This window comes from Abramis brama (assembly GCF_963993115.1).
Source record: "Abramis brama genome assembly, chromosome: 2".
NCBI classification, from domain to species: domain Eukaryota; kingdom Metazoa; phylum Chordata; class Actinopteri; order Cypriniformes; family Leuciscidae; genus Abramis; species Abramis brama.
This window is the reverse complement of record NC_139964.1, coordinates 12,197,898-12,317,370: the sequence shown is the minus strand read 5'-3', so window position 1 is coordinate 12,317,370 and position 119,473 is coordinate 12,197,898. Positions and strand designations below refer to the sequence as shown.

At 38.7% G+C, this 119,473-nt stretch overlaps 4 protein-coding genes and 2 long non-coding RNA genes across 9 annotated transcripts; 4 read left to right on the top strand and 2 right to left on the bottom strand.

Moving 5' to 3' along the window:
• The first annotated feature begins 29,732 nt into the window (after positions 1 to 29,732).
• LOC311077662 (polymeric immunoglobulin receptor-like) lies at positions 29,733 to 76,649 on the top strand. Its single transcript, XM_084106244.1, has 7 exons — positions 29,733 to 29,804; positions 29,967 to 30,290; positions 72,760 to 73,074; positions 73,171 to 73,497; positions 74,865 to 74,969; positions 75,191 to 75,234; positions 75,333 to 76,649. Exons 1-7 carry the CDS (start codon positions 29,765 to 29,767, stop codon positions 75,642 to 75,644), a joined length of 1,467 nt encoding a protein of 488 aa, XP_083962370.1. The 5' UTR covers positions 29,733 to 29,764; the 3' UTR covers positions 75,645 to 76,649.
• LOC311078098 lies at positions 39,074 to 39,936 on the top strand. Its single transcript, XR_014605045.1, has 3 exons — positions 39,074 to 39,331; positions 39,435 to 39,755; positions 39,874 to 39,936. It is a non-coding gene; the product is annotated as an uncharacterized lncRNA (long non-coding RNA).
• On the top strand, positions 41,193 to 55,116 carry LOC311077659 (polymeric immunoglobulin receptor-like). Its single transcript, XM_084106241.1, has 10 exons — positions 41,193 to 41,329; positions 46,340 to 46,440; positions 49,385 to 49,573; positions 49,721 to 50,041; positions 50,224 to 50,538; positions 50,635 to 50,961; positions 51,448 to 51,615; positions 52,272 to 52,361; positions 53,413 to 53,456; positions 53,577 to 55,116. Exons 3-10 carry the CDS (start codon positions 49,534 to 49,536, stop codon positions 53,874 to 53,876), a joined length of 1,605 nt encoding a protein of 534 aa, XP_083962367.1. The 5' UTR covers positions 41,193 to 41,329; positions 46,340 to 46,440; positions 49,385 to 49,533; the 3' UTR covers positions 53,877 to 55,116.
• LOC311077680 lies at positions 75,723 to 77,143 on the bottom strand. The gene is made up of 2 exons (XR_014604962.1): positions 76,231 to 77,143; positions 75,723 to 76,068 (listed from the first exon to the last, which is right to left on the bottom strand). It is a non-coding gene; the product is annotated as an uncharacterized lncRNA (long non-coding RNA).
• Positions 77,144 to 80,988: 3,845 nt separating this feature from the next.
• Positions 80,989 to 88,956, top strand: LOC311077675 (uncharacterized protein). Its single transcript, XM_084106261.1, has 6 exons — positions 80,989 to 81,177; positions 81,307 to 81,645; positions 85,640 to 85,714; positions 85,784 to 85,882; positions 86,081 to 86,127; positions 86,632 to 88,956. The coding sequence occupies exons 1-6, from the start codon at positions 81,138 to 81,140 to the stop codon at positions 86,899 to 86,901; spliced, it is 870 nt and encodes a 289-aa protein (XP_083962387.1). The 5' UTR covers positions 80,989 to 81,137; the 3' UTR covers positions 86,902 to 88,956.
• Positions 88,957 to 94,944: 5,988 nt separating this feature from the next.
• On the bottom strand, positions 94,945 to 105,668 carry LOC311077667 (B-cell receptor CD22-like). Of its 4 annotated transcripts, none has more exons than XM_084106251.1 (9): positions 105,644 to 105,668; positions 105,217 to 105,289; positions 103,743 to 103,880; positions 99,372 to 99,701; positions 99,025 to 99,273; positions 97,271 to 97,513; positions 97,088 to 97,187; positions 96,871 to 96,916; positions 94,945 to 96,395 (listed from the first exon to the last, which is right to left on the bottom strand). In XM_084106251.1, exons 3-9 carry the CDS (start codon positions 103,747 to 103,749, stop codon positions 96,147 to 96,149), a joined length of 1,224 nt encoding a protein of 407 aa, XP_083962377.1. In that variant the 5' UTR covers positions 103,750 to 103,880; positions 105,217 to 105,289; positions 105,644 to 105,668; the 3' UTR covers positions 94,945 to 96,146. The 4 variants fall into 4 exon arrangements, with proteins under 4 accessions (XP_083962377.1, XP_083962375.1, XP_083962376.1 ...); XM_084106249.1 differs by lacking the exon at positions 103,743 to 103,880 and having other exon boundaries at positions 94,945 to 95,586; positions 96,146 to 96,395; positions 105,644 to 105,661; XM_084106250.1 differs by lacking the exon at positions 103,743 to 103,880 and having other exon boundaries at positions 94,945 to 95,197; positions 96,146 to 96,395; positions 105,644 to 105,661.
• Between the last annotated feature and the right edge of the window lie 13,805 nt (positions 105,669 to 119,473).

Below are 119,473 nucleotides of genomic sequence, written 5' to 3'. Positions count from 1 at the left end.
CTAATAGCTGGTTTGATTTGCATTGAGAGATGATCTTATGGAAAGTACTCCATGCCAATCTCTAGGCTATGTGATGATGTGGGGCTATTTTAATTCCAAAGGCCAAGGGAACTTTATCAGGATGCATAGTATCCTGGATCCATGAAATAACTGGCCTATAAAAATAAAAATCTGCCTGCCTCTATGGGAATTTAACATAGGGGTGTCCAGACTTATGCACTCTGTATTTTAAGGAAGAACATTTATTTATTTACGATACATTATTCATTCACAAAGAAAATTGGTGTCCTTAAAGGTTGGATTTTTCCTAATTTTTTTAATTAAGGCATTAAGTTCAATTTCCAAAAGATGATTTTTTATTCCTCTTTTTAGTCAACTTTAGCATGGGTGTCTAAACTTATGCATAGCACTGTACTTACACGTACGTACTTTATAGGTACACTGTAATTACCGAAAGTTACACTGTAATTTCGTTTTAATTACGCTGTATTTTCCTGGTTGTTACACCTTTATTCCCAAGACTTTACAGGGGGGACGGGGGATCCATATACCGGTAGTTATCTAAGTCAGTCACACCTCGACTTTCTTCCAAATAACGCACATTTCATATAAATACAGGCCTCTATATTTCCTGCACATTTTTGTTTTTCTGAATTGTCTGAATGGCTAATAAAAATATGTAATACAAAACGATTACTTGGTCACCACCACCAAGCTGAATTGGTTTAGTCTTGACTTCTGGTCGTGACTCGTCGTGAGTGATAGTTGGTATGGGGGGGATCAGGGGAAATCTGTTGATTGTCGATGTCGAGTGCCAAATAAGAGATGGACAAGAAAGGTCAAAGCCATCAGGTGCCCAATTTAGAAACGAGCGAAAGATAAAGGTATGCAACTATGTTTTCTCTGTATGATTACGGTATCCATGTCATGAATGGAACATGTCATGAATGAAGGGGCAATATTAATTGGTGGGTATAACTCTTATTTGTTAGCCTTTTTGCTATGATTCTTGCTATGCTTAACAATAATTCGGTTTTAACTCAAACACGAAATCTAATTTCACCATAATATTGTGCATTGCGACAAAACTGTTACAAGTTCAGTTATTACACTGCAAAAAATGCTTTTCTTACTTAGTATTTTTGTCTTGTTTCCAGTCCAAATATCAAACATTTCTTATATAAAGATGCATAACGTTATTTTACTAAAGTAGTAAAATGACATAATATATTAAGTCTTGTTTTCTGGGGAAATAAAGGGGGTCGAAGGGGGTCTCGCCCAGGGTGTAATTCAATGTAGAACCGCCACTGGTCACCCAATCTCATTCTCATACTATGTACAATGCACAAAAATGATCTTAGTTAACATAAACCATTGACTCTTAGAATCTCTGTGTAAGTCTCCAAATTGTCTTTGGGATCCTTTACCAGGATCACCCCCATACAGTGCTGTTTCAGTGTTTTCCTGTTGGAAAACACTCACACACACCACCACTGTGTGTCTCTGTCAGGAATGCATTGCTTACTTTTAGAGTCATCTTTGAGTAAATGATGTCATGTATTTATTATTCTGAATTGGCTTTTAATCATCTACTTGTGTAATTGGCATGATACATTTTTACGTGACAAATAAATGTTACATCTTGATTCATTCTGCATTTTTCAGAAATCATTATTACAAGTAGATTAAAGTGTAGTCTGGTGTTTTTCCGCTTAGGGTAAAATAGTTGCACTGCACCCTCTGACTATTTCAGGACTGGCTAGTTTGTGATCGTGAGCGCACATTCACAACGTGACGTCTCAAAGCGACACCGGGTCCTTAATGAACGAATATTTGAAATTATGAGATGCTCAGAATAATCAAAGATCTAAATTAATTCATAATCAATATTTATGACTATTTTCTAATAAGAAATATGATCTAAATCTGAATCTAAATTTGATTATCATTTGAAATTGAAGTCAGATTAAGTGTACAGCTAAAGTAATATTGAAACTAAATTCCAATAAATTAAGTGAACTTCACTGGAGCGATGAAAAGACATACACGCATTATTCCTTCGCCCACCATTGGATTCCGTTGTTGTGCCAATGGGTGGTCCTTACATCTGCAATGGATCAGTTTTTTCACACTGTCTCCCACAAGGGATAACGGGATACAAATTCTAGACAACTTCAGATAGAAAGTATAATATTTAAACACGTGCAGCTAATATCTTATTATTTATTCATCACTTACTATTTATTCATCACTTTAAGAGCACCTATTGCTCGGTTTTATATATCTCATATACATTAATAAATCAAAGTCTAACTCATAAAAGTTTCTTCATGACTCAAAATTTCCTAATTATCACAGAGTGCTTATTCCTATTATTATGATTTATAATTTTAACAATTTCTGCATTTTTTTAACTGATTTCAAAATGTAAGAATTCATAAATCTCATGATAACAATATTGATCTATTGATCTTGTTTCAACATTTCTCTCTTTATCTTTCTTTATATTCAATCATAATTAAAGCCTTATTCAAACAAAAAGAAAGTTTCATTACTATAGCATCTCAGGGTATTTTCCCTCTCGAATCTGGTTTCCAGCATGACTAGTTGCTATTTTGCTATTTGCAGAACAAAGTTTTATTGACAGCTTTCTGGGCGTACTCTCAAACACAACAAATAAAATACTCAACATATACCAATTTGGTTGAATTTAACCATAATCACTGCCCTTATTAGCAAAGGTAAAAACATAATTTAAATCCTTAAATCTTTTAAATCTGATCACCAGGTTTCTTTTTTTTTTTTTTTTACAATAACACAACACAGTGGTACTGGTATCTCATAACAGCACGTACAGCCATATAAGCTATATCATCTTACAATCTTTGGATATATATGTTCATACATAAGCATATAAAATGCAAAAACTAAATAATTATAATAAAAATAAAAATACAACAGGGCATATCAAAGTAAATAAATAACAGGGACATTTTATAGACCAGTAATTAAAAGGATTTATCAGTCTCTAAGCATCTTCCAGAAAGTTCCACAGAGAAGACCAGGTGCGCCAGAAAACATCAGATCTTTGATGCAGATCGTGAGTTAGTTTTTCCAGAGGTAAAAGAGTAGCGACCTGACTCATCCACATATTAACTGAGGGTATTTGAGGAGTTGACCATAGTAATAATATAATTTTTTTTGCTAAATATATACCGAAGTTCAGTTCAGAAGGTAAACATTTAGAGACAATGCAAAGGTCTTTCCAATAATCTTTTGAATAATCATGTGGATCTCTTTCCAGTAACCTTTGATTTTATCACAATCCCAAAACACATGCATCACTGTGCCAATGTTCGACCTACATTTGAAACATAATTGAGAAGAATTGGGGAATATTTTATGAAGACGAACTGGAGTTAGATAGGTCCTGTGAATGAATTTATAATTTTGTTCCTGGGCCGAAATTGAGATCTTTTTCTTAAGAGTAATTGAAGAGAGAAGCTGTTTTTCCACTTCAGTAAGATCAAATCGTATATTACCTTCTTTTGAGTGTGACTCCAAAAAGTGCCGTAATTGAAGAAATTGATAAAAATCTTTACTGGGCAGGTTAAATTCCTGCTTAAATGACTGGAATGACCTCATTTGACCATTATCAAATAGATGACCAAACTCTGACAGTTGTCAGTGTTGGGTTTCTGTTGTGTTTCTGTTTAGTTTGCTTTTTTCATTGGACTTGTCTTTCCATCATTATTAGTTCAGTTAATTCACCTGTCTAGTTAATTATCTGTTCCACCTGTGTTTCTGTAATCAGTGTTCATCAGTGTCTGTATTTAGTTCCCTCAGTTCAGTTAGTCCTTGTCCGTTCTCGTCTATGGTTAGTCATAGTTACAGTTATGTCGTGTTTGGTGTATGTAAACCTTCTGCCTGTATCTGCCAGTCTGAGTGAGTTAGTAAAACGTATGTATTGGAGCCATTGGCCTCTTTGTCTTCTTCAAACTACACCACACCCTGACAACAGTCCTCTCATCCTCCAGGTCAGAAGACCAATATTCTGTACGCTTCGGGAAAAATCAGGATTGAGTGCGATAGGAGACTTAAAAGATAACTTATTTGGAATAGCTAAATATTTCTTGACATCCATACCTCCAAAGAGTATTTGACACAGTGAAAATTTTATTCTTTTATTAAACAGTCTAGGAAAGCTTCTAGAATATTCAATCCCAGTCCAACGTGAATCGGATCTGTTAAGAAACCAACTTAACTTGTGTTTAATTTGTGCAAACCAAAAATATAACTGAAAATTAGGGAGTGAAGCCCCACCCAGTTCCCTTGGTTTAATCAAAACAGAAAGTTTGAGTCTAGGTTTTGTATGATTCCAAATGTACTTTGAAATTGAAGAATTAATCCTTTAAAAAAAATCTGTACTTAAGTGACATGGAAAGTTTTGAAACAAAAAGTTCAATCTCAGAAGAATATTCATTCTTATAACATTAATCCTGCCAAAAAAAGTATTTGGAAGAATCGACCAATCTGATAAATTCTGATTAATTTTCGTAATTAACTCCGGGTAGTTAGCTTTATACAAATCAACCAAGTTAGGCGTGACATTGATTCCCAAATACTGAAATCCTGAAAGTGCTACATTAAAAGGGGATGTTGTAATGGCTTCAGAGGGAACGTGCAAATACAAAGCTTGAGATTTGTCCAAATTAATCCTGAGAAATTACTATATTTTTTGATTACGGCAAGAATTGCGTCAGTAGAGGTCTCAGGGTATTTAAAGGGGTCATATAATGGTACATGCACTTTTACAAGTTGATTGTACTGAAATGTGTGTTGGCAGTGCCTGTACACAACCATCATAAAATGATAAAAATCCATCCAGTGTTTTTTTTTAAATCCTCTTATATGTTTCCTCCCATCTCAAATCAAGCTGTTCGATTTTGTGACGTCACAAAATCGACGCCCCTCCCATGATGGTTGATTGACAGCAGAGTTTCAACACAGACCCGCCCTCGTGAGCGAGCTGTCAATCATAGCCCAATCATTGTTCATTGTTGATACTGAAGCACTGAGCAGAATGGCGTCTAAGCGATTGTGGTGTTCTGTTCTTGGGTGTAATAACGAACACAGTCATTGATGTTCCTAAATCCGAACCGCTGAAGACGCAGTGGCTGAGTTTGTTTTCGAAGGGAATATTCCCCACGATCAACATCAATGCTTTCATGTTTGGGCGAATCATTTCACACACCAGACTGCTTTACCAACGAGGGTCAGTATAAAGCTGGTTTTGCTAAGAAGCTGCTCCTGAAAAAAGGATCGGTACCAACTATTCGTGTTCCTGCTGCACCTCCAGAAGAAGAAGTGAGTGTAACGTTTTATTAACCTTTATAATAATCTTTATATTAATCTTTGCAAATCGCTTGCACGCTTCACGATGAATGCGGCTGTTTACACTCAGGGTACATTACAGCATGTTTTCTATGTATGACGTTCTTAATATAATTCATAATCCCACGTTTATAATGAACAACGCGTTATGGTTATTGTGTTATTGTGTTACGGTGTACGCACAGAACAGAGGGGCGGGGTGAGCAAAGCTCATTATCATTTAAAGACACATGCACTGAAACGGCGTGCTGAAAACAGAGATGTTTTTGACCAGGTAAAATTAGTGTTTTCTTACAATACTAATGAAATGATTTTTAATGAAAGTATATTACAAACTTTTAATTTAGACCCTAAAGAATCATATTAGCTTGTACAAAAATGACATTATATGACCCCTTTAAGATAGAGCAGAACATTGTCTGCATAAAGGGATATACGATGTTCCTCTAGACCTATTTTAATACCATGCATATTAGTGTTAGTTCTCACAGCAACAGCCAGTGGTTCGATAACCAAAGAGAATAACAATGGCGAGAGTAGGCAGCCTTGATGACAGCCTCTGCTTATTGAAAATCTGTCAATAAGCTCTGTTCGAGTTAACTTGAGCCATAGGGTTAGAGTATAAAAGTTTAACCAAACCAATAAAGTTAGACCCTAGTCCTATTTTCTCTAATACCGCAAAAAGAAAAGGCCATTCCACCCTATCAAATGCCTTTTCAGCGTCGAGAGATACAATGAAGGCAGGTTCCTTGGTATCACCAGTTTTCTTCATAATTAACAGAATAGCCAAAATTCTGTTAAACCTTTTAATTAATTTAGAAGCATTTTAAAGGAAAAGTGCTGAGGTCAGTCATCCTACCTACCTTAATACTTTAAGTCCTTTTAGCCCGTCTGGAATGGTCCCTCTGTCAAACAGTGTTCTGCAGTCTGGCAGAATGAAGACAACGTGGTTCCTCGTTCGTCCGAGGACTCCTGGATGGCCCACCAAATTGTTGTAGATTTTTCCCTAAACCTAAGTAAGTCCTATCTCATCTGACCTAAGCCTACCTGGGCCTATAATATTTGTACTCTAGCGCGTCTACACATCGATGTTGGCTGAGTACAACCCTATACCCTAGCGCGTCTACACATCGACGTCGGCTGGGTGCTAATCTATGGTGGTATTATTGTTGCAATATTCCAAATAAATAGATTAATATTCACAAATAAATGTAAAGAGATTCACAAAAATGTATCGAATTCACAAATAAATAGATTAAGATCCACAAATAAATGTAAAGAGTTTCACAAAAAAATATAAAATACACAAATAAATAAAATGAGATTTGCAAATAAATAAAATATTTACAAATGTTTTATTATTTTACAAACACAACTCTGCCTGGCATTTATTTGTGAACCGCTTTCTGTGCATTTGTAAATCGCTGCACACATTTGTGAACTGGTTCCTGTGCATTTGTAAATCTCCTCACGCATTTGTGGATTTTGAAACACTTCTAGCGTCGACGTGCAGACAGATCAAAATCACAAATAAGTGGACTCCACCCACCGCCTACTCAAGCCAATCAGATAACGGCCACATCGAGCTGGCCAATCGTAGCACGTTCTCGCTTCAACCAATCACGTTTGGCTTACACTCGGGCGGGAAAAAAAAAAAAATATATATATATATATAAAAAAAAAAAAAAAAAAAAAAAAAAAAATATATATATATATATATATATTTAGAAAAAAAAAATTAATCCCTCCATTTTCCTATTGTTTTGGATACAGATGTTCTAAAAACGACATCATCACCATCGGCTTCTGTTTTCAAAACCTCTACATCTAACATCACATCAGTGTCTCCTAACATGTCAACAGGTGCCCTTGTGCTGAAATATAAACATACAATATGATATTTAGCTTTCTTTGGGTTCTCTTATTATCATCTCTAGTTTTTTCAGGCTCTTCTCTGATCATTCCTCTGGTTCTGGTTCTTCTTTTTCTGATCATCGTTGGACTCTTATTACTGTTTCTCTGTAAGAAGTATCAGTCTCAAGGTAAAACTCCTTCCTAACTACTTTAGATATAGAAACTCTCCATTTATACTGAGATTAAAACAAAGATTTGTTTTTCCAATTTGAATATGTCATTTACAAAATACATAATTGTTGAAATGTGATATAATGTGTAAGGAATAATTGACGACAGGCCGTTGAATTATTAGAAAAATAATGCACACCCGAGGTGGTAATGCGGTCACGACGCGAAGCGGAGTGGCCGTTACACCTCGGGTGTGCATTATTTTTCTAATAATTCAACGACCTGAAGTCAATTATTCCGCTTATACTACAGTTACCACACCTCGAAACATTGTTCAGATTATGTATTTCAAGACGTTTGTAAAGTTTTTGTCATTAAAACGCTCTTGTATGTAGGACTAATTTATTACGCATCTAATCCAATGCCTCCGTTGCTAATTCCAAAACGTCATTTTAGAGTTAGTAACGGAGGTTTGAGCCACTGATAGCAGACTAATGCTGGGGACACACGACTAGCTGACACATTCTCAGACTGTTTTCATCGCAGTATATTTTAAACACCGACTTTGATTCACAGACTGAACGCGCTGAACAAGCGTTTGGGCATGATCAGTCATCAAATTACATTCATAACCGGCCTTAAAGTGTGTCCTCGGCTCGGCTTTATGCAGTTATTAGAGAGAGATGTTGCAATAATGAGACAGAAAAGCATGTGCGTCAATAGCCTATTATTATTTATTTATTAATTCAATTCGTTTTAATTAATTCGTTCATTCTTTTTTTTTTTCTATTATTGACAGATGATAGTAGACTAGCCAAATAAATGGGGGAAAAAAGCCTTTTAACAAGTAAGGCCTATCAATAATTATTTATTTGTTATATTATCTGCAATAAAAATCCGTGCTGCAGGACTATCCATTTATTTACCCTATATTCAGTTTAATTTTCTATTGATTATAGATAGAAATATAGGCTTTATTTATTAAAATTAAACTGCATGTTTCCATTGATTGTGAAGCTAGACATTGAAAATTGCAGATCAAGCGCATGGGGCTAAATGTTTTTTCTTGTTATGAATTGTATCCTATTTTCCGTTATTACAGTTGACTACGCGAAGTGATATGGAACTGTAATGTGGTCAAGACCTGCCTGGAACTACTTTAGCTGTGCATTTCCCTGAAAATAATGCACACCTTAGAACGTTCGTCAACCAATCAGATTCAAGCATTCAACGGCCCTGTAGTATAATGTTAATTAAAGGACGCTTGCTTTTGGCAGGTGGTGATTCGTCGTCTCAAACTGGACCAGGAAAACGTGAAGTTGTGAGTAAAATGTTTAATTAAATGTCTAATGCTTTCCATCCTTATGCTCTTCAGAGCTGTAAATAATTTATATGTCTCTCCTCAGGTTTCTCACACTGGTTGTGATTATGAGGAGATTAAAGACACTCACAAACAATTACCCACAAGCCCTCCTGTTTCTTCAAACTGTGTTTACGCTACAGTTGAGAAAGGCACTGGTGACTCTCAGCGCTGCATCACACCTGCTGAGGATCTGAATTATGCAGTCGTGAATTTCCACAAGAAATCTGACTGTCCTGACAGTGTCAGTTTCAGGAATAATCAGGATTACAGTGAATACGTTGCTGTCAGTCATCTCACTGCTTGACAAGCCACAGTAGAATATAAATGAGCTGAATGTTTTTTTTATCACCTAGTCTTTGGCATTAAATTTCTATGCTTGATATTTTTATTACTAATACTAATAGGTCATGTACGCACTAGAGCCTGCTGCCATGTCAATCCCGGAGCAAGCACTTATTGATCTGGATACCCTAGAATGGACTCCCACCCCAGGGCTCTCTCCTTCCTCACCGGTCACACCCGGTTTGTTGTAAACTCTGGTTTCTTGGCCCTTCCTCTTCCGCTGATGCAGTCCAGTCTTGTAGCACCGCCTCCTCTGCTGGTCACGTCCAGTTCCCAGGCTCTGCCTCCTTCTCTTGTTCCCTGGTTCTGTCTGGCTTCCTGGCTGTACCCCATCCATCCCTCCATCTTCACTGTGGTCCCCTGTCCTTAAGACTCCGCCTTGGTCTGTCATTTCCCTGGCTCCACCACAGGCTTCTGGGCCTGTGGCTTGCCTGAGCTCTCCATTCCTTCTGTTCCACCAGGATACTCCATCCCTCTGGCTCTGCCTGCGTCCTCACTCCCACCGGCTCCACCTTGGTCTTTCAAGCCACCAGCTCCATTTCAGTCCTCAAATTCACCGGCTCAACCTTGGCCCTCTATTCCATTGGCATTACTCTATTTCTCCAGTCCTCTGGCTCCGCCTTCAACCTCACTCCCACCGGCTGCACCTCGGTCTTCCAAGCCCCCAGCTCCACCTCGGTCCTCATATCCACCGGCTCAACCTTGGCCCTCCATTCCAGTGGCACCACCCTGATTCTCCAGCCCTCTGGCTCCACCTGCGACCTCACTCCCACCGGCTCCACCTCGGTCTTCCAAGCCCCCAGCTCCACCTCGGTCCTCATATCCACCGGCTCAACCTTGGCCCTCCATTCCAGTGGCACCACCCTGATTCTACAGCCCTCTGGCTCCGCCTTCATCCTCACTCCCTACGGCTCCACCTCAGTCCTCAAATCCACCGGCTTGACCCTGGCCCTTGGACTGCACTGACTAATGCCCTGCCGTGGGTCTTCATCCCTCCGGCTCCATCAAGGTATCCCACTCCGCCCATTACGTCTGGGCCTTATCCACCCCAATCTAGTACTGTCACATCTATTTAGATTTATTTTCAAGGACTCTTATTTTGATTTGTGTTTCATTCTGTGGTTCCTGTGTTCTTAGTTCCTTTTTCCTTGGTGATCATGAGGAGCTTTCGCACCAGGTAGTTATAGAAACACAGTTATAGGAATTAGCCACCAGGCTGGTCCCCTGAGAACTAAATTCTCCCCAGGGCCATTTTACTGGTTGCATTCGCAACACCAGTAGGAACTCTGAAGTGACATAAGCCGGCCAACAGCAAAGTAATTTAAGCACCACATTCAACAATGTCAAAAAGCTGGAGGATTGGAGCTGTGTTTTAGTTGTTTGTCGTGGGTTTCATGATAATGGAGATGGAATGTAGACGCACGAGTTATGCGATTGAAAGAAAAGAAAAGGAGGGCTAAGATTCAAAATCTCCTACGACAACTTGAAGTGCTACATATGCCGTTGTTTTGAATGACATGCGTTCGGTCAATCAATGTACACTTACGCCAATGGTAGTTCCTATTGTGCTGTGTTAGACCCTACTCTGAAATTGGATCTAATTTAGTCCCCCTAAAAGGTGTTACTATAGCTAAAATCATTAAAGTCGAGCTCCTGCGGTGCAAAAATACCAAAAAGTGGATACCTATGCCAATAGTTGTAGGAACTTTCCTCCGCTGCGAAAGTCCCTTTGGTTTCTAAGTATGTTCTCATTTGTTTCCATGGTTACTGGTTATGTTCCTCACCTGTTTCAAGTTTAGTTTATCATTATTCTGTACATTTATACTCCTGAGTTTGTTCTGTTAACTGTCAGGCTTTACCTTGCTGCATTTGTGTTTGCTGGTGTTACACCAGATTCTGTGCCCATTGATTTCTGTGACCGCAGTAGGCACTGTTGTGATGGTAGAGCTTAGGGTGACAACAGCACCTACTATGGTCACAGAATTTGGTCTGACACCGGAACCGTTGGAATTGTCTTGTTTATTTAATTAAACTGCTGCAGTATACATCCTCATCTCTACTTGTCTCTGCTTAAACTTAACACCTTTAGTGTAACATAAAATGTGAGAGATATTCTGACAAATACAGGAAAAGAGGAAGTCAAAAACAGGAAGTCTGTCAAATTCTTCTACAGAACATTTTGTTGGGAAATGTTTTACCAGAGATAAAGAGCAAAGGCTTAGAAGAATGAACATCTTTACATTCATTCTGCTGATGCTCCTTAGTGATCTTCATTTCTGAGGTTTTGCTCCTAATTGGTGTTCCAATGTTTCTAGTGGCTGTAAGAAAGAATAAACAGACTCAAAACAATTGCATGTCTTGGATATTTTGTATTAGTTCATGCTAATGCTGAATGACCGTCTACAAGAGATTCAGATTCATCACATACAGTTTTAGTGTTTTGAAATTGAAAGTAAAGGTCATCATCCTTTACTATTAGTCTCCACTAGACAGACATGAGAGTATTTAAGTAATTCCAGTCAAATCGGAGAGAACTAACAAGCTTCCAGTCTTCCTTCCCAAAGGTTCAACTCTCTGCTGGGTTTTCACACTTTTTTCTTTTGCTTCAGCTATTAAAGGTAGGGTAGGCAATTTTGGGAGTGGCTAGCAATAGCAAGTTAGCTTTGAAAGCATGAAATCCCACCCTCCCTTCAGAGCGTCTCCAAAGCCATGCCTTCTTCAAAACACATGAATGCACAAACCAAAGTTTGCAAAGCATCTCGAGATGAGAGACAGCATAAAGCTACCTCATGTCTCAAAGCACGTAATATTACATTACAATAACAATATAAGCAAAATAAACAACTTAAAGAGCACTGGTCTGTACCACCTGACTGCTGCAGATTCATTTCGCCGTTGGTAGTGTTGCCATTGAAATTCAGGATAAGCTGGTTGTTTCGGTTCAGGAGGAACTATAAAGCAGCTGATGTTTCGATTTGCGCAGCTCTGTGACTGACGTCTGTCTAACTCTGCATAGCATGAAACACACTGATAACGTGTGATGTCTGCACGAGCAGGTGCACGGAGGTATGGAAATACACATGTTGACAGGCAGATAGGACATTGTGCATTTTATGCAGGTTGGACGAACATTTTATGGTCCTACACCTTCCACAGCTGATATATATGCATATAAATACATTTAGACCACTTACCTTAGTGATTGCTATCAGGATGTGAAGAGACTTTCAACCAGCATAGCAAAAAAACAAAAAAAAAGTCTGGAACAAATCGCCTACCCTGCCTTGCCTTTAATTAGTCTGTGTTTTGTCACCCACCAAAATAGCAGGCATAATATCCAAAATCAGTTAACTCAAAGTTTTTGCTGACACTCACAATAAAAACACAAACACAATTTTTCTTACATTCACTATGATATTCATTAGAATCTGCATGAAAACAAGACATAAAAACTTCAGCCAGATGGCGCTCTTTCTCAGTGTTTAATTTAGTACTGAGTCAAAGGAGGTCAATATGATGTCATACTTTAAAAACCCTTACTAACAGCCCTCTTGCACATAGAGAACATTCAGCATAAAAAAGACAAACATCCTGTGACTGAACAGAAACTCATAATTGTGAAAAGTACAGTTACTTGTACAGTTACTCCATTATTAATACCGTTTATAATGCACATAATGGACAGCTAAAGTGGGCGTGTCTAGAGTCACTCAAGAATCATGATCAAGTGTGAACATCCTCAACACAAAACCAAGCCAAAATACAACTGTAAAGAATCAGTTTCATGGAACTTATTGCTTTTATAAATATCTGCTCACTACAGAAGTCTCATCTGTTAAAATAAACTGATTTATGATTTGTTGATGTATGTAATGTTTCATTGAAGGTCACTTATCCAGCATCATAAGACATTTGTGAAGTGTAATTTGATGTTGATGATGACAGAAGATCATCAGGACAGACTGTGAATGTGTGTGTGTATCGTGATGAATCTCTGAAGAATCTCTGTCCGTGGAGCTGAACACCTGAACGACTCTCTTCCACCAGCAGGAGATCAGACTCACAATTTACTCTTGAAAATATGCTCAGCTGTTTTTCTCTGGCTGTTGACAGTGTTTTATGATTTATGGAGTAAAAAAAAAACGTTAATGTGTCAACAAAATAAACGAGTTCTAATGTTCAGATTTCTGTTTTAGAAATGCTCCTATGAAATACCCCATTTGCATATTTAAACATACCATTTCAGAAAACGTCTCGGTTACTAATAGGCTTGTTTGAGATGCGCCTTGCCTCGCCTGAAATGTAGTCGAGAGTAGGCGGCTGCAGTGAGAGGAGGAGTGAAAAAAGCGCAGGCAAGCAGGCATTCTAACCGGCATGCATCTCGCGGTGATCACCGGTGATCGGTTCTGCGCAGATTTTGCTCATCTCAAACAAGCCTAACGTAACCCTCGTTCCCTGAAGGAGGGAACGGGAGAAGTGACGTCGACGTGACAACGTAATTGAGATCACTTCAGGGAGCCCTATCAACTTCGAGTGTCTACAGAACAAGCCAATGAACGTTGGAGTGCGTGAATCACGTCACGTGCCCCCGCCCCGCAGCACAGGTATAAACAGGAAGCGGGCGCACGTACACATTAGGCTTGTTTGAGATGAGCAAAATCTGCGCAGAACCGATCAGCGGTGATCAGCGCGAGATGCATGCCGGTTAGAAATGTGTCCGAGTGCGGTCCGCCTTGCTCTGATGTCATGCTGACATATGTCAAAAAACTCTCGCGACTGCAAGGTGCACCTGTCGGATTATGCAGTCGAGCGCAGTTGCTCTCCACTGACTGCGCTGATCAAAAGCATGATGGGAAACGACTTGCTGACGACACAGCTTAATGCTCATTGGTTTAAACAACTGTGATGTATTGTTCTCTTTTAAAATGTTTGATTTTAAAACTCTAATATCATGTTTTATGTGTATATGTTATGTGTGAATATTCCCAAACTATCTGACAGTGCGATCTCTTTGGGTTATGCAATTTAATTTTTTATAAAAAAAAGAATAATAATAAAAACACATATGTCTGTATTAAAGAAAAAAATATTGATAAACATGTATTTGGAATGGGATTAAATAACAAGTACTTTGGGTGTCTTGTTCATTTTATTTATTTTCATATAGAAGCAACAGAACTTAAATTCCATCCAGTTTATACATTGTGCACGAGCGTGAATCCCGTGAATCCCGCGATATCCATCTTTGATCTCGCAGGTGTCAGATCCACTACGAGAATAGAGAACTGTCCGGCTTGCCTGCACTTTTTTCACTCCTCCTCTCACTGCAGCCGCCTACTCTCGCATACATTTCAGGCGAGGCCAGGCGCATCTCAAACAAGCCTATTGTTTTTCGTTGAGGAGCCGAGATTTGTGACGGCCATGCAGCGATGGTCAGCAACAGTGGCGACGGGACGTTACGTCTCCCGTTCCCTCCTTCAGGCAGGGTTCGTACACATTTTTACCATTAAATTTCCATGACTTTTCCATGACTTAAAGGTAAATATTCATGACTTAATGTTCCATAAAACGTCTGTGTATACATGTGAAATAAGAATAAAAATCCATGTTCAAATTTACCACAGCATATCTTGAATAAAATAAATGAACAAGCAATGCGGTTTAATACAAAATAAATATTTATTTAAATAATGCTGACACAGTAACACAATAAAAATAAATAATGTAAAATCCTGACAACTCCTTAGACATTTATTAACATAAATCCATAGGAGGCTATTAACATAAATCAATTGGGAGACAACAATGTAAAACCGAAAAATAAATAAATAAAAGTGTCCAGCAACATTGTCATTAACTTTAACTGAAGGAAATTTAACTTCACTGGATAACCATTTTTAACAAGTTAACATCTGTATTTGAATTCTCCATATCCCAAAAACAATCAACAGAGTTTATTTGTTCATTTCTGCAAGCTTCTCGACAATCTGTTTTCCAATTTTCTGCAGAGATGCTTTCTTTTCTTTTGCAGTTTGGCGGAAACTGTTGGATTTGGTGATAAAGGTGAGATTGCTTGAAGATTCTGCCTTTTCAGCATATTCATCTGCTGATTTCTCAAGAGCACAAATGTCTGCCTCCATTCTACCCCTCTTCTTTTTCAAATCATCTAGATCATCTCTGAGTGCCTTCCTCTTCAAGTCAACAGCTTGCTGTTCTTTCTTTTTCTTCTCCTCTTCCAATTAGCCATGGTACTTCTGCCAGGCTCCTGCAGCCGAAAGAAGCAGCTCTTTTGTGATCTCTACCTTGGTTATGCCCCCTACAGATCTGACATGGTCAACAATGAGCCTCTGAGCCACCAGCCAATATCAATCTGAGAACTATCCTTGTGCAGACTGCTGTCCTGAAAAGGAACCTGGAGGAGCTTTAGTGTAGATGTGGCCTCTTGCAAGTGCTTTTCCTTCAGAAATCATCCAATGAGGCCTGCAATTTTTTTTTTTTTAAATTAGGGGTTTTATTATTCAGTTTGATCACTTCATTTGCAAATTTACAATCAAATAATTTTCTAAATTATCTTTTGAGCTAAACACTTAAACACTTACATTTAAATATAAATTGATTTATTGGACCCGAACATTACAATAACTGTGTACAATAACACTAGACAAATGAAATATAGTCTAAACAATTACCATTCACATTACTTTAAATAATCATATATTTTAATATATATTTTTTTATCTCTATGACAGAGTATTTAAAGTCATTTCTGCTGTTATAAGGGAAAAAGCGACAAAAAAAATTAAAACACTTTGCCAGTAGGTGTCGCTCAAGTAAAAAAAAAAAAACGTCTCTAGACTTTGCGTTTAATTCATTCCAATGCCCCGTGTCTCGCATTTCGAAACACAAAATTTTAAAATGTAAAAAAACAAAAAATTTTAACCTACTTAAACTTATGCAATATCTTGCTCTAGATAAGTTGTGAAATGAAAAACGACAGGAAAAAATGCCATTTTATATATTTGCGTGCGTTTCTAATTACTGCAATGTGTATAATAAAACATTAGCAATCACACAACCCATGTTTATCCTTACCTTTAATCAGTTTGTACATGTCATCAGAAAGGAAAGGCAGCATGGGCTGGTCTGACTGATACATGGTGAGCAAGGGGTCGATTTCTCTCGCAATGCTGTTAAATATCTCCACTTTCACTGGAAAGAGAGGATCAGCACATCACATCTTCACCTCATCAAACGACTTCACTTTTGGATTGAGAAGTTCACCTCTCTCTACCATGTCGATGTATTTTTTGACATGTGGCCAGAGCAGAAATCCTCTTTCTGACACATTGACATTTTCAATCCACTGATGCTTGCAAAACTTGAGCATGGGAATGTCACATCCGGTTGCGGTCACAAAAACTTTGTGACGAGCAGGGCAATCATGAAACAGCCAATACAGGCTAGAGAGTCCGTGTTCGACTTCCCATCCAGCGTATTTACATCCATGTCTAAACGCATTGTGTAGTATGTGCAACCCGCATGAACCTATATTGATTAATGACTTCCCCACATCATTCTGCACTTGCTTCTGGAGAGTTTCAAATACTTTCCAATTCACGTTTGGCCCGTCCATTGAGATTTGGACAAGATTCTTGATTCCGATCTCAGAAAGCAAGTTGTTTATTTTTTCAGCGATGTCTTGAGCTGATGAATGGCCCATAAACTCTGAGCTGATGTATTTAGTCTTTACCTCGGACCCGTCCCATAGCCTGACATGCAGGTCTAACTGTTTAGCCTGTAAATAGTGATTCAGGCTTTCATCAAATAACATGACATATACTCTTTGCTTTGATACACTAGCCAAAGTCAGTTTCTTAAAATAAGGAGCCAGTCCAAAAGTACACATATATGAGCACTTGCGTTCACCGCATGTAAATCTTGCAGCTATCTGACTGTCGAGTAACATGACCAGAAAAAGCTGGCTTATGTCTTCACAAGACTTGTAAGAATAGTGTGAATTAGCCACTTTTAGCGCCCACAGTACCTCTGCAGTTAGGGTTTCGTTTCTGGACACAGCACTCAAAATGGTCCCTTGCTTTGTGGTGGAGGAGAAGGAAGCACTGCAGCTTGCAGATGGTGTCACGTCAGTCACCTGGGTGAAAAAGCTAGCAATCGGGTTGGAAGCTGACTGGCCCGCAGCTGCAGCAGAAGACTGGTGCTTTGCACCTTTAGCATGGCTAGATAGCGCTGCTTCTCCCATGTTCGAAATGTCAAACGTTTTATGACAAAGTCTACATTTTGCACGTCCCGGGTCCTGGTCTTTCTCAAGCCACGCATTATACTTTTCAGACTGAAGCCAAATATTATTAAATCGACATTTTCCCGGCATTGCTAATTTTTGCTCAGCTGCAACTGAGTTGCCATAACCCCACGCAGAGAGCATAACGTCACGTGATGTGACTGATCGCCCGAACGAAAAAAGTATTGCAATTTGTTTAACCAATATTATCAATTAAACAAATTCAAGTACACAGACATTTTGAAAAACTAATTTCCATGACTTTTCCAAAACTTTCTGAGTTTATTCATCAAGTTCGACGTAACGTCAACGTGACGATGTAATTGGGATTCCTTGGAAAACGCCACGGTTGCTGCCACATCCAGCGCCCTACGCAAGACTCTCAGACCCCCAATTGGCTGGGGCGGAAGATCTGTGTAGAGGGAGTTCAACTGCTGTTCCATTATACCCCACACAGAGGAACTCTTTGGATAACACTGGGAAAGCGTGCCTTTCCAGGGAAAGGACGCTGCGGAGCCACATCCTGCCCGAAGGGAAGTAACATGTGGAGAATACTAGGGGTGACCACGAATAGTCGAAGATTCGATGCTTCGATAGGAGGAGCCTGATTCGACTACCGATCTCATGGTCGAATCTTCGCAGAGGTGTTATGAAACGAGGATCATGCCACTTTGGCTATATGAGGGCGCTCAATGTCTGATTTCACATAGAACTACCGGTTTTCTGTCAATACGTTAATATTCAGCCTATTATGATAATGCTGTATATAAAAATGTGCAAAGAAATAAGCTTTTAATAAATATTTTTTAACGTGCGTGAATAAATCAAAACACCCCGTGACAGATTTAAGTTTCACTTTCAATACGTGACCGACAGAGGAGCGTCTTGGCAGCAAGGATTTAAATCTTTAACAATGTCTGGGATAAGAAAATCTAAAGTGTGGATGTACACCATCAGAAAGGATATTCTCCAAGGCTGGATTTAGCATCAGGAAAACCATGATCGCACTTCTGCCAGCCAACGTTAACAAGTTGGTTTTCCACAGGACATTCTAAAATGCTTAACGTGAAAAAAGCTTTTAAAACGCTTAAAATGCACTTTTAGGGGCCGATCACACCTGACGCGTTTTTTGGCAGTGAGAGGCGCCTATATTTTCAATTGGTTTCCAATGGCAGCGAGCGTTCTGCGCGCTGTTTATGCGCCTGCTGCGCCTCTCGTTTTCGAACCTGAAAAAAGCGTTTTAGAATGTATTTTATCCGCGCGCACAAAAGACTCCAACGGACACAGAGAGAGTGAAAGACTGGATTTGTTCTCTCGATCAGGTAGGGTACAAGTGATTTCAAAACTTTTCAGCCAGTTCTAATTTGATTTTTGGATGCTGTGAACATTTTTAGCTAAAAAGACTGCCACTCCAGTTTAGCATTTATTGTTGTTTCTGCAGTTAAAAATACAAAGTTGAAAATTCTGACTAACTCTCGTTATTTTAATAATTTCTTTATTTTTATTTTATTTATTGATCTGTCAGGGTTATCTAATCTAACTATTTGTGGCTTGTGTTTTGAATATGTTCCCCTGCACTTTAGGCATTTTGCACACATTTGCTCATCTTGTGACTTGATTCTGATTTATTTCGTTTTGTATTTTTATTTATTAGAAAGGTATATTCTGTTCTAACTTAGTAAATTAATTGTTTATTTTTTCGGTGCATCGATGTTGTGCTGTACTTAGAGCCTGCTCGTACAGCCGGTAATTTAGCAGATTTAATTTGATTTGCATGTGAAATGTAAATCCTGTCTGCAGTGTGGCCTTTCTGGAGTTATTTATGTTATTTCTTAGTTTTATTGATGCCAAATGTATTTTCTTGTATACATTTTCTTCTATATCTTTGTGTGATTTTCTGTACATCGCAGCTTTGAAATGTTAAAGCCCCGCCCCCATACACACGATTCGACTATTAGTCGACTATAGGCAAACTTGACGATTCTGATTCGACTATGAAAATCCATAGTCGGGGACATCCCTAGAGAATACACATATGGACTGGCCGAAGGGGCAGTGCAACATATAGAATGTCACTGGGGTGGCTCCAGGCCGAATGGGGAGGCTACACCGACAGTGACGGCAGAGCAGACTCTGCCAAGGGAAAGACATGGGCTCACCGCAGGGAGCTGGTCGTGGAAGGATCGCCGCAGTGATCACACACCGAAGTTATTCTAGGCACAATTCGTTGACCGAAAATGCATGCAGGTCCCCTACCCTCTTGATAGAGGCCAATGCAACCAGGAGTACTGTCTTACAGGACAGGATTTTTAACTCAGCTGATAGCTGAAATCCCAAGAGGGTATAGAGAGTGGGCGAGGAGGATTCAGTCTCCTCGCTCCCCTCAGGAACCTGACGATCATGTCGTGCTTCCCCAAAGACCTACCATAAACAGCATTGTGATGTGCGGCAATAGCGGCAACATACACTTTAAGGGTGGAGGGAGACAGTCTTTGCTCCAGCCCTTCTTGCAGGAAGGAAAGCACAGCTCTGATCGAGCAAGATCAGGGGTTCTCCTCCTGGAGGAGCACCAGTCAACGAACAGGTTCCACTTCAACACATAGAGGCGCCTCGTAGAGGGGGCTCTAGCGGAAGTGATGGTGTCAACTACCGCAGGGGGTAGGTCACCTAGAACCTCCGCGTCCCGTCCAGGGACCAGACATGGAGTTTCCAGAGGTCTGGATGCAGGTGCCATAGGGTACCCCGTCTCTGAGATGTCGATCAGCACTGAGGTCGAGTTGTACCAGCACTGATAATTTGCCTGTATCAGTATTTAAGCGAATATCGTTTATTATCTTTATGAGCGCTGTCTCTGTGCTGTGGTGCGGTCGGAAACCAGATTGAAAATTGTCAAAGTATCCATTCGAGCATAAGAATTTGTTCAGCTGATTGAAAACAACTTTTTCAATGATCTTGCCTATGAAAGGAAGATTTGAGATCGGCCTATAGTTGCTTAATATGGTCTTATCCAGATTGTTCTTTTTCAGGAGTTTGGAAAACTCCCAGAGAGAAGTGAGGCATTTACCACTTCTAGAAGATCTGCTTCTAAACTGTTTAACACACTTTTGAAAAAAGATGTTTATTTTTTATTCATAATCACTATGAATTCTAATGCCTTCAATTTCTCTGTCTCTCCTCAGGTTTCTCAAACTGGTTGTGATTATGAGGACATTAAAGACACTCCCAATTACCCACAAGCCCCTCTGATTCTTACAATACTGTTTATGCCACTGCTCAATTACCCACAAGCCCCTCTGATTCCTCTGCTACAGTTGAGAAAGGCACTGGTGACTCTCAGTGCTTCATCACATCTGCTGAGGATCTGAATTACGCAGTGGTGAATTTCCACAAGGAATCTGACTGTCCTGACAGTGTCAATATCAGGAATAATCAGGATTACAGTGAATACGCTGCTGTCAATCATCTCACTGCTTGACGAGACACAGCAGAGGATATAAATCAGCTCATTTTGAATGTTTGAACCTTGGCTTTGGCTTTAAGTTTCCATGTAGCTGTTCCTGCTTTGCTGGACCCAACCAGTTTCCAGGCTCTCTTCCTTCACTCTTCCTTCTCTTCAGCTCAGTATGATAAATGTAAACCGCCCAATACGCAACGGGATTGCAATAAGTGTTTGTTACTGTTTCACTGTTTGTTACACCAACGACAAAAGTCGAATGTGCCCCCATTTATCGGAAATGAGGATATTGAGCGTGCATTAGCTCAGTATGATAAATGTGCTTGTGCAATTTAAAATAATCCAATTAGGATGTAAAAATTAAGCACTGAAACATGTGATGTCTTTTAGGAGACAAGTGTTTATGTTTCTGAATGTGCCGAAGTTAGATGTGTCTTTCAGAGTTGTGAAGGAAAATCAAACATGCTTTATGCCAGTACAGGTAGCTTGAAGTGTTTTGAGTGTGGAGATCTTGGGCACAAAAAGTTGACATGCCCACAGAGTCCAGGCTAATCAGGAGCCGCTGGGCCTAGTGGCGTAACTGGTTAATAATACTACCATACAGCCTCAGCCTGAAGAAGAGACCATCACTCCGAAAGATGAATCACGTGAAAGTGTAGACAAAAATCTAAATAATGGAGGTAAAATGGTGAATGTGGCACAAGAGCATGAGGTCTTGCAACACAGTACAGACACAGTGGTAGAGAAAGTAAGTGAAAGTGCTGCTTGTGAAGTGATTAGTATTGAAAATACTGGAAGCTTAAATGATGTTGGAAAAGGCGAGGATTATGGAATGAGGGAGGATGATACATTGGGTTGTTGTTTCGGTGAAAGAGAGAAATGATTTTTTGGACTTAAAAACTGTTGAGGTGAAAGATTTGTTCAGAGACAAATTCATATGGTCAGTGGTGGCAATGCAGAAAGTTGTTAGCTATGAAGCCTTATATAAGAAGAAGTGGTTTAGGCTGAAGAAGATTCTAGCTAAATTACGGAAAGAAACAAGAGCTTTGCAAAACTAGAATGCTCAAATGCACAAGGTGAATTTCATACTTTATTTCCTGTATCTGTATTTGTTTACATTTTTTTCTCTATTTCCATCTTTCTATAGAACTTTTAAAACTGGGTTCCTTAAACACAAAAAAAGGGAAATATTCTCTGAGCCATGGCACAAATACAAGTGCTGGGGTAGCTATTCTTTTTTTCCAAAGATTTGAATGTAAATATTCTATCAGTAGATGAAACTGCAAAAGGAAGAGCACTGATAACTAAAGTAGAGTCTGAAGGAATAACATTTGTTTTAAATAATGTATATGGTCCTAATAATGGACATGAGCGTGTGGGTTTTTTATGGAATTGAGATCAGTCATTCAGAAAATTGATGACACTGTGTATGTTTGGCATTTTAATGTCAAATTATTACAAGTTATTAGTTTCTATGAAAAGTTTAAGTTTTTTTTTAGATTAGTGGAAACTTAAGAAAGACACTTTTGAAAATCTTGGTCAATGGTGGGATGTAGGTAAAGCTAATAATATAATTTTTGTCAAAACTATACTTCACATAATACTGCATTGATGAAAACAACAGTTAACAGTTTACAAAGAGACATTGCATTTCTGGAAAAATACATGTTAAACAATAAGGGAACTGTGAATAATGAAAGGTTAAATTAGAAATAAGAAGAACTTGGGTGTTTTTTTGTTTTTTTTCAAGAAAACGTAAAAGGAGCGCTTATAAGAATCAAGATTATCAAGAATTTGCTCGATCAAAGATAAGGGGCATAAAGATATAGTGCAGTTCTATCTTTAATTCCTAAAAAAGGAGACTTGGGAGTCGGGGGACTATTAAAAAACTGGAGACCAGTGTCGTTGCTGTGTTAAGACTAAAATATTCTCAAAGGTACAAGCAAACAGACTTAAAAAATATTTACATGTATTATAACCATCTCGTATTTTTAATGCAAAACAAAGTTATACAACGCAATAATGGGGGATTCAGTTTGCCTAATAGCTTTTCAAGAAGGAAAAATACTCCCCAAATGAATAAACACTATATTCTTTTTTATATCTTTATGCAAACAAAAATAATTGTCAACACCCAAAAAGCAAATAAAAGAAAAAGAAAAAGCAACTACAATAAACAAAACAATCTAACGAATAGGTGCTTTACAGGAATTGGTCATTAGGTTGCACAATTCAATAAAGTGAAAATTAATCTGTGTAAGTCTTAGTTCATCAAACAATGTCCAAAGTTGAAGCAGTCCTTTAGTAGATGAATAATCCAACCATTTGCGATGAATTCACTCCAAACGATAACAGTTCTCATGCATCAGACTCTTCCAAATCAGGAACAGTCATAAGTAAGCCAAAAGTCCCAAGCTTACATCCCTCTGGACTTTAAATCCATATTTAGTTTGCATATGCAGTGTTAAAGTCACCGATAAAGAGTCCCTCTAAAATACATATACTAAATAAACTGTATCAAACTTCTTAGCAACAAACATCATCATCATCATTATCAAGGCATACTTATAAATAACAGGAAAGAAAACAAATCCTTACTTTAAGTTGAGCTTGAAATGGAACATTTCCCAACCAGGACATAGCACAAAATGCAGTTAAGCCATGCTTTCTACTGCTGCTGTTCTACTCACATACTATGGCAAGCCGTTTTAACATTTAATCCTTTGAACCGACTAGTCTCTATTTTCATGCTACTAGTACTTATTTTTTAGATACTAGTATCTATTACATTAAGTACTAGTACTTATTCCAATAGTGACTAGTGTTTATTTATTAGATACTAGTACTTATTCATTAGTTACTAGTACTTATTATTAGATACTAGTACTTATTCATTAGATACTAGTACCTATTAAATAGATACTAGTACTTATTCATTAGATACTAGTACTTATTCCAATAGTGACTAGTAATTATTCTTTTGTTACTAGTAACAAATTATTTGTTTTGCCATTGACTTCTATGGGGATCTGTCATTCAGATATCAACTATTCAGTTCTGACTAGTATGTATTCCAATTGTGACTAGTACATATATATTAGATACTAGTAGTTATTAATTAGGTACTAGTACTTATTTTTTTTAGATACTAGTACCTATTACTAGATACTAGTATGTATTCAATAGATACTAGTACTTATTCATTAGATACTAGTACTTATTCATTAGATACTAGTGCCTATTAATTAGATACTAGTACTTATTAACCCTCTGAGGTCTGAGCTGTTTTCTGGGCCCTGGAGGTGTTCTGACATGCTCTGACATTTCTGGTTATTTCTGTTACTTGTGACATTTCCATGGCTAAAGTCTAATTACACTGTATTCAGCACAAACTCTGCTACAATAATATATCAACAGCATGTATGTAAAAGTTTGTAGTTTTGAGATAATGACATTTATGCGTGGTTTGTGAAAATACAAAAAAAAATTCTCACTGAAATAAGGCCATGAAACCCATACTGATTATTTCTTCACAAGACTTTTGAAAATTGTATCACGTAGCCTAGAATATTTGCTCTAAAACTATGTGAAAATCACCCTGATTGCTCATTCAGATAAGACAATATATTGATTTAAAAATTTTACGACGTGTTTTGTGTGAAAAAGCCTTATGCGAGAGCGCATTAATATGTAAGCTTTTCTCACCTGAGAAAGACAAAGACCCTCCACTAACGGCCCTATTAGGAGGTATCAGGCCCTGTCATTCTGAGCAACCTTGCACAATACTGTAAATGAGGAGATTTAAAAAAAGAATGGCTTTTAAATTGTTTGGATTTATTTACAACACAACATAGTCCAAAGATACACACAGCAAATGCCAAAAAAGCACTTATTGAAAACAATGATCCAAAGACAGAGACCTTTGTGCCATTCCTAAAAACATTGTACATACCTTTCATTTCCAAGGTGTTTGATTTTCACTTTACCATGTTCATGTTCACTGAAGTCCTCAGTGGCATCTGGGCCCTGAAAAAAAAAGTGAACATACTGACATCAAGAGAAAGGCCTGCACGATTTTGGGAATAAATTTTAGATTTTTCTGGTTAAAATTGCTTTTTAAAATTCACAGAATACACACACACACACACACAAATGTTTCCAACAATATATAATATAATGAACAGTGAACACCAGGTTTGTTGTGCCTTGTAGGCATAAGCTATGCGCAGTGCTAGATAAAATATGATACATTCAAACGTGATCACGATCCAAAATATGATACATTCAAACGCGATCGCGCTCAAATATAAAACATTATGGTTACCATATACATATCTACGTTTGAGCAGATATCCACAAACACAGTAACAGTAAACACGGGTCTAAATATTATAATATTCACCATATATCTAGCAACAGTTCAACTGCAATGTGAAATTTATGCAACAATAGCAAACTAATATGTAAGTATATAATTTCTTACCTTATCTTTCTTGTCTTCAAATCGGGTTCTTCTTCTTCTGATGTAAATCCAATGTAAGCTCAGGCACGTCTTTCAAACTCGACGAAAAGTGAAGTGAAGTGTTTTGTTGTTGAGGTAATGAGCGCGATCGCGTTCCATGTGCACTGTAAAAAAGAATACATTGATTTTATTGATATCTAATTAATAAAAATGAGGCAACAGATTACAAGCAATATTATTAATTAAATTTAACAAATTAGAATTGAGTAATAATTAATCAAATGAATTCCTTAAAAGTTAACCATTTAAAATGAGTAAAATTTACAAAATATATTTTATTGCCAACATTGAAGACACCTGGTGTTAACAAGCAGAATCACTGAAGGAGAAAACCATAATTTAAGTCACCATTGTGGAGATCAGTGTGTGTTTTAGTTGGGCTCTTGACCTTAAACTTATTAACTTTAAGTTTTGTTTGGCTGCTGTACATGAGTTATAACAGCCAGATGAACAAAGAGAAAAGGTGATGTAATGGCGTTGGTTGTGTTTAACATAATCATTATTTCACAATCATTAGACCTGAATCACTGAACTCATATAGAGTCCAATTTATGAGTTAGGTTTACTTTATTAATTACTTTATTAATTATAGCAGCACTGTCCTTGTACAGCATAATATTTTTAACTTTTACAATGTAAGGCAAATAATTTCTAAAAAGTTACTCTTACATAAAAAGGAGACACACAGACATCAATAATCAGCCTGTGAATCTCAACAATGGTGACATTTATAAAGCATGTTGCAGTGCATTCTGGGTTCCACCAATCAAAACTCATTCATGGCTCCCATCATGCATTGCTGCATGAATAAATAATGAGCTTATGTTCAGAGGTGATCTGTTCGTCACCATTGCTGAGATTCATACGCAAAATCATGATGTGTGTTTGTGCCAAAAAAAAAAAAAAAAAAAAAAAAAAACATACATATTTATTTATTTTTTATTATTGATTTTGATCATTTGGATTTCATTGAAAAGGCAAAAAATATTATACTGCTGTAATTAATAAAGTTAACTTAACTCATAAACTGGACTCTATATGAGGTTCAGTGATTCAGGTCTAATGATTGTGAAATAATGATTATGTTAAATCACAACCAACACCATCAGATCACCTTTTCTCTTTGTTCATCTGGCTGTTATAACTCATGTACAGCAGCCAAACAAAACTTAAAGTTAATAATTTAAGGTCAAGAGCCCAACTAAAACACACACTGATCTCCACAATGGTGACTTTAATTATGGTTTTCTCCTTCAGTGATTCTGCTTGTTAATATCAGGTGTCTTCAATGTTGGCAATAAAAGATATTTTGTACATTTTACTCATTTTAAATGGTTAACTTTTAAGGAATTAATTTGATTAATTATTACTCAATTCTAATTTGTTAAATTTAATTAATAATATTGCTTGTAATCTGTTGCCTCATTTTTATTAATTAGATATTAATAAAATCAATGTATTCTTTTTTACAGTGTGGAGATTTGCATGTGAATCTCTTTTGCGCGAGTAGGCGTGGTAAATTAAAAAATAATTAGGAAGTGTTTGAGAAGCTGGACATCTTGTTGGTTTTATACAAATTACTTAAACAGAGAATATTTGTTTTCGTTTTGAATCCGATCATTTAAAAGTACACACTTAAATGTTTATAAAGGTGTATGGCTCATAAATGTGTGTGACAAGTATTCGCTGAGTTTTGTTTCAGTTTATAGACGTGCTCAAGAAAAAAAAGTTCACAGCGACGGAGAGGCAGAACGCACACCCTGTCTATTTTCTTTATTTTACAAAAGCACAATGTTTTGATTTGATTGTAAGTGGACACATACAAAAGTAGAAATATCACAGATTCTTTTTTTATATTTCTTTTTTCTGTATGACCATAAATGACGAAGAAATTTAAGTTTATAGTGCTACAATGTGGAGAAAATCCAGCAAAACGCGCCCGCGCGTTTGTCGACCTCAGAGGGTTAATTAGCTACTAGTACTTATTCAATAGATACTAGTACCTATTTATTAGATACTAGTATTTATTCCAAATGTTACTAGTAAGATTTTTAATTGAACTCTACAGTGGCTGTTCTGACTAGTCAAAACATAAGACTAGTAAAATAGCAGTTGTGACTAGTAAAATAAGAATAGTTACTAGTAACAATTACAAAAGATACTAGTGTCTAATAAATAGGTACTAGTATCTATTAAAAAAGTACTAGTAGCTAATTAATAGGTACTATTATCTAATAAATAAGAACTAGTATCTAATGAATAAGTACACTAGTATCTAATGAATAAGTACTAGTACCTAAAGAATAAGCACTAGTATCTAATAAATAATAACTAGTACCTAAAGAATAGGTACTAGTATCTAAAGAATAGGCACTAGTAGCTAATGAATAAGTACTAGTACTTAATGGAATAGATACTAGTATCTAAAAGATAAGTACTAGTAGCATGAAAATAGATACTAGTCAGTTGAAATGATTAAATGTTAAAACGGCTTGCCATACACTTCCTCTACAAACCAGCCTTTACTTAAGAGAACATTTAGGCACCATAGCACCCCTAGTGGTGTGGAAGACAGACTGCAGATAAAAGACTTTGTAACAGACTATACCAGACAGATCAATTATGGATAATTTATTTGTATTGTGTAATGTGATTGATTTTAATCAAAGTAATAGTCTTAATGTAGGGGTTCTTTCTCTTGACCAAGAAAAAGCTTTTGCTCAAGTTGTTCATAAATATCTTTTTAATGTATTAAAATAATTTGGGTTTGTTGTAATTTTATACAGTATCTTATATACAAGTGTTGTATTCTAATGTATTTGTTATGGTTAAAGCTGGAGGGGAACTGAGTGCACCTATGATGATCAGACAAGGCTGTCCACTTTCTGGACAGTTATCTAGTAATAGAACCATTTTTGTGCAGATTAAGGAAATAATTAACTGGTATTTCAATTCCAGATTTACAAAGTACATTTAAAGCATCCTTGTAAGCGTATGCTGATGATGTCACCGTGTTGATAAAAGGTCAAGATGATGTGAAAGTTTCAATGGAAATTATTGGAAAATATGAAAAATCACCCTCCTCAGCCAAAGTAAACTGGAAAAGTAGGGATATATTATTGGTAAGTGGGAAGAAGTAGGACCTCCAAAACTACCATGTGGTTTACTTTGGGGTAGAGAGGGGAAATTCTTTTTTTTTTTTAGGAAATGAACATTTTCAGATGAGAAACAGGGAAGGATTGCTGGAGAAAGTGATAGCCCGAATGTCTAAATGGACCTGGCTATTACCACAATTTGGCGGCCTCAACATTGTGGCATAAGAAGACTGTTATGGAGCCTTTATTGGAGTTGGTTTGTAAAATACAAAGGACAATCGTGAACAGTTTCTGGAGTGGGGCGCACTGGATCCATGCTGCAGCTCTTATTTACCTGTCCATGAAGGAGGTCAAGGGCTGGTGGATGTGAGAAGTCGGTTGATTTCTTACTGGATACAAGCAGCACAAAGACTTTTATATCACAAAGACTTGACTTGGGCCCATACTGCAAGATTCATTTTGAAGAACGCAGGTGGGCTCGGGTTGGATAAACATTTGTTCATAATGGACTTGGGAAAGGTGAGTCCATCAGAGATTACTCCCTTCTATAAGTCAATGTTTCAGTCCTAGAAAACAGTTTTTAAAGTGGATCAGAGTAGTGATGACAGGAAGCGTAATGGGGCTGGAAAAATCAGACACCTCTTGGACGATGATGGGTGGAATTCTTAAAGAAGTGACAGGATTGAAATCTGAACGTCCTGTCTCAAAACTGACACACACTCTTCTTCAGTCACACATCAAGTTTTTTTTTTTTTTTTTTTTTTTATATTTGATGTTTTATTATCATTTTGTCATATCTTTATATCTTGTGTGTAGTTTTTGAGGGTCAGTTGTTTTAGAATATTAATTACTTTCTATGTTTTTTTAATTATTTATATTATTATTGTGAAAATATGAGATATAAATGGTGATCAAATAAAAGTTGTTTAACCCTCCCCCCCCCCCCCTCTCTCTCTCTCTCTCTCTCTCTCTCTCTCTCTCTCTCTCTCTCTCTCTCTCTCTGTCTCTCTCTTCTCTCTCTCTGTCTCTCTCTCTCTCTCTCTCTGTCTCTCTCTCTCTCTCTCTGTCTCTCTCTTCTATCTCTCTGTCTATCTCTCTCTCTCTCTCTCTCTCTCTCTCAGAGGAAGTGGGCGTCTCTGTCACATTCAGCTCTTCATGATAAACATGTAACCAGGAAAGAAACACTCAAAACTCTTCTGAACACACATCGAGAGCTTCAGAAGAACTGAATCTACTAACAACAGAGAAGATCATTTAATAAGAGAGAAGAATGAAGATCATCTGGACTTTCACTCTGCTGATGATTCCTGGTAAGAATCTGAACTCAAATTCACATCACAGAAGAATACAGATTAAATAATGAATAAAATTCTTTATTTTCAACTATGGTGACATTTCCTTTAAAACACTTTAAAATGAATCTCACTTCAGTGTGTATTAAAGTGTTGAATGAAGATGCTGGTTTGTTGTAGGTGTCGTGAGCTCCATCAGTGTGACAGGATATTCAGGAGGAGGAGTCACGATCAAATGCAGATATGAGGAAAACTATAAGAAACATGCAAAGCATTTCTGTAAAGGTGATCAGTGGCCGGGATGTTCTGACCTTATCAGGACTAATAAAACAGATAAATGGGTTAATTCTGGAAGATTATCTCTGTATGACAACACAAGTGCATCAGTCTTGAAAGTGACCATCAGAGATCTGAGAGAAGAGGATTCTGGGACGTACTATTGTGCAGTTGATATAATTAGAGGAATAGATCCCTACACTGAAGTGAATCTGGAGGTTTTAACAGGTGAGTAACTGAGAACCTCAAACTTATGAAGATCTCCACAACATCACGATACTCAACACTGACTGTAATTACTGACGTTTACATGTGAAACTCATTACAGACGCCATCAACCTTTTTTATCTCCTGATGTAAGATTTACACATAATCTTGAATTACATTCATAAATGTTGCAGCAAAGTGAGCAGAAATGTGTTTATATTGAGAACAAAATGACAAATTATCTGGGTTTATGTTTAACAGGTCAACAAATCAAATCTTTGAGAGGATATTCAGGAGGAAACGTCAATATAAGCTTTAAATATGAGAAGAAAGACAAGAACAATGTGAAAGTCTGTAAATATAGTAAAACAGATCAGTGTTTGACTGTAATAGACACTAACAGAAGAGCAGAATTGAAACATGACAGACGATTCTCCGTTCATGATGACAGATCTGCAGGACTCTTACTTCTGTTTATCAGAGATCTGAATAAGAACGACTCTGGAAAATACAGAATTACAGTCAAAGTTTCTGAAGATTACAGTTTCTTCTCTGAGTTTAATCTGGACATCAGCGATGGTGAGCTGCTTTCAGTCATTTATGCATTTGTTTTTTTGTGTGTTAGAATTCATGAATATGTTGTTTAATTTTAACATTAATGCACTCATAAAGAGCATCAGTCTATCTGACCGTTTTATTCGTCATTTAATTTTTAAATGTCCAGTAACTGGACATCTGGACCCAGTTTTAAAGCAGCATTTTTAGTTTTCTGTGTGGTAATTTCCTATTACTGCAGGGTTCGGTACTGCAGCATTAGTGTGGTAATTTGGACACAGTATTACAGCTTTTAACATTAGTACAGGTGTGGTCATCTGAATGCTGTAGAAGTGCAGCTTTTAGCACTGCTGTGAGTCCTTTTACCACACTTGTACTACAGTTTAACAGTGCTCATCAGTCACTCTGCTAGACTGTATTATTCAGTGTGAAACCACAGGCTTCAGTTCTGGAAACTCAAACTAAAAGTGTCTGTTTCAGAAAACATGAATTCTGGGTAGTGAATGTGTGATAGACATCAGTAACACTTTACTATTTTACCAGTAGACACGTGATGTCTAGTTCTCTGTATGAAAAAAAAACTTCCTTTAGACGTTCATTATTTTATTGTTTTATATATAGAAGTTCCAGAAACACCATCGCCGTCTTCATCAACATCACCACGATCATCATAATTTGTACAGGTTGTACATTTTTAAGCTAATTTAATATATTTTAAATGGGCAATATGTGAAAATAAAAAAATTAAAGGTCCCATATTATGCCCCTTTTCACAAGATGTAAAATAAGTCTCTGATGTCCCCAGAGTGTGTATGTGAAGTTTTAGCTCAAAATACCCAACAGATAATTTTTTACAGCATGTTTAAATTGTCATTTTTTGGGGCTCAGAAAAACGCGCTGTTTTAGTGTGTGCCCTTTAAATGCAAATAAGCTGCTGCTGCACGGCCCAGGGGGCGGAGCTTCATGAGCTTGCGCTCAGTCTCAGGACAATTTCATCTCACGGAATGATGATAAAATCACAAACTCTCAGTAACGGTGTTCATTTCGAGTCGGACAATAATGCCTACAGAGTCAGAGTGCTGTATAGAGATGGAACAGGTATAGTTTAGTAGTTTAATTACGGTTATAACGTATTTGTCATCTGCTTGTATGTATCCATTATTAATAGAAGTCTGCTGTTTCGGACCAGGTCCGAATGATGATCAAACATATACTGATGAGTTTAATAAAGTTTATTATACATCACACAAAAGATGAAGTGTCAGTTTTACTTCAGAAAATCACCGTAAGAGCTGAGTAAACACAGTAAGTTATAAGAAGTGCGCAAGTACATAAACGAATTTCGGTAGAGTTGAGGGAGCATTTTCTTTAAAAACAAAATAATTCCACCTCGTCTTCAGCGGCTGCCTCAGATTTCGGGAGTAAATAGAGAGAGCTATGTGGATTAATACATCCAGCCACACAACACCTACAACGCTTGGGAGACATTCTCGTCAGTGCAGCAGCTGTGAACTCGATCAGGGCAGGTCTATGTTGAAACGGCAGTGTCTGTCAACACTCGTGGGCGGGGCCTGTGCTGTAGTGACGTCACTAAAACAGCATTCTGAAAACAGGTCGTTGGGAGACACTGCTGATGATTTATGGGGATTAATAAAAAAAGGAGTGAGTGGATTTTCATCACTATTGGCTGGTTGTGTACACACACTGCCAACACACATTTATGTCCAAACAGCATGCAAAAGTGAATTTTGAATAATAGGGGACCTTTAAAAAATTAAAATAAGTCAATAATTCTTGCTTTACATATTGAGTTGAATATGTATTTTGGCATCAAAACAACAGCAGTCTTTTGAGTGTCATTATAGGTTAATCAACTTCCACTGATTTCCATTCATCTTAATTGACGGGTTATAACTTAAGTTCACATAGTTCACCCAAAAATGAAAATTCTATCATCATATACTCACCCTCCACTTGTTCCAAACTTAAATAATAATAAAAATAATAAATATATTTTAGCTGTTGAATACAGAAGAAGATATTTTGAAGAATCTTGGTAACCAAACAGTTTCTGGTAGCCACTGAAAACAAATTTTGCTATCTGAGATTGCGTTGCCAGATACGGTGCGGAACGATGAAGTGTTTAAATAATAACAGCCAATTGTTTAGCAACAAACAAATTAACAGCAACTGCCTAATTAAATATTCACTTGCTTTGTACAGTGGCACAACAGCAGCGCCAGGCATCAGACCGGTGTTGGGGTGGAGCTTATAGCATCATTAAGGGTAGATTTAGTGATTTCGGTGGGGTTGGTCATTCGTTAAGGTAGAGCTTATAGTTATAGTGAAGGGTTATAGTTATAGTTATAGTTATAGTCGGTGAGTGGTCGTGGCAGGAGACGTTATGGTCAGCACCACCCTAACTTCCGCTCTGATGCTGTTGGCCTGGCGTTGCTGTCCTCAGACTGCTGTGACGTGTGGTTCTGCAGTTCCAAAACCTAAAAGTCAATAACATTTAGAGTCTTGAATGCGTTCATGCTTTGATAAGTACATATACCGTAAAACTTCAAATAATAGCCGAGTCCCAAATAGAGGCCTGTCTCTTTTTATTTATCTACAGGTTTGGATAAATAAAGGTCGGTCTCAAATAGAGGCCCGGTCTGTTTTTTAGTTTCGGGTTGTATTTAATCTTCTAAAACCCGTCAGATCGTCTGTTTAAGCCAGTTCTATGGAGCAGATTGTGCACGCAAGAGAGCCCTGCGCATCTGGGCGGAGCTGTTAGCGCAAGCAAGGCAGGCAGAGTTAGCGGAGGCCGGAGAGGGAGAAGTGGAGGAGAGCGACGAGGAGGAGGAATTCGCCAACTTGTAGTTGAGGATCGCGGTGATGATGATAGTGATGAATAGGGTTATTTTGTATCACATGATTGCAGTTGTTTTACAGGGTAGCCTTCATTCTTTCTTGTTGATGTGTTTCGGGCAACTAGTTCAAGCAGTAGCAACTAGTAGAAGCAGCGCCGTGTCGAGTCTATGACAACTCGAGGTATCGCACTTTGTCAGTTTATGGCCAGAATAGTTGTTATGTTTAAGGATATTATGGAATTAAGCTCATGTCTGTACTATGTTATGATTGAACTGTACAATTAAATACAATTGTTGCTACAGTCTGAATTCACTTTACCTCAGAGTGTCCGTTAACTGAATGAATTGAGAATATCACCTGAAAATCTGATACATCAGCGGTTTTCATCCACGCAGCTGATTTCTGTAAATGAATGTAAATCTGAATGTATATTGCAGCACAGGGTGAAGTCAGTATATCCATTAACAACGATTTGAGACAATGTACACTCATAGAGAATAATGTGTTTGAATTTTAAAGGCGTGGTGCTTCTCGTCTGGTGTGCGACCCCCTTTAAACATACGGAAATATAGTAGGCTAATTCTTACATTAACTGATCTGTTAAACACAAACACAGATTTGGTAACCTCCTACTGTCATGCTTTCCGTCTATCAGCCTATGCAATTTGGATCGTTATCTCTAGGCCTACACTCAATGAACAACATCTCAACACTAAATTAAAGGCCTGCCTCATATAGACGCTTGTCTCAAACACAAGCCGGTGCAGTTCGGCGATTTGGGAAAATAAACGCCTGGGCTATTATTTGCAGTTTTACGGTAGATATATCTAGATACGAACATGCATGAACCGAGCAATTGACTCGAAATGTTTATGATTTCTCATGGTCTATGTAAAAGGTGAGTTGATTAAGATGAGTTTATTCTATGTATATTCATTTAGTTATAAAACATAGTTGCATTGCATATTGAGTGATTATGTGAACAAACTGGTGAATCGTTTTTTTTTTAACCGGTTCATTAGAATTAACTGTCCTAAAGAATTAACTCAAAAAAGAAGGAAAAAGAATCCCATCACTAATATGTGAAACATAAAAAACTGTGAACCCAGTATCATGGTCTGGCCAATCCTATGTCAAAAGTCAAGCTCCGTCCATGATCTGTTTGATATTTAGCGATGATCAGATTCTCAGATTATTTCTCCTGTGTTTTCAGGCTCTTCTCTGATCGTTCCTCTGGTTCTGGTTCCTCTGGTTCTGATCTTCGCTGGACTCGTATTAGTGTTTCTCTGTAAGAAGCGTCATTCTCGAGGTAAAACTCATTATTAACTTCTTTAAATGCAGAAACTCCTTTTATAATGAGATTAAAAGATAGGGCCCAATTTTAAGGATCTAAGCGTATGGTCAAAAGCGCACGGCGCAAGTGCACTTAGGGTGTGTCCGAATCCACTTTTGCTAGATTAACAACGGGAAAAATGGTCGGTGCGCCCGGCGCATGGTCTAAAAGGGTTGTCCATTTCAGTTTCCTCAAAATAGCAATGCGCCAACAACACGCCTGAACACTCCTTGTTTTCAGACCAGCAGCCCATGGGTGCACAAATCGGTACAAATTAAATAGCAAATAAAGGTTCTAAGAGGGATAAGGGCAGGAAATGAAAATGATAACTGTGTCAGGCTGAAACTAGCAAAAAATACGTCTGGTGCCGCATTGCGAGGGGTGTATAGATTTCTTGATTTGTTTTCCCACTTTCTGTCGCCACCTATAGGCTGCAATAAGACACAAGCAAAAGACATATATTTGATTTGTGAAAACATTTACACAAGACACCAGTTAAAATGTGATATACAGTAATGCCATTAATTTAGGATGCTTGTTATTGGCAGGTGGCAAAATTAATTCTCAGACTGGACCAGGAAAACGTGAAGTGGTGAGTCCAGTTACTGTATAAAATAATAAAATAGATCTTCAGAGAGGTAAACAATGTATCTGTCTCTCCTCAGGTTTCTCACACTGGTTGCGCTCACAAAGAATTACCCACAAACCCCTCTGATTCTTCTGACACTGTTTATGCCACTGCCCAATTACCCACAAACCCCTCTGTTTCTTCGAACTGTGTTTACGCTACAGTTGAGAAAGGCACTGGTGACTCCCAGCGCTGCATTACATCTGCTGAGGATCTGAATTACGCAGTGGTGAATTTCCACAAGAAATCTGACTGTCCTGACAGTGTCAGTTTCAGGAATAATCAGGATTACAGTGAATACGCTGCTGTCAATCATCTCACTGCTTGATGAGCCACAGCAGAGGATATAAATTAGCTGAAGGTTTTGTTTTTGGGATTAGGCTTCCATGTTTGGCATTTGTGTTATTTTTGTGATGCTCTTCTGCTGTATATTTCAGGCTTACACTATTCTTGCGAATCAGACTTTTGACTGTTGGCATAAAGGTTCAATGTTATAAAGCTCATAGGCTTTAGCAAATACAGCAACTATTGTTTTTTTTTCTAAGTGCTCATTTTACCAACCTGATAACATAATTTAAAAACCCCAGATGAGTTTGTAATATGATAAGCATTGACTAATGAAAGAAAAAAAATACAGCTTCTGACCATTTGAGAGTGCCTGATGTCTCTTTAGTTTTTGCTCCAATGTTTATTTCATAAAATTGACTCTCCACTGATGTAATAAAAAATATTTTGAACATTTTGCTTCTTCCAAAGATCTTGCTTTGAGTTCAGTAAAACCTGTGAACCATTTTTTTTTCTTTGAATTTATTCATAATTTATCCCCCCAAAAAATCTGTTTGATTATATAAGTTACACAATTTCTGTGTATGTTGTACTATATTCATTTGATATATATTAACCACGATTAGAGCTTAATAAACTTATCTTTGCATCTAACCCACATGTTTATTAGATCCAAAACCCACTAAATTACTGAGAGTTGTTACCTGTAGCAGAAGAGCCTCTTCTCAATAGTATTAACTCTTTATGTTCCAAGATCGTTCAAGCTGGCAGTTAGTAAACCTCCTATAAAGAAATCACAATTAGATCCAAATTAATTAGCAAATTACAGACCCATTTCAAATCTTCCATTTATTTCTAAAATACTAGAAAAAGTTGTGTCCCCACAACTGTGCTCCTTCTTGCAAAAACAAAGCAAAAAACAAAACAATTATATACACTAAACATATATATATATAAAATTTCAGTCCGGATTCAGGCCCCATCATAGAACAGAAACTGTGCACGTTAAAATTACAAAAGACCTAGTTTACTGGATCTTAGTGTTGCGTTCGACAAATAGATCATCAAATACTCGACTACAAAATTACACTGGTATTCAGGGACAGGCAATAAGTTGGTTTAGATCGTATCTATCAGACCATTACTATTTAGACATGGGAAAATCTAAGATGAAGTCAGTAAAAAATGGAGTGCCACAAGGCTCTGTGTTAGGCCCTCTGCTATTTCCAATATACATGCTGCAACTTGGTAATATTATAAGAAAACAGAGAATGAAGAAAAGTTAGTTCATGCATTCAAGACATCTAGACTAGATTGCTTTGCATTACTAGCTGGTTGTTCTGCATCCTCAATATAAGATACAATTAGTCCAAAACAGCTGCTGTCTTACTAGGTCAAGAAAATATGATCATATAACACCTATTTTATCATCTCTACTAAGTTCCATATCAATTATAAAGTATACTGACCTATAAGGCCCTAAACGGTTTAGCTCCTGTGTATTTAACCAATCTGCTTTTGCCCTACAATCCAGCACGTTCTTTAAGATCACTAAACTCTGGGCTGTTGATAGTAGTCCAACCAAAGGAGGGAGAACATTTTCTCATTTGGCTTCCTGAAATGCATAACTTGGACACAGTGACCTCTGATAAACGAATATCTACTGCGGCTACTCACAAATTATCTGGACCTTATTTACACGCGCTACTGCTCCATTGGCCATACACTGGTCACTCCGCTGCACACCTTAGATCACTTGCCCTTCACTCTCCACCTCAACCTGCCTCAGGACACAACATACACTCCTCCACAGGTCACCTTTCGGAGAAACCTACTAAATCCCTCCTCTCTTCCTTCTCTGCTAATATCCATACTGCTAAAATGACTTAATATCACAACAAAATTAACAATTCTTCTGACTCTTGCATGCTTTTCAAAACCTTCTCCACTCTTATCAACCCTCCTCCTCCTCCTCCATCAACCCTAACAGCTTACGATTTTGCCACATTCTCAGTTTCCGCTGGCATCAAATTCAAGTCACTGACGTTTGCCTACAGAACAACTACTGGCTCTGCTCCCTTTTACCTAAACTTATTACTTCAAACTTTTGTGCCATCCAGAAACTTTACTTTGACTGTTCCCTGCTGATGGAATGATCTGCCTACCTCAACCAGAGCTGCTGAGTCCGTAACCATTTTCAAGAAGCGGCTGAAGACACATCTTTTTCGGCAGCACTTGATCCAGTAATACTAACACTTTTTCTTCTATTCTATTTATTATTTAAAAAAAATGTAAAAAAATTACTTGTTCTGCGTTAAATTAAACTGAGAAGGGTCATAGCACTTGCATATTGATGTACTGTTAGTTTAACTGCTTCTATCGTTCTCATTTGTAAGTCGCTTTGGATAAAAGCATCTGCTAAATGAATAAATGTAAATAACAGATCATTCTAAATTAAAATGTAGACATAGATCTTCTGTATAGCTGCTTTGAAACAATATATATATTTAAAAGCGCTATATAAATACATGTGAATTAAATTGAATTAGTGCTTGTGTGGTTAACATGAGAACTGCTGCTGCTTGCGCGATTGTCCACTAGATGTCACTGTCCATTTATAGTCTTTTAGATTCTGGTCTAGTCTTCGTCATGAGGCCTCTCAAAGGTTTAATTCGTTGCTGGTATTCATACTTTTAGACATAGAAATATCCCAAATCTGTCACAAAATGTTTTTACTAACACACAATACAAGCACAAATCTATCTAACATGTTGAAGTTTCTTACATTCATTATAATTTCTGCATAAAAAATCTAAATCAGCTACTGTAACTTCAGCCAGATGGAGCTCTTTCTCAGTTTAATTTAGCACAGAGTCAAGGGAGAACTATCTATGATGTCATACTATAAAAACCCCTACTAACATCCCTCTTGTACAGAGAACATTCAGCATAAAGAAGACTGAACTCAACTCACAATGAAGATCCTCCTCATCTTCTTCACTTTCTCCCTGATCTCAGGTCAGAGCTTTTCTCTTTCATCACTGCAGTAATGATGCTGTTTTCTGTTCATGAGGTTTCTGATCACAGTATCAATCTGATTGACAGGTGCAGTGAGATGCGTCAGTGTCACTGGATATTCTGGAGGAAGTCTTCTTGTTGATTCTGGGAAACTTTGGTTCAGTAACTCCGCTAAATACATGGTTAAACATGACCCATGGAGAACCATAATAAATTACAAGAAACACAATGAATGGACTAGTGAAGGAAGATTTATTCTTTTTAGCAACAAATATGGAAACCTCATGATATTTATCATAGAACTGAACACAAAGGATACTGGAAAATACAGAATCAGGGTTCTTGACAAATGGTATATAGATCTAACTTTGAATGTGATAAAAGGTGAGTAATTCAAGTGTGTAATGAAAATCCTCATTTTAAATGTATGCATAATTGTGGAGTTTATTTCTTTATTATGTGATTCATGAGATTATTATAATTACAGATTCATGTTGTAAAGGGTCAAAGACAGTTTTGGTAAATGGTGGAGAAACTGCCACCTTCAGCTGTGAATATTCACATAATCATATTAATGATGCAAAAGCCATATTCAAAGAACGACATAACTCCATTGAAAAGTTGATACACGGCACTGACACATTGAATAAGGAAGGAAGATTTAGTATTTCTGATGACAGACATATACACTTCTTCACCGTGAGAATTACTGATGTGACTCCAGATGATGGAGGAGTTTATTTATGTGGAGTTTGGATCAACAGACTCTTCTACTCCATTAGTGCTAAAGTTAATCTGCACATTATGAGTGAGTAGAACAAACTCTCAGTGTCATCTAAGTTGATATATCAGTATTTTCGTATACAGTATTTGCTAGATGTTGCATTCGATGAAGACTGATTCAGTCAGATATTTGCGATTGACAGCTAAAGTGGGCGTGTCTAGAGTGACTGGTCACTCAGGAGGTCGTATGATGATCAAGTGTGAACATCCTCAACACAAAACCAAGCCAAAATACATCTGTAAAGAATCAGATGGATGTTCAGAGAGGAAGAATCCAGGAGTTCAGGATGAATGGATGGAGAATGGAGATGTTTCTTTATATGACGACACCAGAGCAGGAGTCTTGATGGTGTTTTTTAGAGAGCTGAAAGCTGCAGATGCAGGAACATACAGATGTGGAGTGAATGTGTCTCACTATACTGAGAGCTTCACTGAACTTCAGCTGGACGTCAGAGATGGTGAGGAACTGGATATACTTTATGATTTATATAAAGTATTTGTTCTGATCTTTATGTAAACTTGTCCTGGTTTAAAGGTGCAAAATATCCAAAGATGGAGTCTGAATCTGCTTATCTTGATGAAGAAGTCAACATCACCTGTCAGATCCCAGAGGAACATAAAATTCATTTCTGCAAAGAGGATGATAATCACATCTGTCAAAACATCAGCACATCTGCAGTGACAGAAATGAGTCTTTCATCTGAGAGAAATGAAGAGAGAGTTTTTACAGTGAGCATCAGTAATGTGAGCGTGAGAGATGCTGGAGTTTACTGGTGTGGAGCAGAAACCAGAGACACACATTTGACTTTCATCTCCCTGACCACCAAAATTCAGCTCAACCTCTTCAGTGAGTGAATTCAGATGATTTCATTGTAGTAAATACAGTATATTCAGAATAATGTGTGTTAAATGTATGTGTTTGTTTGCAGTGGCTCCAGTAGTGAGACGTGAAGGAGAATCTGCTGAGATCTTCTGCCCTTATGATTCAATCTATAAATCAAAGTCAAAGTCTCTCTGTAAGGGGAAGTGCTCCACTAGAGATAGAAATACTCTCAATGAGACTGTGAGAGAAGAGAAAGAGACCAAGACTGACAGATTGACTCTGAATGATGACGTCACTGCAAGTGTCTTCACTGGGACCATCACTGGACTGACAGCAGAGGATGCTGGGAAATACTGGTGTGCAGTGACATTAGAGAGAGACGTGAATTATCTTTACACTCATCTGATCGTCATCATGAACGAGGGTGAGGAAGGTTTATACATCTGAATATGTGAAACTATGGCTGTGAATTGATGTTCTTATATTTCTAATATTTCCAGAGCTGAACTTGACTAAGTATGAAGGAGACGACGTGTCAATCCAGTGCAAACATCATGATGAACATCAGAAATGCTTCTGCAAAGCACATGAACCCTCCATGTGTGTGAAGGATGGAGTTTCATTGGAGACGATCAGAGATGATCGATTTTCTTTCAGTGATGAAGCTTCTACTGGAGTCTTTACTGTAAACATCACTGATCTGAGAGAAGAGGATTCTGGGATATACTGGTGTGGATCTCACATCATCACTAAAGTCACTCTCACTGTTAATATGGGTAAGTCCCTGATCTTTTTGAAGATGTTTACTAATAATATAGGTTCCCTTTCAAAACGTTTACTCGTATTCCGTCTTTGCTAGATGCTATGGGGAAAACTCCCTTTTCTCTGAAATTTTGAAGCCTTTAATTAAAAAATGCGGTGCCACTGCCCAGCCATAACAGTGTAGCAATCTGAGCATACCTATGGGCTGGGCTCATATTCGCCATAGGAATCAGATTTATTCTCCTTCAGTGACGAACTTACCTCGTTAATTCTCGAAGAAGCCTTCTCGCCGTTGAAGAAGTCAGGCAGCGAGACGAGTGCTCTCCTGCAGTCAAGCAGACCAGCAGACTTTGATCAGCGTGTTTTCCGGCCAGCTGATTTCAACATCTCTCCTGTGGCAATCCATAGCGTATATTAAAAGAGTTAAAACACTCCACCTCTGCTACATCGAGTTGCCAGAAAACAGTGCTAACTCAGCAGCCAGCCAAGCGAGTGCTTGCGACCGCTCAGCCACAACCACCTGAGCATCATCAGTGGAGTATGCATGGAATTTGTCTCGAAAAGGAAGGTGGTCACCACGGACGCTTCCAACATGAGTTGGGGTGGTTTTTCTGGCCCTGAAAACCTTCCTTCCAGACCTAATAAGACACCACGTCCTAGTCCGGTCGGACAACATGGTGGTAGTGTCCTACATAAACCACCAAGGTGGACTCAAGTTGTGGCATCTGGACAGACTAGCCCCGACACCTTCTATTATGGGCCTAATGCAACCTGCGAGCATTGCATGTGCCGGGCAGACTGAACCAACAGACATGCTGTGCCGGTAAAATGTGTTCCCAGGGGAATGCTCCTTCCATGCCAAGATGGATCAAACAATCTGTAGCATCTTCAGCAAGACAGCGGTCGACCCCTTTGCCTCCGAAGGCAATTCTCACTGCCCAATATCCCAATAATGTCCCAGCCTCTCCCTTTATGCCTTTCACCCGGTCGCGCTGCTCCCTCAGGTCATCAAATGGATCAGGGAAGACTGGCGTGCCGTCGTTCTGGTGGCCCCTCTCTGGCGGACACAGGCTTAGTTCCCCGAGTTGATTCAGCTGCTTGCAGCAGCCCCATGGCAAATTCTCCTGACGAAAGGGTGGGGAACGGCGAACGGGCATCCCTGACCCACGATGTGGGCCCTCCACGTATGGCCCCTAAACGGGAACATAAGGACCTCTCAACGAGAGTCCTGAATACTATCTCAGAGGCTAGAGCTCTGTCTACGAGATGTCTCTATGCTCTTAAGTGGTCTGTTTTCTCTGACTGGTGTCCAGTCCGGAACCAGGACCCTTTATCATGCGAAGTACTTCTCATACTTTCCTTCCTACAAGAGCCAATGGACACGGGTCACACCTCCTCCACGCTCAAAATCTATGTGGCGGCCATAGCAGCACACCATGCTCTTGTGGTTGGCCAGTCTCAGGGTAGCAGTGACCTGGTCGTTTGCTTTCTGAAAGGGGCAAGGAGGCTCAACCCACCTCGTCCTCTTACTATACCCTCTTAGGATCTATCTACGGTCCTTAGGACCCTCAAAGGGCCTCCTTTCGAGCCGCTACAGTCAGCCAAGCCCCGGCCACTGTCGCTTAAGACTGCACTGCTGTTAGCATTAGCATCGGTGAAGCGAGTGGGCGACATGCAAGCTTCATTGCTTCCTGCCTTGAGTTTGGGCCTAACGACTCTATGGTTGTCCTCAAGCCAAGGCATCATAAGGCCTCAAGACGTGCCCAAAGTGCTCTCTAGTCCGTTCAGAGCACAAGTTATTACTCTGTCCACTCTTCCCGATTCGGAAGACTAGCGCCAACTTTCCTTACTCTGCCCTGTTCGGACCTTAAGAGTATATATACAGCACTCTGCCCATTTCAGACAGTTAAAGCAGCTCTTTGTGTGCTTCAGTGGCTGCACCAAAGGGCTTCCAGTCACGAAGCAGAGACTATCCCGCTGGATAGTGGATATCACGTTGGCTTATGCTTTTGGTGGGCCTTCAATGCCACATCAGCGTCAGAGCGCACTCCACCAGAGGTGTGACCTCTTCCTGGTCGTGGTCCAGGGGTGTGTCTATTGGCGACATCTGTGCGGCGGCCAGCACAAATCCTCTCTATCTAGTTGGAGTTGACCTCAGATTGAGCTCAACACACTATTAGCTCTCCGGATTCTCCGACCAAAGTCCGAGCCCCTCTTTTGCTCAGCATAATTTGCCCTTCCATAGCCCTACTGTCTAGGGACCCTTACCCAAGCGTCCCAGGCTAGGGCCATAAAACATGTCGTTCTGCTTACATGGCACGCCGTGATTAGATTGGTTGCCTGTAGCGTCTAGCAAAGACACAATACGAGTAAAGGTTTTGAAAGGGAACGTCTCGGTTACTTGCGTAACCCTGGTTACCTGAGAAAACGGAAACTATTATTGTGTAGACGGCCATGGTATGTCGCTACTCAACTGACGTTCATCGCTTCAGTTGAATTAAACCTGATACCTATGGCGAATATGAGTTGCTTTTATAGCCCCTGCCCCTTTCAGCAGGATCTGCGCTCTCTCAGTGGGATGCGCCGCGATTGGCTCGCGCAGACACGCTGCTTCGCCATAGGTCCATGCAGTATCCATTGCCCAGCCAATGGGCGCTTTGTTATGGCTATGCAGTGGCACTGCGATTTTGAATTAAAGGCTTAACAATTTGGAGAAAAAGGAGTTTTCCCCATAGCATCTAGCAAAGACGCAATACTTGTTCCCATTATCTCAGGGAACCGATGTTACGTAAGTAACTGAGACATTATTTATGACTTTTTCACCATTTTTGATAGCTATATAATGATATCTTATGTACATTCTAATATAAATCTTTCTATAGGACAATTATAGGCCTAACATAGCCTATTGAATATTCTTTGTTTTGTTTTTTTGTTATGTACATGAAACGGTCTCTAGTTGTGATATAGAAATGGTAGTAAAGTAAAAGCCGTGCGTGTAAACCTCACTCCCCTAACCTCAAGAGGCGCACAAGCGACAGACGCTAGAGACTGCAGATATCTATATATTGTTTTATATATATAAAAAATATAGACAGAGTAAGGACAATAAAGTGCTGACAGTAATTCACCTTCAACATTTACTGTGTTTAATGAGGAAAAGGCTGAAAAACGTTTATGGTTCACAAATGATCCATGTGTGGTTTAAAAATTGTACTTTTAAAAACTGATCAAATTAAATAAATACAATGAGCCACAAATCAATGACAGAATATCTGTAAACATCCTATAATTGTTGAAAGAAACCACGTTCACGGTGAATCATAATTTTAAATCATAAAAATACTTTATGCATTTATATATTGAGTTCAAAACATTACTCTTAAACTTCAAAATGACTATTATCTAATAGATTAAACTAGATTCTACATGATCTAGAGGGAGTGTGAGTTGGTTTGCTGTGCTGAAATGTGTTTGTAAGGTTTTGCAGGATATATGTGGTCAGTGAGCTGAAGAGAAACGGTTTCTCTTGTGGTTTTCAGCTTGTGGTTTTCTTTGGCTCTTACTCTTTATATTCTTTTACTCGAACCGAGATGCGCTTCAGGCTCTTGTGTATGTCATAAAAACAGGAAATGGTTTCTGTAGAAACGATGGACACACACTTTCCACTCCTTAAAGAGATGCTGTGAATAATATTATCAAAAATATTTTTATTCAGGTTGTTTTAAATATAGATCACAATGCTTATGTTGAATGTGGAATGACTTTGAATTTGACAGTATCAAAGGGAAGCACAAGCTCAGTGTGTGCTATAAAATGTATTGGTGTTCAAATGTATTTTTTCCCTGCTGGATTTATTCTCTGGTAAAAGTGTTTTTTTTTTTTTTTTATTAGCTTTGTTATTGGATTAGTCTTTTATTAATCAAGTTATTAAATGTCTTTGAATCTCTTTAGAGTTTGTGTTTGTAATTTCCTGTTCGTCCTGTTCATCAGATGAGTCATTTAAACCTTCGGCTCCATCTAGTGGTAAATGTAATGACCTCTGTGAAGTTGGCACCCCATAAAATGAAAAGACTAAAGACTTTAAATGTCTGTAATCTGTTAAAAATATTCAGAAAACTTAAGACACTACACAATTTAAAAAATAAAATAAGTAAATATTGTTTATTTTATTTTATTTTCAATTTTTTATCTAGTGGCAAATGTAATGTAATTGGCTGTTGAATGTCTTGTTTTATTGAAATGAGTGTTGTGTAGTGTTATGATAGCTGACAGGGTGTGTCGGCTCTAATTAATATGATTTTAATTCATTTTAAATGACACTGATTTATGTGCCTCCTGTGTGTTTAACATGAAAGAGTGAATCTGGAGGAATGAGGGTTTTCAAATAATAATGGGCGACTTTATAATTACATAGACTCATCGCTCATGATGTTTTTATGATTAAAATAAGAGATGAAGGAAAGGAAGCAGATAAACTGAACTCCCTCTTTGTCCAGTTTGTGTAGTTAATCTCATCAGTGTTGCTGAAGTTTGATTGACAGCTGCTGTCCATGATGCTGAATCCAGAACTGTCTGTTAAAGTGACAGAAGCATCAATCAGACTCAGACTTCAGCTGATGATCCTCTGAATGATCTGAGGAGTCAATTATGTATCTGATGTATCAGTTATGTTGTATGTATATCTTACATTTTTAACATTTTCAGGTGACTTTATGTTCACCTTTTACTTTGAATTGTTTTATTTTAATTGTTTGCATTGAATCTGCTTGTTGGTTGACTGAGAGTCCATGTACAACCCAAATTCCAGAAAAGTTGGGACGTTTTTTTTAAATTTGAAGAAAATGATAACTAAAAGACTTTCAAATCACATGAGCCAGTATTTTATTCACAATAGAACATAGAACACATGTTTAAATGGATACATTTTACACTTTTATCCACTAAATGAGCTCATTTCAAGTTTGATGCCACTTCAGATTCAGTGAAAAGAGTGTCACTCTTTCATGGTTTGTGGTTTCCAGCAGGTTTTATCTGATGTGTTTCTTATGTGGAGATCAGATTCACTGAAGGAGACGCTAAAAGAGTCATTCAAACAAAGATACGCTGGAAAACTCAACAGATGGTGAGTTTTATGAATGTGAATTCATTTAAATCATCAAAGCTTAATGCAAAAACAAAAGTGCTGCATGGGGTGTATAAAATCTCGGTGCTCTTTGGTTGTGGGATAATATATCTCTGAAGACAAGAATTCCAAGGCACTCGAATGTTAGTGAAAAAAGTTAAAAAGCCTTTATTTCATTCCTGGCTTATTTTAAAAATTGGTGAGAAGTACACCTACGTGTTGCGGCTACATGCCTTCATCAGGGTGTGTACAACAAACAACGTCTCAGTTCATTTAACAGCAGCTAATTACTCAAATTAGAAACACCTGGTCACTCTGTGTAAAGCAACTCGAAGGGAGAAAAAAAAAAGAAAAAAAAGAGGAATTAAAAGAGCATATCTCACACAAAAGTAATAGATCATGAAAATATCATCATACATATAAAGCATGAGAGAAAAACAAAAAACAAACAAAAAAATAAAAAATAAATAAAACAACATCAAAAACATTAACACAGCACACAATTCAAAAAACACAAATCAATATTATACCTACTCAATGAATCACCTCCTTATATGAATCAAGTAACACAGGTCAAAATACATCCACCTGATAAATGTATACATCAGATAATTTGCAGTGTAACTATTTTTCCAAGAGAGAAAAAAAAAAATCATTACAGAAATGGTATAAAGTCTAGCTCTCCGTTTAAGCCTGGAAATGTAGTTGCTTTCAATGTATAAATCCAGAAAGACTTTCTCTGTAAGACTCTCTCTGTAGTCATTTTTAATGTACTTGGACTACCATGATTCGCATCTCTATAATGTAGGGCCATGGGGTATAATGGGTTGCAGACTCTAATCGCATTTTTGTGCTCTGCTAATCTGGTCTTTAGTTTTCTTGTAGTCATCCCTATATAGAAACAGCCACATGGACACTCCAACCTATACACCACGAATGAGGTATTACAATTAATAAATGATCTTATTTTCAATTCAGAACCAGAGGTTACATCTCTAAACACATCAGTCTTAACCATATTATCACAATGATTGCAATTACCACATCTGTAATTTCCCACACTTAAGCTTAACCAGGTATTTGATTTCTTAGCTGGAAGATGACTTCTCACAAGTTATCTTTGATTGTAGGTGCTTTTCGGAACGCAATGGAAGGAGATTCAGGCATGACTTCTCTTAGATAAGGGTCACTCATAACTATTTCCCAATTACTTTTTATAATTTTCTTAATTCTGTTAGCCTCTGTGCTATATTGTGTATCAAAATAAACTGAATTGTCTGAATCTTGTGATTCTTGTTTTTTTCGTAATAGCTCATCTCTACTAATATTTTTTACTTTGTTATATGCTTTATTAATCACCCTATCTTTATACCCTCGTTTCTTAAATCTTTGAGTCATATCTTGTGCCCTGATGTTAAAATCGTCTTCCTTATCACATATTCTTTTCAACCTCTGGAACTGTCCCACTGGAATATTCTCAGTCATCCATAAAGGATGGAAACTGTCTGCTCTTAATATAGTATTTCTATCAGTTTATTTTCTGAAAATAGTAGTATGTAACATCCCATCACTTTCTTTAAAAATGTTGATATCTAAAAAATGAATCTCAGTGTTAGAATACTCTAGACTCAACTTCAAATTAGCGTTGGTGTTATTTAGATATGTGTGAAAAGACAGCAAATCAGCCTCTGAACCATTCCATATCAATATAATGTCATCTATATATCTTCCCCACCACTCAACATACTTCAAATAAGGATTTAAGTCTGAGAATACAAATCTCTTTTCCCAAAATCCCAAAAACAAATTCGCATAATTTGGGGCAAAACAGGCACCCATAGCTGTACCTTTAATTTGTTTATAGAATTCATTTTGAAACAAAAAGATGTTGTTATTCAATGTCCATTCTGCTAACTGTACAATAAAACAAGCAGGTGTCCTATCAGCAGGTGATCTCACATTCAGATAGTATGTTAATGCTTCCAATCCATCCAAATGGTCTATGTTTGTATATAGTGACTCTACATCCATAGTCACCAATATAGATGATTCTGTTATTTTCAATTTCTGCTTCAGTGCTTCAGTGTTCATTTAACACTCTGCTCAGAGTTTATATAATTCACACTTTTCAGTGTTAATTTAACACTGGGGATTTTGCTGTGTATTGGCGAACGCAGCAGCCCTGTATCGGCCGATGCCTATACACGTAAAAAACGCACATATCGGCCCGATATATCGGCCGATCACTAATGGAGAATCTTACACGGCGCAGTTGCTGTTAATTCTTTTGTGAGTGTAATTATCCCAAATGTATGTAATGTGTGTCCTTTTTGTGAAAAAAGGGAGACAATTTTTCATTGTTTTATGGAGTGTACAAGACTGGGTTATTTTTTTTACTTTCTTAAATTGTTGTTTAGCAGTTTAAATTAAGTTTTTACGGTTCAGAGTTTTATTCTTGGCTATCGGTATGCAGCAAAAAACAGAATAGAATGTCAACTATTAAATTTCATTATAGTTGAAGCAAAAATGGCAATATATTTAAGTAGGAGGAACAAAATTGAAGGGTCAGAAGGATGTGAAGTTATATCTATTTAAAAAAAAAAAAAAACAGGATAAAATCAAGAGTATGGATTGTTTTAAATTTTATAAGATGATGAAGGACTTGATGTTTTTTTTCAAACCAGTGGTGTTATAATGATGCAGTTTGCTCTGTTGTAGATGACACTTTATTTTTTTCTTGTGTGTTGCAATGAGTATTACTAATGTAATGTGCATTATTGTGGTTATAATATTGGATTTGTGTTGAGTGGTATATAAGAATGTTAAAATAAATGTTTTGTTAAAAAAATCTCTCTCTCTGTCAGTCTCTCTCTCTCTCTCTCTCTCTCTCTCTCTCTCTCTCTCTCTCTCTCTCTCTCTCTCTCTCTCTCTCTCTCTCTCTCAGGGGAAGTGGGCGTCTCTGACACATTCAGCTCTTCATGTTAAACATGTAACCAGGAAGGAAACACTCAAAACTCTTCTGAACACACATCGAGAGCTTCAGAAGAACTGAATCTACTAACAACAGAGAAGATCATTTAATAAGAGAGAAGAATGAAGATCATCTGGACTTTCACTCTGCTGATGATTCCTGGTAAGAATCTGAACTCAGAGTAAATCATGAAAAACAGCACAGATTCAATCTTTTCAGTCTTTTACTTCAGTTCAAGTTGTTCTATTGACTGTTGAAGAAAGTTCATTTCTGTGTATATTAAAGTGTTTTAATGCTGGTTTGTTGTAGGTGTCGTGAGCTCCATGAGTGTGACAGGATATTCAGGAGGAGGAGTCACGATCAAATGCAAATATAAAAAAAGATATACAGACAATGCAAAGTATTGTTGTAAAGGTCAGTGGTCAGAGTGCACAGACAGAATCAGGACTAATAAGAAAAATAAATGGGTTCAGAAGGATAGATTCTCTCTGTATGACGACAGAAGTTCATCAGTCTTCACTGTGACCATCAGAGATCTGAGAAAACTGGATTCTGGGACGTACTACTGTGGAGTTGATAAAACTATAGAAAAAGATCCCCGCACTGAAGTGAGGCTGGAGGTTTTAACAGGTGAGTAACTGAGACCCTCAAACTCATGATGATCTCCACAACATCACGATACTCAACACTGACTGTAATTACTGACGTTCACATGTGAAACTCATTAAAGATGTGATTTTTATTAAATGAAGAAAAAGTATCATTACTGACTTCATTCTTAACACAATAATATCTTGGTTTGTGTTAAACAGGTCATCAAATCAGGACAGTGAGAGGATATTCAGAAGGACACATCCTGATAAACTACAAATATGAGATTCAAGAAGAGAATCCTGTGATAGACGTCTGTAAAACTGCAGATCAGTGTTTTACTGTAATAAACACTTACAGAAGAGCAGAATGGAAACATGACAGACGATTCTCCGTTCATGATGACAGATCTGCAGGACTCTTACTTCTGTTTATCAGAGATCTGAATGAGAACGACTCTGGAGAATATAAGATTATAGTCAAAGTTTCTGAAGATTACAGTTTCTTCTCTGAGTTTAATCTGGACATTAAGAAGGGTGAGCTGCTTTCAGTCATTTATGCATTATTTGACAGAATCCATGAATATATCTGGTGATTGTAACATTGCTGCACTTTATCTGGATCTTAAACAGAGGATTGTTGTATGAAGAGCATCAGTCTATCAGCTTCTGCAGGAGGATCTGTGAACATCAGCTGCAAATACCCACAATCCCACATTCGTGATGTGAAGTTTCTGTGCTGGAGATCTGGAGCTGATCTCTGTGCTAACGAGACGTCTGTGAAGGAGAGCAGAAGATGGAGGGATGAGGGAAAGATCCGGCTGTATGATGACAGAGAACAGCAGCTCCTGACGGGAAGCATCAGTCATGTGACTGAAGAAGATTCAGAATACTGGTGTGGAGTTCAGTCTGATCAAGGACACAAGATCTTCATCACACGAGTCCTGATCAATGTTACAGGTACGGATGCAGATCACTGTGTGTCATGTGTCATGTTTGCAGCTGATTCTGTTCAAGCAGGTTTAAACACAGGATTATTATTAATTTGGATGTTCTTTTTGTTTAACAAAGCAAAACCACAAACAGTTAAAAAGAGGAAGTATAAAAACAAACTACAGTTTGTATGTTTGCAGTTTATGAATGTAAAAGTGCAGCTTTATGTAAAACACTGAGTCCTTTTACCACACTTTTACTACAGTTAACTCCAGTTTAACAGTGCTCATCAGTAACTCTGATAGACTGTATTATTCAGTGTGAAACCACAGGCTTCAGTTCTGGAAACTCAAACTAAAAGCTCATGATTCTGTGTCTGTCAGCAACCATGAATTCTGAGTAATAAATGTGTGAATGACATCAGTAGGACATCATGAGAAAAGAGATGTCGAGTTCTGTGTGTGAAAAAACATCCTTCAGAAAATAATTGTTTTATTGTTTTATATACTGAAGTTCCTGAAACATCATCACCATTATCATCAACAACAACATCTTCATCATCATCATCATCATCCTCATCAACAACATCCTCTCCATCATCATCCTCATCATCACCACCTCCATCATCATCCTCATCATCTGTTTCTTCTTCCTCATCAGTTGAAACTTCACCGTTCACAGGTGTGTCCACATCAGCGGTGATCTTGTGCTGAAATACAAACATGTGATCAGGTGTAACTTGTGAGGAGGCCTGACGCCCCCTAGTGGCTGAAATATATTACTAAACATAAAAAGACATGATATTTCACCTCAAAATTAAATACATTTATATTGGACTTACAGTGAATTCGCTGGTTGAAAGACATTACAACTTATAACTCTTGACTTGATTCGATACCGCACTTCCATCCTCAATAGCAAAATATTGTGGAATGTTTTTTGGGATTTCACAGTGTTTTACATTGTGTTACTGTCTCTTTAAACCATCACCGGTGCAGGTTTAGCGTCGCTTTTGCTGGGTCATTTCCTTCCTCCAACTTTGGTGGAAAACGTGTTTAACTGAGTGAAGAATGGTGCATTTTTAAATGTTGTGTTACAGCCTATAGGGTCCAAAAAATGTATTTAGGACAATCTAGCTGGTACATTCAGCTACACGCGCAACTGAGCAAGTGCCAGACAAGACCGTTATTTAAATGGGTTGTGTGAATGTACAATGTTAAACCTGTGAATCCAGTATCACGGTCCGGCTAATCCCACTCCAAATGTCGAGCTACGCCCATGATCTGATATTTAGCTAAGATTATCAGATTCTCAGATTATTTCTCCTGTGTTTTCAGGCTCTTCTCTGATCGTTCCTCTGGTTCTTCTGGTTCTGATCTTCGCTGGACTCTTATTCCTGTTTCTCTGTAAGAAGTATCAGTCTCAAGGTAAAACTCATTCAGATTCAGAGGGCCCTATCTTGCACCCAGCGGTTTGAATTGACTTTTTACACCGACGTATGTATCATTCCTATTTTGCACCCGGCCGACGCACAGCGGACTTTTCCCTCCACAGACGCACGTCGGTAAACTAGGAAATGAACTTGCGCTCCTGGGGGCGGTTCAGCGAAAAGAGGAGGCGTGTTCCGGCACAAACGTTCCCTGATGCCATTTTGCAGTTTCAGAAAACAATTCCGCCTAAAGTCAGTGGCGCGTTGCGCATGTTATTCATATGTTATTTTAAGGGCGCATACTTGGCCATAATCAATGCGCATAACGCGCATACACTTTGCTTCGCTCATCTACACAGATGCAGCAGTTGACATTTTTACAAATCATACATTATTAAAGGAAAAAATATTAACACACGAGGGAAATCATTGTTGTGTCCATGAAGATGTGAAAAATAGGCATAAATCTAGCTTACACATTTACCCAAATTATCATACGCCTGTTCAACCGAAGCTAATTTGGGTGTGTTTCTCCATCCCCAATGTCACTTCTCTGTGTTTTACGGCCCGGACGAGAACGTCGGTCTCCTCGGCTGTGAACCGCTCCTGGCGTGCGTCTGGCAAATCCGCCGTGGAACAAGCGTGATGACGCTCTGATTGGTTTATTTCATGTTACGCCCAAACCACACCTATGAATAATGAAGCTACTTCAGACCAACCCATTTTAGATTTGCATCGGGCACAAAAGTCATTTATCCCGTCGGTATAATAGCAACAGCACCCAAGACCCACCCTCAAAGTTACTTGCGTTTCATGTTTGACACTTGCGTTTCAGATCGTTAAAATAGGGCCCATAGTCTAGTTTAACAAGTCTAACTCTGAGTTTAAAACACAGATTTGTTGATCATTTCCCACTTTGATTCTGTCGCCACCTATTGGCTACAACAAGATGTGAGCAAAACAGATATTTGATGATGTACGAAAAAATGTACACAAGATATCAGTGTTGAAATGCAGAATATTGAATTAGGAATAATTGTTTTTGGCAGGTGGTGATTCGTCGTCTCAGAATGGACCAGGAAAACATGAAGTGGTGAGTCCAGTTACTGTATAAAATAAGATGTTTATTTTTTATTCATAATCACTATGAATTCTAATGCCTTCAAACCTGATAATATTTATTTATGTAAATAATTTCTCTGTCTCTCCTCAGGTTTCTCACACTGGTTGCGATTATGAGGAGATTAAAGACACTCACAAACAATTACCCACAAGCCCCTCTATTTCTTACAATACTGTTTATGCCACTGCCCAATTACCCACAAGCCCCTCTGATTCCTCTGCTACAGTTGAGAAAGGCACTGGTGACTCTCAGCGCTGCATCACATCTGCTGAGGATCTGAATTACGCAGTGGTGAATTTCCACAAGAAATCTGACTGTCCTGACAGTGTCAGTTTCAGGAATAATCAGGATTACAGTGAATACGCTGCTGTCAATTATCTCACTGCTTGACGAGACACAGCAGAGGATATAAATCAGATCATTTTGAATGTTTGAACCTTGGCTTTGGCATTACGTTTCCATGTAGCTTTTCCTGCTTTGCTGGACCCATCCAGTTCCCATGACTCTCTTCCTTCACTGGTTCCCCCAGTTCCTTAGCTCCACCACTTTTATTGGTTTTGTCCAGTTTCTTGGCACCGTCACCTCCATTCCTCCAGCTTCACACGGGGTCCCTCATCTTTAAAACTCTGCCTTTTCCTTGTACCTTGTCCCTCCGGTCCAGTGGCGTCCCCCTGGTCTTCCAGCCCTCTGACTACACCTTGGTCTTGCATCTCTCCGGCTCTGTCCTGGACTGCACCACCTATTGCTCCGCTGGGGGTCTTTATTCCTCCGGCTCCATCAATGTATCCCACTCCGCCCATTCCACCACCATCGAGTTGATGATGGATATCCACCACTATGGTGTAGTTTTTGTTTAACAAGTGTTTTTGTTATTGTTAAGGAGTACATTCACATCTAGTTTTGAAGTTTCTAGTTTTCACATCTCTCTCTCTCTCTCTCTCTCTCTCTCTCTCTCTCTCTCTCTCTCTCTCTCTCTCTCTCTCTCTCACGTGGTGCATGTTGGGAGTTTGTGGGTGAGAGTGGTGCTGGGTGAGACCTGAGCTGTGTTTTTTCACATAGTCTTAATTACGGGGATTTTGTTTTCTCTTTTTTTCTGCATGGTTTAAAATTAGTTTTTTGACGTATTTTTTGCGTGTATTGCGCAGGGAGAGATGGCGTCTCATGAGGAGATGCCGTCTTTGTCCTTGCGCAATGGCTTTAGGTGTGTGCCCGAGGATGGCGTCACAGTGGAAGACGTGCTTATTTCGGCTGGAGGGGAAGTAGGACACGGGAATATAGTGTCCGTTTCTCGTATGAATAAAGTTGTAGTAGTGTTTTTGAAAGAACAAAATTTTGTCAATCGTTTAATCGAGAATGGTCTCGTTATAAATGAAAACTTTGTTCAGGTTACCTCGCTATACGCTCCGACAGTTAAAATTACGGTATCGAATGTTCCACCTTTCATTCCGGATGAAGCGTTGGAACGGGAATTAGTATGTTTTGGCAAATTTGCCAGTGGTTTTAAAACAATCATGTTAGGCTGTAAACACCCATCTTTGAAACACGTCACATCTTTTAGAAGACAGGTGTTTATGTTTTTAGACTCCCCCGAAAACACGCTGGATGTTTCATTCCGAGTACGACATGAAGGGAAAACGCCTCGGTTACGACTGTAACCTCGGTTCCCTGAAGAGGGAACGAGCGTTGCGTCGAGAATGACGCTATGGGGAACGCTTTGCGTGATGACGTCTTGAAGCACATGTAAAATCAGTCCAATGGTGTAGCGGGACGTCAGAGGCGGGTGACGTCACGTACCAGGAAGCTATAAAAGCCGGCCCGAAACAGAAAACGAAAGCTTCGTAAAAGTCTGAAGTCGAGCTGACAGGCATGAAGGAGATATGGCAAGGCGACGCAACGCTCGTTCCCTCTTCAGGGAACCGAGGTTACAGTCGTAACCGAGGCGTTCCCTTTCAAGGGAACTCCCGTTGCGTCGAGAATGACGCTATGGGGAACGTCTATACCAACGCCTCCATAGCTACAAATGTCTGTCCTGTGTGTAATCTAATAGAGCAGCACTAGGATGACAAAACATGAGACCCTGGAGCAGAGTCTAGATCCAAAGAGTAAAACCTGACGAAAGTGTGCGGTGAGGACCAGCCTGCCGCATCACAGACATCCTGTAGAGAAACTCCTGAAATAAGGGCCTTAGAGGCCGCCATACTCCTTGTAGAGTGCGACCGGACAGCCAAAGGAGAAGGCTGCCCAGCCGCCTCATAAGCAAGTGAGATAGCCTCGACCACCCACTTGCTCATCCTCTGCTTAGATACTGGACCTCCTTTGTTAGGGGACCCAAAGCACACAAATAATTGATCACTTTTTCGCCACAGGGCAGCTCTGTGGACATATGCGTCTAACGCCCGCACAGGGCAAAGCAAATTATTAGCCTCCTGGTCCGCATTTTGAAAGGGAGGAGGACAGAAGGCCTGCAGAACAATAGGTCTGACCACATTAGTGGGGACCTTGGGGATATAGCCCGGTCTCGGATGAAGAAATGCTTTGATCATACCCGGAGCAAACTCCAAGCATGACGGAGCAACCGACAACGCTTGGAGATCCCCAATTCTCTTGAGAGAGGAAATAGCAAGAAGGAAAAGAGCTTTCAGCGTTAAAAACTTCTCAGGAACCTCCTCAATAGGCTCAAAGGGGGCCAGGGACAAGCCTTGTAATGCAATGGACAAGTCCCATGGTGGCACCCTAGAGCGAACTGCAGGCCTCAGCCTCCAAGTGCCACGAAGGAAACGAGATATCAAAGGGTCTTTCCCCACAGACATTCCACCCAAAGGAATGTGGTAAGCACCTATGGCCGCCACATAAACCTTTAAAGTGGACGGGGTCAGACCTGCAGTGAACCGGTCCTGCAGGAACTCCAGCACTGTACCAATTGGGCAGTTAACTGGGTCCAACCGACGGTCACTACACCAAGAAGTGAAGACTCTCCACTTCAGGGCATAAAGTTTCCTCGTGGAGGGAGCTCTGGACTGTAGAATGGTCTCAACAACCTCAGTTGAGAGACCTGACTCTATGAGCTGGGCCCCCTCAGAGGCCAAGCCCACAGGTTCCACAGTTCTGGGCGGGGGTGAAATATTGAGCCCCCTGCCTGGGACAGAAGGTCTCTCCTGACGGGTAACTCCAGAGGATGCCCGTCGAGGAGGGAGACCAGATCGGGAAACCATACTCTGCCCGGCCAGCGCGGGGCTATAAGAAGCAGGCAAACCCGGTCCCTGCGAACTCTCTCCAGAACTCCCGGGAGCAGAGCAACTGGGGGAAAGGCGTACAGACGTAGCCTCGGCCACGTCTGAACCATAGCATCCAGTCCCAGAGGAGCTGGATGCGTGAGGGAGAACCAAAGTGGACAGTGAGACGTCTCTCGAGACGCAAACAGATCCACTTGTGCTTGGCCGAACTCCCTCCATATCAGCTCCACCACCTCGGGGTGGAGCCTCCATTCCCCGGGCCTCGGCCCCTGCCTCGACAGAGTGTCTGCTCCTATATTCTGGACCCCGGGGATGTAAGCTGCCCTGAGTGACAGTAACTTCCCCTGGGACCACAAGAGGATATGGCGTGCCAAGTTGGATAACGGGCGCGAGCGCAAACCCCCTTGGTGGTTGATATAGGCGACTACCGACGTGTTGTCCGTGTGTACTAACACATGGTGTCCCCTGAGATCTGTGATAAAGCTCCTCAGAGCCCGGAAGACAGCTAACATCTCTAGGCGATTGATATGCCAGGAACGATGATGGTCTTCCCACAGACCTTGAGATGAGCGACCCTCCAGGATCGCTCCCCAACCCGTGAGGGAAGCATCCGTCGTTAGCAGTTTGCGACGACAAGGAGCTCCCAACACTGGGCCCTGGGACAGGAACCAAGGTTTCTTCCACATAACCAGGGCACGTAAGCATCGCCGCGTGACCCTGATTGTGCGAAATGGGTTGCCCCTCGGGGAAAACCCCCTGGTCCTGAGCCACCACTGCAGGGGCCTCATGTGCAGTAGTCCAAAAGGTATCACGTTGGAAGCTGCTGCCATGAGACCCAACAGTCTCTGGAACTGTTTGACAGTGAGTAGCTGGCCTAGCTTTACACCTTTCACAGCTGCAAGGATGGACTCTATACGTGGCGGTGACAGGCGCGCCTGCATCGACACTGAGTCCCAAACCACGCCTAAAAAAGTGGTCCTCTGGAGTGGAGAAAGCACACTCTTCTTGGCGTTCAGCCGTAACCCCAACTCTTTCATGTGGGCGAGAACAACATCTCGATGTTGAACCGCCAACTGATGCGAATGAGCTAAAATCAACCAATCGTCGATGTAGTTCATGATGCGAATACCCTGGAGGCGCAGCGGCGCCAGAGCTGCATCCATGCATTTGGTGAAAGTGCGGGGTGATAAAGCTAGGCCGAATGGAAGAACCCGATATTGGTATGCTTTGCCCCCGAAAGCAAACCTCAGGAACTTCCAATGACACGGACGGATGGAAATATGGAAATATGCGTCCTTGAGGTCTATCGTGACAAACCAGTCCTCGGACCTGATCTGTGGCACGATCTGTCTCAATGTTAACATTTTGAACTTGAGCTGCATGACTGACTCGTTCAGAACTCGAAGATCTAAAATGGGACGCAATCCCCCGTCCTTCTTTGGAACTATGAAGTACCGGCTGTAAAACCCGGCTTCCCTGTCGGAGGGAGGTACATATTCTATGGCCCCTTTCTCTAACAGAGTGTTTACTTCCTGTTCCATAACCAGAACCTGCTCGGGGCCCACCACTGTGGGCAGGACCCCCATAAACCGAGGTGGGCGTTTCTTGAATTGTATCTGATACCCTTTTTCTACGGTCTGCAGGACCCAACGAGAAACATTTGACAGTAGCTTCCACGCTGTCAAAGATTCTACTAGAGGTACCAGCCTCTCGAGACTGGTTTCTGGATTTTGTTGTTGTCGAGTAGTCAATTCGTCGCCCTGTAACGGCGCACCGGCAGGGAACGACCGAACAGACTGCTCTAACACCCTCCTCGGAGGGGGCGGGCATCCCGAGGCCACTACGTTTCCGGGTGGTCCTTGAGATATGTGCTCGCCGGAGACCGCTGCGCCCTGTAACACCTGAGGCGGCAGGGTTGGCAGAACGGTCCCCTGAGGGTACCGAAGAGAGACGGGCACCGTAAAAAGAGGTGTTAACCGCTCTGCTTCGGGGGGGACTACCCTCATTAGTCCTGAGCCCTCGGACGTCAGGATTTCTTCCCAGCAGCCTTCTTGGCAGTAATAACGGTCCGCAGATCCGCTCTACCCCTCGAAGACTGCTGGGTTTGAGCGCGCCCTCCGTGTCCCCGAGATTTTTGTGGGGGAGCACGGGAGGACACACTCTGCTTTTGAGTGGCACGATGATCAGCGCTCTTTTTAGAGGAGTGAGGCTGCTCCCGCTCAGCAGCCTCAATGAAAGAACGGCGGGGGAGAAGTTTCTGGAGTGCAGCAGCCTGTTTTGAAGCTTCTTGCGATTTAGCTACCGCACTGTTCACTGCATCTCCAAATAGCCCAACAGTAGAAACCGGCGCATCTAAAAGAACATGTTTTTCTCTATCTTTGATGTCACTCAGATTGAGCCACAGATGCCTCTCAGTGGCCACCAGGGCTGCCATAGACCGCCCGACTGATTTAGCGGTCTCCTTGGTGGCCCTGAGAGACAAATCTGTGGCTCTACGCAGTTCAGCTACTGTGTCAGGACCAATACCCCCGCCCTCCTCTAAATCACCCAGTAATTCTGCCTGATAAGCCTGCATAAGGGACATCGTATGCAGACACGCTGCAGCTTGACCAGCGGCTGCATATGATTTATGAATCAGGGAAGATGTAAACTTTACTGGTTTAGTGGGGAGTGTAGGAGTCTTCAAGGAAGATGCCGTTGCTGGAGAGAGATAGTTCGCCAACGTCTCCTCCACCTTCGGCATCTCCCCATAACCATGCTCTTTATATTTATAGATGGAAGAGTAATGGGATGTTTGTGGTGTGTATACTCTGTATGACATTGGTTTTCCCCACGATCTCGACACCTCGGTGTGGAGATCGGGGAAAAACGGAAGACTCCTGCGCTGAGGCTGTGCACGAGATGGCAGGAAGCGTTCGTCGAGTTTGCTTTTCGAACGAACGTCCTGCCTATCCTCTGGCCACTCAATAGAAAGTCTGTCAACTGCTCTAGTAACTACATCAAGCAGCTCTTCAAATGCATGAGACTGAGGTGGCGAATCCTCAGACTCAGCTTCAATACTTACAACATCCAACTCCTCAGAGCTGGATAGTTGTAGTATTGGTGCCTCTATCGGGGGGGAAGAAACCGCAGCGCGTGCTTCCACACCCTGATGAGAGGCACTGGATCTGTCAGTAAGAGGCTGAGATAAGGCAGAGCCCGTCTCAACATCCACTGACAGATCCATTTGCGAACCCCAGGTCTGAGATCGCCGCCGAGCCTCAGCCGCGGCGGGACCCGAGCCCTGGGGAACGTGGTCGGGATTGAACCGAGCCAACCGGGATCGGAGCGTCCGCAATGGAAGCGCACAGCAATGCACACAGTCACCACCCTCGAGTGCTGACTGGGCATGCTCCTCTCCCAAACAAACAACACAAAGAGTGTGTGTGTCACCTCCCGTTAAATAACGCGGGCAGGGATGGACACACACTCGATACTGCTGCTTGCTCGCCATATCTGAATAAATATATATATATATAGACAGACAACACCAAATAACAAGGACAGATTTCAACACAGAGCGCGACTGAAGACTCAGAAAGCTTTCGTTTTCTGTTTCGGGCCGGCTTTTATAGCTTCCTGGTACGTGACGTCACCCGCCTCTGACGTCCCGCTACACCATTGGACTGATTTTACATGTGCTTCAAGACGTCATCACGCAAAGCGTTCCCCATAGCGTCATTCTCGACGCAACGGGAGTTCCCTTGAAAGGGAACTTACATGGTGTACGCAAGCACTGGCAGCTTAAGGTGCTTTGATTGCGGCGATTTAGGGCATAAAAAGTTTGCATGCCCTCACAGACAGCGCGCACCAGAGGATAGACAAAGGCCTACTGTCTCAGGAGAGGGAGATGCGGTGGAGCAGGAGCGCGCTGCTCAAGAGGAACACGCAGGTTCAGCAGAGGTGAGCGTTTCTGGTGCGGCGCCGTCCGCTATTGAAGTACATGCAGTGTTGGGAAAGTTCACTTTCTACATGAACTAGTTCAGTTCATAGTTCATACTCAAAATTTTGAACTAAGTTCACAGTTTCAAAAATGAACTAGTTCATAGTTCTTTTTTTCCATGTTGCTGCAAGATATTATTTTTCAAAATGATTGCCACAGCCCATATAGAACCACAGACAATTATTTTATCAGTTTTAACACTGAAGCTATGCGTCAGATTTTACTCATCCTCACCGACCTTGTCATAAAACTCGTTTAAATGATCACACCTCCTTGCTGCTTTTTGTTTTGATTTGTAACGTAAGTGATGAGTCGTTCATGAACGATCCATTCATAGCGTCTGTCACGTGACAAATGAACGAAAGACTCGGAAGGTAAAGTAATTATGTATGTTTTCCCTGTAAACGATTTTTGACTGCATTATAATGATTTCTTAATTCAGAATATGATCAAGATTGTGTAGGTGGATGTATTCTGGGAATTTGCCAGTTAATAGTATAACATTTAAGCCCCTTAAATGAACGAAATGACTCTGAAAAAGATTTGTTCATTTTGATGAACGAGATCGAACAAGAGAGTCAGTGGACTCTGGTGGCTGGTGTTGTCAGATTGGGTGTTTTTTCCACTACATATTAAGGCCGGTTTACGGTGTGTTTTAGCCGGGTTTTCGCATGGAAGGCTCTATAGAAATTTGGCACTCTATTGAATGAAGTTAAACTGAGAGAGCGTGGCGTTCACAGACACCAGAATGAACGAGTTCACAATAACGTTCTTCAGGCAGTATTACAGTACGTTCAGTTCACATTCACCCAAAATATGAATGAGTTCATGAACTATCGTTCAATGAACGCGTTCAGGCACAACACTGAGTACATGATAATGCTGTGACAAATACTAATGTGTATGAACGTCAGCAAAATGAAAATACTCCAAATACTGTTCAAAATATCAATGCTGATGAGCAGCAAGATGATGGTGTGGAAATTGCAGGGCCAAGCAGGTATGAGTCTGTTGGGTCGGCTTTAAGAAAGAGAGAGTTGTGTTTGAGTAATGATGGTAGTGCAGTAGATGATGATGCATCTGACGAAAATGTTTCTCTTCTTGATTATGAATGTGACTCCCAAGGAGGGTCTGTATGTGGACTTGAGGGCGATTCTCAAGATATGTCCATTAAAGATCCCTCTTTGTATACATTAGATGAAATTAATGGGTTTCTTGATGAGACATTTGGAAAACAAGTCAACATTAAAGAATGTTTTCCTGATGTTGGAAAATTTGAGAGGTCAGTGGCGGTTCTTCAAAAGACTGTAAATCTTGATCAGCTGAGGGAAAAGAAACGTTTTCGTTTAAAAAAACATGTTACAGTTATTAGAAAATGTAGAATGGTGGATAAAAAGAAGAGGCTAAAAGCATTTTTATAAACGATTAGCCATGCATCACGCGGTGTTCTTCTCTTTATTTCTATGCCATTGTTTTTTTTCTCTCCTCCCTAAACTTATACATGGATCTTTTAAGGGTGGGTTCATTAAATATAAATGGAGGGAGGGATAGTCATAAACGAGGTTTGGTGTCTAAAATCATGAGAAATAAAAAGTTACATGTCATTTTACTGCAAGAAACACATAGTGATATGGATAACGAAGTAGAGTGGGGAATGTGGTGGAAAGGTCAACATGTACTTAGCCATGGTAAAAATCTGAGCGCTGGAATCGCTCTTCTTTTTTCTCCAGATATAAAAGTTAGCAATGAAAAAATTTGTAAAAGGTCGCCTGGTTCTTGTCAAAACTATTATTGAAGGGATGACAATTTATTTTATAAATGTTTATGCACCAAATGTGGGAAATGAGCGATTACAGTTGTTTAGAATGCTAACTAGTGTCTTAAAACAGGATTTTAGTGATGGAGACATCATCATTGGTGGGGATTGGAATTGTACAGAATGTTTTAATGTTGACCGTAATAATGAAGAGCCTCACATGCTCTCATCCAACTATTTGTCAAGATTGGTGAAAGAGGCCGAACTTTTAGACGTGGAGAATCAAGCATCCGGTAGATAAACAATATACATGGATTAAAATTTCTGACAATAGAGTAAGTGCTGCTCGCTTAGACAGAATATATGTTTCAAAAAATTTAAATAACAGGATTATTGATTGTTTTATTACTCCTGTAGGTTTTTCTGATCACCATCTGGTATATATTTCAGTAAACATGGCACAATTTCCAAGAAAATCTTCTTATTGGCATTTTAATGCTAAACTGTTACAGGATGCTTTATTTTCCAAACATTTTGTGGGTTTTTGGAATCATTGGAAGGGAAAGAAAAATGATTTTGAAAATTTAAAACAATGGTGGGAGGTTGGGAAAACTCAAATAAAACTATCCTGTCAACAGTACACTGCATATTGTACGACTACTCAACGAGAAACAATTCAAGCTCTGGAAAGAGATATAGAGTCTATAGAGACAGAAATTATAAGAAGACATGACCCAGTTTTTATCAACAACTTACAACAGAAAAAGAAAAAGCTAAGTTTTCATTTGAATGAGAGGGTGAAAGCAGCTTTGGTGAGGTCACGTTTTACATCAGTTACTGAGATGGATGCCCCAAGTGCCTATTTTTTTAATTTAGAGCGTTCAGTGGCACAGTCTAAGCAGATGACATGTTTACGTCTTCCAGATGGGAAGATTACAAATGACATTATAGAAATGCGTCGTCATGCTGTTGGTTTTTATTCTTCTCTATACAAAGCTGATCATTGTAACTCTAGTTGTGAAGCGCAACTTTTGCATGAACTTCCTCAAATAGACTCTGTTTCTAAGACTGCTTTGGACACACACATCACTTTTCAAGAACTCACTATTGTTGTTGGACAGCTGAAATCCGGACGTTCTCCTGGAATTGATGGGTTGACTTCTGAATTTTATAAACATTTCTGGGAGTATATTGGAATGGACCTTTATGAAGTTTTCTGTGAAAGTTAGATGGCACTTTACCTGCTACATGTCAACGTGCTGTATTGTCCCTATTACCTAAAAAGGGAGACTTGACTCTGTTAAAGAACCTGTTGCTTTATTAACAACAGAGTATAAAATCTTGTCTAAATGTCTGTCCAATAGGGTTAAGAAGTTTTTACATTTGATAATTCATCAAGACCAAACCTAATGCATTCCGAAAAGATCTATAATGGATAATCTTTTTTTAGTGAGGGATACCTTGGATATCTGTAAAATGTTTAATGCAGAGGTTGGATTGATTGCTTTAGACCAAGAAAAGGCGTTTGATTGCGTTGATCATAACTATCTTTTTAATCTACTTGCTGCATTCGGGTTTGGTCAGGATTTTATCAAATGGATACGTTTGTTGTACACTGGAGCTTCTTGTATGGTCAAGGTGGGGGGTGGCCTAAGTTGGCCTATTGTGGTTTCAAGGGGAATCAGACAAGGTTGCCCTCTATCAGGACAATTGTATAGTATTGCTATTGAGCCCTTACTTTCCAATATAAGAAAAACTCTAAATGGTTTATCAATACCTACAATGCCTCAACATTTAAGAACTACAATTACTGCTTACGCTGATGATGTTACAGTGTTTGTCAATGACAATAATGATATAAAAGCTTTGTCTAGAGCACTTGAGCTGTATGAAGGGGCATCATCAGCTAAAGTAAACTGGGATAAGACTGAAGATTTCTGGTCAGGTCAAAGAAATTTAGAAAATCTCCCACAACTACCAGGTAGTTTAAACTGGAATAGAAAATGGCTGGAATTACTTGGTGTGTTTTGGGGATCAGAAGAGTTTCAGAAGAAAAACTGGGAGGGAGTTTTGGAGAGAGTGTGCACCCGATTGTCTAGATGGAACTGGTTGTTACCCCAGCTATCCTATAGGGGGAGAGTTTTAGTTGCCAATAACGTGGTCGCTTCTGCGCTGTGGCATAAATTTATTGTTACAGCCTCCCGTTGGACTAGTTCAAGGCATTCAAAGGATGCTGGTGATTTTTTTTTGGTCAGGACAGCATTGGGTCCGATCAGCTGTACTTTTTTTGCCAGTGCAAGAAGGGGGGCAAGGTCTTGTGGACATCAGATCAAGACTCATGGCCTTTCGTCTGCAAGCTGCTCAGAGACTGCTGTATTATGGTGACATTGCTTGGTCCAACACTGCAGTTGCACTCTTGAGGAAAGCAGGCAACATGGGACTTGACAAACATCTCTTTTTATTGAACCTGAATGAATCAACTCTCACAGATTTGACTCCCTTCTACAGATCTGTGATGGAAGCATGGAAAGTTTTCTCTGTCTCAAGACCTGCTGGAATACATGCGAGTTTTTGGCTGATGGAAGAGCCTTTGTTCCAGAACCCCTTTTTACCTTCTAGACACCTGTGCTCTGTTAATTTGTCATCACGGCTGATAGCTGTTGGATATGTAAAACTTGGACACATTTTAAGCATCAGTTCGGAGATCCTGAGTGAGAGAACAGGGATAAAATCTGTTCGATTTTTGAAACAAGTTCTGAACTATGATCAGATACTTTTTATCAACAACTCTAACCATATCAAAGAGTGGATGGCTGGACGTGACTATGATTTTCAATCCTTGATGATAGCCGCTAACGTAAGGGGATGGCAGGAGGAGGAAAATCTCATATTGTCTTTCAAAACTCCTCAGCTGGATACTTTTGAGTCTGTTGGGAAAAAAGCTCTGTATGTGACTTGTGTGAAAGTGACCAATACACATCTTCTCTCTGGAGTAAAGTCATCTAAATGGACTGATTTTTTTGGAGTAGATATTTCCCCCAAAGGTAGCTGGCGGTCACTGTATAAACGCCCCATTGATAAACGGACTGGTGATTTACAATAGATTTACAGTAGAGGTGGGTTGTTTATTTTGTTCTGAAAACAAAACTATTTTTCATCTCTTTGTGCAATGTGTACAGTTGGGTAATTTATTCTCCTTTTTATCTCAATGGGTATCATCTTTGGGTGAAGATTTATCTCCTCAATTTTTTATTTTTGGGCCAAAGTATTTCGCTAGTCATAAACATGTTTTAGTTTTACTAAATTCTGTGTTTGGAACTGCCAAACTCAATATTTGGAAAACAAGGAAAAATAAGATGCTTGGCAAAAATACTTTAGATCCTTTGATGATGTTTAAGGGTTTGGTAGCATCAAGGCTTAGGATAGAATATGCATACTATAAATTGGTTGGGCGCTTACCAGTGTTTGTGAATACTTGGGCCAGATTGTTAGTGGTAACACAGACTGGTTTTACCTATGTTGTAAATAAAGGTGATTTCAATCCTCTCTCTCTCTCTCTCTCTCTCTCTCTCTCTCTCTCTCTCTCTCTCTCTCTCTCTCTCTCTCTCTCTCTCTCTCGAGTGTGTTCACAGAGAGGTACTGGGCTCATATTCGCCATAGGAATCAGATTTATTCTCCTTTATTCTGACTAAACTTAGCTTGTTGATTCTTGAAAGAAGCCCTCTCGCCGTTGAAGAAGTCAGGCAGCGAAACGAGTGCTCTCCTGCAATCAAGCAGACCAGCGACCAGCAGAATTTGATCAGCGTGTGCTACAGCTGACTTCAGCGTCTCCAATTTGGCTATCCCGCGAGTATATTATGGATTCAGCATCTTTCCCCCTGAGACAGAAGGGGTATGCGCATCCTGGCTCATCTTGGCCCAGTTGGAGGAAGAATCTGTGAAGGAAGGAATTTGTGGTCCTCAGCCATTTGAAATGCCTAGGACTCAGACTCAATCCAGCCAAGAGATCACCCAGACAGAAAATCTCTTTCCTTGAAGCGCTTCTAGACTCAGCCCTGAATGAGGCCGTGGCTAACCCACGAGCACACTCAGACTGTTCAGAGCAGGAGCCCTTATCCCTCTCAGAACCTTTCAGATGATGCTAGGCCTCATGGCCTTCTGCACATGCAGATGTCTACCAGATGTCTTTAGCCTCCTTGTTAGTGTATCTGCCTCCCGTGCTGGAAACACTGATTCGAATCTCGCTCCAAACGGGTCGGGTAGGATCAGTTACATCTGGTGCCGTGACCCGGATGGGAGTGAGGTTTAGGGGGTGAGTGTAACGGAGGCCAGTTAGTAAAAGCTGTCCGTCTAAACCTCACTCCCCTGATCTCAAGAGGAACACAAGTGACTGACACTAGAGAGTGCAGTTCTTAGCATCCTACTCAAGTGGGTCGAGTAGGACCGGTTACATATTCACCGTGAATGTTTCATTCTTATTCTATATATACTCTATATATTATTATAATTATTATAATTTATTTATTTTCATACATGTGATTACACCTCCGTTTCCATTTTCAGATTTCTCTTTGAACAACATTATTTCTTTGTGTTTGACTCTGCTGCTGATTGGAGGATTCACTGTGACTGAGTGTTTATTGAGATGAGGTGATGCTGTCCTTCACACACACATGCGCACACACACACACACACACACAGTCAGATGTCAGAAGCATCTCACTGTTGTTCATCGCTGATATTGAGTTGAGATCTTAAGGATGATCTCATCATCGGACGAGACACAGTGAAACAGTGAGTCTGAGTCTTCATTCACTGAAGTTCTTGTGTGTTTTATTTGTAAGTTTCATTCTGCACATCATGTTTTTCTCTTTTTATTCTCAGATCGCACATTCTTGAGCAGATTCATGAGTAGATCCACTTTATTCCTCTACTCACCTTCCCACAATCCCCTTTGATGGCTTTACATCTGTGAATGTGTGATTTTTAGACTAACAGTTTGTTCGACAAGGCCTTGATTTTAACCATTATTTTTTAGTATTATCAGTTTTTTATTATTAAAAGTGTTTCAAAATAAAATAAACATTTTTTTAATATCTTTTTGTCATGAGCTGTTTCATGAACTCTGTGGTGTTTGTGTTTACGTGATGAACAGGCCATTTTCCGTCCATCTCAAAGCCACAGAGAACAGGTGAAGGTTCAACTAGCTCTAATTTTAGTTCTTTTCTATGAACAAACTGACATATTCAGGAAACCCACAGAGAGACACATGAGACTGAACAGAGAGAGACAGAAGATGAACAGAAGACAATAAAGAGCTGACAGTAATTCACCTTCAACAATTACTGTGTTTAATGAGGAAAAGGCTGAAAAACATTTATGATTTACAAATGATCCATGTGTGGTTTAAAAATGGTACTTTTAAAAACTGATCAAATTAAATAAACACAATGAGCCACAAATCAATGACAGAATATTTGTAAACATCCTATAATTGTTGAAAGAAACCACGTTCACGGTGAATCATAATTTTAAATCATAAAAATACTTTATGCATTTATATATTGAGTTTAACACATTACTCTTAAACTTCAAAATGACTATTATCTAATAGATTAAACTAGATTCTACATGATCTAGAGGGAGTGTGAGTTGGTTTGCTGTGCTGAAATGTGTTTGTAAGGTTTTGCAGGATATATGTGGTCAGTGAGCTGAAGAGAAACGGTTTCTCTTGTGGTTTTCAGCTTGTGGTTTTCTTTGGCTCTTACTCTTTATATTCTTTTACTCGAACCGAGATGCGCTTCAGGCTCTTGTGTATGTCATAAAAACAGGAAATGGTTTCTGTAGAAACGATGGACACACACTTTCCACTCCTTAAAGAGATGCTGTGAATTTGTGTAATATTATCAAAAATATTTGTATTCAGGTTGTTTGAAATATAGATATCACAATGCGTCTGTTGAATGTGGAATGACTTTGGATTTGACAGACAAAGGGAAGCACAAGCTCAGTGTGTGCTATAAAATGTCTTGGTGTTCAAATGTTAAAAGTCTGTCAGTTATAGTTATACAAGTTAATAAAGTCTCTTTGACTCTCTTTAGAGTTTGTGTTTGTAATTTCCTGTTCATCAGATGAGTAATTTAAACCTTCGGCTCCATCTAGTGGCAAAGGTAATGTTCTGTTAAATGTCTTGGGTTTTATTGAAATGAGTGTTGTGTAGTGTTATGATAGCTGACAGGGTGGGTCGGCTCTAATTAATATGACTTTAATTAATTATAAATTACACTGATTTATGTGCCTCCTGTGTGTTTAACACGAAAGAGTGAATCTGGAGGAATGAGGGTTTTCAAATAATGGGCAACTTTATAATTACATGGACTCATCGCTCGTGCTGATGTTTTTATGATTAAAGTCAGAGATGCAGATAAAAACATTTCTCAGCATTCACTCTTTGTCCAGTGTGTGTAGTTAATCTGTCATCAGTGATGCTGAAGTTTGATTGACAGCTGCTGTCCGTGGTGCTGAATCCAGAACTGCCTGTTAAAGTGACAGAAGCATCAATCAGACTCAGACTTCAGTGGATGATCCTCTGATGATCTGAGGAGAGACACTGCAGATGTTCAGATTAGAAAGCGTTTGCCTTCTTATAGCACACGGGTCTGAGACTCGAGACTCGGTACCTCAACATGTAAACTTCCTGATGTTTCAATTATGGTGGTTGTATGTATATCTTACATTTTTAACATTTTCACGTGACTTTATGTTAAGCTTTTACTTTGAATTGTTTAATTTTAATTGTTTGCATTGAATCTGCTTGTAGGTTGACTGAGAGTCCATGTACAACCCGAATTCCAGAAAAGTTGGGACGTTTTTTTTAAATTTGAAGAAAATGAAAACTAAAAGACTTTCAAATCACATGAGCCAATATTTTATTCACAATAGACCATAGATAGCATAGAAAATGTTTAAAGATATTTTACACTTGTATCCACTAATGAGCTCATTTCAAATTTGATGCCACTTCAGATTCAGTGAAAAGAGTGTCACTCTTTCATGGTTTGTGGTTTCCAGCAGGTTTTATCTGATGTGTTTCATATGTGGAGATCAGATTCACTGAAGGAGACGCTAAAAGAGTCATTCAAACAAAGATACGCTGGAAAACTCAACAGATGGTGAGTTTTATGAATGTTAATTCATTTAAATCATATTTGATGATATTATATTTAACTTAAAGGTGCCATAGAATGGATTATTTTATTATTTTATAATGTTTCCTGGGGTGCCCTTATAATGCTAGTATGTTTTTTAGATCAAAATTTGTTATAATTTAGAAATAAAAGGCATATTTCCTAGCCTGATTTCATCCATTGATTTGAACACTCTGTTTGAAGGGGCGTGTCTGCTGTGAGACTTCAGTGTTGTTGCCCACTGCTGTGATTGGCTGACATGCTTGCATATGAAATATCTGGCATTACATGTAGAGCTATCTGGAAAACTTTTACTATTACAGCTTTTATATGTTTTTACTATTACAGCTATCGGGATTAACGAATCATGAGAAGTTTTTTTTAAAGTATTTAGATCTATTCCCATCACATAAAAGGTTTCAGTGATGAGCACTGAGCAGATGACAGCCTGTTGATCGCGTGAATGAAGATCTTATCACTGCAACGCGATATACTGATGCATAAACAGTGTTGAACGACTTTGAAAGAAAGATTATCTGTCTGAATTTGAACAATTACACATCAGAAATTCACATAACCCACTGGTTCTCCAGAGGCTCGGATGAAGGAGCAAAAAAATATTTTTGTGTTCATTTGTACAACCAAACACTGAGCAACTGCCATGCTTCGTTCGCTCGTTTGCAAGCCATGATGTCTCTCGAGGAAAAAACAATATCGCGCTGGATCTAGATAACACAATGTAAATTATCGTTAATAAAATCCCTACTTGCCGCTTGCGGGAATATAACGTTAGTTGAAATTGCCCCCTTCGTCCGTTTGAGACGCCGAGAGAAGCCTGGCTGCTTGATATTGTTGTAACAGTCCGTGGTGAAATGGGCAGAGCAACTAAACAACTTCGAATTAAACTGTAGCGGTATCCGATTATAGATAGATAGATTATAGATAGATCTGCCATTTTCCCTATGATCCTCCTCCTGCTTGTTTCTTCACCTGCAGAACTTCTGATGATTCGGCTGTGCAGTTTCGCCTGGCACTGAGCATGGGCTGGCATATGCAAATTTTTAGAGGCGTACATATTAATGATCCCATCGGTTTCGTCACAGTTGGTGTTATGTGGAGATTCGGGGGTGTTTTTCAAAAACGAGATTTAAATAAGAAAGAGAAAACTATGGTGTTTGAGACTCACTGTATGTCATGTCCATGTACTGAACTCTTGTTATTTAACTATGCCAAGATAAATTCAATTTCACATTCTATGGCACCTTTAAAGACATAAAATAAGTGTGTTGAGTCTTACATTTTTGTCCACGTTAATGATGTTTGCATGATTATTAAAAGTCCACTCTTAAAGTGTAATTGTTATTCTCACTGGTAATATACAGTATAATAATTAATAAATCAGAAACATGCATTTATAGGAGACCGTGTGAACCACTGATGTTTGTGTGTGTGTCCATCAGTGTCTTACTTTCACTTCCCGTTTTATTAACCTCTCTCTCTCTTCTCTCTCTTCTCTCTCTCTTCTCTGTCTCTCTCTTCTCTCTCTCTTCTCTCTGTCTCTCTCTCTCTCTCTCTCTCTCTCTCAGGGGAAGTGGGCGTCTCTGTCATGTTCAGCTCTTCATGTTAAGCATGTAACCAGGAAAGAAACACTCAAAACTCTTCTGAACACACATCGAGAGCTTCAGAAGAACTGAATCTACTAACAACAGAGAAGATCATTTAATAAGAGAGAAGAATGAAGATCATCTGGACTTTCACTCTGCTGATGATTCCTGGTAAGAATCTGAACTCAAGTTCAAGGTTTGTTGTAGGTGTCGTGTGGTGTCAATCTCCATGAGTGTGACACTCACTAAATCACTAAAGATAGCACAGATTTGGTATTTTCAGTCTTTTACTTCAGTTCATGCTGTTTTATTGACTGTTGAAGAAATCTAATTTCTCTGTATTTTAAAGGGGTGGTATAATGCGCTTTTCAAAAGATGTAAAATAAGTCTCTGATGTCCCCAGAGTGTGTATGTGAAGTATTAGCTCAAAAATACCCCACAGATATTTTTATATAGCATGTTAAAGTTGTCACTTTTTGAGGGTGAGCAAAAACACCGTTTTGTGTCTGTTCCTTTAAATGCAAATGAGCTGCTGCTCCCGGCACAGGGGGCGGAGCTTCAAGAGCTCGTGTCCTTTTACCTCACACACACATGCACTGAAAATTTCAAAAACTTTTAGCCTTTTATGTTCAAACCGGAGTTAGACAATGATGGAGAGACTCAAGAAGAAGTGACAACAAGTCGAAGTAACAGGACATTTCTGAATGGTTAGTTGATGAATTTATGTAGCTGATGTGTAGTTATCTTCTAATAATTGATTAGCATATTCTGTCTTGATAATCTATACAGTAAATCATTTTCAAAGGGCGGGGTTTATGTAAATTTTGTGTTGTGTGGTTCCTACCAGTCGTTTGCTGTAGTCCTTAAAAAGCGATTTCTTTAAAATAAAATATCTCCCTTTTCTTTGAACTTTGCAGATGTTGTTTATCATTACACACTAACTAATGTTAGAAAAGTGAAATCATATTCAACCACCCCTTTAAAGTGTTTTAATGCTGGTTTGTTGTAGGTGTCGTGAGCTCCATGAGTGTGACAGGATATTCAGGAGGAGGAGTCACGATCACATGCAGATATGATGAAGAATATACAGACAATAAAAAGTATTTTTGTAAAGGACAGTGGTCAAAGTGCACAGACCAAATCAAGACTGATATTAAATATAAATGTTTTGATGCTGGAAGATTCTCTCTGTATGACGACACAAATTCATCAGTCTTCACTGTGACCATCAGAGATCTGAGAGAAGAGGATTCTGGGACGTACCAGTGTGCAGTTGATATAACTAGAGGAACAGATCCCCACACTGAAGTGAATCTGAAGGTTTTAACAGGTGAGTAACTGAGACCCTCAAACTCATGAAGATCTCCACAACATCACGATACTGAACACTGACTGTAATTACTGACGTTCACATTTGAAACGCATAACAGATGTGTTTGTTATTAAATTAAGATGAAGTATCATTACTGACTTGATTTTTTAAACAATAATACTGGGTTTGTTTTTAACAGGTCAACAAAACATGACTGTAAGTGGATATTCAGGAGGAAACGTCATTATAAACTTCAAATATGAGATTCAAGAAGAGAATCCTGTGATAGACGTCTGTAAAACTGCAGATCAGTGTTTTACTGTAATAAACACTAACAGAAGAGCAGAATGGAAACATGACAGACGATTCTCCGTTCATGATGACAGATCTGCAGGACTCTTACTTCTGTTTATCAGAGATCTGAATGAGAACGACTCTGGACAATATAAGATTATAGTCAAAGTTTCTGAAGATTACAGTTTCTTCTCTGAGTTTAATCTGGACATTAAGAAGGGTGAGCTGCTTTCAGTCATTTATGCATTATTTGACAGAATCCATGAATATATCTGGTGATTGTAACATTGCTGCACTTTATCTGGATCTTAAACAGAGGATTGTTGTGTGAAGAGCATCAGTCTATCAGCTTCTGCAGGAGGATCTGTGAACATCAACTGCAAATACCCACAATCCCACATTCGTGATGTGAAGTTTCTGTGCTGGAGATCTGGAGCTGATCTCTGTGCTAAAGAGACGTCTGTGAAGGAGAGCAGAAGATGGAGGGATGAGGGAAAGATCCGGCTGTATGATGACAGAGAACAGCAGCTCCTGACGGGAAGCATCAGTCATGTGACTGAAGAAGATTCAGAATACTGGTGTGGAGTTCAGTCTGATCAAGGACACCAGATCTTCATCACACGAGTCCTGATCAATGTTACAGGTACGAATGATTTTCTCAGTGATGTGTGTCTTGCATCATGTTGCTTGAATGTGGAAACAGAATGAAGAACCAGGTTTATTCTGTTCTTGTAGATTTGCACACAGGATTATTTTAATGTAGAAGTAACATGGTGTCTGATAAAACAAAGTCACAAACCACAGTTACAAAAGAGGAAGTGTCCTCACAAATCTGAGCTGCAGTCAGTATTACTTAAGTCTCTGCAGTTAAAAGTGTTTAGATCTATGGTGCTGTTCTGCAAATGCACTGGTCACGTGTTTGTGATAGTTTTATTCGTCATGTCACTCTTTATATGTATAATGTAATTGGTTGATTTGAAACATCAGTTGATGTTCAGATGTTTACTGTGTTCTGGTACATTCATATTCTTATTTCCTACTGTTTGGGGAAACCCTGTTATAGATTGTGTTGTAGATATAGATCAGGGGAACATGTCATTTTTTGTGGGAAGAGCTACAGCAGTGTGTGAACTCAGGAACTGGACATCTGAACAAAGTGTGAAAGTTTGTGTGGTCATTTGGTGTTACAACAGTGTTTGGTGTTGCAGCAATTTGGACACCATATCACAACAGTCTTTTTACTTTAGTAGTAGTGTTGTAATGTTAGTGCAGTTTTCAGTATTTATGTTAGTCCACTTTACCACACTTGCACCACAGTTAAAACTGAAGTTAAAGGATTCACTTTTAAAAAAACTTTTGCTGATAATTTACTCACCCCCATGTCATCCAAGATGTCCATGTCTTTATTTCTTCAGTCGAAAATAAATTAAGGTTTTTGATGAAAACATTCCAGGATTTGTCCCCATATTATGGACTCCAATGGGACCCAAACGGTTCAAGGTCCAAATGACAGTTTCAGTGCAGCTTCAAAGGGCTTTAAACGATATCAGACGATGAATAAGGGTCTTATCTAGCGAAACGATCGGTCATTTCAAAAATAAATAAAAAAGTTTAAGTTTTATAAGCACAAATGCTCGCCTTGCTCTGTTCTGTGATGCGCGTTCGTGACGTCACGTAATACGCAATTACGTTGAAAAGGTCACGCTTGAAAAATTTCTGTCCTGAAGAAAATTTTCTTTTAGGCTTTTTAATATTAAAGCACCCAGGATACGCACACGAAATGGGCATTTTAAACGGATAAACTGACACAAATACATTTGAAAATGTGTATATGGTCCTCCTTCCGCACATTTGTAAACACGTCAACTTGACCTTTTCAACGTAATTGCGTATTACGCGACGTCACTAACGCACATCACAGAACAGAGCAAGGCGAGCATTTGTGCTTATAAAACGTAAACTTTTTTATTTATTTTTGAAATGACCGATCGTTCTTATTATTATCTCTAGATTTTTCAGGCTCCTCTCTGATCATTCCTCTGGTTCTGGTTCTTCTTTTTCTGATCATCGTTGGACTCTTATTACTGTTTCTCTGTAAGAAGTATCAGTCTCAAGGTAAAACTCCTTCCTAACTACTTTAGATATAGAAACTCTCCATTTATACTGAGATTAAAACACAAAGATTTGTTTTTCCAATTTGAATCTGTCGCCACCTATTGGCTATAAATACAAAATGCAGATATTTGATGATGTTTTAAAAACATTTACAAAAGACATAATTGTTAAAATGTGATAATGTATGATGTCATTGATTAAAGGACGCTTGTTTTTGGCAGGTGGTGATTCGTCGTCTCAGAATGGACCAGGGAAACATGAAGTTGTGAGTTCAGTTACTGTATAAAATGTTTAATTAAATGTCTAATGCCTTCCATCCTAATGATATTCAGAGCTGTAAATAATTTCTCTGTCTCTCCTCAGGTTTCTCACACTGGTTGTGATTATGAGGACATTAAAGAGACTCACAAACAATTACCCACAAACCCCTCTGATTCTTCTGACACTGTTTATGCCACTGCACAATTACCCACAAGCCCCTCTGTTTCTTCAAACTGTGTTTACGCTACAGCTGAGAAAGGCACTGGTGACTCTCAGCGCTGCATCACACCTGCTGAGGATCTGAATTACGCAGTGGTGAATTTCCACAAGAAATCTGACTGTCCTGACAGTGTCAGTTTCAGGAATAATCAGGATTACAGTGAATACGCTGCTGTCAGTCATCTCACTGCTTGACAAGCCACAGCAGAATATAAATGAACTGAATGATATTTTTTTTTTTTATCACCTTTTTATCATTTTCTATGCTTGATATTTTTATTACTAATACTAATAGGTCATGTACGCCCCAGAGCCTGCTGCCATGTCAATCCCGGAGCAAGCACTTATTGATCTGGATACCCTAGAATGGACTCCCAACCCTGGGCTCTCTCCTTCCTCACCGGTCACACCCGGCTTGTTGTAAACTCTGGTTTCTTGGCCCTTCCTCTTCCGCTGGTGCAGTCCAGTCTCGTAGCACCACCTCCTCTGCTGGTCCCGTCCAGTTCCCAAGCTCTGCCTCCTTCACTTGTTCCCCCTAGTTCCTTAGCTATGCCTCCTTTCCTGGTTCTGTCTGGCTTCCTGGCTGTACCCCCTGCATCCACACTCTGCCTGGCTCCACCTTGGTCTTCAAAGCCTCCTGCTCCACCTCAGTCCTCAAATCCTCCGGCTCAACCCTGGCCTTCCGGTCCAGTGGCATCACCCTGATTCTCCAGTCCTCTGGCTCCACCTGCGTCCTCACTCCCACCGGCTGCACCTCGGTCCTCCAAGCCCCAAGCTCCACTTCAGTCCTCAAATCCTCCGGCTCAACCCTGGCCTTCCGGTCCAGTGGCATCACCCTGATTCTCCAGCCGTTTGGCTCCCTTGACTGTAGAACAAGGGAGATCTTGCACCTCACCGGCTCTGCCCTGGACTGCACTGCCTAAGGCTCTGAGGGTCTTCATCCCTCTGGCTCCATCAAGGCATCCCACTCTGCCCATTCCATCAGGGCCTTCTCCACCCCCATCTCGTACTATCAAATTTATTTAGATTTATTTTCAAGGGCTCTTATTGTTTCATTCTATGGTTCCTGTGTCCTTATTGTCTGTTTCCTTGGTGAGGGGCTTTCGCACCAGGTAGTTATAGGAACACTGTTATAGGAACTAGCCACCAGGCTAACACCGGAACCGTTGGAATTGTCTTTAATTAAACTGCTGCAGTATACATACTCATCTCTACTCGTCCCTGCTTAAAGGGATAGTTCGCCCAAAAATGAAAATTCTGTCATCATTTACTCACCCTCAAGTTGTTTCAAACCTGTATGACTTTCTTTTTTCTGCTGAACACAAAAGAAGATATTTTGAAAAATGTCGGTAACCAAACAGTTGATGGACCCCATTGACTTCCATAGTATTTTTTTTTCCTACTATGGAACAAATCACCTACTCTGCCTTTAATTAGTCTGTGTTTAGCCACCCACTAAAACAGCATGCATAGAAATATCCAAAATTATCATCCACTATGATATTCATGAGAATCTGCATGAAAACTTCAGCCAGATGGCGCTCTTTCTCAGTGTTTAAATTAGTACTGAGTCAAAGGAGATCTATCCATATGATGGCATACTATAAACTAACATCCTATGACTGAACTCAACTCACAATGAAGATCCTCCTCATCTTCTTCACTTTCTCCCTGATCTCAGGTCAGAGCTTTTCTCTTTCATCACTGCAGTAATGATGCTGTTTTCTGTTCATGAGGTTTCTGATCACAGTATCAATCTGATTGACAGGTGCAGTGAGATGCGTCAGTGTCACTGGATATTCTGGAGGAAGTCTTCTTGTTAGATCAGGGAAGTCTTGGCATAAAGATAAGACAAAATACATGAGAAAGCAACAGAGTACAACTATAATAAATAATAGAAACATGATCAATGGATTAATGAAAGACCTCATGATCTACATTAGAGATCTAATCACACAAGATGCTGGAACTTACCAGATTGGTGTTTATGGCCAGTGGTTAATATTATTATGGTGGATATTGGAGAAAACTGACAATTTCAGCTGTGAATATTCACATTAACCTAATTATATTATTTATATAATTACATTTATTTTATATAATTACAGCATATGGAATAGGAAAAAAAGATTCAGTATTTCTGATTGTAACACTGTAGCAGTTGTCAATATAACACCATGAGTGTTGTATCACTCTGAATATTAATGAGTATAGGGCTAGGTTCAACTCTTAGGAGGATAAAAATTAACTTTGGGCCAAATAGTGTGAATCACATTTATTGTACACAGAACATTTAATAACCAAATAATAAAATAAGAAGTTAATGTATTGATGTCTTGTCCCAACACAACACTATCTGAAATGGGGAAAAGCAATATTTAGTCCAGGTTGTGCATGACAGGTCCAAAAAATAAATAAAATAAAGTGTCCAAAAGTCAAAGAGTGTGTGTAGCGTAAAATTAATGTATGTAAGGCTTTTTTTTTTTTTTACTACCCCCCCGGGTAAGTGTGTGTATAAAGTAACAGCTTAGCTGTAATTGAAAAGTATCCCACGATGCAAACAGGTCCGGGTTGAACGTCAGTAGAACGTGTAGTTGACCCTTCACCAAATCACAGTCCGGCTCGCCATAGCTCACAAAAGCTCACAGTTGATCATGTCACAGAATGGAATCAGGCAAAAATAATGATAATAATCTGCACAAAACACAATTCACAGTTAACATCTCTCAAAATTCATATATGCTTGTCATGCAATAAACTCATGAGTAAAATAAATCGCAAAAGCACTTTTAACAATTTTTAAGCTAATTAACATCAGTACATGTGAAATATTAAAATACTTTCAATAAACATCATCTTTTAACTGACTGTTTTTTTTTTTCATTCACTATAACATAAATACAATTGTCTGATCATTAATCAGTTAAAGCACATCAACTAATCATTTCTTTGAACACATAAAGTCAGCAGAGTTTGCAGAAGTAATGTTTCTCAATCAACATCAATTGGAATTCCTTTTGAAACCCATGAATATACTTCAGCAATTTTATATGAAAAGTTCAAACATATTTTGTCAGAGAGTCGTGCATTAGTAACACTTCAAAAACAGTGCTTGATCACCTCGTGTCTCAGCTAAGAACAGTCTTCTTCTCTCAATATCTACGTCTCAGTCAACCAGTTTATATAGCACCCCCTACAGGGAAACTACGGTACTGCATATATCTAACAAAAGTGTAGAACAGTGTAAAACTCTAGTCTAGGGGGTTACATGATGAAACTCATGACTGTGAGTATTTCTGCTGTGACTCCAGATGATGGAGGAGTTTATTTATGTGGAGTTTGGATCAATGGACACTCGTACAGTTACTCCATTATTAATACAGTTCATCTGCACATCATGGGCGAGTAGAACAAACTATCAGTGTCATCTAGTAAGTTTCAGTATTTGCTAAATGTCACATTCACACTGATGAAGACACTGATTCAGTCTGATATTTGTGATTGACAGCTAAAGTGGGCGTGTCTAGAGTCACTGGCCACTCAGGAGGTCGTATGATGATCAAGTGTGAACATCCTCAACACAAAACCAAGCCAAAATACATCTGTAATTCAGTTTCATGGAACTAATTGCTTTTATTAATATCTGCTCACTACAGAAGTCTCATCTGTTCAAATAAACTGATTTATGATTTGTTGATGTATGTAATGTTTCATTGAAGGTCACTTATCCAGCATCATAAGACATTTGTGAAGTGTAATTTGATGTTGATGATGACAGAAGATCATCAGGACAGACTGTGAATGTGTGTGTGTATCGTGATGAATCTCTGAAGAGTCTCTGTCCGTGGAGCTGAACACCTGAACGACTCTCTTCCACCAGCAGGAGATCAGACTCACAATTTACTCTTGAAAATATGCTCAGCTGTTTCTCTGGCTGTTGACAGTGTTTTATGATTTATGGAGTGATAAAAAGAGAAATCCAAAACACATTAATATGTCAACAAAATTAAACAAGAGTTCTAATGTTCAGATTTCTGTTTTAGAAAATGCTCCTATAAAATACTACATTTGCATATTTAAACATACCATTTCAGAAAACTTGTAATAAAAAAATAATCGTATTGTACTGTTATTAATCATGTCATTTGTTCTCTGTTTGTCCTTGGACTTTGTTATACTTCCTGTTTCCTGTTCTGTCTGCCATCTTTGTAGTCCTTGTAATAGATTTTTCCCTAAATCTGACTATCTAGCGTCTACAAATCAACACTTAATAAATAAATCTGTTGCTACTGATCAACACAGAGCGTCTACAAATCGACACTCAATAACTCTTATACTCTAGCTCTTTGCGTCTTCCGTCGACAACTGGCTGAGTCTCTTACTCTAACTTCTTTGCTGTGCAGCATAAATAACAAAAGAGACAGACTTCAGTAAATGTCCCTCAGATGGTTTATTCAAACGAGCAATACTCAGAGAATCTCGGCCCAACAGAAGAATACAACAGGCTTTATAGGGTAAAGCCAGACACATCAAAATAGAATCATCTTGACTAACATGTCCCGCTCTATCAATATGACTGGTTAAATTGTTTAAAGCAAGTCTTTCATTACCCTTTGTTAGTGACATCAGCAAAATATAAAAAAACATTGTAAGGGGGTAATATTCCAGTCAATCATTTCACAATACAGTCAAAATAAACAGGACATTGAGTCCATTTTCAAAGTTCCACTTGACCAAGGTTACATTGAGTCAAAGTTTGTTAGATCATATCGAAAGTTGGTCTGGTGGCTACATCCTAAATAAAAGGAAGTATGAATTTTTTTTTTGTTTTATTGTTAGATCTGGAATGGAAAGTTAGTCACCATCAGACATAAAAATGGGAAGTGTGATAAAAGTTTATCATAAGTTTAAAATCTAAAGTCAGATTTCCATGGTTAGTAACATAATTAATCTCATCTATAAAAGATCCACCACATCCTCTTGTAGTTTCTCATGTTGGTTTCAGGTGTCGTTAGCTTGATTTCTTGTTAATCTTGTTAGTCCCTGTGTAAATGTTTGGAGTTGGAGGGCTATAGAAGTCTTCTCACTGTCTACCTCTCAGTCTCCAGGCTCTCTTCTTTTTGTGGAGCGTCCAGAATCCTGTCCTTAAGAGGGGCTCTTTCATGTGTTCTCTGTGTTTGCCCCTGGACTTTGTTGTATTCTATTCTGTCAGTCATATTTCACTGTGATATGAATCATGTTGATCAATCAGAAACCTGCACTTATAGTTGCAATGTGAACCGCTGCTGTTTGTGAATGTTTCCATCAGATGTCACTGTCAACTGAAGCACATGTGAAGCATTAGTTTCACTTCCCGCTTTATTAATCTCTCTCTCTCTCTCTCTCTCTCTCTCTCTCTCTCTCTCCCCTCCCTCTCTCTCTCTCTCTCTCTCTCTCTCTCTCCCCTCCCTCTCTCTCTCTCTATGTCTCTCTCTCTCTCTCTCTCTCTCTCTCTCTCTCTCTCTCTCTCTCTCTCTCTCTCTCTCTCTCTCTCTCTCAGGGGAAGTGGGCGTCTCTGGCACATTCAGCTCTTCATGTTAAACATGTAACCAGGAAAGAAACACTCAAAACTCTTCTGAACACACATCGAGAGCTTCAGAAGAACTGAATCTACTAACAACAGAGAAGATCATTTAATAAGAGAGAAGAATGAAGATCATCTGGACTTTCACTCTGCTGATGATTCCTGGTAAGAATCTGAACTCAGAGTAAATCATGAAAAACAGCACAGAATTGATGAGGAGAGTCTTTAACTTCAGTTCATGTTGTGGAATTTAAGAAGTGGTCCTAATTGAATTTTAATGCTGGTTTGTTGTAGGTGTCGTGAGCTCCACGAGTGTGACAGGATATTCAGGAGGAGTCGTCAACATCACATGCAAATATAAAAAAGAATATACAGCAAATGCAAAGTATTTTTGTAAAGGAAAGAGGCCAGTTAACCCAAAGTCTAAGTGGTGCTCTGCTCTCATCAGGACTAATGAAACAGATAAATGGGTTCAGTCTGGAAGATTCTCTCTGTATGACGACACAAGTGCATCAGTCTTCACTGTGACCATCAGAGATCTGAGAGAAGAGGATTCTGGGACGTACCAGTGTGCAGTTGATATAACTACAAAAAAAGATTCCTACACTGAAGTGAATCTTAAGGTTTTAACAGGTGAGTAACTGAGACCCTCTCCACAACATCACACATAATTACAGTAATAATAATGAACACCTCTAGATGCTAATAGACCAGATAAAATGAAAAAACAAACTCTTCAAAATAAAGGTTCCGCAAGTTTTTTTTTCCCCCAGGATTCCATGGATGTTGAAGGTTCTTCATGAAACCATAAATTACAATTAAGGACCTTTATTTTTGAGAGTGCAGAGCAAACATGAGATCTTTAACATTATAAAGTCAATTGAATGTCAATTAAAATTTTCCATGGACTCTTAGTTTGTATTATATTCAATTTGTTCCTTATTTCATTCCCTGTGCTTATGTTCTGTTTCCCTTGGTTTCCATGGTTTTTGATTATTCTCACATCGGTTTCATTCTCTACTGGACCAAACCGTGAGATTTATTAATCATTGTTTTGCTGATAACAGAAAGCATGTTTTCAGTGTTGTTTCAGTAGTAAATGATGTCAGGACAGCAGTTTATTCTGACTGTACTGCAAATCTGTAAATCAAATGCTTATTATAATATTTAAATGAACACAATCATAATGTTATTATTGCCAGCAATGTATTCACCCACTGTAAAAAATAAGGTAACACTTTAGAATACGGTATCTTACTTACTGCATAACTTATAAGGAATTATTGAAGAACTAATAGGTAATTCTTCATTAACTAGTTATTCACTACTGTTAACTACTAAGGAAGATGTGTTAACTAATCAGTATGTAAAATAATTTTATGATTGTGTTAAGTAACAGTTAGTTAATCATTAACTAATTAACTCTGTCATACCGCCTGAAGAACTACTATTAATTATCTACTAATTAAGGTTCAAGAATAATAATTAAGAAGTAACTAATGAACAGTCATACAAACTACAATGAGTTGTGACCTTCCTTATTTACTAATGTTATTAATGGAAGTAGTATTATGAAAATACAATTTTAACAAATGCATACAAAGTTAAAGAGGTTTTTACCTGTGTGTTTTTTTGAGTGTGTTCTGTAAGAAATCAACTTCAGAAAGGAACCCCACTCAACTTACCTCAGATTAGTTTTTTATATTTAATATACCTGTAAAGTACTGTGTGTGTCTGTTTTCCTCAGCATATGCCATTGAGTAAATTCATGTATTTGAGGCAACGACTGAGGGAAACTGAAAGGGAGCTTATTAGTAATTCATAAATAATTGTCAAATAATTCTGCAGGAATTACTTATAACCTGATTAGTAATTAATAAAGAACTATCAAATAATTATCCAGGAATTAGGCTACTTTTAACCTGAAACAGTATTCTAAAGTGAAAATATAGGGAACTTATTAGTAATTAATAAAGAATTATTAGATCATTCTTCAGGAATTACTTAGAACCTGATACAGTATTCTAAAGTGAAAATATAGGGAACTCATTAGTAATTAATAAAGAACTATCAAATAATTATCCAGGAATTAGGCTACTTATAACCTGAAACCATATTCTAAAGTGAAAAAGTGAAAAACTCATTAGTAATTAATAAAGAATTATTAGACCGCCGCCCTATGTTTCACTCATAGCCAAAATATGCTGTTACTGACTCCATAACCTGCCCATAAACAAACAGTGCACAGCTCTAAGAACATATTTTAACATCTGATGTTTTAGGATCTTTAGAAATAAAAACATTTGTTTTATGCAAGGAATCAGGCGTTTCCATCACGCAAAAAAGACGTTAGCTAGCTAACTGACATTGTGTCCTTGTATGTTGCCTTGCATAAAATAAAATGATTTACAGCACAGTAATGATTTTATAGATTCAATAAAACGTACACAAACCTGTATTTCGCTGAAGAAATGCACCATATCGGCATTGTATGTTAGTTACTTCTTAGTTATTTTTCTTGAACCTTAATTAGTAGATAATTAATAATAGCTCATAGGGAGGTATGACAGAATTCATTAGTTATTGATTAACTAACTGTTACCTAACACAACAATAAAATTATATTACATACTGATTAGTTAACACAACTTCCTTAGTAGTTAACACTAGTGAAGAAGTAGTTAATGAAGAATTACCTATTAGTACTTCAATAATTCCTGATAAGTTATGCAGTAAGTAAGATACAGTATTCTAAAGTGTTACCAAAAAGAATGCTGTTACAAAATTTACAATTGACAATTGGCAGTTTTGGTTGTCAGCAAGCCTGTACATCATCCACTACAATAATACTGTAAAAACAGCAAATCAAGAGCAGCTGTGAAACAGTTCTTTACTGTAATCTACTTTACAGTGTTACTGTAATAATATCATGCACTGAATTAAAAACTGTTAACTTGTTTAATTTGAGGAAACTGGTTGTCAACTCCCATTTAATATTTATACTGTGTTATTAAAGGAGAACTCCGGTCAATTTTTTTTACAATTTTTTTGTAAATTTGGAGTGCTGTCAATACAGAGAACAACGACAAAAATCGGTGTTGCCTACACTTGTTATCCTCTTTTTAAAATTTGCACCCTGTTGACTTCAATGGGGCAAGTTTTAAACCTGCTTTTAGCCTCTTAACATCCTTGATGTGTCATTTCAAGTGCACAGCCAATGTGAGTGATTCCTTCAGAGTGAACACGGGTGAATCTGACTGCAGTAGATGTGAAAGATATGAATAAAAATTATGTTAATTCAGCCAGCGCTCATACCTGTATTTACATCCTGTTTTCGGTCAAAGTCCAAAGTAATCGATTGTCGATGTCGAGTTCACGCGTGTGATCATAGGTAACTAAACCTTTTATTAAGTGTTTGATTAAAATTTATTTTTGCAGGAACCTGAAGCTTTCCAGATCAAACAGTGTGAATAGTAAACATGGCTCTTCATTATGAAAAACTAGTACATTAAATTAGAAGCCATATTAGTGAAAATGGGTCATATCTTAAAAAGTATTAAAAGTTGATAAATCAATTAAGAGAAAATGAAGGCCCTTAAAAAGTATTAAATGCCATTTTCCAAGGTATTAAAGATGCATTGTGTAAAATGTAGGAGGATCTGTTGACAAAAATGCAATATCATATACATTACTATGTTTTGAGTGGTGTATAAAGACCTTACTTAATGAACCGTTATGTTTTTATTACCTTAGAATGAGACATTTCTATCTACATAAACCGTGGGTCCCCTTACATTGAAATGCGCCAACATGTTTCTACAGTGGCCCTGAACGGACAAAACGCGTTTCGTCACAATGTTGTTCTTCGTGCAAAAGAAGCTGAAAGAAGAAGCTAGCTTAAGTCAGCGAATAATACTAAATAAATACAGGTATGTGCGCTGGCTGAATTAACCTTTTTATTCATATCTTTCACATCTACTGCAGTCAGATTCACCGTGTTCACTCTGAAGGAATCACTCACATTGGCTGTGCACTTGTAATGACACATCAAGGATGTTAAGAGGCTAAAAGCAGGTTTAAAACTTGTCCCATTGAAGTCAACAGGGTGCAAATTTTAAAAAGAGGATAACAAGTGTAGGCAACACCGATTTTTGTTGTTGTTCTCTGTATTGACAGCACTCCAAATTTACAAAAAAATGAGCTCAATGTTAAAATTGACCGGAGTTCTCCTTTAATGTACATTAGTGAGTATATTAGTATTAGACATATTTAAGTCCACTAAAAAAAGAATGTCTCTTAAAACGTCAATTAAACTCAAACCTCCTGCAGATTACTGTTAGTTAACAACACATGCATGTGCTAAAGTCCTTAGCAAAGAGATCATCACATCAGCAACACTTTAAATCCTGCAAACAGTTTAAAGACGCTCAGAAGTCAGCACTGTGTGGTTTTGTGAGTGAGACATATCTGATGGTTCAATAATGTGTGAAAGACATCAGCGTCTGTGAGAAAGGGGAAGTGAAGGATCTGTGTGAGTGGAGAAAGAAAGAAAGAAAGAAAGAAAGAAAGAAAGAAAGAAAGAAAGAAAGAAAACACTGTTTGTGACACTGAGTTTTCTGTGTTTTAGAGACAAACCATCACAGAACATCATCATCATCATGGTTTAATTCTCCAGCGATAACATCTGCGTCTCCTGTAACAGGTACAAACACACTCTGAAACACACTCATCTGTGTCTGTGGTTGAGATGGTGACTCTCTGGTGTTTTCAGGCTCTCCTCTGACGGTCAGTGTGTGTGTGTGTGTGCTTCTGATCATCACTGGACTCGGGTTAGTGACCGTGACTCTCGTCAGGAGGCGTCGCTCTCACAGTAAAACTCATTCTTCCATTTTTACTCTCTTTAAAAGCACTTTTTGATCAAACTGATACATTAACATTCATATAGACCTTTTTATTTCCCCTTTTGTTCATACAATAACTCCAGCTTACTACAACTAAAGATGAGCAAAATAGAGAAATATAATGTGATAAGATTTACCAAACAGTTCATTTGTCTTGTATTTGACAGATCCGTCGTCCAAAAGATCTCAAGTCACACCAGGAAACAATGAAGAGGTTTGTAGAATGTGATTGAAAAAAAAAAAAAGTTTGTTTTTATCAAAAATGAGAATGAATTATTAACGATTGCTGGACATCGAAATGTTATTGGCGTCCATCTTCATTGAATTTTGAAACCAGATAGAGCCGACCAGAGCGCTGCATAATAGCCTAAGTAGCCACGCTGTTCCCTTGGAGGGCGGGGGCAATAACAAAAGAAACAAAAGCCGGCTTATTCAGTATGGAAATACACACCGACAATGACACGCCCCTACTGCGTGCTAGAATCTCAGAAAAACAAGCCGATTTCAAACTCAAAATGTACGCTTTTAAATATACCAATACTGCTATCTCAAACATGGAGAGGCTTCTTCGTGATCTCAACTAACAGATTCTGCAAAAAAACGAAAATCACCAATTTTGAAAAAAACCCCGCTTCTTTCTCATTTTGCTCGAAAGTTGTGCTGCCGACTTGTGTCCCTGGTTTCTGTGACGGGTCACAAATGTTTTGTCTCCCTTCAGGTTTCTCACGCTGGTTGTGATTACAAAGAGATTAAAGACGCCCAGAGAGATTTACCCACGAGCCCCTCTGATTCCTCTGCTACAGTTGAGAAAGGCACTGGTGACTCTCAGCGCTGCATCACATCTGCTGAGGATCTGAATTACGCAGTGGTGAACTTCCACAAGAAATCTGACTGTCCTGACAGTGTCAGTTTCAGGAATAATCAGGATTACAGTGAATACGCTGCTGTCAATCTCACGTCAGCATATAAACTGATGCATTTACAGTAAATATACAGACTGATTCACAGTAAAAAGGGTCTAAACTGAGCACCATATGAGACACGTACTGTATAACAGATTGTATTTATCAAATGTAGATTTTCCAGTTTTCCAGTGTGTTTGATTAATGATTCTGTTCACTTGTTCTGTTCATTATCTCATTATTTCTCCATGTTATTTAAGAACGGTGTTACCTGTGTTTTTTGTTCGATGTCGTCACAGTTATGTGTTTGTGTTTCCCCATTATTCTCCTGTATTCGTTGGACTTTTGGATTAAAGACTAATTTGTTTGAATCTTCTTTCAAACAAGTTTCAAATACTCTACTCCATTTCATCAGAAAAAAAGATTGGGAAGACCAGGAACCAAACCTTGTCCGCATCCGCCATATCAACCAGGCTGAGCCAACGATTACGCTCCTGGACCACTAATGTAGACGTCGCCAGACCGATCGGGTGGAACGGCATCCTTTTTTTCTTTTTTTCTTTTTAAAGGTGCAAACGCACCCGTGTTGCTCTTTCAGGAAATGGGACCCATCACCAGTGCCGGAGCACACAGGGGAATGACTGCGGCAACACTGAACAGTGAACTGAAACAGTGAAGCATTCACTTTTCCGCCCTCTAACCAGCCGTCAACAAACACAGAAATTTTATACTGTTAAAACAGCAGTTGAGAGCTCAAAGCTCGCGATCACCGCTGCACTCGCTCCTAGAAGAATACCAACACACTCGCTCGTTGTAAACAACAGCACATCGACGCCAATCGGTTCCAAAGCGAAAGACAAGTGGTGTGTGCATCCACTTCCGTGTTTATACCCGCGCTGCGGGGAGGAGCGTGAGATGCAATTCACACACACCAATGTACAGTACATTGGCTCATTTAAGCATTTTGGGAATCCATGGCACAAACATAAGGCGCCAGACTTCATTGCATGGAGGGAAGAACGTAGTGTTCAAGATGCCGTCTACCTGCTATGTTATAAACTGTTATGTTATCTCACGTTCTCACGATAGAAATGGCATAAAGCTTAAGAACGGAATATCCTTTTAAGAAAGAGAGACAGAGATTTTGGTTGGGTGACAGTTGTAGGTTACAGTTTGACAAGAGTTTACAGTTTGACAAAAGCACAATGTTGTGTTTTATTGCGAGTGTACACAAATATAAGTAAACACTTTGCAGTTTGAATGATGTCCTGTATGAGCAAAATGACGGAGTATGTTTTTATGTTTCAATGTCTTAGCGATCTCTATACTCGAAGATGAAAGGCTCCCTAAACGTAATCCCAATCAGTTGACACGTCGACTTTTTGTTAGTAAAAATCAAAGTGTGTATTTCAGAAACATGATCTTTAGCCCAGTATTTTTTTCTTTACTTATGTGACGGAGCGGTATAGGCTTTTAATAAATAATTTAGTTTATGGTGATAATTGTCGACTACGCCACCCTGAATCAATCAGGGAATATCTAAATAACCCAGTAATGAACACTAGGTCACACAGGTTCGGGTGTGCCAGGGAGGTCAGAGACACAAGTGCAAATAATTTAATAAGCAGTCTTAATTAGTGTACAAAAATAGTTAAAATATGTTCTGCTTAAAAAGGCGCCCAGCGCTACATTTACTAATAGTGACATTTAGCAAGAGAAATCATCACAGAGCGAGGGCAGTATGAAATGGCAGCACCAACACAGTCCTCTACCCACACACGTTTTGTCCTCAGCTCCACACAAGAGCCATACACATGCAAGTACTATTTTCTATCGAAAATCTGCTTAAGGTTGTAAAAAAAAAACTAATAATGCTGTTTAAGGTTGTCTATTCCCTTTTTCAAGGCTATTCAGGGTCTTGGTGTCTCTCAGAGTTAACAAAAAATTGAAAATGGCCATCCTGAGATTTTTCTTTCACTTTCTCTCTCTCTCATCCTCTCTCACTCTCTCTCTCACTCTCACTCTCATTCGTTATTCGCTATCTTGTATTGTTTTACTGGTTGTACTCTGTGTATACATGTATTCCGTGTGTAATCGTAGTCATTTACATTCTTAGTTTTCATTTATTAAAACCCATTATACTCCTGATTGCTTCTGTCTGCTGGTCACATTACGTCACATTAAGTCCCTTAAATGTTAGATCTAAGCTACAAGCTTTACATTTGTTGATACTTTAATTAGTATTTTTTATAGAACAGAAAAGTTATTTTTCGTGGCCAGGAAAATAGCCTTTTCGTGAGAGTCTATAAAAGGATAACTTTTCTTGAGAGTTGATAAAAGATTGTGCTCACTCTGGATCTATCTCGAGGGTACTGGCAGGTGTCTGTTGAGGGAAAGTCTAGACCAAAAACTGCTTTTATATCTCTCTGTGGCCTATTTCAGTTTAAAGTCGTTCCCTTCGGGCTCAGCAATGCCCCCGCTACATTTCAAAGGGTCATGAACACTGTCCTCGCTGGCCTGACTTATAAATGCTGTGCAGTGTACTTGGACGACATCGTAATAGCTTCACCGACCTTTGAACAACATCTTGAAGACCTTCGGGAGGTTCTGTTGAGACTGCAGACAGCAGGTCTCTCTCTAAAGCTGAGCAAATGTCAGTTCTGTCTAAGTGAGCTCATATTCCTTGGCTACCGTGTCACACCAGAGGGTATATCTCCAAATCCGGCAAAAGTAAAGGCGGTGACTGAGTTCAGAACACCAAAAGACACAAAGGATGTCAGAGGATTCCTTGGCCTTACAGGCTATTATCGACGATTCATCCCTGGCTATGCAAGTAAAGCGGAACCACTTTTCCGTCTCACCCGGAAAGAAACACTGTTCTGCTGGGATGAAAGTTGCCAGGCTGCTATGGATTTCTTGACAAAGTGTCTCACGTCAGCACCAATCTTATGTTTTCCAAATTTCACACGTCCATTCTATGTACACACAGACGCTTGCGACCTGGGTCTTGTTGCGGCCCTAATGCATGACATGGGACGAGATGTTGTTGTGGCTTTTGCAAGCAGAACTCTACACAAGGCTGAGAAACCCTACTCAATGCCTGAAAAGGAATGTTTAGGAGTGATTTGGACTCTGGAGTACTTCAAACCCTATGTAGAGAGCCAACATGTGACGGTTTACACAGACCATAATAGCCTGAGATGGCTGATGAACCGCCCAAACCCTTCGGGACGTCTAGCGAGGTGGTCCTTACGCCTGCAGGACTTTGATTTTAGTATTGTGCATAAACTAGGTGTTCAAAACAAGGTCCTAGATGCTTTGTCCCGCAACCCAATTCAAGGCGAGGCTGCCCCAATAGACATTCTGCCAGATTATCCAATCATTGGGGGGATGGATCTCTGTAGCCTGTCCTCAGTCATGCTGACAGACAAAGCACAGTTGAGGCAATTACAGGAAAATGACCCAGTGGTCAGTGATCTTTTATGTGCCCTTAACAGTGCCGGAAAGGAGGATGTGGATGAGAAGTATGTCATTCACGATGGTTTGCTGTATGTCAGAGACTCTAAAGTGACTTGTGGATTACATCCAATGAAACAGCTCAAATTCTATGCACCTACATCCATCAGAGGTACTTTGTTAAAATACTATCATGACCACCCTACTGCTGGACACCTCGGAATTACCAAAATATTAACCAGGCTAAAGATTCGGGTTCTTCTGGCCAAAAAATGCCAGAGGATGTTAAGAGATACGTTACCTCATGTTCAGTGTGTCAATTGACAAAGCCTAGTCAAAATAAACCAGCAGGTCTGATGGTCCCAATCAAACCACAAAAGCCCTGGGAATACACTGGAGTAGACTTTGTGGGCCCTCTCCCTTGGACGCAGAATGGAAATGAGTATATTCTTGTGTTTGTCGACTACTTCTCTAAGTGGGTGGAAGTAAATGCAGTCAGAACAGCAACAGCGCAAGTTGCTGCAAGTAAGTTCCTGAGCAAAATATTTGCCAGACACGGTGCACCGACTTACCTGATTTCGGACCGTGGTACGCCATTTGTGAGTAACCTCTTCGAGGATGTGGTGGCTGCCCTGGATAAGGAACACAGGTTGACTACATCATATCACCCACAGATGAACGCTACGGAAAGGGTGAACCGTACCTTGAAAACAGCCATTCGTGCATACGTGGGGGACAAACACACCTCATGGGATAGATACATACCTCAGATATGTTTCGCTCTTCATACTGCGCCACATGAGAATACAGGCCTGTCACCGTCAATGATGTTGTATGGACGTGAGCTTGAGACTCCACTTGATTTGGTCACACAACAGAATGTCGATGGAGTGGATGACCCGGATGTAACATACCCGGAGAATTTGAGAGCTTCCTTACAAGACGCTCATGATTACGTCAGAGTAGCTCTAGAGGAAGGACATAAACGGGGCTAGAGAATCTGACGATACTGCCTTAAGTGTTGCTAGAGACTGGTTGACCGAACTCCCCAATGACGTTTTCTCAGAAAGCTTAGCTGACCAGACACTTGACGGTGCTGGTTTTGCAGACACAGAGTACTCTGACATGAGTTGGGATTTTGACACTCACAGATTTGACACAAATGCCCAGTTCCGGGGTAACTGACCGTTATAATTTGAGACAGAGACAGAACCCCAGAATCACTTCTGATTGGACAGTTAATAGGTGGACTAAACCATATCATACACACAAGATTGAATTTAACTAAGGAGAGATGAAACAATGGTTTTGTTTGTCACTTGTTGTTTATTGACAAATGTTCAAGGTTTGATGTTTTGAAAAAAAAAAAAAAAAAAAAAAATTATATATATATATATATTCCATATGTGGGTGTTGCACACAGCTGTTTTTTTTCTTTTATTGAACTTAAGTGCAATGTACTTTTCTGATTTGTTAGGCCTGTCTTGTGTCTTGTCTTTTTTTCCCCCTTTCATTTATTTGTTCTACATTTTGACTGTTTCCTTCTTTGTTTATATAATTTTCTCAATAAAAAAGAGTAAGTCACGCTACTCAACGTCGACGGGTCATCGAAAACAAAAGTGAACCCAATCTTTTCCAGAAAGGTCTTTCCATAAATTAGTCAAGTGTACATGTGATGGTCACTTCGAGGAAGCGCTTTTGCCGTCCGTTTATGATCACGTGACGTGATACAGGATTGATTTTGAAAACTGAGGTAATTTACTGACGTTACTGGGATAAAACCTATTTAAACAAAATGGGAAATGTTCCTTACAAATGTATCTGCTTTTCCACACACCACACAAAGAAACAGTGCATAAACTGAAATAAGACTGATTTATGACACAAGAAGTAGTAATATTTGATGCCAAATATTTTATTTATCAGACAGCTTAAAGAAGAATGAATTTCAATATGATTATGTCATGATAACCCCTTTTCAAACACTATACCTTTTGGTTTCTACAACAGTAATATAATAATTAATTTGTGTTTTTTGTTTCTCTTTTGTTTTCTTTTATGTTAATTTGAAACACATATTTCCCTCCATCTGGGGTATTTGGTCTCTGAAACCTTATTTACATTTTATTACCATTACCCACAAAGCACAAATATAAACATTTTCCTTTTTCTTCGGTGTCTGCTTGAGATCTGAAACAGACTCTGTCGATCGTGACAAGAGAGAAGAAAGGAGGAGGGTAAAGTAGTTGGATGCCAATGTAATCTGGGAAATTGTTTATGTCCCATCAAAGAACAATAATTCACAAGTCAACCACTAGAGGTCCTACCAGTGCTGTGAATCCAGTAAAGACCCGGCTATTCAATTGGCGGCCCGCAGGCCAAATGCGGCCCGCCAATCGTCTCCATGCGGCCCGACGGCACCAACCTCCCTCCTCCTCTTTTCCTGGCGGTGCGGCTAATTCAGTTTGATTGATACTCGCTCCGATTGACCTGAGAAACGTTTTACGTGTGAATATTTCAGCAGTTATTATATGTGTCCCGAATTTATGTGACTTAACCAGCGATACCAATCATTCGTGAATGAATCATTATTTTGGTTCGATTCTAAACGCGCTTGCATAACGGTCTAAAACTATTCGGATTCATTCGGACCGCTCCGTCACTGAATCATCTAAAGCGGTTTCTCGTTCAGTAGGCTACAGTATAACAACAAATAGCGATGTTTTCAGTTGTTTCACTAGTTGTTTCAACACGGCCCAGCACGGAGTTGCGTTTACTCCATGGTTTACTCCCGGTCCCGGACACTATTAAACAGCGTTGCGACAACCAGTGGGAAGTGTTTCAGTTCGACAGAAACCTCTCTGTTACAAACCACTAATCACTCGATGATTTAATTAGTATTAAATCAGATGAAACAGCCTCAACATTCCCAACAAGACTGATGAGGAAAGCAGGAGAAACATTGTGGCATGAACGAAATTAGAAGACTTTAAATCCCCTAATCACCCTTACAAACATTTAGGCCTACCATGAATTTACTGTAGTAATTTACCATGGTTGGGCAGAAATGTGCAATATTTATATTGAATACTATGTAGTAATTGGCTACATAAATATAGTAAATATATATATACTATAATATTATATATATAATAGTAAATATAGTGATTTATATTGCATTAGTTTTATTAAGTGGGTAGAGGAATATATAATTAATGCTTGTTATGAAATTATGTCAGTTTCTTTGTAAAGGTGCGTATAGTTTTTAACTTGTGTTTAGGCATTTTTTATACAGTGGGAGTGAGTAGCCTGTGGTTAACAAGTCTCACTGTCAGAATATTTTCATTTAAGCATAACAATTATAAATAAAATAATTATTATTTCTCACCAACAGCTATAAGTTTGTAAAAATAATTTATTTGTTCCAAGGAAAATAGTTGTACACAGCTGTAAATTATCAAGTTTTTTATTTATTATGGTTTTATATATTTGCATAGGCTACTGTTGGGTACCACATTTCCAAGTAAATACCACACTTTTTTAGAGTTACTTTAATTTATTGAAACTGTTATGTTTCAATAAATAAGATAAACCCCCAAACCAACCCACCGGCCCACCTCAACTTTTCGATTTGATAATGCGGCCCTCGAATGAAACTAATTGAATAGCCCTGCCCTACAGACTTAAATGTCTTGAAGGTAAATCAGGTTTATTGAAGCACTGGTCCTAGTTGTAAAAACAGAGTAAAACAGGCAGAGGAAATTCTTTATAGAATACATTAATACATAAAATTAAATACTTTTGCATTTCAGTTGTCTAATTTCCAATTTTACGCCCCAATCTGAAGAGCAAAAAATACTGAATAACAACAAACTCTATACTAACAGATTAAACTCAAACAAACTAAAAAAATAAATAAAAAAATTTATATATATATATATATATATATATATATATATATATATATATATATATATATATATATATATATATATATATAATTACACAAAAAAAATAATTAAACAAATAAGAAACATACTTTACATAAGTCCAGCACACAATTACTGTCATTCTCTCACAAAGAGTCAAAGAGAACAAATGAGTCTTAAAGGGGTGGTTCAGGATTTTCGACATCGGACCTCATTTTCAAGTGAGCCTGGTTGTTATTCATCAGTGGAGACAGTTTTCAAAAAAAATCATCCAGTCCTTACTTTTGGATAGTTCGCCGGTGCTAGGCTAGCGCGAGTCAACGGTGCACGTTAGCCTGCCATTAAAAACAGTTTTACCCACTCCACAGTACACCAAAAGCAAATAAATTATAACGCCAGACTATTGATGTAAATGTCTGTTGAGAGAATAATGTTAGAAATAAAACTACCCTTTCATCACATTGCATTAGTTATAATTTGTTCCCTGTATTTATAAGCAGTCTACAGCAGCGGCGGAGTTATATTTGGTTACCTAGGAAACCGAGAGAGCCGGTCCACATAACAATCACGCAAGTGTATTTACCTGCCGCTGACAAGAGTACTTTGATTTCTAACATTATTCTCTCAATAGACATTTACATCGATAGTCTGGCGTTATAATTTATTTGCTTTTGGTGTACTGTGGAGTGGGTAAAACTGTTTTTAATGGCAGGCTAACGTGCACCGTTGACTCGCGCTAGCCTAGCACCGGCGAACAACCAGGCTCACTTGAAAATGAGGTCCGATGTCGAAAATCATGAACCACCCCTTTAATGTGGTTGATGAACCTGTTTATGTTGGTTGTGGTCTGTAGGTAAATTATTCCACAACTAAACAATCATCCACCAATCGTTCATTAAACTACTGAACACAGGCTTTGTGTTCGCTGGTCTCTATCACTCATTTGACGCTGCTGTAGATCACTGATGCATCTTCCACAATCTGAACAGTTGATCACCTAAAAAATCAAAACAAACAGGAGCACAACAATATTATAGCCCAGATTATATGATCTGTGGTTGTTAAGATAGCACTGGTTAAATTGGTGCTGGTTAAGCTGGTGCTGGTTAAGTTGGTGCTGGTTAAGTTGGTACTGGTTAAGCTGGTACTGGTTAAGCTGGTACTGGTTAAGCTGGTGCTGGTTAAGCTGGTACTGGTTAAGCTGGTGCTGGTTAAGTTGGTACTGGTTAAGTTGGTACTGGTTAAGTTGGTGCTGGTTAAGCTGGTGCTGGTTAAGCTGGTACTGGTTAAGTTGGTACTGGTTAAGTTGGTGCTGGTTAAGTAGCCTGTGTACTGTGTACAGCTGCCATCAGTCCCTCGAACTTCTGATGTCCTCAGAGCTTTGTCCTGCGGTCAGAACATTTAGTATGGTTTGAACCCGCTCCATCGACAAACGTGCAATATAGATTGGGAAGGATTATGCAGAGTTGACAGAAAAATGTTACACATGCCATAGCAGATGAATACAACAACTACAGCCCCCTCTCACCCAGTTCGGGTACCGGACCTGGTTGAAACACTCATGCATCTAGCTGGCAGAGTGCCAAAACTTTGCTGGTCGAGCCAACGCTGGACTACTATATCTATGGAGGTATTTTGTCATGTCAAATGTATTAATAATGCCATCAGAATGCAACCAAAGCACAGGATAGTAATAAGTAGATGGCTATAAATAATTGTAAACCATACAAAATAAATGTCATGGTCACTAGATTTTATACAGGTGTTACTATAATGATTTTGTTAATGGTGATCAGCAACCAAATAGTGATAATGTGGAAGTTACTGCCTTTTGCCTTGACAAGTTGGTACTGGTTAAGTTGGTACTGGTTAAGTTGCACTGGTTAAGTTGCACTGGTTAAGTTAGTACTGGTTAAGTTAGTGCTAGTTAAGTTGTTTTTCTCACCTCACTGCAGCATCAGGCTGGTGAACTCGTCATATTGACATTCATTCTCCTCTGTTCTCTTCGTCTCTGTCTTTCTGTGATGTTGGACAGTTGCGTACAGGATCTCCTCAGTATCTCTGGATTCAGGAGTTTCTCCTCTGAATCTTCTGGGTTTCACATTGGCATACAGAGCGTCATTGGCTGAATCCAGTTCAGAAAGAGGCTTATCATGGACTGAAACGCTCTGTGACACGCCAGCATAGAGATCATTCTGAAATACAAGAACATTTGTAATTATTATTAAGACATGTAAATCAGTTTGATCTGAAGATTCTCAGTCTAGAGGAGTTTGCCTCAAACTTTTCAGATCAAGTATCAGGTTAGATCAAATCAATGTAGTGATGTAAAATACAGGTATATTTCATTGATTCACACATGGAGGGCAGAATGAGGAAATGAAGTGACGATGTATGATGTTCATTCATCACACTATATGTTAATGATTATTCAATTAGACCAACAAACCTATATTAAAACAGTAAAGTATTCCATTAAACCATGGGAAAATTAGTTAAATGTTTTCATTAGTTTTATTTATTTTTTTATTTTTTTCTGGATTGTCTTGATAAAGACTTTGATAATGTTAGTTTCTCATCAGTTCGTACAGTCACAGTCTGAGACACAGATAACGGCTGATCGACTGATTTTCTGCTTCTGTAAAGTTGTGTTGTGTTTGGATGATTTACCTCTTTCACTGTGAGATCTTCAGCTTTAACATTCCTTTGTTTCTTCCTGTTATAATCACAGACATTAACAGCATATGGACGAATGTATTAAATTAAGAGAGAATATGAACACTGTTTTTAAAGATTACTAATAATCAAATACAAATTAGCCATTTTCATCTACATTAGACCAAAAGTGAACTTATACAATCGCTGCAGTTTTTTTTATTAAACCCACATAATGAACAGTATGAAGATGATGATGATGATGATGATGAAGACTAATCCTCCAGATGCCGCTGTGATCACAATCACATTCCTACCAGCAACATGATGAACTGAAAGAGGAAGATCATCATGATTAACTCTCCAAACTGATGAATGATGTGAAGATACAGGAGTGTGTTAATAAAAGCTTCACCTGTGACAGTTACAGCGTCTGATCTCTGAGATCCATGTTGATTGTGAGCCTGACAGTAGAAGCGTCCACTCTGTAGTGCACTGAAACTCTGTCCAGATCCAACAGCTGAGGTTTCATTCTCCTTAAACCAGCTGAAGTTCAGAGCAGGAGGGTTTGAGTCACTGATGCAGTTCAGAGTCACTGAATCTCCCTCCACTATTACAGCAGATCCACTCATCAACACTGAGACGTTCTTTGGAGGGTCTAAAACAGACAAAAATTAAAGTTCAGTGAATATGATGATGGCTGAGGTGTCTGAGCACCAGGTCCCTGTGTTCGCACAACTGATCTCGCAAGTGGGCCAAGAAGAGGGCGGCCTCCGCGACCTTCGTAAATATGCGGGGTGACAGGGAGGAGTTTGTACTGGTATGCCCGTCCCTCGAACTCAAAGCGTAGGAACGGTCTGTGTCGAGGGAGAATTGAGACATTAAAGTACACGTCCTTCAGGTCGATCGCTGCGAACCAGTCTTAGGGGCGAACACATTCAGCATTAGCATTTTGAACAGAAGCTTGTGAAGGGCCCGATTCAAAACACACACATCCAAGATTTGATGTAACCCACCACTCTTCTTGGGAACAGTGAAGTAGGAGCTGTTAAACCCTGACCTCACAATCTCGCAATCTCCGCATGCAGAACAAGGGGCCTCTACGTTCCCCGCTGTACTGAATCGCATAGCCAAATCTGAACATCCCAGTGAGCCAGCGTGACGGGCGCTAGCCAGGCTCCCAGCGACCGAACCAGCAGGACCAATGGGACCACAGACGCACCCGTGGAGGACAGAGACCCGTCCCGGAGTGGGGTCTGAGTGTTCAGTGCAACACTTACCTGGCTCCACAGTTTGGCAGGGGTGTGTGAGAAGGCATAGCATACAGCTTGATAACTGAGACACTGCTTATGATTTATGGGGATTGAAAAAGGTGGTTGTGTACACACACTGCCGACACATTTATGTTCAAACACTGTGTAAAAGTGAATTTTGCATAATAGGTGCCCTTTAAAAACCTTGTTAAAAATCCAAAATACTTCAGAGCACAGACTTAAGTTTGGTATCTTTTTAAAGGGAAAACTTCACAGATTATTGTAGAAATATATATACATTTAAGTTTTATATTTTATATAAAATATATATTTTACAAAACATTTTCAGCTAAAACTTTAAGCAAATTAAAGCTAAATATCTGAACAAATTCTGTGACAAATTGTAGGCTGATTTCAAAAAAATAAAAAAATAATTCAGTATGATTTTTTTGAGTGCAGTACCAAACTTTTCCACTAGATGAAATCCAGACTCCTCTGGTGATCATAAGGACTCTTCGATTTCCATATATGGATTAAATGATCTTAACTACAGTCTGAACGCTTTAAAATGCTATATAGTTGGTCAAGTTTACTTTAGGTTTAGACTAAGATATTATTGTTATAAATGTATAATGGCAAGTGTCCCACGGGTGTCGGGGAGGGGCCGTCTTAAAAATAGTGGTTAAAACATTTTTATAAATCATAAATTCAGAAATGTATTCTTTGTAATGTGTGAAAAGTATTGATATTAAAAGTTCATTATTTGTACCTGATTGTAATTATTATAATGTTTTTTCATAGTGTGATTTTTGGGGAATTGAATACAATTAGGGCCAGTTTGACCCGGACCACACAGACTGTAACCAGAAATCTAAAGTGCATGAGGGTTAAAGAGAGAAAGTCAATCTGCACTCACACATGACATTGATCTGAACAGCAGGAGAGATGTGAGTGTGTCCGTCTACAGCACAGCTATATCTGCCTGAATCCTCTCTTCTGACTGACTGCAGCAGGAGTTCATTGTTTCTGTCTCTTCTCTCAGTTAATGGCTGTGAGTTTCTGTACCAGATGAATGTTGCTCTGTCAGTCAGAGCGCAGCTGCTTTTACATCTCAGAGTGACTGAATCTCCCTCTGTCACTCTCTCAGGAGACTCCACCTGAAGATCTGAACACAACACACACATTATATCTAGTGCTGCTGTCATACACTGATTATTATTCAACATAATGCACAGAAGAAGAGATAAACCTCATCAAACTCACCTGTGACAGTAAGAGTCACTCCTGGAGCACCAATCCATTTGTCTTTATCAGTGATGAATCTGAAATAGTACATGTGTGAATCCTTCAGTGTCACATGACTCAGTCTGACGGTGCAGTTCTGCTGGTGATCTCCCAGATACTGAAGCCTCTGACTGTATTCAGGGTCCTTAGACAGATCTCGAGGACCTACACGTGTTTTGGTCCAGAACACTTTCATGATCTTATATCCAGCAGGGTATGTATAAGTGCATCTCATTATCACTGTTGAGTCCTTTAGTGCACAGATGTGTGAAGGACTGTAACTCACACTCATATCATCACTAGAAACCCCTGAAACACAGAATTCATCAAACTGTAAATGTAGTTTTATCTGTTATATTGGGGCATGAAAACATGACTATACTTTATTACTATTAGAAAACAGTGACTCATTACAGGAAATATAAGATAAATGTAAATAAATAATCTCAGTGTGAATTACTTTAAGACAGAGGAGTGAAGAGAGAACTGACAGTGGCGAGTGAATAAATACTGTATGCACTGCAAGTACTGTATAGTATTGCACTGAATATTGTATAGTATGGAATGTCTGTATATTCAGCATTTGCATACTGTGAAATACAGTGACCAACTGCAGAAGCCCAAAAGGTTACAGTAAAACACTGTAAATGAAAAGCATGTTACTGTAAAGTACAGTCAGAAGAGTTGAGCAACTGCAGAATCAAGGTCAGTGAGAGAGATTTATTCTGCTTCAGCTTCACGTCTTCATGTCGGTCCGGCCGGAGAATATCATCTCTGCAGGAGAAGAGAAAAACCCTGAAGCAGATCCAGCCTTGACAACATTCTCCACACCTTCCTCTTCCTCTTCCTCCTCGTTCAGCACCTCTTTCACACACTCTTCCTCCTCTAACTCACACTCTTCCTCCTCGTTCATCACCTCTTTCACACACTCTTCCTCTTCCTCCTCGTTCATCACCTCTTTCACACACTCTTCCTCCTCTTATACACATACTCTTCCTCCTCTTACACACACTCTTCCTCCTCTTATACTCACACTCTTCCTCCTCTTATACTCACACTCTTCCTCCTCTTTCACACACTCTTCCTCCTCTTATACTCACACTCTTCCTCCTCTTATACACACACTCTTCCTCCTCTTATACTCATACTCTTCCTCCTCTAACTCACACTCTTCCTCCTCTAACTCACACTCTTCCTCCTCTTATACTCACACTCTTCCTCTTATACACACACTCTTCCTCCTCTTATACTCACACTCTTCCTCCTCTTTCACACACTCTTCCTCCTCTTATACTCACACTCTTCCTCCTCTTATACACACACTCTTCCTCCTCTTATACACACACTCTTCCTCCTCTTATACTCACACTCTTCCTCCTCTTATACACACACTCTTCCTCCTCTTATACTCACACTCTTCCTCCTCTTATACTCATACTCTTCCTCCTCTTATACTCACACTCTTCCTCCTCTTATACTCATACTCTTCCTCCTCTAACTCACACTCTTCCTCCTCTAACTCACACTCTTCCTCCTCTTATACTCACACTCTTCCTCCTCTTATACTCACACTCTTCCTCCTCTTATACTCACACTCTTCCTCCTCTAACTCACACTCTTCCTCCTCTTATACTCACACTCTTCCTCCTCTTATACTCACACTCTTCCTCCTCTTATACTCACACTCTTCCTCCTCTAACTCACACTCTTCCTCCTCTTATACTCACACTCTTCCTCCTCTAACTCACACTCTTCCTCCTCTTATACTCACACTCTTCCTCCTCTTATACTCACACTCTTCCTCCTCTTATACTCACACTCTTCCTCCTCTTATACTCACACTCATACACACACTCTTCCTCCTCTTATACTCACACTCTTCCTCCTCTTATACACACACTCTTCCTCCTCTTATACTCACACTCTTCCTCCTCTTATACACACACTCTTCCTCCTCTTATACACACACTCTTCCCCCTCTTATACACATACTCTTCCTCCTCTTATACTCACACTCTTCCTCTTCTTATACTCACACTCTTCCTCTTCTTATACACACACTCTTCCTCCTCTTATACACATACTCTTCCTCCTCTAACTCACTCTTCCTCCTCATACTCACACTCTTCCTCCTCTTATACTCATACTCTTCCTCCTCTTATACTCACACTCTTCCTCCTCTAACTCACACTCTTCCTCCTCTAACTCACACTCTTCCTCCTCTTATACTCACACTCTTCCTCCTCTAACTCACACTCTTCCTCCTCTTATACTCACACTCTTCCTCCTCTTATACTCACACTCTTCCTCCTCTTATACTCACACTCTTCCTCCTCTAACTCACACTCTTCCTCCTCTTATACTCACACTCTTCCTCCTCTTATACTCATACTCTTCCTCCTCTAATCTTCAATGCAACATTTTGAGTCAATTTAGGCACTGTTTTGGTCTCATCATTAGAAATAAGTGTGAATAATTTTGAGTCGTTGTGTGTAAACGATGACAACTGTGTTGTAGTTGTGTTTGACTTTAGCCTGCCTGTGTTTAGCGTTTTGAAACATAAGTGCATCACAGTGAGAAATGTGTTTAAGTGAGTGAGAATGTGTTTTGAGTTTTGCAAGAAGAGTGCATGAGATTTACAAACAGTGTTTTAACGACCTGAACTTGTTTAATGTTTTACAGAAAGAGTGATTTATTTGACAAATTGGTTTAGGCTATTGAGAATTTGGTTCAGAGAAGTGGGTTTAGTGTTTTAGCAATTCAGACAAACTGTAAATCCTGGAATATGACAATATACATATTTAACATATACACATTCACTTCCGAGAACAAGAGCAAAATATATTCACGATCTAGTGCTAGAGCAGGGCTGTGAACTGTCACACTTTCAGCCTGAGACTCTAATCGACACGTTTCACACACTCTCACGCCACACACACATTTTCTCACGCAGAGAAAAATCGCACTGACACTGACCAGAGGTGTATAGTCCAGGGGTCAGAAAGTAGAAGTCCTGCTATATGTTTATTCCACCCATGAACTCAGAAGCTGATTTCACTAATTAGTTCTCCTGCTGAATTAGCAAATCCAGGTGATTGGAACAAAATACTGAGGAGGACTTTTACTTTCTGAACCTGGACTTTACACCTCTGACACCAATAGACAAGACAGAGCTGGTTACTTTTGATATGAAACAAATTCTCAGCCCTCAGATTCTGTCAATTTTATTTTGAAATTAAAACAATAAATATCGTTTTGGCGTTGTAAATGTGACGTGGCAGATCGCTGTAGCGCCTCAGTTCAAGCGGCACGTGAACCGATCATCAACGAATGAACAATAGGTAGGCTATGTTGAAAGATACAGTAAAACTTACTGAAATGTATATGCCTCTGTAGTCGCATAGATTCAGATACTCATATATTGTTATTCATATGTTTTATTATTATGTATTGTTGGTTACCATTTATTAAGTAGGCTATAGATGTTTATGTTAACATCACTTAAACCTGCGTGTACTGGCGAGTGACACTAGGGGGCAGTGGTGAGCCGCAGGGCGTTTCACTTTTTGACATGAAGGAGTCACACTGCCAGCTACTATGGCCCTGTCCCAAATGGCCCACTCCGGACTTATGGACTTCCTCAGAGTCCACACTTAGGTGATGTCATGTAATGCAGACCTATAATATAATATAGTATACCTATTTATTGTTGTCTTTGTTGAATTTTCAGATTGTACAGTGTGTGACAGAAATAAAAATGATATGTGTCACCAGAAAACACAGCCTCTTCTGTGTGTGCAACACCTCATACATAAAATCGATCAATCAGAGTTTTTCAGCTGCAGAAAGAAGTCAATAAAACAGCTGGAGAACAAGAATATCACATAACGTTACATAACGCTGGAGAAGCATAACATTACATTTACCCCAGGAAAGCCATTTAATGACCATAGCACGTTAATTGGCTAGAAAAATTAGCTTTAGAGACCATTTGGTAAATATGTGCACTAGATTAGCCTACATATGTATTACATTTTTGCCTATATCACTACAACATTATAATGTTGTTATTATAATAAAAACACATTATATTTAATTAGAGTTGTTATTTTTAACCTTTAATAATAATAGCTGACTGGGCTCTGTATGATTACAGCAATGTGTGAGATTAGTTTTTTCTTGAGAAAAATGTACATGTATCTACTGTACCTAATATCATCCAAATTAATTGATATTGAATCAAGATCGGAATCAAATCACAAGAATTTAATTCATGATAGAGATTGAAAGAATTGAAATCATGAAATTTGTGTCAAGCAATAATAATAATTAAATAAAACAGTAGCCTACCAGTCATTGTACCATGTAAATGTCACGATGTGACAAAAAGTATATGGAACCTATTTTTGCTGAGAAGTGTTTCCGGTGGGACACTTATGGGTGAAACTCCGTCCACAGGCCTGTGTGTACGTCTGTCGCCATGACAACCTGGACAGATTGGCAACAGGTGTAGTCTGGAAGAAACCCCGCCAGCATTTGAGAGGATAAAAAGCAGAGAGGGGGAGAGAGAGGAGCACGAGCGGAGAGACGCACGAGCAGAGAGGGACATGTGAGGCACGCAACACGTGAGAGAGGCCGCGGCGGGAGGCCGCGAGAGAAAGAGAAGGACAGAGACAGAAGATTTCGGCTGGATTGCGTGTGTAAGCTGTTGTTTGCACCTTGAGTCTGTTGAATTGCAGTTCTATTGTGGAGATGAGCACGAGTGAAACCTTACAGTGTGTGGTGAATATACAAGTGTGGGAATTGTGTTTCTGCTGTTCACACGCAGTCACAGCTGTCTATTAACCTCTTTTCTGTCTGAGCCCTGTGAGTGTACAGCTACGCTGGTGAGATACGTAGCCTCCTCTGCCTGAGCCCTGAAGAGAATGCTGAAGAGACTTTTAAGAGACTTTTTATTTATTTAATAAAGCATATTTATTTTGAAGTCTGTGTCTGCCTTTTCCTTTGTGTCCACGGTCAGCTCCTCAGGGGTGGCACGCAAGCGGCGGGGTGGGCGGCCCGCTGGCGCTCCACCCCGACCTGTGACATAAACATTTTAAGATGTTGTCACTAAACTTCTAAAATTCTTCTGTTATTTTAAATAATACAATTCTGATGTTTTGCCAATCACAATAAACTTATTATGATGCAAGTTTTTTTTTTACACCCCATCAATCCTCCTTCCATAATTCTCCCTTTAAACTGAACTCAGAAGTTGTCCTAGAGTGATCTTTTGATGAGCTTTGATGGAGGGTGTTGCAGAAAAGCAGAAGTAAATGTACAGAGACAGAGGAGTGAAGAGAGAACCAACGACCAACATGATGCACTCTCAAATAATGAAATATATGAAAAATAAGATGAAGAAAATAATCAAAGTTGATTTATTAAAAACCCAATGACATCAAAATATTAGTTTTGTGGCTTTTAGTTCTTATCTATCAGCTCAGAGCTCATTTATGCTGAACTCCTTTGAGATGAGACATATTTAACATGTACACATTCACTTCCGAGAACATATTCATAATCTGCTGATACAGTGACTTTTGTCCAATCAAAACCTTGGAACATTGAGAAAGTCCCTCCCCCTAAACCATGTGACACTGACTAGCAAGTAGCAAAAGACTATTAGACATTTCTAAAAGGAGCGTTTGACATGTTCAACACAAACTTCCTGTTTCAGAGAGAAATATGTGAGAACAGGACAGAAGAAAGTGCAGATCAGCCGCTCATGAGGCCTTAAATAAAACATCAGAGTGTTTCTAATGTGAATGTAAGAGAGACTCACCGTGAATCATGAGCAGAAAGAAGATCAGAGGAAGAGGAGGAGCCATTCTGACTCACATCAGCATAACATATATCTATAATACAGATACATATACATATGCAATACACATCGTTTCAAAGCAGCTTTACAGAAAATACACGAGTCCACATTACAGTTTAGAGTGATCTGTTATCAGAGGAAACTGTCTAAGATATGCATTTCAGAAATGTACATATACAAAGTCACAGTTGGCTAAAAATGTTTTAATTTAAACAATGTAATAATTTCAGGCAGAAACAATGAGCTCATTGAAGTAATGAATACTTGCGTTAATATATTCATCACTTAAACAAGTATATGTAAATCACCCTATTCTTAACATTTCTCATGTAAAGACACGCATGTTATATGAGCAATAATCATTTAAGTAAGAGTGTGTTTGTCTTACCGTGTTGAAGCTCATCAGATCAACAGCAACCAAATGACTGACTGTTTTAACACAAGCACTTTAGCTTTACAGGGAAGGACTTTGTGTGGTTAACACTTTATTAATAACCAGCGACGAAAATATCACAGTCCCTCCTTCAACAAGAGAACAACATTACTGAACTAAACCTACTTAAAGAGAAATGATGATCTTTATCTGTAAGTTGAAGATGAATAATTGTGAAGATGAATGAAGATGAATGATAGTGATTTACAGGTGAGGCTCATCAAGGTGGATGTCAGACGCAGGAGATGGTGACCTCTGGTGGCACTTTGAGGGACTGAACTCAGTGCATATTCCCACTGTCATCATCTGGGATCAGTGCATATTTCCACTGTCATCATCTGGGATCAGGGCATATTCCCACTGTCATCATCTGGGATCAGGGCATATTCCCACTGTCATCATCTGGGATCAGGGCATATTTCCACTGTCATCATCTGCCCCCTAGTGTCACTCGCCAGTACATGCAGTATTAAGTGATGTTAACATAAACATCTATAGCCTACTTAATAAATGGTAACCAACAATACATAATAATAAAACATATGAATAACAATATACGAGTATTTTAATCTATGCGACTACACTCAAAAAAAAAGATTATGTCTAAACATAAGATTTATGTATTTGAATTGCATAGAGAATTTCCATCCATTTGGTTTACATAGTTTTAACATAAACCAATTAATAATCTGAATGTGATTCATATTGTTAAGTCATATATGAATTAAACGGATAAGATTTATGTAATTGTATTAATAAACTGAATGCGATTCATATATGTCAGTCATATGTAAATGAAACGGGTAATATTTATGTAATAGTACACAGAAAAACGCCCATGTTAAATTAACACTTCTCAGTGTTCATATGTGTGCACACTACAGAGTTAAAGTACCATTGAAGCAGTGTTGAAGTTAATGAGATAATTAAGTGGTGATTGAGCATTAATTATGAACACCTGCTGTTAACAAGCAGAATCAATGAAGGAAAGAGAAACACAAGAACTACAACTGACTTCAGACACAGCCTTAGATGAAATCAACTGAAGAGAAAAGAAGACATTAAATCTGTGAAGATCTCAGCAGAGGAGGATTAAACAACTCCACAAACAGCATTACCAGATTGACTTTATTTAATTTCCGTTTTAATGAAATCAATATTTGTATTTTAAAGTCTGATATAATACGAGTTAAGAGCCCAACTAATGGAAACACTAATCACTGTTATGGTGACTTCAAATGAAACACATTAGAGTTAAACCTCTGTTAATTCTCAATAAAACTTAAGTGAAGCTGGTAATGCTGTTTGTGGAGTTGTTTAATCCTCCTCTGCTGACATCTTCTGTTGAAAACTTTTTCTTCGTCGAAGCAAGAAACCAGGAGACGTTGGGGATCACGTTCAAACAAAGTTATTCTTTATTGAGGAATAACGATATATATCACGTTGACGCGGCTGCAGTTCTTCCCAAATCAGTCTGGCTAACATACTTCACATGGTTTCTTTATAGGTCTTTTGGAGAAATGGCAGTAGGATAATAGTATAGTTCAACATGGGTAAATTGATAATGTGCAAATAGATGCAATGACAGCCATTCAGTTGAATATGTGCAAAAATACATAAGGCTTTGTTCGCAAAGAGCATCAACATGTACAGTGGTCCGTCAGTAAATTTGAGAGTAAAACTTTAAAAGTAGTGATCGAAACAGTGGATTCTAATTTGAGAGACTTTTGTAAAGTGTTCCAGTCATTTGCAGCAGAAAATTTAAAAGAAGAGCGGCCAAAAGAGGTGTGGGCTTTTGTAGGGTCTAGAGAGATATATTTACTCGAACGCAGGTTAAATACAGGCACTGATATGGTTATTAAAGTACTTAGGTAAGATGGTGTTTTGCCTAGTATGGACTTGTAAATTAACTGATACCAGTAATTTAGGCGCCGGTTGTGTAACGAAGGCCATCCAACTAGTGAGTAAAGAGTGCAGTGGTGGGTGTTGTATGGGGCTTTAGTAATAAAGCGAATAGCACTGTGGTAAACAACGTCCAATTTCTTGAGTAAAGAATTAGAAGCAGTTCTGTAGACAACATCACTAAAGTCAAGCATTTGGATGATGGTCATTTTCACAAGGGCCTGTTTTGCAGGAAGAGTAAATGAAGCTTTATTTCGAAATAGAAACCCGATCCTGGACTTGATCTTTGACTGGAGATGGTTTATGTGGGTTTGAAAGGAAAGCGAGGGGTCTAGCCAGACCTCTAGGTATTTGTATTTCTCCACATATTCCAGCTTAGACCCATTCAGGGTGGTGATGTTTATTGGACACGAAGATACAGAATGTGTCCGATTAAAAATCATGCATTTTGTTTTACTAGAGTTTAGAGACAATTGAAGATCACAGAAGGCTAATTGAATGTCTTCAAAACTCTTTTGGAGTTTTTCAAAAACGTTTTCCAATGTTGAGCCTGAAGTGTACAGAATGGTGTCGTCTGCGTAGAGATGAATAAGAGAGTTGCCCGCAGCACGAGCGACATCATTAATATAAACAGAGAATAACATCGGGCCAAGAATCGAGCCTTGGGGCACCCCCATAGATACAGCCAGAGGCTCAAGCACCTTCAGTAAACACACACACAGCTCTCTAATTGAACCCTCTGGCTCCATCTAGTGGCAGATAGAAGTTCATGTTCTATTGATATTATAATTTTAATGACTAAACATGGCATTTCTTGGTTTTATGTAGTTGTGTTGTATGGTAGTTGACAGAGAACATAATTTTATTTGTGTTCTGAAATCATGAAATGTAAATGGCACAGATTTACTCGCCTCCTGCATGTTCAAAAAGAAAGAATGTATCATTGGAGGAATGAAACTTTGACCTAATTTAATAAGTACATAGAGCCTTTGTCCGTGCAGATTGCAGTTTTTAATTACTAAATCAGAGATGAAAGGAAGGAATCAGAAAAACTCAAGTTCACCTGTCATCAGTGATGCTGATGTTCCTCTGACAGCTGCTGTCCGAGGTGCTGAATCCACATCAAACCTTCATATTATTATTGTCTTTATGCATAAAGTATCCAAACAAATCCAGATGTGCAAAAAGATGTTAATGTTGCTTACAAGTGATAAAAATGTTAAGTACTAATGTTTATTTATTTTTTTATTTTTTTGTATTTCAACATTTTTTTATACTACAGGTTATAGGAAGTGAACTTACATTAAAATTATACATTCGCCCTCTAGGGGAAGATTTGATGAAGTAATGGTAGTAGATGAAAACAAGTCTCATCATTTCAATGTTTGTCCAGTTTGTGTATTTAAAAGGGTTATTTCACCCAAAAAGGAAAATTCTGTCATTAATTACTCACCCTCATGTCGTTCCACACCGGTGAGACTTTCGTTCATTTTCGGAACACAAATGAAAATATGTTTACAAAAACCTGACCGATTTATATCTCTCCATTGACATATGCCACTAACACTTAGTTAATAAAGAGATCGTAAAACTAATCCATATGAATTGAGCGGCTGGTCACATTTAAAAAAAAAAAAAAAAAGATGGATCTCTATGGCCCTCTGCTGGATATATATGGGCACAACACTATTTCTATAACTAAATCATACAGGCCTTTTTCTAACCAGCAGAAATCAGCCTCTAACACCTAGATCAATATCCAGAAGCCACTCATATTTAATTTAGATCATCATTAAAGTGATTTTTTCATAAAAATATAATATTTTATATGCAAGCTAATGGTGTACTTGAGGAATTCTGTGGTAAATTGGTTAAAAAATAAAATAAAAAAAATGTCTTCCAAAACATAGATGAGAAAAAAAAGAAGAAAAAAAGAAAAGAAATATAATTTTTCTTACAATCGCTCTATAAATGTTTGTGGTCGCACTGACCCTTAAGTATACATAGACACCTGTAGACACCGTACATAAATATACTGCCGCCCTCTAGTGGAAGATTTGAATAATGCAGATTAATTATGTTCAGTGTCATTCGTCCTTCTATAGAGAAGATGAAGCCTGTATGAGCTCTCAGTATCAGACACTGTAACCTCCACTAGGTGGCGCTCTTTCAGTGTGATTCATGTAATATTCAGTCAGTGCTGATGGTGGGGGGAGCCAGTAAAGCTGATCATTACTGATAAAGAGCTGAAGAAAGAGGAAGGAACTAAAGCAGACAGATGTAGAGACAGAGAGATTCACACAGAGAACATTCAGCATAAAGAAGACTGAACTCAACTCACAATGAAGATCCTCCTCATCTTCTTCACTTTCTCCCTGATCTCAGGTCAGAGCTTTTCTCTTTCATCACTGCAGTAATGATGCTGTTTTCTGTTCATGAGGTTTCTGATCACAGTATCAATCTGATTGACAGGTGCAGTGAGATGCGTCAGTGTCACTGGATATTCTGGAGGAAGTCTTCTTGTTGATTCACAGAAGACTTGGTTCAGTTACTCTGCTAAATATACGGCCAAATTACCTGAGTGGAGAACAATAATAAATGATAAGAAACATGATAAATGGATTAATGAAGGAAGATTCACACTGTTTAAAAACAATGAGGGAAAACTCATGATCTTCATCAGAGAACTGAACCAACATGATGCTGGAAGATACGCAATTGAAGTCCTTCACAAGTGGCGTAAATATATGACTTTGAATGTGGAAGAAGGTCAGTCATTTTAAGAAGTCTTTGTGTTGTAAAACTATTTCAAAGTTTGTATATTCATAAAATAGATTTATTATGTGAATCACAGATTCCTGTTGTAAAGAATCAAAGAGAGTGATGGTGAATATTGGAGAAACTGCAACCTTCAGCTGTGAATATTCACAGAATCATATTAATGATCCCAAGATCATATTCAAAGAAGGAAAAGACTCTATTGAGACGATTTACAGCACCTCGAAGAAGACCGAAAGATTCAGTGTTTCTGATGACAAACATAAAAACCTCTTCAGTGTGAGAATTACTGCTGTGACTCCAGATGATGGAGGAGTTTATTTATGTGGAGTTTGGATCAACAGACACTCGTACAGTTACTCCATTATTAATACTGTTCATTTACATATTAGTAGTAAGTAAAACAAACTCTCAATCAAATCTTTCATAAAAGTTTCTAAAATCAGTGTGTGTTGTACATAAATACAGAAATATTGTATGAGAACCATAATCAATGTAAAATATTACTGTTCTTTGTTTGCAGTGGCTCCAGTAGTGAGACGTGAAGGAGAATCTGCTGAGATCTTCTGCCCTTATGATTCAATCTATAAATCAAAGTCAAAGTCTCTCTGTAAGGGGAAGTGCTCCACTAGAGATAGAAATACTCTCAATGAGACTGTGAGAGAAGAGAAAGAGACCAAGACTGACAGATTGACTCTGAATGATGACGTCACTGCAAGTGTCTTCACTGGGACCATCACTGGACTGACAGCAGAGGATGCTGGGAAATACTGGTGTGCAGTGACATTAGAGAGAGACGTGAATTATCTTTACACTCATCTGATCGTCATCATGATCGAGGGTGAGGAAGGTTTATACATCTGAATATGTGAAACTATGGCTGTGAATTGATGTTCTTATATTTCTAATATTTCCAGAGCTGAACTTGACTAAGTATGAAGGAGACGACGTGTCAATCCAGTGCAAACATCATGATGAACATCAGAAATGCTTCTGCAAAGCACATGAACCCTCCATGTGTGTGAAGGATGGAGTTTCATTGGAGAAGATCAGAGATGATTGATTCTCTTTCAGTGATGAAGCTTCTACTGGAGTCTTTACTGTAAACATCACTGATCTGAGAGAAGAGGATTCTGGGATATACTGGTGTGGATCTCACATCACCACTAAAGTGCATTTAAACGTCAACAATGATAAGAATAAAGGTAAGAGCGTTTACTTTATTTGCATTGTCAAATATGAACTCTATTTTCTGCATTTGCTCAGTTTGTGTGTTTTCATGATTCCTGGTAATCTCATAAAATTATTCCATACAATTCCTCTATTTAGCTCATTTTGTGACATTGCTCATGAGTGGAGGAGGTGTTTAGTGTTTGTGGTGAATAGAGTGTTTTCATTTCACATCAAAACCACAGAAATGAGCTGAAGGTTCAGAGTCTCAGTTTAGTTTAGCTCTGAAGAATTAACAGTCTTATTCAGGAAACCCACAGTGAGAGACATGAGACTCAGAGACAAGGCAAGGCAAGTTTATTTATATTGCACATTTCATACACTATGGCAATGCAAAGTGTTTACAGAAATGAATTAAAATAATCACAAAACAAAAGCAAGGAAAATTAAAACAGTTATAAAAGAAATGAACAGAGATATATGATAGTTATAAAATGAATCAGAAGAGTAAAAAGATGATACATAGATAAACTTCAGATACCACGTCAGTCACACCAGATACTGACTGGTCCCCCCAGTTGAAAGCATGCACAAGTTTCTCTAAGTCTTGTCTGGAAACAAAGCATCTAATTCTTGCAATATTTTTCAGATGATAGTATGCTGATTTAGTTATTGCTTTGACATGACTACTGAAACTAAGGTCTGACTCTAGTGTCACACCAAGATTCCTGACTTGATGTTTAGTTGTTTGACCCCTAGCCCTTAATCAGTGTTTAGGGTCATTATGACCCCACTGGACTTTTCTTTCATTTTTTAAAAATGTTACCTTCATCTCAGGGGCATGAAACTCTGGGACTTTTCCTAAATAACCTATCTAAACATGCACAAAAAAACTGGGCTTGATTTGGTTGTTCTAAAGGTGTGTAAAAAAAATTTTACCTTTTAAGGTGTTTGGGGTCAAAATGACCCCACATTGAAAATGAATGGGAAAATGAAAAAAATGACTTTTTTTCATTTTGTTTGTCAAAAAAATCAAATTAAATCCATTATAAATCTGAAAATTTCTACATATAAACCAAGGTCTGGTCCTAGAGCATAAATAAAAAGTAGAACGAACTTTCTATCTCATACACACACACACACAGACACACACAAACACATAAACAAACAAACAAATGTATGTTTTTGCAACAGAGAGCATTTTTACAGAATTTGGCAAATAAAATAAACAAAACTGGCATAAATCTAAAAAAAATTTACATTTAAATCAAGGTCTGGTCCTAGAGCATAAACCCAAAGTGGAACGAACTTTCTATCTCATACACACATACACACAAACGCACACAAACACACACAAACACACACATGTATGTCACTGCAACAGAGAGCATTTTTATAGAAATTGGCAAATAAAATAAACAAAACTGGCATAAATCAAAAAAAATTTACATTTAAATCAAGGTCTGGTCCTAGAGCATAAACCCAAAGTGGAACGAACTTTCTATCTCATACACACACACACACAAACACACACAAACACACACAAACACACACATGTATGTCACTGCAACAGAGCATTTTTATAGAAATTGGCAAATAAAATAAATAAAACTGGCATAAATCTAAAAAAAATTTACATTTAAATCAAGGTCTGGTCCTAGAGCATAAACCCAAAGTGGAACAAACTTTCTATCTCATACACACACACACACACACAAACACACACAAACACACACATGTATGTCACTGCAACAGAGAGCATTTTTATAGAAATTGGCAAATAAAATAAACAAAACTGGCATAAATCAAAAAAAATTTACATTTAAATCAAGGTCTGGTCCTAGAGCATAAACCCAAAGTGGAACGAACTTTCTATCTCATACACACACACACACAAACACACACAAACACACACAAACACACACATGTATGTCACTGCAACAGAGCATTTTTATAGAAATTGGCAAATAAAATAAACAAAACTGGCATAAATCTAAAAAAAATTACATTTAAATCAAGGTCTGGTCCTAGAGCATAAACCCAAAGTGGAACGAACTTTCTATCTCATACACACACACACACACAAACACACACATGTATGTCACTGCAACAGAGAGCATTTGTATAGAAATTGGCAAATAAAATCAACTAAACTGGCATAAATCTGAAAAATGTCACATAAGCAACATGGAACAAGCTTGTTCCCACACACACACACACACACACACACACACACACACACACACACACACACACACACACACACACAATCATGTCATAGTGGTGACTTGTAATGGTTCTGCAAATGTATATAATAATTTGATAATAATTATATAATTAATATTATATAATTATAATAATTAATTTGATAATAATAATAATTAGATTTTTTATGTATTTCAAAATGTTTAAATAAATATTCACATATATATATATGTATATATATATCAAATTTGTGAGGAGAAGTGAAAATGAGTGAATGAATGGTTCTCTATGGCCCTCTATTGGATACATTTGGCCATTGCACTTTAATTCCTTTCCCATAAGAAATAAGTTTTTTCGACTAACCTTTAGATGGCAGTATTCCATCCCTAACACATAGAGCAATGCCCAAAAACCATTTATATTGAATTAATATCATTATTTAAGTGATTTTTTCTTTAAAAAATCATTTTTCATGAGCCAATTTATGGCCTAGTTATGTAATTGTGCAGTAAATAGGTAAAAAACTTCAAAATTTCCACAAAAACACAGCATAAATGTATAGTTGAGAAGTAAATAAAAAAAATGATATATAGTTTTCCATATAAAAATGTATATTTCCTTATGCAATCGCTCTTTAAAAGTTTGGGGTCAAAATGACCCCAAACACCTTAAGTGTTGTCCTTTTCAAACACTGATTAAGGGCTAGAGTGAAGGTATGCGTTCACCTTGAGAACTTCATCTTTGTTTCCAAACGCAATGACTTCAGTTTTGTCTTTGTTTAACTGAAGAAAGTTTTGACACATCCAACTGTTGACTTCATCAATACATTGGCACAGGGAGTCAATGGGGCTGTAATCGTTAGGTGATAGGGCTAAGTAGAGCTGTGTGTCGTCTGCATAGCTGTGGTAAGCAATTTGGTTCTTTCTCATTATTTGGCTCATTGGGAGCATATACAGGTTGAACAGGAGTGGCGCAAGAATTGAGCCTTGAGGGACTCCGCATGTCATAGATGTCCACTCAGACTTATGGTCTCCTATACTCACATAATAACCTCTCCCATCTAAGTATGACCTGAACCATTTTAGGACTATCCCAGAAAGCCCCACCCAGTTTTCCAGCCTGTCAAGAAGTATGTTATGATCGACAGTGTCAAATGCAGCACTGAGGTCGAGTAGTACCAGCACTGATAATTTGCCTGTATCAGTATTTAAGCGAATATCGTTTATTATCTTTATGAGCGCTGTCTCTGTGCTGTGGTGCAGTCGGAAACCAGACTGAAAATTGTCAAAGTATCCATTTGAGATTAGGAAGTTGTTCAACTGATTGAAGACAACTTTTTCAATGATCTTGCATATGAAAGGAAGATTTCAGATTGGTCTGTAATTGCTCAATATGTTGTTATCCAGATTGCTCTTTTTCAGGAGGGGCTTGACTGCAGTTTAATACACTTTTGAAAAAGGAGGTGGGGATTGTGTCAAGAGTGCAGGTTGATGTTTTACATCAGACAGATAAAGTAGAAAATATAGTATGTGTAAGACTGCAGAAGAGGGATTAAAATGTGCAAATTTTTCACATAATTTAGTTTAATTCGATCAATCAATAGTCTATCAAACGTATTTCCTAATGTGTGAATGTTAATTAACACTAATATGTGTTTGTGTTTTATTTTCAGGTTTCTCCATGATCATCATTATTTGTGTGTGTGTGAGTCTGCTGCTAATTGGTGGATTCACTCTGACTATGTATAAATTAAGACACAAGAGACGAGGTGAAGCTCACACACACACTTCAGTTCAGTCTACTGCACAGTTACCCACAATCCTCTCTGATGAGCTCCTGTACGCGTCTGTCAGTTTCCAGAAGCATGAAGAGTCTCTCAGTGAAGCTTCAGTCACTGTCAGTAAGAACGAGCTTTACTCTGATTACGCCACGGTCATTTACTACAGACTCAACTAACTCACTTATAACAGATCACAGATCAGCACATATTACACCAGTATTTAAACAAATAGACTATGATATATATATTTTTATATTTACGCTTATACTCATAGTTTAAATGAAAATGTACTTAATCCATAATTTAGTGTTAAAGAGATGTTTAATTGACAGGGTCGTTCAGTTCAGTCTCTTGAATCGTGAGACACTTTATAAATTCTGCTCGTTTCTTCTTTCACATGTTTAAAATAGCAGTTGTGTCAGAGGTTTATTAGTGTGTGTAAAGAGTTTGTCATCTCAGTGTATCTGAGGGTGTGAATAAAACAGGAAATAAAACCCACAAGTGACACTTCTAGAAAATACTGTCAAGTTTCCAGTCCAAATGCAGAGACACGTTTAGTTAATAAAGGCTTTTTAACAGCAGCTCTTAAAGCAGTTTGGTTTACTGTTTCTCTTTCTTATCTCTCTGAATAATGTTTGTGTTTGATCTGCTTTAGATTTGTACATGCAAGAGACTTTTGCAAATTTTTTCTTTTCTTTTTTTAGTTCATTCTTGCTCTGTTGGGACTGACATCATTTTTCTGATGTATTGTTTTACTGTAGAAACATATTTTATTAATTGAAAAATAAACATTGGGAAACAATATATATATATATATATATATATATATATATATATATATATATAATTTTGTTATTATTTCTTGTTTATTACCCAAATAATAGTTATTTAAAGTTGTAGAATCAGAGAGATTATTATTTACTCTTTTTTTATATTATATTTAAAATGTCAAACATTGTCATGCATTGACTGAATCTAGTTTTCCTACTGCGAGAAAAGTTTAAACTCTGCAAAGGAGAGAGTCTGAGTCTGAATTCTGACTAATAATTGTATGCATTTTACTTTGTATCACATTCAGGACTGATCGAAATATGCATATAAACTACTAACAATCAGGTTATTTAAAGTCTAATCAATAGTTCATATTTTTCATTTAAATCTTTTGAAATCATTTGTTGTTATTGTGATATTTAATAAATGGAAATTATTTTTAATCTGAGCAAAAGTTTTGATCAGAAAGTTTCTCATGAACACTGGAGGTGTTTGTGTGTTTGTGTGATGAACAGACAGTTTTTTTCCGTCCAGCTCAAAGCCACAGAAAACATGTGAAGGTTGAGGGTCTCAGTTCAGTTTAATTAAACACACTTACTCAGGAAACCCACAGAGAGACACATGAGACTGAACAGAGAGACAGAAGATGAACAGAAGACAATAAAGACTAACAGCTGATCATTCAGTAATTCACCTTCAACATTTACTTAAAGTGTTGAACTTTTATAAAATCAAATGAGAAATAGATACAAAAACACTGTCAAGTGTTTTCTAACTGTGAGGTGCCCACACTTTAAAAGGACCAGACTTCGGATTTCACTCAGAAAATTATTTATTTTGACCAGTTGAACAGGTACCAATGTAACAGGTTCGAATTCATACGAATTGGGCAACTCGTAAAATATGTACAATTTAGGAAATGTTTTACAAATTCGTGAGTGAGGTCGTATGAATTAGAATTAGCCACTTTGTAAAATTCGGATCCTCAGGGTGGGGCTGAAGTCGTGGAAGGCACTTTTTTCTGCCTGAAACCGCGCCGCTGCCTCCTACGCTCTCACTAGCCTCGATGGTGGGGCGGCCTTAGGGTACATGGAGATCCCCCAGGTGGAGAGTGAAGTTGCGATGCAATTATGCCCGCAAAGTGTTGCTGCCTGGTGTGGTTGCCCATGTCTCCTATCCAAGGTCTGTAAGTTCCCGGCCATGTTAAGGCTTACATCGCCGCTGGACAAGGGCTTCTCCACCTTGCACACTATGGCCCTCCTGCAGGTATATCAGGCCAAAGCACTCAAAGAGCTGCACGAGGGTAGTTCTGACCCTCTATTTGACACTATTGATCATAATATTCTTCTGAAAATACTTGAGTGTGTTGTTGGAGTCCAGGGCCTAGCTTTACAGTGGTTCACCTCATACTTAAAGGGGAGGACCTTCTCTGTAAATATCGGGTCATTCACTTCACCCTCTGCGCAGATCCATTGTGGCGTTTCACAGGGATCCATTCTTGGCCCTCTTTTGTTTTCCTTCTTCATGCTACCTTTAGGCTCAATATTCCAGAAATATAACATAAACTATCACTGTTACGCTGAAGACCTCCAACTATATCTTCCAATCAAACCATGAAATGACTTTTCATTAGATAATCTCTTCACATGCCTCGATGAAGTCCAGACCTGGATGACAAATAACTCACTGCAACTGAATGAAAATGTAACGACAATCACTTCTGGGGAATAATTAACTCAAATTAGGGGAATATTCATGAGTTTATGAATATGATTTGCTTATCGATTAAATTACCCGAAAAGGGAATATTTGATCAATTTGTCAGGGTAACTTTTACCAGAATTAATTTCAGTTATCTAAACATACTGTTTGTCCCACAAACTTTATGTAAGATTTCCTTATCAAATATCAATAAAAGTACCCTTCTTACAAACTCCAAGAAAGATTAATTTTCTGGCCATGAACATTAATTTTCCTGTGTTCATAAAATTAAACTACTCAACGTAGTAAATAATAAAAGCTTTGTAGCTAAATCGTACTTCTCATTGACTTTGTAATATGAGCATTTAGACAGAAGCAATCAAGAATATAATGGTTTTAATAAAATGAAACTACGAATACAGAATTCTACATTTACACATGGAATACATGTATATACAGAGTACAGCCAGTAAGACCGTATTGTATGAGCGCATCACTAATACAACTGATCACTTAAAGGGAAAGTCACAGGAACACCAAAGACAGAATAACAGAAGCTGATAATATTGACCATAAAATGATAGAGTGTCTGTTGTGAAGTGGCACTATTATGATTTTGTTCAGTATATTAGGGTAAAATGATCAATTATCATTTAAAGCTGAGAAATGCACATGTATCCACCAATGAACATCACTTTAGGTGTTTTACTCCTCTGACTTAATTTTAGCATTTATATTTATATTTTTTTACAGAGTGACAATTCACCAGCTTTTAACCTTTATTTAATTCCACTGTTACATCGTTTGTTTTAACTATACAAAAATAAATCTATTTAGTGACTCATCACTGATGATCCCTGTCAATCATCAGTGGCTCCGCCCACAGAGCTCAGGATTGGTTCATTTGTGCTCCGCCTCTCACTGCAGAATCTTCCTGTTGATCTGAACAAACAATACGATGAAGAAAGACTGACTGAAGTTCATCAACAACATTATAAACCCTTTCACCAGATACATAAAACAATCACACTATACTGAAGAGAGTGTTATTGATTATATTTGACATTTGACACTGTCGATCATAACATACTTCTTGACAGGCTGGAAAACTGGGTGGGGCTTTCTGGGATAGTCTTACTTAGATGGGAGAGGTTATTATGTGAGTATAGGAGACCATAAGCAGGGCTGCCAACTTTTGAGCTTAGCTTGGAGTGAGATTTTTTTTTTATGTAAAAACAAATATTGCATCACAATAAGTGTAATTGTGATTGTCAAAACATTTGGTAACTAAATACAATTTTATGCTGTTTAGTGACAACATGTTACAATGTTTGCATTGTACAATGACTGGTAGGATACAGTTTTTATTATTGCTTGACAAAAATTTCAAGATTTCAATTCCATTCTTGTGATTTGTTTCCGATTTTGATTTAATATTGACTAATTTGGATACATGTTTATTTTAAATTTTATTTAAA

Excerpts from the sequence above, each read along its gene's own strand:
- LOC311077662 (XM_084106244.1), top strand. The coding sequence starts at position 29,765 with ATGAAGATCATCTGGACTTTCACTCTGCTGATGATTCCTG. Across the intron at positions 30,291-72,759 it reads GAATCTGGAGGTTTTAACAG|GTCAACAAAACATGACTGTA; the intron begins GTGAGTAACTGA and ends TGTTTTTAACAG. Across the intron at positions 73,498-74,864 it reads AGTCCTGATCAATGTTACAG|ATTTTTCAGGCTCCTCTCTG; the intron begins GTACGAATGATT and ends TATTATCTCTAG.
- LOC311077667 (XM_084106249.1), bottom strand. The coding sequence starts at position 105,262 with ATGGCTCCTCCTCTTCCTCTGATCTTCTTTCTGCTCATGATTCACG. Across the intron at positions 96,917-97,087 it reads ATCTTCATACTGTTCATTAT|GAAGAAACAAAGGAATGTTA; the intron begins GTGGGTTTAATA and ends TGATTATAACAG. Across the intron at positions 96,396-96,870 it reads AAGATCTCACAGTGAAAGAG|AATGATCTCTATGCTGGCGT; the intron begins GTAAATCATCCA and ends CTTGTATTTCAG.
- LOC311077675 (XM_084106261.1), top strand. The coding sequence starts at position 81,138 with ATGAAGATCATCTGGACTTTCACTCTGCTGATGATTCCTG. Across the intron at positions 81,178-81,306 it reads CACTCTGCTGATGATTCCTG|GTGTCGTGAGCTCCACGAGT; the intron begins GTAAGAATCTGA and ends GGTTTGTTGTAG. Across the intron at positions 86,128-86,631 it reads CACCAGGAAACAATGAAGAG|GTTTCTCACGCTGGTTGTGA; the intron begins GTTTGTAGAATG and ends GTCTCCCTTCAG.
- LOC311077659 (XM_084106241.1), top strand. The coding sequence starts at position 49,534 with ATGAAGATCATCTGGACTTTCACTCTGCTGATGATTCCTG. Across the intron at positions 51,616-52,271 it reads TGAAACTTCACCGTTCACAG|GCTCTTCTCTGATCGTTCCT; the intron begins GTGTGTCCACAT and ends CTGTGTTTTCAG. Across the intron at positions 53,457-53,576 it reads GACCAGGAAAACATGAAGTG|GTTTCTCACACTGGTTGCGA; the intron begins GTGAGTCCAGTT and ends GTCTCTCCTCAG.